The sequence below is a fragment of the Bos mutus genome, chromosome 2 (genome assembly GCF_027580195.1).
Source record: "Bos mutus isolate GX-2022 chromosome 2, NWIPB_WYAK_1.1, whole genome shotgun sequence".
NCBI classification, from domain to species: domain Eukaryota; kingdom Metazoa; phylum Chordata; class Mammalia; order Artiodactyla; family Bovidae; genus Bos; species Bos mutus.
This window is the reverse complement of record NC_091618.1, coordinates 127486714-127630892: the sequence shown is the minus strand read 5'-3', so window position 1 is coordinate 127630892 and position 144179 is coordinate 127486714. Positions and strand designations below refer to the sequence as shown.

Here is a 144179-nt window from a genome sequence, read left to right as displayed (position 1 = left end):
CACAAAAATGTGCAAACCATGGCACTACATAGACTGCACTTGTTTGCTGAAAACAGAGAGCAGAGCTTCGTTTTGCTTGACCTTGACTGGGAACATGCATGTTGATGCTCTGCATATGTACTTGACTGTGCAAGCATTGCTAATATGATTTTGGTATTATAAACCAATTCTAATGAGACAGATTCAGAAATATGGAATCTGTGAATGAGAATAGATTGTATATTTAAATTGCTAATTTTAAGTAAAGGTCTGTTTAAGAAAGATTTCTTTGAATTCAACAGGCAGACGATTAAAAGAAATTCATAGGACACTAGTTAGACAAAAATGACTTTAAATCTGCCAAAACTTAATATAGAAAATAATTGTGTTTGTGTAGTATTCATTCAAAGGAAAATATATTTCAGATATCAACAGTCTTTTGGGGGAAAAAAGGATGAATTTTTACTCTCAAACACTGATCTTAATCAGTTTTTATAATAAAACTGTATATACTCAGCACTCATATTAAATGGTATCTAACAGAATTTTTTTCTAAGCAAAATTTTCCTGAAATTTTTGTTATATGTGCTATTTAAAACAGACATAACAGAATTATCACTAAGTATTCTATTTATTCCATTTATTTTCTGAAGTTGACAAAAGAAAGAAAGGAAGGAAGGAAGGAAGGAAGGGAGAAAAGGTGGGAGGAAGGAACGGATTAAAGAAACCATCAGTTAAAGTTTTGAGTGAAAGATTAAATGTATGTCACTAGTTGATAAATTAATTAGTTAAAGTGATTCTCAGAAAGAGGGGTAGATGAAAAATGAGCAACGGGTTGCTTTAATTAATGTTCCAATCTCCTTCTTCCTGCCAGAGCTTCTTGTTAATGTTAATCTATGAAGGAATGACTTCACTGAAATATGCTTCTCACCTTACTAAGAATAATAACTTTCTGTCAGCCAAGAATTCAAAACAGTGGGGGCACTACACATTTTATAAATGCACAAGGATTAGTGAAGCAGTGTTTCTAACAAGGATATATATTCTTAAGATACTATAAAACCATTTAATTCTGTTTAGCTGTAAAAATATGCACATTTATTGAGGTAATTATTTGGTTTTGTAAAATTCAACTTAAATTTTAGAAACAGTACCATTCATTTCTAGGAATAATAAGGCTATAACAGTAGGGCAACTGCAGAGAAAAAGAGTGAGTCGGGCAGTCAGGCAAGAAAAGGGAAACTTATTAGAGGGAAAAGAGAGTGACCGGCCCTTAGGGAGAACCAGCGTCCTCCCTTTCTGACGGGGTCTTTCTTATACCCCACCAAAGAGAAATTCTCTGAAGGGATGGTCATGGAGCCAGAGGTCTGGAATCTGGTGGTCTTGCAGCTTTGAGAAGATAGGCGCCAGTGAGAAAACAGCATGCCATTTGGGTAGTTTCATCAGTCTCACAGATAACTGTGATGTTTTTCTTTGTTTGTAAGGTCTACGTAATGAGCCATCTTATCAACGAGACCCCATGTGGGCCCGATCATGCCAGCCTTTTTGATTTAGGATAAGGGCCAAAGGTCAATCTTCTGTAACTGCTTCCTTGGGGACAGGTGTGTCATGGAGGTGAGATAAGAAAAGGCTGGAATGTGGGTCAAGGGGATTTGTATGGGGTTGAAGTTTTTGATAATCTGAGTGAGTTAGAAATAGCTCGTGAATAGTTTAGTTGGTGAAGGCGTGTAAGCGGTCCTGAAATTTTGGGAAAAAAAAAAGAGAGATGCATTAAACATGGGCCAAAAGTTAGAATAAGGGTAAGTAGGAGAGGACCTAGAAAAGGTAGGACGCAGGGCATCCAATTCCAATTGCTTAACCAGTTTTCCCATGAATTACTGAGGTGTTGACATATTCTTGAGGCCCTGTTTGTCATATTTCTTGCTGCATCCTTTACAGAATAAATCCTGTAAATTAATAAATCCTGATTTATTGGCATAAAAATGTAGGCTTCCTCCAAAAGTAGGCATAAGGCCTCCTTTTTCTGCCGTGAGGAGGTCTAATCCTCTTTTGTTTCGGAGGACCACAGCTACCAGGAAATCTAGCTGGTTTTGGATAGTGATAAGGCTGTTAGCTATTTTTCTAGGCTGTCAGTGAGGTCTTTAGAAAGGCTTTGATAGTAACTGAAAGAGGTTCTGAGTCCTGCAATCCCTGTCCCAATCCCAGTTGCTATTCCTAAACTAATTAATAGAGGAATGAATTGAATTGCCATCTGGGTCGGTTATGAGTTAGTAGGAGAGGAAGGGTCTGATAGAAGCAATAGAAATATCTGGGGCCAGATATACCAGGGTGCATGTTCCTGTCCAGTTAGTGGGGAGACAAGAATAGGTAATGGTTCCACATAAGACAAATATTTCAGGGGTAAGAAGACAACAGCTGAAGTTGATAGCAAATAGAAGTCTTTCTGGGAATTCGTTAGTAGTCTCTGCAACTAACAGTGAACTGACCAGTGTAGCCCCTACAAGAGGAGTATTTACACCATATGCAGAAGGGAGTCTCCCTGAGAAAGTAAGAGAATGTCCTGCAGTTCCTGAGACATGATAGAAAGATCGGCCTGAAGGGAAGGAGAGATGTGAAGTGTGATTACAGAGGTGTGGAGGTGTAGTTCCTAGTTGGGGGCAAGACTTGTTCAGAGTTTTGTCTGGAAAAACAGAAAGGAGCCTGTTGTTGTAGATGAACGTCAGAAGTGGTGGGTCCTCCTATGCCCCAGCTGTGACAAAAAGGGGCATTGGAAGGTTGACATTATGAGCCATCTTATCAATGAGACCCCACATGGGCCCTATCAGTAACAAGTTCTTGTTGATAATTAACTATGTTACTTTACAACTTATTTTATTTTATTTTTTTTTTACAACTTATTTTAATCTAATGATGATGTAAGTCCTCTTTCACACAAGTAATCACAAGTACTAGAAAATAAAGAACTGGAGAAATATGAACGCGTATTTAGATTTTAAGATTATTACTCCGATTGGGCTCTGTGTTGAGATTTAAACTTTAGGTCCAAAAAGAGAAATACAATAGTTATATCACACTTTTCACTACTAAGTAAATAAAGGAATTTCTCAATTGGTTTTTCATATAGATATCCCTGCTACTGCTGCTAAGTCGCTTCAGTCGTGTCCAACTCTGTGCGACCCCATAGACGGCAGCCCACCAGGATCCCCCGTCCCTGGGATTCTCCAGGCAAAAACACTGGAGTGGGTTGCCATTTCCTTCTCCAACGCATGAAAGTGAAAAGTGAAAGTAAAGTTCGCTCAGTCGCGTCCGACCCTCAACGACCTCATGGACTGCAGCCTTCCAGGCTCCTCCGTCCATGGGATTTTCCAGGCAAGAGTACTGGAGTGGAGTGACACTGCCTTCTCCATAGATATCCCTGAGTGTTCTCTGTAAAGTATTTATTTATTCCTTAGTGGCTCAGTTGGCTTAGTGGCTCGCCTGCAATGCAGGAGACCTGGGTTCCATCCCCGGCTTGGGAAGATCCCCTGGAGAAGGAAACGGCAACCCACTCCAGTATTCTTGCCTGGAGAGTCCCATGGACAGAGGGGCCAGACCGGCTACCGTCCATGGGATCACAAAGAGTTGGATACAACTGTGTGACTTTATTTATTCAGTAAATTACAAAAATAGATTATTTATGCATATTTATCTTAATATATTTTGAAAAATCCAAGAGCAATAGGACAGGGAGAACAAATCTGTTTTGTCTTAAATGTTTCCTCTGTGAAATTATGATTTAATTTGTTCCACTTCCCCAAAACAAATCTCTATTCTCCTAGCACTCCTGTGTTTTCAGTTCCACTATTTTCACCTTTGTTAACATTAGAATATTCAATTCATAGACTCCTTTACATTTTAATCTCCTACTGGCATTCCTATTATTTTCATCCCCTGTGGCTACATTCAGATTTTGGGGTTTCATGCTTGTGGACTATTTGCAGGACTTTTTTTAAAAAGAAAAATAGTATAAAATTGTAAATAGGAGTACAAAATTACCTAGGTACCTTGAGGGAATTGTAAATAACCTCTGTAAGGAGAGGGACTACAGCTTAGCCTTCAGTAGTCTTAAATCAGCCTCTGCTTATGCCCTTTCCTCTCTAAATTAGAACTGGGATTCATCACTCAACCACAATGCTTTGGAATCCAACTCTCCAGCTCATCAGGCCCCACCTCCAGATAAGCAAAGATGTAGCAAATCAGATGACCTTGCACAATGCTACCACTATAGATTTATGATCAATAATCTGGTCTGACTTCCCCAATTCTCTGACTGAGAATTTTACAATATCTTCTTAGCACTTTCCTAGTCTTCATGGAGGTTATTTCAATCATTCTCAATAATCCTCAGGCTTCTGACCCTCCCACCTTTCCCATTAGTCATCGGAAACTCTTGCCTCTTACTTTCTAGAAGAAAAAAGAAAGACCTTAAGAAGACTCTCAGTCTCCTTTTTCACAAAACCCACTCGCACAGTTGTACATGTGCCATCCACTGTTCTTTTAAGAGCAGTGGGCCTAAACCTCCAGTTGTGCTCTGGCCCCCTTTCCCCTCCACCTTTTTAAGGATCTTGCTTCCTCAGTAATTTTTTCCCTTGCCTGTATCCCCACTTCTGTTCTGACTCTTTCCCACTTTTTTCCAGATATGGATCTGTCTGCATTCTCCCTTTTAATATCAATTTTCTTGACTTTTAAAAAATTGATGTATCTTTATTATATTTACTTTTATTACAACTCGTTTCATATGGTATTGCCACCTGGTTTAGCTTTGACCACTGCACTAAAATAGACTAAAATATTTTTGTCACTAAATGCAATGAACAGTTCGTTTTACATCTTATTTATATTTCTGGCACTCTCTAAAGTTTTTACTGAATGGCATATCTTTTCTCTTATCACTTTGTCTACTCCACTGAAGTATTCTTTGTTGAATCTAGGCCCATTTAAAGAGGAAAAAATGTGTGTGTGTTTATATTTATAATATGTATCTATTGAGATTTTTACATTGCTAGTAAAAAGAAAAGACAGCTATTAAGGTAAAAGATTCTTCTTAGTATATATCCCTTCAAGTAAAAAATGGTGAAACTATGTAGCTAGTTCTAAGACTATAAAGTTGTTATTTAAAAAAAAAAGATAAAGCATGATTGCTGAGATAATGACTCATATAATTTTCTGTGCCAAACTTGGTTTCAAGAGGTAGTTGAGAAAAACTTGACATTAATGCAGCATAACATAATAGCATTTAGGATATGTTATTAGCATATGTTATTTAGCATAACATAATACAATATAAAATAGTATAACATAGCATAACACAACATATCAAAATATAACAATATCAGCTTTTAATTTTCTCTGTTATGAGAAGTCTATCTAACATATGAAATAAGGATTGTCAAAATAAACCAATGCAATATCTAGTATAAAAATCTGATTTTGTATCAATGTTTAGAATTAAAATATCTGATATATATTAAAAAAACTTCAAAACTGATAGAACATTCTCTTAAAGTGATAAAATTGATCATTTTTTAATTTTAATCATAAGAAAGTTATAAAAAGAACTTTCAGATAAAACAGAGTTAGACACTACAATGCAACATATATATGAAGTTTCTCTATGGGGGAATTACATGTTCTGAATTTAACTGACTTTTATTTAAAGGTTCACAGTTGGATTTTCCTTAAAGAAATTCTTAAATTAAATTACATTTTCTCAGAATTAAACAATAGGGTGAATCCATAACTTGAAGTTAGTTATGCTAGATGGAGAATCAGACTGTAGTTTGAGAGTGTGATTGACATGACCCTTTTTTGCTATACATTTGCATAAAGTCATCTATGAATAAACTAGCTTGATTTATGGCATATAGCATAAATTTATATAGTAATACTGAATAAAAACTAGGATTTGAAATTACTTTCTATTTAGCTTCCTTGGGAGATTTAATTATCATAAACATTTTGTAATCTATGACTGGGAGTAGGGATTGTGGGTCTCTACCCCAGTCAAAATTTTCCAAATTGTTTCCACTTGAAAATATAAAGTGAATGGTAGTTATGGACGGCTTTGATCTCTAGAGTTAATTTTAAAAATCATTATGAAACTAAAAAATATAGATAATATTATGTGTGAAATGAAAAATCTAGCTACTAAAATGCATATTTTTTAACAAAATGATCCAAACTAAACAAGATAAGATGATGTGTTTCTAATTTCTTCTTATTCTTTTAATATCTCTGTGACATTGGAGTATTAATTATTATTTCTTAAATCTTCAACTATTGATCATAATACTGAATATGATTTTAAGTTGTGATTCTATTCTAAAATTGTATATTTAATCTTCTGAATTTTTAAACTGGATCATAGTGTAAGCATTATTCAGGCAATGAAGTTTAGTGGTCAAAATGAGAGGTTTTGTAACTAGAAATGCTTGGATTTAATTTCCAACTGTATTACTCAGACCTAGCTTTGCAACTCTATGCTACTAACTCTTGTCATATGTAGAAAAAAAAAATAGGACAAATAGCTCCTACTTTATATATGTGATTGAAGGATAAAGGAGATAATTAAATAAAATGCTCAGTTCACTTGCTGACATAGAGTTGATATTAAAAGGGAACTCAGGTTAACTTTCTAATCCATACAGTTGCTGAGGTTAGTGCTGCTATCCTAAAGTTATAATCAACTTCTGCTTAGTAATTATAAAAATATTTAAATCTAACATTAGGAATAAATATTTGCTGTGTCATGACTTTTACTCTCGTGCTCAAGACATTTATTACCATTGATTACATCTGAATCTAAAAAAAATTTGAATTCAGCAATTACCACATGACTACTTTAGACTAAGAACTGTGCCCACCTAGGGAAATACAGTGATGGAATATACATTGTCCCTCTCATCAAGGAAGGAGGTCATATTACTGCAGTAATATACAACAAAAACATACTCTTAAAGTTTACTTTTTTATAAAATGAAAAATTGATACATTTAACTAAAATGAGTAAAGTGATATATTAAGAAAATCCACTTATATCATTTATATTTAAAGTTTGTTTTTACAACCATGACAAATATTAATGGCAACTTTAATACTTCACTTCTCATGGAACAGAGCAGATTTGATTATAGTATTTTCTAAATTACACTTGAAGCAAATCAAGGTCTAAAATTATTTTATTACATCCCTCCAGTATTGCTTACACTCAGGGTAAACCTTGACCGTGAAGGGAACAATGTCTGAATGTTTGGGGAATCCATCATCCCACATGCTCATTGAAAGGTGACATTAATCATTATGCCCTGACTTTCATTTTCAGGAAAACCTTAACTATCAGAAAGTTATGTCTTGGTCTAAATATGATTCAGAACTTCAGACTCAAAGACTTGACATTTTTATTTACATATTCCCAAATGTTCTTGTAAAAAACTGGATCAGTAATGTCGACTGCATAGGCCCAGCCCCAGCACAGTCACTCACTGGGAAGCATCTGCCTCCATTCGACGAGGTGCAGTTTACTGCCCCCAGCCACATCTAGAACTGCCCCATGCCACTTCTATGGCAAAGTCAAGCCCACTGACCCAACCACCAGCTCCAGTGAGGAAGTTCTTCCACTGACCCCTCTTCACTTCCTGCCTCAGGAAATTACCAGACGGTGAAGACATCCAGTCACTACTGGAGTAGCCCCTCCACTCACCAGCAAGAATGGTCTGATTCTCTGGTTCCAATAAGTTAAGCACAACATACAACAAGATCTAAGCTCACCAGTGGTCATTTTGCTACATTTATAATAGGAAATACAGAAACAAACCACAAATCTATCAATAAGTGATTAAATAAATGTTGAGACCTCTAGACATTAATATGGAAAATGAAGACATAAACTTTATGTAAAGTTACGTGTAACAAAGAGGATGGGAAGATTCCATGAGTCACTTCATGTCAAATATTTAGGACTGGGCACACAGTCACTATGGTTAAATGAAAAAAGAGACTAAGAAACAGTATTGTAATTCAATAGCATTTTATGATTAAAATATATGCATACTTATGTACTTATATACATAGAAAAATATATGAAAGGATATAAACTATGCAAAGGAGAAAAATTAAACCATAGCATATTTAATTTGAAAATAAAACAGAAGAATGTGCTTGATGATTTTGCCAAAAGCTATGAAAGGCAAGACAAATATGCAGGGCTGCTTTGATGGCCTTTACCTTGAAGAGATCTGAGAAGAAAGTCAGTTGACTTTATTGGAACGTTTATTGTTCATAAAAATGTTATCTTCCAAGAGTTCAAAGCTAGGAGTTGCCAGATAAACGTGAATCACCAGATTTCACAATGGCTAATTAAGGATTACAGCTCTTTGTCTTCTCCTATTCAAGTGAGCATCTGTTTGCTTACATTGAGCCTGTAAACAAGTTAGATCAGCAGCCATTGTAAACAATAGGAGAGGTTTAAATCTACAGCAGGCCAGGATGGAAATCAAACTGGTCTTCCTTTCTCCTCCAACACCCGGGGACAAGTACAGGAAGACAGGAAGAGAGAGCAGACTAAATAACCAGAGGGCAGACTCCAACTCTCCTTGCCTCTTCTTATGAACCACTTACCAGTCCAGCTTTTTCTGAGTAGCACAAGAGTAATTGAAATGAGATCGCACTTTACAATGAACAGGACTAACATTCAACTAAAATGAGGCTGTTTTTCTACAGATTATCACTGTGTAGTTTTGAGAGTGTGTGTGTGAGTACTCAGTCGTGTCCAACTCTTTGTGACCCCATGTAGTGTAATCTGTCAGGCTCCTCTGTCCTTAGGATTTCCAGGCAAGAATACTGGAGTGGGTTGCCATTTCCTCCTCCAGGGGATCTTCCCAAAGCAGGGATTGAACCTGCATCTCATGCGTCTCCTAAACTGGCAGGCAGATTCTTTACCAGCTATGCCACCTGGAAAGCTCCAAAGTTTTTAGATTGGACAGGATTCTTAAAAGAACCAGATATCTGTTTAAACAGAGAACTTTTGGTAGCAATTGCTATAAAAACAAAATGCTCATGTTTCTCAAAAAATGAGTTGAAATTCCTAACTAAAGTGGTCAGAGAAATAGAAAAATTTTAGAAGTCTCTATTGTCCTGCACTCTCTCTAGTGGTGTGATATATACTTGATTCACTCCTACACTGGTGTGAAGGGAGAGAAAAAGAAAACCTCAGAGCTACACACTCAAAAGATTCAATAAGGAAAGGAGTTCTTTATGTTTCTAAGTGGCCCAGCGTCTTCTTTGGTCAGAGAGCATTTCTGGGGCATTCTGCGTGCCATCTTTCCAGGAACTTTAAGTAAGTTGGTTTATAACTGGGTGTAATATGGGTAGGAAACCAGCAGGAAGCCTAATTTCTGGTTTTGTCACACTTAGCACAATGAAATTTGTAAGATGCTATTTTAAAAAATAATGTCTTAGATCTAAATTATACCTACATGTTTTACCTTGCCTTTCTATAATTAGAACAAGGTCGTTTTAGAAAATCACTAGCAATTTTATGCAGATATATATATATATATATATTCACTCACTTTTGATTTAAGTCCTTTCTCTGAAATAATCTGTTACTTTGTCTTCTCTGTGCCTAGAAAGATTTCTTCAACTGTGCTGAATTGACCTTCTCTGAACCAAATATGTATCAACTTCAAAGCAACTTGATTTGCTGACACAATTACTATGTCACAGCACTGAGCATTTACTTGAAATTGGAAACAGGATGAAGTGTAGTCTGCTTCCAGTAATTTAACTGTGTAGTAGAGTCTAAAGTGAGGCAAATAACCTATGTAGTTTAAATATTTCCCACTGGAAATGAGGTTATTTATCATAACTGTATAAACTAACAAGAAATAGACAAGAATATCATAGAAACCGTAATGATCAATGTTTAATTTTACAGCTTTTAATTATTTGGAGTCACCAACATCAAGTGAGATGAAAATATATGTTCCTTTTATGAGGGTAGTTCAATCACAACTGACACGATGACTGAGTTGAAGGAATGAGTCACCTGTACTGCAAAAGAACCAATTTCCATTTGCTAATTTGTTGCCAGGAAAGCCGACTGGCCAGCCTGAGTGCTGTCATACTGAGAGCCAGCTGTCAAGCTAAATTAGCAGAACCATTTTTCTTTCCTTGTATGAACTGTTTATAACTCATTAAGAGAGAGAACAGCTTTTATTGTGTTTTAACAGAAAAAGAAGTTGTGGAGCCAGCAATTTTGAATTTGTAGAATTTTTCTTCCCCTTAGTAGTTTTCTTTTTAATACTGAGACACAAAAATGACACTTATTATAAAAATGCAAGTATCATAAAAATAAATATAAATAAAAGAATAATGCCTATATAAATAATACACACACACGTAAGTTTCCTTTGACTGTCATTTCCAGGTTGACTCAAAACTCTTTCTCGAAATAATTGATGTTATCAGCTTATAGTATTATTTTCCTGTTTAATTTTTTGGCCAATCTTTCATTTTAACATCTCTATAGCCCTTTATTTTATTAATATAATACAGTAATTTATTTAATCAGTCCTTTATCATCATTTAAGTTTTTTCTTGTTTCCCAAATCACTCCTCCTCCACAGACAGAAAAAAGAAAAGTCACATACCAATATAAAAGTAAGTATTAGTTTGAATTCCAGTTTTCCCATACCCTAGATATGTGACTTTTGCATTCCAGTCCCCTATAATGAAAAGGACATCTTTTTTGGGTGTTAGTTCTAAAAGGTCTTGTAGGTCTTCATAGAACCTTCTCCAGCAGCTTCTTCAGCATTACTGGTTGGGGCATAGACTAGGATTACTGTGATATTGAATGGTTTGCCTTGGAAACGAACAGAGATCATTTTGTCGTTTTTGAGATTGCATCCAAGTGCTGCATTTTGGACTCTTTTGTTGACCATGATGGCTACTCCATTTCTTTTAAGGGATTCCTGCCCGCAGTAGTAGATATAATTGTCATCTGAGTTAAATTCATCCATTCCAGTCCATTTTAGTTCGCTGATTCCTAGAATGTAGACGTTCACTCTTGCCATCTCCTGTTTGACCACTTCCAATTTGCCTTGATTCATGGACCTAACATTCCAAGTTCCTATGCAATATCGCTCTTTACAGCATGGATCTTGCTTCTATCACCAGTCACATCCACAACTGGCTATTTTTTTGCTTTAGCTCCATCCCTTCATTCTTTCTGGAGTTATTTCTCCACTGATCTCCAGTAGCATATTGGGCACCTACCAACCTGGGGAGTTCCTTTTTCAGTATCCTATCATTTTGCCTTTTCATGCTGTTCATGGGGTTCTCAAGGTAAGAGTACTGAAGTGGTTTGCCATTCCCTTCTCCAGTGGACCACATTCTGTCAGACCTCTCCACCATGCCCGCTCGCTTGGGTGACCCCACATGGCATGGCTTAGTTTCATTGAGTTAGACAAGACTGTGGTCCTAGTGTGATTAGATTGACTAGTTTTCTGTGATTATGGTTTCAGTGTGTCTGCCCTCTGATGCCTTCTCACAACACCACTGTCTTACTTGGGTTTCTCTTACCTTGGACGTGGGGTATCTCTTTACAGCTGCTCCAACAAAGTGCAGCTGCTGCTCCTTGCCTAGGACGAGGGGTATCTCCTCACCACTGCCTGTCCTGACCTTGAATGTGGAGTAGCTCCTCTCTGCCCTCCTGTGCCCTTGCAGCCATGGCTCCTTGGACGTGGGGTTGCTCTTCTAGGCCACCACCCCTGACCTCAGGCGTGTGGTAGCTCCTCCCAGCTGCCACCCCTGGCCTCGGGCATTGGGTAGATCCTCTCGTCCACCGCCCCTGACCTCGGACGTGGGGTAGTTCCTCTTGGCTGTTTCTGTGCCATCACAGCCTGGCACTCTCGGCCGCCACCTCTGACCTCGGATGTGGGGTAGCTCCTCTTGGGTTCTGCGAGGTCCATCTATTTCTGCTTTATTGACTATGCCAAAGCCTTTGACTGTGTGGATCACAATAAACTGTGGAAATTCTGGAAGAGATGCAAATACCAGACCACCTGACCTGCCTCTTGAGGAACCTGTATGCAGGTCAGGAAGCAACAGGAACAGACTGGTTCCAAATACGAAAAGGGGTACGTCAAGCCTGTATATTGTCACCTGCTTATTTAACTTCTATGCAGAGTACATCATGAGAAACGCTGGGCTGGAAGAAGCACAAGCTGGAATCAAGATTGCTGGGAGAAATATCGATAACCTCAGATATGCAGATGACACCACCCTTATGGCAGAAAGTGAAGAGGAACTCAAAAGCCTCTTGATGAAAGTGAAAGAGGAGAGTGAAAAAGTTGGCTTAAAGCTCAACATTCAGAAAACGAAGATCATGGCATCTGGTCCCATCACTTTATGGCAAATAGATGGGGAAACAGTAGAAACAGTGTCAGACTTTATTTGGGCTCCAAAATCACTGCAGATGGTGATTGCAGCCATGAAATTAAAAGACGCTTACTCCTTGGAAGGAAAGTTATGACCAACCTAGATAGCATATTGAAAGCAGAGACATTACTTTGCCAAGAAAGGTCCGTCTAGTCAAGGCTATGGTTTTTCCTGTGGTCATGTATGGATGTGACAGTTGGACTGTGAAGAAGGCTGAGCACCGAAGAATTGATGCTTTTGAACTGTGGTGTTGGAGAAGTCTCTTGAGAGTCCCTTGCACTGCAAGGAGATCCAACCAGTCCATTCTGAAGGAGATCAGTCCTGGGTGTTCTTTGGAAGGTTGACTCATTGGAAAAGACCCTGATGCTTGAGAGGAATTGGGGGCAGGAGGAGAAGGGGATGACAGAGGATGAGATGGCTGGATGGCATCACCAACTCGATGGATGTGAGTCTGAGTGAACTCCGGGAGTTGGTGGTGGACAGGGAGGCCTTGCGTGCTGCAATTCATGGGGTCGCAAAGAGTCGGATACGACTGAGCGACTGAACTGAAGTGAACTGAACTGAACTGAGATATGTGACTTCGTGTGAGATATTTAGTCTTTTGAAACCTCAATTTTCCCATTTGCAATTTTGGTAAAATAATACTAATTAGTGTTGTGGTGGGAACTAAGTGAAATGATGTAAGCATGACACCACAGTTTGATACTGTGTTGTGAACTCTATCATGCATAAAATCTTGCCCTATATTTATGTTTTTAATTTTCTAAAAATAAATTGACTTCCTAACACACATACATTTTATGGAAAACAAAACATAATATTATAGACTTTACAGGATAATGATGAACACAAATCATGATGATTTTTGGCCAGGTATTTCACAAATGGATTTCTTCATCTGAATATTAATATATCTGAGCTAGGAGTGGTAGATGACTAATATTCGTGTTATTTCTGGTAGAATGATCTCATTATATTCATTTTCTTTCCAAATGTATGAATAAACAAGTTTGAAGGAAAAAGGACAAAAATAATTTCCAAAATTAAGCTTAATATTGAGACAAGGCAGAAAAATACATTCTGCATAGTGTCAGCTCTCTGCTGATACATATGGAGACAACCCAGAAAACACATATATAATCATCAGAATATTATTTATAGGGTATATATTGCTCATTTTCAAAATACAGATGCTTTTGTAACCAGATCTGCTATAAAATGCATATGTGTATATATTTTACTTTAGATAATGATAAATAAACAAAATGCTTGGGAATCTTTCAGATTCATAGTAATATATTTATATTGAAATATATGAATTTGTATTGTGGTGGGAACTAAGTGAAATGGTGTAAGCATGACACCACAGTGACATAGAAGATGCTTGCTCCGTGGAAGAAAAGCTATGACAATTCTAGACAGTATATCAAAAAGCAGAGACATTACTTTGCCAACAAAGGTTCGTCTAGTCAAATCTATGGCTTTCCCAGTAGTCATGTATGGATGTGAGAGTTGGACCGTAAAGAAGGCTGAGTGCCGAAGAATTGATACTTTTGAACTGTGGTGTTGGAGAAGACTTTGAGAGTCCCTTGGCTTGCAAGGGGGCTTCTCCAGTGGCTCAGAGAGTAAAGAGTCTGCCTGCAATACCGGAGATCTGGGTTTAATCCCTGGGTTGGGAAGATCCCCTAGAGAAGGAAATGGCAGCCCATTCCAGTACTCTTGCCTGGAAAATTCCATGGATGGGAGAGCCTGGTAGGCTACAGTCCAAGGGATCCCAAAGAATCGGACATGACTGAGCAACTTCACTGGATTGCAAGAGATCAAACCAATCAATCCTGGGAAATCAACCCTGAATAGTCAATGGAAGGACTGATGCTGAAGCTGAAGCTCCAATACTTTGGCCACCTGATGTGAAAAGCCAACCTCATTTGAAAAGACCCTGATGCTGGGAAAGATTGAAGGCAGGAGGAGAAGGGCACAACAGAGGATGAGATGGTTGGATGGCATCACCACCTCAACGGACATGAGTTTGAGCAAGCTCTGGGAGATGGTGAAGGATAGGGAAACCTGGCATGCTGCAGCCCGTGGAATCTCAAAGAGTCAGACACGACTGAGCAACTGAACAACAATTGAAATACATTACAGCTATAGGTGTGAATTATTCAAATACTTTTCTAAAGATAATTTCTGTTTTTCTCTAGAATGGTTATAAAATGTTCTCTAGTAAAGATACGTGGAGAATAAACAAAAGTATCATTTTCATGTCTGGGTTAGGTTAATCTGAATGCAGTAATTATTTATGTGATATGTTCTTTAAAATTTACATTTTAGGAGTAGTTCTTTTACAAGCTACAATTAAACCTCAGAAATAAGCCTTTGCTTGAAATCCTGAGGTAAAATATATTATATACATAGAAGGCGGGTGATTCTAATGCAGAGAACTTTTTCCTTTCCTGTAGTGCAGTAGGGCTGCCCAGGTAGCACTAATGATAAAGAACCCGACTGCCAATGTAGGAGACATAAGAGATGTGGGTTCAGTCCTTGGGTTGGGAAGATCTTCTGGAGGAGGGCATGGCAACCCACTCCAGTATCCCTGCCTGGAGAATCCCCATGGACAGAGGAATCTGGTGGGCTACAGTCCATAGGGTGGCAAAGAGTCAGACATGATTGAAGCAACTTAGTATGCACACATGCACTCATATGCAATAACCAAAATACCTCTGTAAGAAGAAATTGGACTCTGATTTTAGGAGGTAAAAATGATTTCCATTCTTTCCTAGGAAAGGGAGGAATGGATCACATGGTGTGTTTCTCACCTCTCTACTTGGAGGCACTTACCTTTGCCTACCTTTCTAATGCATTAGTATTTTTGTCTCTGTTTCTCTTCTCTGGAGTACATTTGCCCCCCTTCCTCTTGGAATCTCATTCAGAGGTCTTCAGTTCCCATCCCCATATCATTTTCCCCAGAGGTTTTCTGTCTCCTCTCCTCCCAGTGAGCTGAGCCTTTTGTGACCATAAAGCGGTTTGGACATGTGCATTTTTTGAAGCAGAAACAGAAGAGAAAGGAAGCAGGTGCATCCTTAGAAAAGGTTTCTCATTTATTATTCCAAAAGTTCATACACAGCTCTTGTATCCAAGCAGCTTAGGTTTCCTACTATTATAACTAAGATAGTTTATTTTCCAAACTTGAACACATTTAAAGTGAAAAAGGCACTAGATACATGTAACACCAGGGAAACGGGTATAAATCAGGACTGTCTAAGCAAACTAGGACATATATTCATCCTCATTTTAATCTAACATTCACATTTTATTTTGTTTTTGTTTTTTTTTAATTTAATTTTATTTTTTAACTTTACAATATTGTATTGGTTTTGCCATATATCAAAATGAATCCGCCACAGGTATACCTGTGTTCCCCATCCTGAACCCCCTCCCTCCTCCCTCCATGTACCATCCCTCTGGGTCGTCCCAGTGCACCAGCCCCAAGCATCAAGTATCATGCATCGAACCTGGACTGGCGACTTGTTTCATATATGATATTATACATGTTTCAATGCCATTCTCCCAAATCATCCCACCCTCTCCCTCTCCCACAGAGTCCAAAACGCTGTTCTATACATCAGTGTCCTTTTGCTGTCTCGTATACAGGGTTATTGTTACCATCTTCCTAAATTCCATATATATGCGTTAGTATACTGTATTGGTGTTTTTCTTTCTGGCTTACTTCACCCTGTATAATAGGCTCCAGTTTCATCCACCTCATTAGAACTGATTCAAATGGATTCTTTTTAATGGCTGAGTAATACTCCATTGTGTATATGTACCACTGCTTTCTTATCCATTCATCTGCTGATGGACATCTAGGTTGCTTCCATGTCCTGGCTATTATAAACAGTGCTGCGATGAACATTGGGGTACATGTGTCTCTTTCAGTTCTGGTTTCCTCAGTGTGTATGCCCAGCAGTGGGATTGCTGGGTCATAAGGAAGTTCTATTTCCAGTTTTTTTAATGAATCGCCACACTGCTCTCCATAGTGGCTGTATTAGTTTGCATTCCCACCAACAGTGTAAGAGGGTTCCCTTTTCTGCACACCCTCTCAAGCATTTATTGCTTGTAGACTTTTGGATCACAGCCATTCTGACTGGCGTGAAATGGTACCTCATAGAGGTTTTGATTTGCATTTCTCTGATAATGAGTGACAGAAATATAGATCAATGGAACAAAATAGAAAGCCCAGAAATAAATCCACGCACCTATGGACACCTCATCTTTGACAAAGGAGGCAAGAATATACAATGGATTAAAGACAATCTCTTTAACAAGTGGTGCTGGGAAAACCACTTGGAAAAGAATGAAACTAGAACACTTTCTAACACCATACACAAAAATAAACTCAAAATGGATTAAAGATCTAAACATAGACCGGAAACTATAAAACTCCTAGAGGAGAACATAGGCAAAACACTCTCTGACATACATCACAGCAGGATCCTCTATGACCCACCTCCCAGAATATTGGAAATAAAAGCAAAAATAAACAAATGGGACCTAATTAAATTAAAGGCTTCTGCACAACAAAGGAAACTATAAGCAAGGTGAAAAGACAGCCTTCAGAATGGGAGAAAATAATAGCAAATGAAGCAACTGACAAACAACTAATCTCAAAAATATACAAGCAACTCCTACAGCTCAATTCCAGAAAAATAAATGACCCAGTCAAAAAATGGGCCAAAGAACTAAATAGACATTTCTCCAAAGAAGACATACAGATGGCTAACAAACACATGAAACGACACTTAACATTCACATTTTAAATTATTAAATCAAAACGTATAAAGTAAAACCTTCAAACTCATAGTTAATATTACAGTCAATGATAAAGTGATAGCATCAGTTCACTTTACTAAAAAATAGAGGATCATAATTATTCAATTTTCCTATAAAGAAGACCATTTTTGTTGTTGTTGTTTGTTGCTAAGTCGTGTCTGAGTCTTTGCAACCCCAGGGACTGTAGTCCATCAAGCTCCACTGCCCATGGGATTTTCCAGGCAGGAATACTGGAGTGCGTTGCCATGTCTCCCTCCAGGGGATCTTCCTGACCCAGGGATTGAATGTGGTATCTCCTTTCAATACATCTCATTATCAACAAATGAATGCAAAAGATATCATAGTAAACTTAGTATATTAGGGATATAGTAAAGCATGTTGAAGCACTGAGAGAAAAGTTATGGTATAGTCCTTGACTTTGAATTAAAGAAAATTAAGCTAAATGTAATTTCCTATGGTGCATTTTGTCAAAAATCTGTGAAACTACTATAGGAATCTATGTCTTAGCTCTTACAATTAAATTTAAAAATCCATGTTTTGACATGTTACCACATTTTACTTGATATATTTCTGTTGAGACCAGACAATTTTACTCAACTAAGGGAAAATATCAAAATAGTTATGTCCTTTGTGTTCTATATTGTGACAGAACAGGAGAGTTTAACTTTTCTTGGAAACACTAGTGTATACTTCTGTCCTTCCTATAGAAACTGAGCTGTTTGTGATGAATGCACTCCTCATGTGAAGAGCTGCATACTAAGTTCCAGAACTGTGTTTTTCATTTTTTTGTCAGATATCACAACTGATTCAGCAGCTGTGCTTAAGGTTACCATTAAGTTAAATTATGAAAGCCCACCACTATCCATTGTAATCCATTTGGATGCTGCAGGAGTCAACAGAAATAAAGTGGGGATATGATAGGTACCCCTACTCTTGCATTCATTAAAACTTTGAGGGTGGCACTAATTCCTTCCATTCCATTTGGAGTTCAGTTTTGCTTCATGTTAATGATATTGCTCTCCAGGGGAGGTGGCACAGTTTTTAGGGATTCTGCTTAGTCTTGTACTCCACAAATCAGAGAAATAATGTGAAGGAAGCTTCTGCTAGGTGCGATGATGTACAGATTCTGAGAACAGGCAAATGATACCAAAGTAAATTTGAAGATATATATTTAGTATGAGATGATCTTGGGCTGACCAGGGCACCATTTATCATCTGGCTTCTTCTCTCACTCCCACTCAAGCAGAAATGCAAAGTAGCATATTGAATTCCTTGTTACTAGAGTCATCTTAGATTCTGGATCCAACAGCCCTCCAAAGTATAGACAGTCTCCTTTTTCTCAGTAAATGGGAAATGATCTGAGATCCCTTTGGAGAAAGAGTAAGGGGATGTTTATTTTATATTATAATAGTGGTATTGCTGTATCCTTCCTCAAGGGGATTCAGTATTTCCTTCAATCAATGGATTTTGGATCCGTGCATTGTCATACATCTGGAACTTGGATTAAAAAAAACTGTAACTTTCCATTTTGCTGGCTGACATCAGCCTTCCACTTGGCAGCACACTTTTTTTTGTTGTTGTTATGCAAGTTACATAACCCCTATCATCTGTGCTCAGAACAGTATGATCTCAATCATCCCACAAATCTCTGAGGGTCAAGGCACCCGGATTGCTACTGTGATCTTGCTGCCCATTATAGAATTTACATCTACCTTGCCGTTGATGGTTAAGTACTGCTACCTGGCCTCTGGTATCCCAGAATTCTGTGCAAGGGATGCTCAGTTCTTTCTGCTCATACCAGCCTGCTCAGGAATCCACTACTGAGTTTCATAAAGATGCCTGTACATTGCCTCTACTCCCTCCACTCCCACCATTCCTTACGGACTCAAAAGAGAACATTCTATAAATGCTCCTGAGGAAAACAAGGAGATGGTGAGGTGATGTGTCTTCTGGTTTTACACAATAAGTCCATCTTAATTTTTTCGCACCTCTGAGCCCTCAGACTTCTTCAATGTTCTATCAAGGCACTTTACCTCATTTACAACAGAGTATCATTGTGTACAAACTTCAAAAGGATTATCCCAGCATGGTTCCAGGTGTCCTGAAATTGGTTCCAGGTGTCCCTGCCAAGTTATTAAACCCCGTGTCAAGACTGAATGTTCTCAAATTATTAAGTTCTTCCCTTTCCAGTCTTATGTTCTTCCTCTTCTGGTCAAACGTATGTCCTCAAGTTCTTGTGTGTATGCGTTAGCAGGGTTCTACTGTCCCTCTGGGGCGTTTGCTATTCCCATCTAGACTTGGACCCCACATCTTCATGAGAAGGTTGTGCCGATGCTCATCTTGTTTGAAAGTGAAAGAGTTAGTCGCTCAGTCATGTCCGACTCTTTGCAAGCCCATGGACTGTAGCCCACCAGGCTCCTCTGTCCATTAAATTCTCCAGGCAAGATTACTGAAGTGGATTGTCATTACCTTCTCCAGGGGATCTTCCTGACTCAGGGATCAAGCCCGGGTCTTCTGCATTGCAGGTAGATTCTTTGCAGTCTAAACCAGGCGGGAAGCCCCTCATCTTGTGTTTCATGGTATACAGACAATAAATGGTGTGGAAAGAAATATTTTGGAAGACAAGCAGCAATTTGTGAGGAATCTACTACAGGCAAGAGGTTTGCAGTATTTCTAAACAAGGGCGACTGTTTTCCTCTGGTAGAGTAGGTGCTTGTGACAACTCATGAAGTCAAGGGAGCAGTATAATATGCAGTTTTGAGTTTCTCAGGATTGTCCACCCAAAGTCTCCACCATAGATTTCAAGGGCTTACTCTTTTCCTATGAAGACATTGACTTAAAAACTGGAAAGCTGTTGAAGAAATAATACCATATCCTTTGTATCTCTCTCTTCCTTATATCTAGGCCTGATTTCCAGCATAATCTGCCTGTGACATAGAAAGTGAAATGAAGTTGCTCAGTCGTTTCCAACTCTTTGCGACCCCATGGACTGTAGCCCACCAGGCTTCTCCATCCATGGGATTTTCCAGGCAAGAATACTGGAGTGGGCTTCCAGACATAGGGATCTCACTAAGCATCACCATCACTGTAGAAATTTTATTTTGACAGTGTTCCTTGAGTTGATGGTGATTAACAACTCCCGGACATTTTCTTTCTTCAAACCTCTAAAGCAGTTGGATTTTTTCAGTTACCATCACCCTCATTCTGTTTAAGTACCAATGGTTTTGTATATCCTATCACTTCATATGGCAGGGGCACTTCCTCTCACCAGAAGCAAGAATCTTAGTAATTGTGATGCTTGTTACATTTCTCTCTCTCTCTTTTCGCACCCTTTGGTTTGTATTTGAGTTAACAAAATTCTCAGTCAGATTAGTTGGACTTTTCACACAAAACTCAGAATTGGGTAGAATATTTACATATTAATCCCTATTCTTCCCACAACATAGTTGTCTGAATTAGAGATGAAAATACCTGGTTTACAGGCTTCCATTTCACACTCTTCCATTTAAGACAGATTCTGCTAATAGATCAAGGTATTTTCTTCCCATTGTCTCCAGTTATGGACTCAGCTTCCTTCTTAACAGAATGCTTTGGGAAGTCTTAGTTGGAATATGAATATGTAATACAATTGCTATTTCTGGAATCATTTTACATAGAAAACTTTTATCTTTCCTTTTCTTCCTTCTCTTTTCTATAATTTCTAAGGATGGAAATAACATATTTCTCTCAGGAGTTCTACCTGATTATTCTAATATTTAAGGGCAATAGCTTCTGAGAAAACAAAATATATTCTACATTTTATTAGCCATAATAAATTTATTTAGTAATGTATTCTATAGCTCCCTATTCAAACATTTCTAAACTAGAAATATTGATATAGCAATTCTTAAATTGACAGAACTGACTACAGTAATGCAATTTTTTTTTATTATTTGTGAAATCATATAAAAGTCTGGGTTACATGTAAATAAGGTCGGTTATTTAGGCTCGATTAAAATTTCAATAAAGTCTAAAAATACTTTTGAAAGATCTCTCTGAAATGCTAAATGGCAATTCACATTATCTTTTATGAGGAAATAAATATTTTTAGAAGTAAAGATTTGCCTTCAAGTTGCAAATGTATTTTATATAAGTCCTTGTTTAGTTTCACAGCAGATTTCATAAGAGATTTTTTTGAAGCCTATAAAACACTCAATAATGTTTTTAATATGGACAGATATACAAGTTTGATAACAAAAGGGTATATCTGAAAAAATAATAGAAATTTTTGGGACCCAGGTCAGTAGACTAATGGGGTTCTACAATCTCCAAGTCAGAAATTCAGGAATCATTGCACAGAATTATGGCCCCTTTCCTGAACTTTTGCACAGCTTCCAGAAACATAAACTTTGGACATATTTGGAATGTCCTCTAACTGTTCTCAGTTGCATAAGTTCAAGCTGAGTAAGAGCCATGTCATGATTAGCACTTTTACTTAAAGTAGTATTTCCTCTTTTTTCTTTTAGTTAAAATTATTACCAAAATGGCATAACAATGTGGAATAATGTTACTCTGGAAATTTTTCTTGTATAAGTCATAAGATTTAATTTATATCTCTTGTGTGGCCACAATATTTCAGATATTATTTGTAAGGTTATTTGGGAAGAACAGATATCCTAAGCCTCATTTTTAATGATTATTCAGAATAAAGCATCACATTTCATAGGACTCCAATAGACAACTTAACTCTTATAAATGAAAAAAGTAAGCAATCAAAATCCATGTTTTAAAATATGTGACTTAAACTGCCATACCAATCATTTAACTTGAGGAATAATTTTCAAATACAAATAGGTGTTCAGTTTAAGTTGATTTTATTCATTTGTTCATCTGATTCTGTTTAGCTGTTCATGGACAGTTGATTCTGTCCATGTGCACTTTGTTCATTATCACTTAAAACAGTGGCAATATAAGAAAAATGTACACTGCTAAATAAATATTTTGACACATAGTCCCCAAAATACCATATTTTAATGAAAAGAAGATGATAAGATAAAATCAAAACAAAATCAGATAAAATCAAAACAAAATCAATTTTAATGAATAAATTATATTTAAATCCTGCTGATATTGTTTTGATTTAGAGACAAAGGCTCATAAATTATTGGGATGATTTTCTGTAAACTTAAAGATTATTCTGAGTTGCTGTAATGGATAGATTGTGATATTTCTGAATTGTTTTCCTTTCTTTTTAGTAAGAAAATTAAATTTTTTACTTTGCTTACAAAACATTAAAGCTGATTTGGAACTTTACCATTGGGTTGATGGGTTAGTTCTGAGAAAGTAAATGTCAATGCAATAAATTCTTCAGATCAATGCATTTCAGGGCTTGTTTTATTTGGACTGAGCTTGGTCTTTACTGCCATGTAATTACAATGAGTATGGTGACCCTTTTTGTGTGATTGTTGCAAAAACTATTTGGTTTATGAGCTCCTTTTACCAAATGAGAAGTCATTAAGGAATTACATAGGGCAAGAGAAGCTTCTGAGCAGTCTAGGGGTGAGGTTTACTCCCCCTAATTCCTGAGATACTGAAAGGGTGCTCAGTTCAGTTCAGTTGCTCAGTTGTGTCTGACTCTTTGCGACCCCATGGACTGCAGCATGCCAGGCCTCCCTGTCCATCACCAACTCCTGGAGCATACTCAAATCCATGTCCATTGAGTCGGTGATGCCATCCAACCATCTCATCCTCTGTTGTCCCCTTCTCCTCCTGTCTTCAATCTTTCCCAGCATCAGGGTCTTTTGAAATGAATCAGCTCTTCACATCAGGTTGGCCAAAGTATTGGAGTTTCAGCTTCAACATCAGTCCTTCCAATGAACACCCAGGACTGATATCCTTTAGGATGGACTTGTTGGATCTCTTGCAGTACAAGGGACTCTCAAGAGTCTTCTCTAACACCACAGTTCAAAAAGGGCACTAAGCCTACCTAAATAATGATGAAACTTCGTAAGAAGGAGCCAAGGACCCCTTCCAAGAACTGTTTCTTCAGACGGAAGGAAATGGACAAAATCCTCAAAGATGAAGAGATACCGCGTATGAGACACATGATCCTGCTTTTAGATATTCTCTGAGGTTATTTGAAAAACAGACACTTGGGCTTCCCTGGTGGCTCAGATGGTACAGAATCCACCTGCAATGTGGGAGACCTAGGTTTCATCCCTGGGTTGGGAAGATCCTCTGGAAAAGGGAATGGCTATCAGCTCCAGTATTCTTTTTTTTTTTTTTTAATAATTAGTTTATTTTAATTGCAGGATAGCTTTTTTTTTTTTTTTTTACAATATTGTGTTAGTTTTTGCCATACATGTGTCTCCCCATCCTGAAACCCTTCCCACCTCTCTTCCCACCCCATCGCTCTGGGTTGTCGCAGAGCACCAGTTTGAGTGTCCTGCTTCATGCATTGAACTTGCACTGGTCATCTATTTTACATATGGTAATATACATGTTTCAATGCTATTCTCTCAAAATCATCCCATCCTCCCCTTTTCCCACATAGTCCAAAAGTCTTTTTTTCTACATCTGTGTCTCTTTTGCTGCTTGACATATAGGATCATAGTTACTGTCTTTCTAAATTCCATAGATATGTGTTAATATACTGTATTGGTGTTTATCTTTCTGACCTACTTCACCTCTATAATAGGCTCCAGTTTTGTCCACCTCATTAGAACTGACTCAAATGTGTCTTTTTTTTTAATAGCTGAGTAATATTCCATTGTGTATATATATGTACCACAACTTCCTTATCCATTCATCTGCCGATGGACATCTAGGTTGTGTCCATGTCCTAGACTCCAATAGTCTTGCCTAGAGAATTCCATGGACAGAGGAGCCTGGTGGGATGAAGTCTATGAGGTTGCAAAGAGTCAGACATTATTGAGTGATGGTTTTTTCCTTTCTTCTAGCAAACAGAACAGACCTCTGGTTTAATAAGTTGCTAACAAAGGGACGTGGAAGGGAATTCCCAAACCTTACCTTGAATACTTAGAAGTATTTTTAAAGTGCTAAAAGGATCAGAAAGGCCATAAGAAACTATTTTAATGAACTAAGATTGTAAATAAGATTCCAGGTGATCTAGAAAGACTTAGAATCTTCCTTACTAATCCATTTTGAGCTTCAAAAACTTCAGCAAATTTGTTACTAGAGATGATTTTGGGTGGCCTCAGCCTGCAACAGCTTGGAGCAGAACTTACGTTCCCAACCAGATATCGAGGCTGGGTTGTGGTGGTGAAAGCACCAGATCCTAGTCACTAGACCAGTGGTCAGTGACAAGGGCCCTGGCCTTTGTCTTTGCACAAAAGAATCTCCCCAAAGACAGAAAGTACTGAAGCAAATAAAATAATTATTAAGAGGAAAAAGATTGCAATATATATGGATAGACACACAGGAAGGATCAGAGGGAGAATCCCTGAGCTGCACCCATGCGGCAGTTTAAATCACTTATATGAGGCATTTCTTCCAGTTTTCTTTTGGCCAATCATCATTATTTACTGGTCCACAGTCCATATTTGGTATTTCTAAGGATCCTTCCATGTGTGTGCACACATCTCTTAGCTAAGATGGATCCTATCGAAGAGGCATCTGGGTAGAGCATCCCTTGACATTTCTCCCCCTTTGGCCTACAAGGAGCCTTTTCTGGGTGTGTGTGGTCAGAAAGGTCTCCTAACTTCAGGAAAAGAAATATATAGATTGGGCACAGCCTAGCCTCCTCCATTAATTGTCCTGCTATTCTTGTCTTGGAGTTTCGATCTACAGGGAATGAATTTCCAATCACTGTATCTTGACCAGAGCCATCTGCCTCCTGCCTCAGAGAGTAGTGCAAGTAACACTGTGAAAACAAAATTGTCACTTTTATTCTCAAAATTCATACTGACCTACCTTGTGGAACATATAACAGATTTGGGAATAGAAACTAGGAACATTTCATGGAAAGATGGGCTCTATAAAGGATGGAAATGCTATGGACCTAACAGAAGCAGATATTAAGAAGACATGACAAGAATACACAGAAGAACTGTACAAAAAAGATCTTCACTACCCAGATAATCACAATGGTGTGATTACTCACCTAGAGCCAGACTTCTTGGAATGTGAACTCAAGTGGGCCTTAGGAAGCATCACTACGAACAAAGCTAGTGGAGGTGATGGAATTCCAGTTGAGCTATTCCAAATCCTGAAAGATGATGCTGTGAAAGTGCTGCACTCAATATGCCAGCACATTTGGAAAACTCAGCAGTGGCCACAGGACTGGAAAAGGTCAGTTTTCATTCCAATCCCAAAGAAAGGCAATGCCAAAGAATGCTCTAACTACCACACAACTGCACTCATCTTACACACTAGTAAAGTAATGCTCAAAATTCTCCAAGCCAAGCTTCAAAAGTACGTGAACCATGAACTACCAGATGTTCAAGCTGGTTTTAGAAAAGGCAGAGGAACCAGAGATCAAATTGCCAACATCTGCTGGATCATGGGAAAAGCAAGAGAGTTCCAGAAAAACATCTATTTCTGCTTTATTGACTATGCCAAAGCCTTTGACCTTGTGGATCACTGCAAACTGGAAAATTCTTTAAGAGATGGGAATACCAGACCACATGACCCACCTTATGGGAAATCTGTATGCAGGTCAGGAAGCAACAGTTAGAACTGGACATGGAAAAACAGACTGGTTCCAAATCGGGAAAGTAGCACATCAAAGCTGTATATTGTGACCCTTCTTATTTAACTTACATGCAGAGTACATCATGAGAAATGCTGCTGCTGCTAAGTCGCTTCAGTCGTGTCCGACTCTGTGCGACCTCATAGACGGTCAGCCCATCAGGCTCCACCGTCCCTGGGATTCTCCAGGCAAGAATACTGGAGTGGGTTGCCATTTCCTTTTCCAATGCATGAAAGTGAAACTGAAGTCGCTCAGTCGTGTCTGACTCTTAGCAGCCCCATGGACTGCAGCCCACCAGGTTCCTCCGTCCATGGGATTTTCCAGGCAAGAGTACTGGAGTGGGGTGCCATCACCTTCTCCAATGAGAAACGCTGAGCTGGATGAAACAGAAGCTGGAATCAAGATTTCTGGGAGGAATAGCAATAACCTCACATATGCAGTTGACACCACCCTTATGGCAGAAAGTGAAGAAGACTTAAAGAGCCTCTTGATGAAAGTGAAAGAGGAGAGTGAAAAAGCTGGCTTAAAGACCAACATTCAGAAAACTAAGATCATGGCATCCGGTCCCATCACTTTCTGGCAAATAGATAGGGAAACAGTGGAAATAGTGACAGACTTTAATTTTGGGGGCTCCAAAATCACTGCCAATGGTGACTGCAGCCATGAAATTAAAAGATGCTTGCTCCTTGGAAGGAAAGTTATGACCAACCTAGATAGCATATTCAAAGGCAGAGACATTACTTTGCCAACAAAGGTCCATCTAGTCAAGGCTATTTTTCCAGCAGTCATGTATGGATGTGAGAGTTGGACTCCAAAGAAAACTGAGAGCCAAAGAATTGATGCTTTTGAACTGTGATATTGGAGAAGACTCTTGAGAGTCCCTTGGACTGCAAAGAGATCCAACCAGTCCATCCTAAGGAAATCAGTCTTGAATATTCATTGGAAGGACTGATGTTGAGGCTGAAATTCCAATACTTTGGCCACCTGATGTGAAGAACTGACTCATTGGAAAAGACAATGATGTTGGGAAAGATTGAAGACAGGAGGAGACGGGGACGACAAGAGGATGAGATGTTTGGATGGCATCACCAACTCAATGGACATGAGTTTGAGTAAACTCTGGGAGTTGATGATTGACAAGGAGACCTGGCATGCTGCAGTTCATGGGATCGCAAAGAGTTGGACATGACTGAGTGACTAAACTGGAGTCAGGATAATTTCTGGAAGTTCAACATCAAGTTTTCTCTCTACTATCTCCTGTCTTCCTCTTAGAAATCATATTTCTTTCTGTTACAGAGCTGAATAGGTGCTCTTTGCTGATTCACTCAGTCTTGGAAGAGTCACTGGTTATTACTGGGGTAGCAGAGAACAGGCATTCAAGCTAAAACTCAGCAGTGTAAGCATATGTTTCTAAATTTCCTGTTACATAATCCTGTATAAGAGTCCCTCGGATACCTCCTATTCTTCTAATCAGTTCAAACTTCATATTTATGGTGTGACCTGTTTCCACCTTCACCCTCCATATTTTCTAGTATATTCCATTCTACTTAAGATAGTTCCCATCTGCCACATTCAAAAGTTGAGCTTAAAATGAGAGAAGTTATGGGTAAGAATAACAATGAAGTAGACTGATGGGGAAGATGGATGATTCAATTCCCATGTATCACACTGTGTGTCTAAGGTCAATTAAAGTAACTATGAAAGAATTATCTCTGTAAGTCCATATGCAAATCAAATACTATGAGAAACTATGAATATCACTATCTGCATAACTCTGTGCCTAATGATTAAAAATGCATTTGTTTCTTTTTGATTAGTATTATACAAGCATTAGGAAAAGAGTTAAGGTAAATAGCTTACATTTTTTAATGGAGTTTGATTTTCTTAATGTTAGTTAGCTCTTCCTGCTACCAATGTTACTAAGCATGACTCTATGGAGCCTTTCAGGGACAGACCCCTCCCCCATATACTCTGCTTTAGCTACTCTCTGAGGTGCCTAGATAATAGTATTTGATACATATTTCCTGAGTTTTTCAGATGCTAAACTCACCAGGAAACAGAAGAAATTAACTACTTGATCATCATGAGCATGTAGCCCCCAGACTTTCTGGAACCTAAGTATTGATCACCATCAACCAATCAGAACATTGTGTACCAGCTGAGCTGATGGGCTTCGCTGGTAGATCAGCTGGTAAAGAATCCACCTGCAATACAAGAAAACCTGGATCAATTCCTGGGTCAAGAAGATCTGCTGCAGAAGGGATAGGCTACCCACTCCAGTATTCTTGGGCTTCCCTGATGGCTCAGCTGGTAAACAATCTGCCTGCAGTGCAGTAGACCTGGGTTTGATCCCTGGGTTGGGAAGAATCCCTGGAGGAGGGAAAGGCTACTCACTCCAGTGTTCTGGCCTGAAGAATTCCATGGACTGGATAGTCCATGGGGTTGCTAAGAGTCAGACATGACTGAGTGACATTCACTTTTAGCTGAGCTGATCACAACCCTGGGATCATTCTTTAAACGTGTCTTTAAAAATGCTTTGCTGAAACCCTTCGGGGAATTTGGGATTTTGAGGGCATGGGCCACCTTTCGTGGACCTACAATAAAACTTTCTCTGCTTGAAACTCTAACATTTCCATATGTTTGTCTCAGCTATATGCCTGACACACAGACTTGAGTTTAGTAACCTCAATATGTGATAGAAATGTTATGCTGACAAGAAAATTATGGCTTGCATTAAGAATATACAAAATAATCTTATTAAATTTTAGATTAAATATTAAATTATTATGTAATAGCTATCAACAGTACCCAAGAAATAGAAAAAGGAGTACTATTTTTTCCATGTTTCTGTCTTTAAAATTATTTTTCTACTTTAATCTTTGAAGAGAGCCAAAAATGTAGTAGTCACTATTTAGTACAGCACCTCACTTTAATGATGAGAAACCGTGACTCCCCCTACCAGGTCTTACACAATATGGTACAGTTCAGTTTAGTCCCTCAGCTGCATCCAACTCTTTGCGATCCCATGGACTGTAACTCACAGGCTTCCCTGTCCATCAAGAACTCCCAAAGTTTACTCAAACTCATGCCCAAGGAGTCAGTGATGCCATCCAACCATCTTATTCTCTGTCGTCACCTTCTCCTCCCACCTTCAACCTTTCCCAGCAACAGGGTCTTTTCCAGTGAATCAGCTCTTCGCATCAGGTGGCCAAAGTATTGGAGTTTCAGCTTCAACATCAGTCCTTCCAAAGAATATTCAGGACTGATTTCCTTTAGGATGGACTGGTTGGATCTCCTTGCAATCCAAGGGACTCTCAAGAGTCTCCTCCAACACCACAGTTCAAAAGCATCAATTCTTTGGCACTCAGCTTTCTTTATAGTCCAACTCTCATATCCATACATGACTTCCGGAAAAATCACAGCCTTGACTAGATGGATCTTTGTTGGCAAAGTAATGTCTGTGCTTTTTAATGTGATGTCTAGGTTGGTCATAACTTTTCTCCAAGGAATAAGCGTTTTTTAGTTTCATGGCTGCAGTCATCATTGGCAGTGAATTTGGAGCCCCCCAAAATAGAGTCGCTCATTGTTTCCACTGTTTCTCCATCTGTTTGCCATGAAGTGATGAGACCAGATGCCATGATCTTAGTTTTCTGAATGTTGCACTTTAAGCCAACTTTTTCATTCTCCTCTTTCACTTTCATCAAGAGGCTCTTTAAGTCTTCTTCACTTTCTGCCATAAGGGTGGTGTCATCTGCATATGTGAGGTTATTGGCATTTCTCCCAGCAATCTTGATTCCAGCTTATGTTTCATCCAGCCCAGCGTTTCTCAGGATGTACTCTGCATATAAGTTTAATAATCAGGGTGACAATATACAGCCTTGACGTACTCCTTTTTCTATTTGGAACCAGTCTGCTGTTCTATATCCAGTTCTAACTGTTGCTTCCTGACCTGTATACAGGTTCCTCAAGAGGCAGGTCAGGTGGTCTGGTATTCCCATCTCTTTCAGAATTTTCCACAGTTTATTGTGATCCACACAATCAAAGGCTTTGGGATAGTCAATAAAGTAGAAATAGATGTTTTTTCTGGAACTCTTGCTTTTACAATGATCAAGCAGATGTTGGCAATTTGATCTCTGTTTCCTCTGCCTTTTTAAATTCAGCTTGAACACATGGAAGTTCACAGTTCACGTACTTTTGAAGCCTGGCTTGGAGAATTTTGAGCATTACTTTACTAGCATGTGAGATGACTGAAATTGTGCAGTAGTCTGAGCATCTTGGCATTGCCCTTCTTTTGGATTGGAATGAAAACTGACCTTTTACATTCCTGTTGCTACTGCTGAATTTTCCAAATTGGCCTGATGCTGTTAAGAGCAATATTACATAGGAACCTGTAATGTTAGGTCCATGAATCAAGGCAAATTGGTAGTGGTCAAACAGGAGATGGCAAGAGTGAACATCGACATTCTAGGAATCAGTGAAATGAAATGTACTGCAATGGGTGAATTTAACTCAGATGACCATTATATCTACTACTGTGGGCAGGAATCCCTTAGAAGAAATGGAGTAGCCATCATAGTCAACAAAAGAGTCCAAAATGCAGTACTTGGATCCAATCTCAAAAATGACAGATAATCTCTGTACATTTCCAAGGCAAACCATTCAATATCACGGTAATCCAATTCTATGCCCTGACCAGTAATGCTGAGGAAGCTGAAGTTAAATGGTTCTATGAAGACATACAAGACCTGTTAGAACTAACACCCAAAAAAGATGTCCTTTTCATTATAGGGGATGCAAAAGTAGGAAGTCAAGAAACACCTTGGGTAACAGGCAAATTTACCTTGGAATACAGAATGAAGCAGGGAAAGGCTAATAGAGTTTTGCCAAGAGAACACACTAGTGATAGCAACACTCTCTTCCAAAAACCCAAGAAAAGACTCTACACATGGACATCACCAGATGGTCAACATTGAAATCAGATTGATTTTATTCTTTGCAGCTAAATATGGAGAAGTTCTATACAGTCAGCCAAAACGAGATGGGGAGCAAACTGTGGCTCAGATCATGAGCTCCATATTGTCAAATTCAGACTTAAATTGAAGAAAGTAGTGCAAACCACTGAACCATTCAGGTACGACCTAAGTCAAACCCCAAATGATTATACAGTGGGAGTGAGAAATAGATCAGAGTGTCTGATGAACTATGGACAGAGATTCCTAGCATTGTACAGGAGACACGGATCAAGACCATCCACAAGAAAAAGAAATGCAAAAAAGCAAAATGGCTATCTGAGGAAGCCTTACAAATAGCTGTGAAAAAAAGAGAATCAAAAAGCAAAGGAGAAAAGGAAAGATATACCCATTTGAATGCAGAGTTCCAAAGAATAGCAAGGAGAGATAAGAAAGCCTTCCTCAGTGATCAGTGGAAAGGAATAAAGGAAAACAATAGAATGGGAAAGACTAGAGATCTCTTCAAGAAAATCAGAGATACCAAGGGAATATTTCATGCAAAGATGGGCACAATAAAGGACAGCAATTGTATGGACCTAAGAGAAGCAGAAGATATTAAGAAGTGGCAAGAATACACAGACGAACTGCACAAAAAAAGATCTTCACGACCCAGATAATCACGATGGTGTGATCACTTACCTAGAGCCAGCATCCTAGAATGTGAAGTCAAGTGGGCCTTAGAAAGCATCACTACGAACAAAGCTAGTGGAGGTGATGGAATTCCAGTTGAGCTATTTCAAATCCTAAAAGATGGTGATGTGAAAGTGCTGCACTGAATATGCCAGCAAACAGCATTTTATAGACATTCTAAAAAGACCTCAAATGTCTGTGTAATTGCCTAATTTATGTGCATTTAAAAAAGATTAATGTTTTGTTTTGTTTTGTTGTTGTTGTTCAAACTCATTATAAAATCTTTACTGCTAAGAATTTTATTTATAAAAAATCTTTATATAATATTCTGAAGGGCCTTTATGTTTAGGTTTTTGAGTTTGGTCCACTTCTTAGTGATAACGGTAATTGACTAATAAAATTTTAAGTGCTCTTAAAACATTTTAAAGCGTTTCAGGATTATCATCCCAAATATGACAATTTACCTATGACAAGCCAGCTCCATCATGAGATAATCTGATAATGGCTATAACAGTACTTTTGACCAAAATTTTGCTCCTGGATAAGAGTGACTGCTTCTAACTTCCTTATTTATTTTACAAAAAGTCAATTTAATTGTCATAATGACCTCAAAGAAATTTGAAGTCACAGATTTCCCTCAAAATATAAAAAATAAAACATGTACCCACCTTCTCAATGATCAAATCAGACTCAATATTATTTCTCATTAATTTGGAATTAATATAATTTATATTTAATGAAGAGATATTTTAGTGTATCTTAGTGTTAATTATTCCTGATAAGAATTCTGATTACCTAAGTAACTAAAAACATTATAGATATAGTCTTGACTATTCTATGGAACTCACATCTTGTAAAAAAGAGTCTGATTGTAATTAATTTTCATTGATTTGGAAAGACTAAGTATTCAATTCTAATCTCTTCTCAAATAGATACTTAATGACAAGCTTGGTGCTATGGAGTGAACAAGCTCATTACTCTTTCGATTATACCATATATCTGTGTCATATATCATAGTTGGAGGCCTCCATGGAGGCCAGGCTGTCTGGAAAAATATTACGAGGATATTCCATGACATAGTTGGCATTCACTGAATTTCTCTATTACTCATAACAAAGTAACTAACATAACAAGAGTTACTGTTTTTGTATATGAAAACCTGACGGGCTAGTCATCTGAATCACTTTTTCAATTCAATTCAATTTCAATTTTTTTAACTTTTTATTTTATTGGGAGTATAGTTTATTAACAAAGTTGTGTTAGTTACAGGTATACATCAAAGTGTTTCAGTCATACATATATACATGTATTTATTCTTTTTTAAAGTCAAGTATATCTTACTTGACAATTAACTTGACAAGTAAGAACGTGGAAGTTTAGACAGTTTGCTGATCTTGGCTCGATAAAGGACAGAAATGGTATGGACCTAACAGAAGCAGAAGATATTAAGAAGAGATGGCAAGAATACACAGAAGAACTGTACAAAAAAGATCTTCACGACCCAGATAATCACGATGGTGTGATCACTGACCTAGAGCCAGACATACTGGAATGTGAAGTCAAGTGGGCCTTAGGAAGCATCACTACGAATAAAGCTAGTGGAGGTGATGGAATTCCAGTTGAGCTATTCCAAATCCTGAAAGATGATGCTGTGAAAGTGCTGCTCTCAATATGCCAGCACATTTGGAAAACTCAGCAGTGGCCACAGGACTGGAAAAGGTCAGTTTTCATTCCAATCCCAAAGAAAGGCAATGCCAAAGAATGCTCAAACTACCGCACAATTGCACTCATCTCACATGCTAGTAAAGTAATGCTCAAAATTCTCCAAGCCAGGCTTCAGCAATATGTGAACCGTGAACTTCCTGATGTTCAAGCTGGTTTTAGAAAAGGCAGAGGAACCAGAGAGCAAATTGCCAACATACAATGGATCATGGAAAAAGCAAGAGAGTTCCAGAAAAACATCTATTTCTGCTTTATTGACTATGCCAAAGCCTTTGACTGTGTGGATCACAATAAACTGCGGAAAATTCTGAAAGAGATGGGAATACCAGACCACCTAATCTGCCTCTTGAGAAATTTGTATGCAGGTCAGGAAGCAACAGTTAGAACTGGACATGGAACAACAGACTGGTTCCAAATAGGAAAAGGAGTTCATCAAGGCTGTATATTGTCACCCTGTTTATTTAACTTATATGCAGAGTACATCATGAGAAATGCTGGACTGGAAGAAACACAAGCTGGGATCAAGATTGCCGGGAGAAATATCAATAACCTCAGATATGCAGATGACACCACCCTTATGGCAGAAAGTGAAGAGGAACTAAAAAGCCTCTTGATGAAAGTGAAAGTGGAGAGTGACAAAGTTGGCTTAAAGCTCAACATTCAGAAAACGAAGATCATGGCATCCGGTCCCATCACTTCATGGGAAATAGATGGGAAACAGTGGAAACAGTGTCAGACTTTATTTTTTGGGGCTCCAAAATCACTGCAGATGGTGACTGCAGCCATGAAATTAAAAGACGCTTACTCCTTGGAAGGAAAGTTATGACCAACCTAGATAGCATATTCAAAAGCAGAGACATTACTTTGTCAACAATGGTCCATCTATTCAAGGCTATGGTTTTTCCAGTGGTAATGTATAGATGTGAGAGTTGGACTGTAAAGAAGGCTGAGCACTGAAGAATTGATGCTTTTGAACTGTGATGTTGGAGAAGACTCTTGAGAGTCCCTTGGACTGCAAGGAGATCCAACCAGTCCATTCTGAAGGAGATCAGCCCTGGGATTTCTTTGGAAGGAATGATGCTGAGGCTAAAACTCCAGTACTTTGGCCACCTCATGCGAAGAGTTGACTCATTGGAAAAGACTCTGATGCTGTGAGGGATTGGGGGCAAGAGAAGAAGGGGACGACAGAGGATGAGATGGCTGGATGGCATCACTGACTCAATGGACGTGAGTCTCAATGAACTCCGGGAATTGGTGATGGACAGGGAGGCCTGGCGTGCTGCGATTCATGGGGTCACAAGAGTCAGACACGACTGAGTGACTGATCTGATCTGATGTGATCTGAAAATATATGGATGAAGATGAATTATTTAAAGTGTCATAAGTAACATTAGGGGGTACATAAGTGAATAGGGCATGATCCCTAGAATCATAATAGTAGAAGTCAAATAGGGAAGCTGGATAGCTACATAATTTTTTAGAAGTAGTTTCCAATAGCATACAATGAAAACGGTAAGTGTTCAGAAAGAGGCAAGGCAGGTAAAGGGAAAAAATATATATATATACAAAATGGGGACCCTTAAGTATATTTGATGGAATTGGAGGATTTTATCAGATATAGACATAGTATCAGGATCTTAGAGTTTAAAGAAATCTTCGTTGTCTAAATCACATTCCTAGTCAACACCACAACCCTACTCACTCATGGCTTTTGGAATCTTTTAAAGAAAGTTTGTTAAAACTCTATGTATAGTAGATTTATCTCAAGTCACTATCTCAAAGTATTTGATTTTACCGTGACTGTTCTGTTTGCACTACCTCCAACACATAGTCCGTTCTCTTTGCAATGTTTACTCACTTCTTTAAAAAAAAAAATTGAGATGAATTATATTGTTAAATTTTCAATTTCAATGATTCTAATTCATCCTTATGCACGTTTTCTAGATTAATTATTTAAGTGTGGAAGACAGCTTAAGTTTAACTTGTTCATCAGTAAGATATATAGATATATTTCAATATATTCACTTTGATCTATAGTGACTCAGTAATACATCACTAAGATCAGAAAGGAGCAAGTCTTGGCACAGCTTGAATTTCCTTTCTTGAATTGTATACTTTACCAATCTTCTTTTAAAGATTTGTTTCAATATTGAAAAGATTTAATGATTCATGTAAATAGTGGAAATATTTACATTAATATTTGATCCAGATACTTAGTACATAATGCTCACTAATACTTGTACTTTGTTTCACAATTAACTCTTAAATTTATACAGCCAATATACAAAACTTAGAAATCTGACCTTTTGTCAGAAGATTAAATATTGGTTACTAACCTAATTAAATCCATCATAATAATTTAAATAACAAGTGTATATTTATATGACTGACATATTTAAACACTTCCCACATATAAAATAGCAAAAATAGATACCTAGAGTAAATATACATTCCCTGTTCCAGTGGACCACTTTTTGTCAGAACTCTCCACCATGACCTGTCCATCTTGGGTGGCCCTACATGGCATGGCTCATAGCTTCATTGAGGTAGACAGGGCTGTGATCCATGTGATCAGATTGATTAGTTTTCTGTGATTGTGGTTTTCAGCTTTCCTGCCCTCTGATGGAGAAGGATGGGAGGCTTATGGGAGCTTCCTGATGGAATAGACTGACTGAGGGGGAAATTGGGTCTTGTTTTGGTGGGCAGGGCCATGCACTATAAATCTTCAATCCAATTTTCTGTTGATGGGTGCAGCTGTGTTCCCTCCCTATTATTTACCTGGGGCCAAACTATGGTGGAGGTAATGAAGATAATGGCAACCTCCTCCTGGGTTCTGGTGCACACAAGGTTCTGTTTGTGCCCTCCAAGAGTCTGTTTCCCCAGTCCTATGTAAGGTCTCACAGCTCTATGACGGGGTTAATGGCAATCTCTTCCAAGAGGGCTTACGCCATACCCAGGTCTGCTGCACCCAGAGCTCCTGCCCCTGTGTCAGTTCACTGCTGATCCTAACCCTACAGGGGTCACTCAAACACAGTTCTGTCTCAGCCTCAGTGGGGTCTCTGGGTCCTGGTGTACACAAGGTTTGTTTGAGCCCTCTGAGTGTCTTTGGTGGGTATCAGGTTTGATTCTAAACATGATTTTGCCCCATTACCATCTTGCTAGGGCTTCTGCTCTTGGATATGGGGTGTCTCCTCACATTTGCTCCAGCACTGTGTAGCCTTGGAAAGGTCAGTTTTCATTCCAATCCCAAAGAAAGGCAATGCCAAAGAATGCTCAAACGACTGCACAATTGCAGTCATTTCACATGCTTGTAAAGTAATGCTAAAAATTCTCCAAGCCAGGCTTTAACAAAACATGAACCATGAACTTCCAGATGTTCAAGCTGAATTTAGAAAAGGCAGAAGAACCAGAAATCAAATTGCCAACATCCATGTGATCATCAAAAATGCAAGAAAGTTCCAGAAAAACATCTACTTCTGCTTTATTGACTATGCCAAAGCCTTTGACTGTGTGGATCACAGTAAACTGTGGGAAATTCTGAAAGAGATGGGAATACCAGACCACCTGACCTGCCTCTTGAGAAATCTGTAATGCAGGTCAGGAAGCAACAGTTAGAACTGGATAAGGAACAACAGATTGGTTCCAAATCAGGAAAGGAGTACAACAAGGCTGTATATTGTCACCCTGCTTATTTAACTTATATGCAGAGTACATCATAAGAAATTCTGGACTGGATGAAGCACAAGCTGGAATCAAGATTGCTGGGAGAAATATCAATAACCTCACACATGCAAATGATACCATCCTTATGGCAGAAAGCAAAGAGCTAAAGAGCCTCTTGATGAAAGTGAAAGAGCAGAGTGAAAAAGTTGGCTTAAAGTGCAACATTCAGAAAACTAAGATCGTGGCATCTGGTCCCATCACTTCATGGCAAATAGATGGAGAAACAGTGACAGACTTTAATTTTGGGGGCTCCAAAATCACTGCTGATGGTGACTGCAGCCATGAAATTAAAAGACGCTTGCTCCTTGGAAGAAAAGTTATGATTAACCTAGACAGCATATTAACCTAGACAGCAGAGTCATTACTTTGCCAACAAAGGTCTGTCTAGACAAGGATATAGTTTTTCCAGTAGTCATGTATGAATATGACGGTTGGACAATAATGAAAGCTGAATGATGAAGAATTGATGCTTTTGAACTGTGGTGTTGGAGAAGACTCTTGAGAGTCCCTTGGACTGCAAGGAGATCCAGCCAGTCCATTCTAAAGGAAATCAGTCCTGAATACTCATTGGAAGGACTGATGTTGAAGCTGAAACTCCAATATTTTGGCCACCTGATGCAAAGAGCTGACTCATTGGAAAAGAACCTGATGCTGGGAAAGATTGAAGATAGGAGGAGAAGGGGACGGCAGAGGATGAGATGGTTGGATGGCATCACTGACTCAACGGACATGAGTTTGAGTAAACTCCAGGAGTTGGTGATGGACAGGAAGGCTTGGAGTGCTGCAGTCCATGAGGTCACAGAGTTGGACATGATTGAGCGATGTAACTGAACTGAACTGAACAAAACTATAGTGGAAATTTTAATGCTATCAGTAATATTCATTCATTTTACTTAGTTACTAGAGATTTGTTTTATACATTCTAAACAGTAATTTTTATTTTGACCAACCAGACTGAAAGTAAAGTAGAACACTGTCACTATTAATATAAGTTTAAAGTTTGGAATTTTGACCAATCATTATTTTTGTGAATGAATCAAACTTGAGCTGTAAATCATCAAGTTAATCCTATTTTTGCTGACAAAGAAAATTTTAATGTAGTTGCCCAGGGAGTGAAGAGAATTTCAAAAGTTAGGGGGCAAATACTAAAGAGTGGGTTTCCAACAAAGGAGGAATATGATCTGATTTCTGTTTTAAGAGATTGATCCTAGTTGCTGGGTGCTGAAACCAAAAAAAAAAAAAAAAGAGAGAATTATTTCACTTATAAAAGAGTAAGTGTAGCAATGGGATAAACCACACAAGACCCACAAAGACTGCATCATAGGAAGGCAGGAGGAGAAGGGGACGACAGAGGATGAGATGGCTGGATGGCATCACCAACTCGATGGACATGAGTTTGAGTGAACTCCAGGAGTTGGTGATGGACAGGGAGGCCTGGTGTGCTGCAATTCATGGGGTCACAAATAGTTGGATACGACTGAGAGACTAAGCTGAACTGAACTGAGCCTTATACTAATCCATGTAGTGTTACAGTGAATGCCACAGCCCTTGGATACTTTTGACCAGTATCTGTGGGTTAGAATCTGAGACCTGAGAGTTCTAAATTAAAAAGTACATATATGTATAATTTGGTTAGTTTCTTATTTCATGTGAACTCATTTTATATTTCCCTTTCAAGCTGATGTGGCCTGTAAGGTATGGATCTCTGACTTGCATTTGTGAACCACAGATCTAAAACTGGGACCTTTTATATATAGAGACAGAGAGCAGATATTTTGGGCTTGCTGGACAAATATAGCTTCTGTTGCAACTATTCAGCTTTGCTATGGAAGTGAAAAATTAGCCACAGATACCACATAAATGAATGAGTATAGCTATGTTTCAATAAAACTTATAAAAACAAGAAGCAAGCTGAATTTGGCCAACTGACTAGTTTGTTGACTGCTTCTCTAAAGTACATATTTTGTGTCTCTATTTTTCTTTCTTAAAAAAAGTGGATAATTATTATGTCTCACTGTTCAGGTCTTATAAATTTTACATATCCTCGCTATATAAATTGATAGATGAAAATTAGAAAAGTGTACTCTAAATTATTATGATTGCTGTGTGAAAATACCTGAATAGACACATCAAGGAGCTACAGAAAACAGGACTTTATCAACTTACAATTGTTATTGATAGTCAAGGAAAATCAATTGCTTATCAGAATGTTTTGTTACATTTTAAAATGTGTCTTTTTGCTTTACAAACATTTTTAAAGATTAAAATTTCAGATTGCAGTAAAAAATATTATTTTCAAATGTATATTTCAAAAGAACAGATTAGCTCTTCTAATAAGAAAATTAGTTTCTAGTCAAGAAAGTAATATGTGTTTATAGTAAAATTTAAGGACACATTTGTAATTGATAAACAAATATTTTCAATGGATTTTTTTTAAAGGATGATTGGCTCATTTATTTTTCACGTCAATGATGGAAAATCTGACATAAAGATATAAATCCATTTCCCTAGGACTTAGAAAAAAGGACAAAATCTTGATTCTTAAACTCACAGACATTTAAATTGGAGAATTCTATCCTTTCATTTTATTTTACTTTATTTTTTTTTCTGAAATTGTTGCTTATATTTTGCTGCTGCTGCTGCTAAGTTGCTTCAGTCGTGTCCGACTCTGTGCGACCCCATTTCCTTCTCCAATGCAAGAAAGTGAAAAGTGAAAGTGAAGTCGCTCAGTCGTGTCCGACTCTCCGTGACCCCATGGACTGCAGCCCACCAGGCTCCGCCATCCATGGGATTTTCCAGGCAAGAGTACTGGAGTGGGGTGCCATCGCTTATATTTTAGGGAACTACAAACCCAAATCTTCAAAGGGTACAAATTATATTAACTTTAGAAACAAAAACAAGTAAATCTAAATACAGCCATTTAAGGAGCACCAAAATCATTTAAAGAAAAATTCAGAAGTTGTTTCAAGAACTGTTCCAAGCTGTTCTTCCATAATTGGTTCCTACCAACACCCTTAGGTGATGGCAAAATTCAAATATTTCATGAATATAGTCCTTTTCTATCTCTTAATTTTGTTTTTCTTTTTCAGAAACTTCTAATAGATAAAACATGAGAAGATCTTTCTAATTTCTGTGTATGTGTGCTCAGTAGCTCGGTTGTATCCAACTCCTTGTGACCATATGGACTGCAGTGCGCCAGCTTCTCGGTTCATGGACTTTTCCAAGCAAGGATACTGAAGTGGGTTGCCATTAACTACCCAAGGGAATCTTCCCTACCAGGAGATCAAACCAACATCTCTTGCATCTCCTGCATTGGCAGGCAGATTCTTCACCACTGCACTATCTGGGAAGCCTATTTCTCTTTCTATCGTTGCCTTTGTACATTTCCTTCACTAAAATTCCATTCATCCATGGTGAGCTAGGTCAACAATTTACTATGACTCTTTTGATCTCTTTTTATATATTTGCATAGACATGCATGCTCATATACCTACATTTTATATAAATCATACCGTATTGTGTCATGGTCTGTGATAAACTCATTTATGTTAATAGGCGCTTAAGGTTTTTGCATTTCAGTTAGTGAAAAGAGATTTGGTAAGAAAAAAAATATCTACCTATCTAGCTGGAGAAAAAAATATTAATCTTATAACACAAATTTCTGAACTTTAATTTTAGTTTTAATGTTTTTATTTTTATGTTGTGGTTAGTTTTCTTAGAATTTCTAGGAAGATATTAATAATTTGAAAAAATGTCAGTTTATTTAGTACTGGTATTCTCTTGCCATTGTCTATTATCTCATTCATTTTTTAATAATCTCATTGTAGTGCCTAGAACTTGTATTATAACTTTTTTGTTGTTTTTCAGTCACCAAGTCATGCCCAACTCTTCGAGACCCCATGGACTGCAGCAGGCCAGGCTATGTCCTGCACCATCTCCCAGAGTTGGCCCAAGTTCATGTCCATTACATTGGTGATGCCATCCAACCATCTCATCCTCTATCTCCCTCTTCTCCTTTTGCCTTCAATCTTTCCCAGCAGGAGGCCAAAGTATTGGAACCTCAGCTTCAGCATCAGTCCTTCCAATGAGTATTCAGGGCTGATTTTCTTTAAGATTGACTGGTTTGATTTCCTTGATATCCAAGGGACTCTCAAGCATCTTCTCCAGCACCACAGTTTGAAAGCATCACTTCTTCAGCACTCTGCCTTCTTTACGGTCTAGCTTTCACAGCCATGTGTGACTACTGGAAAGACCATAGCCTTGACTATATGGACCTTTGTTGGCAAAGTGATGCCTTTGCTTTTTAACATACTGTCTAGGTTTGTCATAGCTTTCCTGCTAAGAAACAATCATCTTCTAATTTCATCCTGCAGTCACCACCCACAGTGATTTCAGAACCAAGAAGAGGAAATCTGTCACTACTTCCACTTTTTCCCCTTCTATTTGCCATGAAATGATGAGACTGGCTGCCATGATCTTAGTTTTATTTATTTATTTTTAATCCTGAGGTTTAAGCCGGCTTTTTCACTCTCCTCCTTCACCCTCATCAAGAGGTTCTTTAGTTCCTCTTTGCTTTCTGCCATGAGCGTGGTATCATCTTTATATCTGAGGTTGTTGATATTTCTCCCGGCAATCTTGATTCCAGCTTGTAAATCATCCAGCCCAGGATATCACACGATAGGCTCTGCATATCAGTTAAATAAACAGGGTGACAATAAACAGCCTTGTCATACTCCTTTCTCCATTCTGAACCAGTCAGTTGTTCCATACATTGTTCTTACTCTTGCTTCTTGACTGGCATGCAGGTTTCTCAGGAGACAGGTTAAGATGGTCTGGTATTCCCATGTCTATTAGAGTTTTCCACAGTTTGTTATAATCCACACAGTCAAAGGCTTTAGCATAGTCAATGAAACAGAGGTAGAAGTTTTTCTGGAATTCTTTTACTTTGTCTATGATCCAGTGAATTTGATCTTCACATGCATAATTTTAAATACAGGCTATATTAAGGACACCAGACATGCTGGATTAAGGGTCTATGCTACTCCAGTATGAACTCATCTAGCATCTGCAGAGACCCTATTATAATACCAAAGTTCACATTCATAAGTACTGAGGCTTAAAAATTTAACATATCTGGGGGGACACTGAACATATTTGTTCAATCCATAACACCTCTTATTAATGTTCTTTTCACTTTTTTTTTTACCAATTTTTTCATTTAATGTGCAAATGATTTTGCAGCCAAATAACCATATTGTCTGTAAAAAGTAATGTTTTACCTCTGTATTTTTTCCTTTGTAATTTTTTCATCAAATTGACTAGCATTATAAAAACTTTATTTTTATGGTGATGGTACATATTCAATCTGCTTTTCTATTTTTGATATGACTTTTAAGTTATCTTTCTTAATTAGTAAAATACCATAAAATTAGATATATATTTGCAAAATCAAAGAAAAATAGTAATCTGTTAAATGAATAGGACGTTCAGTACTGTTCATGCTGCTTGTTTAATTATGGATCACTTAGTCACAAAATTTCATTATAATGGAGATACTTCTAACTTAGAGAGAGATGAAATAACTTGCCCCAAATGAGCTCAGTGACAAAATGTTGAAGCTTGGATTTCAACTTTGACCCCAACTATTGTGCTATTCTAAAGGAACACTTCACATCCTTCAGTATTTTGTTTATATTGCATGTATCTAAATTTAGGATAATGGCAAAGTAAAGTAAATACTTCTGTAAAAAGTAGCTATAACTTGAGAAGGCCTTGAAACTTTGCCTGGCTTCTCCAGTCTTTGCAGATGTAATACCCATCTTTTTGACATTTTGGCATAGCTCTATTTACTTAGTGGTCCCTATAACTTCTTCCTCAGATCAGATCAGATCAGTCACTCAGTTGTGTCCGACTCTTTGCGACCCCATGAATCGCACGCAGCACGCCAGGCTTCTCTGTCCATCACCAACTCCCGGAGTTCACCCAGACTCACGTCCATCGAGTCCGTGATGCCATCCAGCCATCTCATCCTCTGACGTCCCCTTCTCCTCTTGCCCCCAATCCCTCCCAGCATCAGAGTCTTTTCCAATGAGTCAACTCTTCACATGAGGTGGCCAAAGTACTGGAGTTTCAGCTTTAGCATCATTCCTTCCAAAAAAATTCCAGGACTGATCTCCTTCAGAATGGACTGGTTGGATGTCCTTGCAGTCCAAAGGACTCTCAAGAGTCTTCTCCAACACCACAGTTCAAAAGCATCAATTCTTCAGCACTCAGCCTTCTTCACAGTCCAACTCTCACATCCATACATGACCACAGGAAAAACCATAGCCTTGACTAGATGAACCTTTGTTGGCAAAGTAATGTCTCTGCTTTTGAATATGCTATGTAGGTTGGTCATAACTTTCCTTCCAAGGAGTAAGCGTCTTAAACATCAATTATTGTTAAAGGTGTTGACCCGAAACAATCAGTCTGCCGGATACTTTTCCAGCAAAGATGGATTTATTCAGGATTAGCACGAACTTGCAATTCAGAGTCTGCAACCATATGTCCCCAGCCAGCAAAGGAAGAGCACTTCTGTGAAGGAGAAAGGGAAGTTGGGAAGGCTATAGTAAACCAAGAGTCCGTGGTTTGTCATTAGCTGAGTTCTTGTCAGGAAAGAGGAGTCTATTCCTCCTGTTTGGCCCTGTTATTTTTACAGGACATGAGAGCTCCCCCTTCCGATCTCCCAACTCTAATTAACTGAGATTTCTGTTTACTAATTTTTTACAAAGGAAAAAAGAAAAGCTGAAGAATGATTCTGTTCTGTTTCCAAGAACTACCTTATTCCCCACTTAATCTAAGCAGACATTCCCCTTTTATGACTGTGGCTTGTTCCACATTTGAGTAGCTGATGAATTTTGAAAGGACTTTAAGAGTGAAATTTCTCCAAACTTATGGTTACTACAGAGGATACATGGGTGGGGAGCAGGGTAAATTAGGAGGCTAGGATTAACATATACACAATATTATGTATAAAAAGATAAACAGCAAGGACCTACTGTATACCATAGGGGACTATTCTTAATATTTTTATAATAATCTATAAGGAAAATAATTTGAAAATCAATATATTGGGCTTTCCTGGTGGCTCAGGTGGTAAAGAATCTGTCTGCAATTCAGGAGATCCAGGCTAAATCCTTGGGTTGGGAAGATACCTTGGGGAAGGGAATGGCAGCCTGCTCCTGTATTCTTGCCTGGAGAAGTCCATGGTCAGAGGAGCCTGGCAGGCTGTTGTCCACAGAGGTCACAAAAAGTTGGACACGACTGAGCGACTAACAGAGATATATAACTGAATAGCACTGGTGTACACCTAAAACTTATACAACACTGTAAATCAACTATAGCTCAAATTTTTTTTTTTTAAGTGGAGCTTCTGTGAGAATTACTGTCTGATCTCACATCACTTTTAGAATCCTGGCTTCTTCATTTTAAAAGGAAGACAACTAATATTATGCTACAGGGTAATTTTGATGATCAAACAAGGTAAAATATATGAAACTTAATGAAAAGCATATAAATATGTCAGTACACTTGTCACTAAATACACTACAGTTTTAAAAGTCACTTTATTTAAGTCAATATTAAGAGGTAATAATTCTGTCATTTGTTTAGCATGCTGGAACATTTTCCATGTCTTTCTTTAGTTAAAAAAATCAGTAATGTTTTTATTTCAACTTAGATCATTATAATGACTAACTTGCATAGACTAGTGATTAAAAAAGGGGGGATTTGTACCTAATTAATTTACTACTCAAAATTAATTTTGTTCTTGCTAATTTTTTCCTTGCTCTTATGGTACCATTACATTTATATTATTGCATTTTCCACACAAGAGAGATGGTGAAATTCCTCTCGGGCCTAGTATGACAGTGATACAAACATGGTATTCATCAAACTGAGTTTCTCAAGAGACACTAAAAATTGATGATTACATGGCAAAGTTTGTGACACCCTAGAGTATACATATTGGAAGAGGAGATTCATTTGGAACTTTACAGAGGAGGTCTGAAATCACATCACTTGGGAAACTGATACTCATCATTAATTAATGGGGTGAAATCTTCAAGGCTGTTAAATAACAGATTCAGGGAGAAAAAAGGGAGAGAGAGTAACCTAAAAGGAGTCCAGAAGTAAGAATACCTGAGAAAAAAATGTATTAGACCGTATTAGGTTTAAGAACAACAAAAAGTATTATGCCAGGTTATCACGTTTCCTTTTAACCACCAAAAAGACATTAGAACATGTTAGCATTAATGATTCTAAAAATACTGCTTATAGGTTGATCGGCATATGTACTTTTATAATGTATATTATCTTTCTCTCTCTCTCTCTTTCTCTCTTGTCTCTCTTCCCTTCCCCTCTTTCTCTGTCTGCTGCTGCTGCTAAGTCGCTTCAGTCATGTCCGACTGTGCGACCCCACAGACGGCAGCCCACCCGGCTCCCCTGTCCCTGGGATTCTCCAGGCAAGAACACTGGAGTGGGTTGCCATTTCCTTCTCCAATGCATGAAAGTGAAAAGTGAAAGTGAAGTCGCTCAGTCCCGTCCGACTCTTGGAGACACCATGGACTGCAGTGCACCAGGCTCCTCCATCCGTGGGATTTTCCAGGCAAGAGTACTGCAGTGGGTGGCCATTGCTATTTATTTCTATATAGGTCCAGAATCACTATTCTTATTTGTAATACTCATTACAAGCAGATATTCTCTCCATGAAATTAGTTTATTTTATTGAGAATAAAATCTCTGAGAGACTAAAATATTAGTATCAAGAAAATGGAGTATGACCAAGGCAAAATATACATATAAAAGAGTAATTTCTCTTCCACCAATGAGAAGGGAAAGCTATTCATTTTTATGTAAATAATTTCTTGGCTTCTTTATTAGTCAGGGTTCTCCAGAGAAACAGATCCAGGAGGATGGAGAGATATATGTGCAGACCTACCTATCTATCTGGGCTTCCCTGGTAGCTCAGTTAGTAAAGAATCCGCGGCAATGCAGGAGACACTGGTTCAATTCCTGGGTTGGGAAGATTCCCCTGGAGAAGTGATAGGCTACTCACTCCAGTAGTCTTGGGCTTCCCCGGTGGCTCAGATGGTAAATAATCTGCCCGCAATGGAGAAGACCTGCGTTGGATTCCTGGGTTGAGACGATCCCCTGGAGGAGTGCATGGCAACCCACTCCAGTATTCTTGCCTAGTGAATCCCCATGAACAGAGGAGCTTGGCAGGTTACAGTCAATGGGGTCATAAAGAGTCAGACATGACTGAGTGACTAAGTGTGCATCTATCTACATATCTATTTCATGTATATCTCCATCCTATACAGACAGGATATCTCCTATATGTATTGCAAATCTTGGGACTTATTCTCCATAATTGCATGAAAGGGATTTATTCAAAAGAATTAGCTTATGCAATTATGAAGGTTGACAAGTCTCAAGATCTACAGTAGGCAAACTGGAGATCAGGAGAACCAGTGGTAGAGTTCTAGTCCAAAATTCAGCAGGTTTGAGATTCAAAAAGAGCTTAAGTTTCAGTTCAAGTCCAAAGGCCGGAAAAAACTGTTGTCCCAACTCAAGGTCTGGCAATAGAAATTTCCTCTTATTTGCAAGAGGTGAGCAATTTTTTTTTTTCCTATCCAGGTCCTTACTGATTGGATGAAATCTGCTCACATTAGAGAGGGCAACCTACTTTACTCAAATGGCATTTTGATGTTTGCCCATTATTCAACCTGTAGCATATGTTTTAAAGACTCGTTACAAGTATAAATACATTTCTTCCTCAAATATCTGTTTTAAAACAGGACATAAAGAAAATAAAAGATGTTTTGTAAATCTTCTGAGAAGTTGTGCTCATATGTATTTGCTGTCTGTAATCAATATGCAATGGTTCTAAAACCATTCAATAGCAAAACCTCAGCAAACCCTCCCTAGTTGAAAAATAAATACATTTATGCTGGTAGCTCAGATTAATGATATTTGAAAATGGAAGGTTGGCTCAGCTATATAGCAGAGGCTACTGAGTAATGTCTGGGCAGCAGATGTAGGTATTATTTTCCCACATTAAAGCCAGAAAGGTCTGTGAATGCCCTTTCCCCCAAACCAAAGCAAAAAGAAACATTTTATAGTATGTATTTCCCAGTGTGCGTTGGCTTTAACAAGGAGCAAACAAAACAGTATGTATAATAATTCTGTGTTGCCTGGAGAATCCCAAGGATGGAGGAGCCTGGTGGGCTGCCGTCTATGGCGTCGCACAGAGTCGGACACGACTGAAGCGACTTAGCAGCAGCAGCAGCAGTGCAGAGGTACAGTGCTCCCTACGTACAAGGGAAAAAAACAGAGATACCATTTGTTAAATCTTTGTATTTGAGTGAGAAAGTCCATATTAAACTTTGTTAAGGAAAAATAATTGTATTGAGTCATAAAAGTTAATAACTATACCAAGAGGATATAGCTTATTTTATAAACACCATCTTGGTTCTCAACATTTTTCAGTGTAGTGGCAGCCTTTCTTAGAGAGCTATACACATCTGGGACTATTTCTGTTTAGTTGAGTTAGTCCTCAACTCTAATTAAGGCAATATAAAACATTCATAAAATATGTATCCCCTCTTAGCTCAGTTACTAAGAGGGATTACAAATGTATTTGTAAGAGGGGTACAAACGTATGTATGAGAGTTAAATACATTAGTGCCACTTTTTTTCTTGATCCTTTAATTATACTTAAAAATTCCTTTTGGTATGGTTCTTTTTCAAAAAGAAAGCATTCATTAAATGTCTTATTATGCAGTGGGATTTTATATTTAAAGCATGTATAGTTTTATTTATGGTAATGATTTACTGTACTGTTTCAAAAACTGGAATTTATGGACCAGAGGAAATTCACAGATGTTTTCTCCAGGGGTCTAGATGTCTTGAATGAAATACAGGTTGCATTGTATGTGCCAAAAATTTGAAAAGTTAACCACACATCCATTTGAAAAATTATTAAATATCTTCATTGTATCAATTTAAATTAAATATTAAATTGATCATTTCATAATATGTGTAAATCAGACCATCATGCTGTATGCCTTACACTTATATAGTGATGTATACCAATCATTTTTCAATAAAACTGGAAAAAATCTTAAATTGAAATAGCATGCTATATAGGAACATATTCAATAGTGAAAGATAAAAGACCATTATTTTTTTAAAAATAAGATTACTGAATCAATTGTTTTTCTTTTGTAGCCCTATCTCCTTGACCTCATTTCATATCATCTTTACAAAGTTTTCACGGCATTTTAAAGTAGCCAGAAGCTGAGGGTTCAGTCTTGCAGAATTTTTGGGGGGGCTGAAGTGTTTTAATTTCTTTAAAAATTCAAAATTTGGAATGAAATTCATGATGGAATGAAAAAAGTGATCACAAAATTTTAAGTTTATTCCATCAAGAGTTTTGCAATCTACTTGCTTTAGACATAGGACATTAGTAAAAATGAGGCTGCTTGCGGAACCCGTGTGAAGAAGCTGATATTAGACTAACGTCTAGTGAAGACACAAAACCTGTGTTTGTCCGAGCAAACAGCCATACATGTGTGAGTTCATCTGGGAACAATCAGCTTCCAACTATCAGCCAGGGGACAAAAGCTCATGTGAGCCCAGGACATACCAGCAGATGAACTGCCCAGCTGAGTCTGAATCAAACTTACAACCCTCAGAACCATCATTTATTAAAATAATTGTTGTTTGGTTCTCTAAGTTCTGGGGCATTTTGTTATATAATAATAGATATAGCATGCCCTCCTTAAGGGCTTCCCTGATGACTCAGCCAATAAAGAATCCACCTGCAATGCAGGAGACACAAGAAACGTCAGTTCAATCCCTAGGTCAAGAAGGTCCCCTTAGGAGGAAATGGCAACTCACTCCAGTATTCTCACCTGTAAAATCTCATGGACAGAGGAGCCTGGTAAGCTAGAGTATAAAGAGTCACAAAGAGTCAGACACGATTGAGCAACTAAGCATGCATGCCTTCTCTAAAGGCGACACCAGTTCTTGCCATCCTACTTTGTATTATACCAAACAGACTCATTCATTTACATTATCAAACTACCTAATGAAAGCATTTTGTTTCTGGGTCCATGCTCTTACAGAAAATCTACTCTTTAAAAAAAGAAGCATTCAGTATGCTACTGGCACAAAAACAGATACATAGATTAACGGAATACAAAAGAAAGTGCAGGAATAAACCCACACACACTTATGATCAATTAAACTACAACAAAGGAGGCAAAAATAGACAATGGAGAAAAGAGTCTTTTAAATAAGTGGTGCTAGGAAAACTGGATAGCTACACATAAAAGAATAAAATTAGAAAATTATCTAATACTGCATACAAAAATAAACTCAAAATGGATTGAAGACCTAAATCTATAACTGGATACTATAGAACTTCTAGAAGAAAGCATAGAACACTGACATAAATCACTGCAATATTTTGTTGGATCTATCTTCTAGAGTAATGGAAACAAAGACAAGAAACCATAAACAAAATGAAAAGACAATCTATGAGCTGGGAGAAAATATTTGAAAATGATATGACCAACAGGGAGTTTCCCAAATATACAAACAGCTTGCCCAGCTCAGTAGCACAAAAAAATGTCAAAAAATTAGCAGAAGACCTAAATAGTCATTTCTCCAAAGAAGACATACAGATGTCCAGTAGGCACAAGAAAAGATGCTCAACATCACAGATTATTACAGAAATACAAATCAAAACTACAATGAGCTATCACCTCACTCTGGTGCTGGAGTGTGCTCAGTTGGTCATGTCTGACTCTTGGCAAACCCAAGTGTAGCCTTCCAGACTCTGTCCATGGAATTTTCCAGGCAAGAATACTGGAATGGGTTGCCATTTCGTTCTCCAAAATTCTGGAGAGGGTGTGGAGGAAAGGGAACCCTCCTACACTGTGTGGGAATGTAAATTGGTACAGACTCTATGGAGAACAGTACAGAGGTTCTTTAAATTACCATACATTCAAGTAATCCCAATCCTGGCCATTTAACCAGAGAAAACTCAAATTCAAAAAGATACATGCACCCCAATATTCATAGCAGCACTATTTAAAATAGCCAAGACATGGAAGCAACATAAGTGTCCATCAACAGATGAATGGATAAAGAAGATGTACATAAATATATATATAATGGAATATTACCAGGCCATAAAAATAATGACAAATGCCATTTGAAGCAATGTAGATGGACCCAGAGATTATCACGCTAATTGAAGTAAGTCAGACAGAGAAAGACAAATATACAATATTATTTACATGTGGAATCTAGAAAATGATACTAATGAACTTGTTTACAAAACAGAAATAGACTCACAGACATAGAAAGCAACCTACTGCTGCTGCTGCTGCTGCTAAGTCGATTCAGTCGTATCCCACTCTGTGTGACCCCATAGACGGCAACCCACCAGGCTCCCCTGGCCCTGGGACTCTCCAGGCAAGAACACTGGAGTGGGTTGCCATTTCCTTCTCCAATGCATGAAAGTGAAAAGTGAAAGTGAAGTCGAGAAAGCAACCTAGTGGTTACCAAAGGGGAAAGAGGGGGAAAAGATAAATTAGGTATTAGGTATTAACATATACACACTACTATATATAGAATAGATAAACAACAAGGACCTACTGTATAGCACAGAGAACTATATTCAATATCTTGTGATAACCTATAATGGAAAAAAATCTAAAAGGCATATACAACGTTTTATGCATATATCTGAATCACTTTGCTGTATATCTGAAACATTACCAATCAACTATACCTTAATTTTAAAAAGCACTGAATATCTATTATGTGTTCATAAACATAATGAGGCCCTGGGAGTACGAATATGAATAAGACTTAATAACCTTCCTCAAGTAACCTCTATCTAGTGGGAAAGATAATTATGTATGCAATTAGCATAGAGTAGGCATCAGATACATAATGTATAAAGTTAGTCCTTTCAGATTATAAATTTCAGATCCACACCTGAAATTTCAGCGGACTATTCAGGCTTTTTCTCTGGGTCTGTTTTTCATATCCCATGAATTCTACAGTGTACATGCATATATTCATAAAGTCTTCTTGGAGTCTTTGAGTTTTGCTGGGTAGTAGGGAAGTCAGATAATCCTCTCATGCTGGGTGTCATCCCCACTGGTATTAGTAGCAGTGATAGCACTTTGTAGCCATGACTACCTTCAGTAAAGCCTGAAGTTAGTAGCAGTAACCTCAGGTGAGTCAATACTATGCCCAGTGGAGCAATCATTCTCCAATGTAAAGTTTACTCAGGTGCCCAGTGGTGGTGAGAGGCAGCATTCTTCACTGTTACTATAGCTGACAAGTCTCAAATCCTTGGAAGTTCTAAGGATGTAAAGGTAAAATTAAAACACTGGCTTCTCCTGATGGCAGTCCAGAGCTGGTAGCCTTGTGGCATTGGCTGTTGCTGGTGTGAGGGCATGTCAGAAAAAGTAATACAAATTACTTTTGCTGTTGTATGTTGCTGCCTAATTCATATATCAGCTAATGAAGATTTGGTATTTGTCATTATTTTATATATTTAAGTTTCTGAGAGAGTACAAGAAATTGCAAATATGCTTCTAAAGTTCTTAAGTTGGCTGTTTCTGAAGGAAATTGTTAAAACAATGCTATTCCATTTATTTGGGTCAATTAAGATTTCCTTATGGTGGTCTAGCATACATTTAAAAAATGAGGTACTTTTTAATTCAACATCTTAACCTTAATGAAATTAAAGAGAAGCCATGTTGGAATGTGTCTGCTGCCTCAGCAGATTCTCACTTTATCTATTGTGCCTTGATAAACATTCCAAAATTTACTCAGTAAAGCTAGTAAGGCTATGGAATTCCACCAAAGCTATTTAAAATCATAAAAGGTGATGCTATCAAAGTGCTGCATTCAATATGTTAGCGAATTTGGAAAACGAAACAGTGGCCACAGGACTGGAAAAGGTTAATCCTCATCCCAGTTCCCAAGAAGAGCAGTACTAAAGAATGTTCTAACCACCATACAATTGCACTCACCTCCCATGTTAGTAAAGTTATGATCAAAATCCTGCATGCTAGGTTTCAGCATTATATAAACCCAGAACTTCCAAATGTCCAAGCTGGGCTAAGAAAAGGCAGTGAAACCAGAAATCAAATTGTCTGGATCACAGAGAAAGCAAGGGAATTCCAGAAAAACATCTACCTCTGTTTCATTGGTTACATTAAAGTCTTTGACTATGTGGATCATAACAAACTGTGTAAAACTCTTAACAAGATGGGAATACCATACCATCTTACCTGTCTCCTGAGAAACCTGCCAGTCAAGAAGCAACAGTTAGAATCTTGTATGGAGCAACTGACTGGTTCAGTATGGGGAAAGGGGTAAGACAAGGCTGTTTATTGTCAATCTGTTTATTTAACTTATATGCAGAGCACATCATGAGAAATGCTGGGCTGAATGAGTTCAAAGTTGGAATCAAGATTACTGGGAGAAATATCAACAACCTTAGATATGTGGATGATATCACTCTAAAGGCAGAAAGCAAAGAGGAACTAGAGAACCTCTTGATGAGGTGAAGGAGAAGAGTGAAAAATCCGGCTTAAAACTAAATATTAAAAATAAAAAAAAAACTAAGATCATGGCACCTAGTCTCATCACTTCATGGCAAATAGAAGGGGAAAAAGTGGAAGTAGTGACAGATTTCCTCTCCCTGGGCTCTAAAACCACTGTGGATTGTGACTGCAGCCATGAAATTAGAAGACGATTATTTCATGGCAGGAAAGCTATGAGAAACCTAGACAGTGTGTTAAAAAGCAAAGACATCACTTTGCTGACAAAGTTCCATATAGTTAAGGTTATGGTCTTTCTAGTAGTAAGAGTCGAACACGACTGAGTGACTTCACTTTCCCTTTTCACTTTCATGCATTGGAGGAGGAGATGGCAACCCACTCCAGTGTTCTTGCCTGGTGAATCCCAGGGACGGGGGAGCCTGGTGGGCTGCCGTCTATGGGGTCGCACAGAGTTGGACATGACTGAAGTGACTTAGCAGCAGCAGTAGTCATGGACAGCTGTGAGAGCTGGACCATAAAGAAGCCAGAGCGACGCCGAAGGACTAATGCTTTCGAACTGTGGTGCTGGAGAAGACTCTTGAGAGTCCCTTGGACTGCAAGATTAAACCAGTCAATCTTAAAAGAAGTCAATTCTGAATACTCATTGGAAGGGCTGATGCTGAAGCTGAAGCTCCAATACTTTGGCCACTTGATGTGAAGAGCTGACTCACTGGAAAAGACCCTGATGCTGGGAAAGATAAGGGTAGAAAGAGAAGAGGGCAACAGAGGATGAAATAATTGGATGGCATCACCAATGCAATGAACATGAGCTTGGGAAAACTCCGGGAGATGGTGGGGACAGGGAGGCCTGGCATGTTGCATACAGTACATGGGTTACGAAGAGTCAGACATAACTTGGTGACTGAACAATAACAAATATTCCAGAACTGAATTTTGGTTTAGGCTAAAGAAAATAGCACTCATTTCAGATTTAATAAAGCTTTTTTTTGAGAATACAATCTGGTCTATTTAGAATTATCTTAATTGTTTAGTGCACCTATGACCATATCAATGTCATACTGCAAATATTTAGTAATAACTAATGAAATTTCAGATTATTGCTCATCTAATATTTTTTTGAATTAAAGTGATTTTATTTCTCAGTTTAAATCCTTTATGTTTACAAAGCTATAAATTATGAGTTTAATTCAGTTTTGAGGTGACATGTGTGTTTGTGTATATGTACATATATCATATGTTTGTAGTAAACAAATGGGATGCCTCTTTTATTAAAAGAACTCAACTTATTGTGTTGTTCATATACAACCCTCTGTCACCTAAAATTTATAGTTTATATTGTTATTTATATTGTTTTTTATTTTACTGTTTAATTTTGTATCCAGATATCTAGATATGAAGTGACTTTAAATATAAAATATATTCATTAATCCCATGAATTGTATTTAAAAGTATCATGAATTATTAATGAATTGAGCTTTGTTAAATACAGCTATATGATAAATGATAAACATGAAAATATTAGAAGACAATCAAATGCTTTTATGTTATATGTAGAACTATAACATAATAGACAGGAAGCAGGTGCCTAATCAATAATAATGAAAACATGATATCAAAAATTACTGAGTTGTTTTATTGAAGAACTTGCCTATGTCAGGACATAATTATTTGTACATAGATAATCATCAGAATATTTGTAGTGAAATCATAGAAAGTGTGGTCAGTCAAACTTGCCTACAAAATTCAAGTTGAAACATAAACTGTTTTTGAAATATTTTATGTAGTGGAATTTATTTTTCCTGAACAATGTAGTTTTCCCCCTTCTACAATCTATGATAATCATTGGTAATTTTCCTAATTTTGCCTCACTTCAGACACTGATCAGCACAGCATAAACCAATTTTTATGTCTTCATTTGTGGCAAGGGAGGAAGCTGACTAGCAATTACAGTGAAAAATAAGAGCATTTGTAGAATGTCTTTAAATTGCTTTTGTAAAGTAGGGTGGTACAGTTAGTCCTCTGTACATGTGGGTTCCACATCTGCAAGTTCAACCCATCACCAATCAAAAATATTTGAGAAAAAACACTCCAGAAAGTTTCAGAAAGCAAAACTTGAATTCTCCATGCACTAGCAATTACTTATATAACATTTATATTGTATTAGGCCATTAAAAGTACATTGAAAGATGTTCATAGACTATATGCAAACACTATGCCATTTTATATAGGGATTTGAGTATGTAAGGATTTTGTTATCTATGCAACCAATTCTCCTATAGATAACAAATCTCCTATGATTCTACTCCTATCTGTCAAGGATAGTTAAGTATCATTTAATTAGGTCCAAAAGAGTACAGCAATAATATTTGATTAACTATGATAATATGATCTTTTAAACACTTAAACATACAAGCAAAAATACTGAAAGATTATTATTACATTTAATTTTGATTCATTAACTTCTCTATAAATGTTATAGTTCTTAAATTTTGTTCTGATATTTAATTAATACTTTCAAAGAATGAATTATTTAGACTTTGGGCTTGTAGTTTCATTAAGAGTACTTACATATACAAAGAATGTTCATTAAGGAAAATGTCTTAAAAAAATAGTTATTTCAGTACATTTCTGTAGCCTAAGAATAAACTAGAAAATCTTGCTGCCAGGTGGCTTTGCTGCTGTTTCCATGGCTTTGTAGTGCTCTTGAAAGTGATCTTTTCTTCTGCCTTTGATGGAAAAAAGTGCTGAAGGTGTGACATTTCAGCATAACGCCTCATGCCCAACCCCAGCAGCAATTATTCAAGTTAAAGTTTAGTCACTTCACGTCCACAAGCTTCAAAATGAGCAGGTTCAAGTAGCATTACTGAGAAATGAAACTTTCCTCAAACTCAGTGGGGGAATGAGAATCATTGTGTATTTTCGTGTCACATATTTATGAATTATTGTAATGTGGATAATAGTAAAAATTTATCCTGTTAATAAGTCCTGATTTTTACGTAAAACAAAGTCTCGATAAAACATTTACTGAATTTGTTTCTTAAACAATAAAGAGAGGAAAAAATAGTGTGAGAATAGACATAGCTCACATGTCTACAGGGCAGACTGGGAGGTGGAAGAAACAGTGTATAAAAATTACCCAAGAATGTTCTTGAAAACTACAGATGCCTATGCCTCCCCTCCTTATGGTTATCTCATAGATAATCCCTAAGTATCCTACCAGCCTCATGGACAAACACTGATAAGACAATGATACTGACTGGAATCAAGATTTCAGTGATCTGTTGGTTGATCTTTCAGTTATCCCTACTTAGCTTGATCTTTCAGCCATCCCTAGCTTGATCTTTCAGTTAACTTTAGACTGGCTGTGAGAGTTTGATATTAGCATAAAACACTTGCCTATTTAGCAAGTTACCATGTAGAGAATTTAACTTCTATAACACTGTAAATTTACACAGAATAACATGTATCTACTCTTTTGAGACGGAACCATTACTGAAAGCTATTACTCATTGAAGGCAAAGTCAAGGATTGCCTTCCAAGTTACATAAAGTTTCATGAAAATGGATTGCTAGAAATTATAAAGTTGAACATTCATCTCATTTCAAATGTATATGAGCTCTTAAGACAGTATTGTTTAATTCTTCATTCTGTGATGCCACTTAAATTTCATTGTACATTTTCCCACATAAGGTGGACTCTTCTAAATATAACATTAAAAGAAAATGAAAAAAGTCTAACCTTTCATTGCAACTTCACTGAAGTTGAAGTTCTTTCCTCTGATCTATAAAGAAAAGGCTAGACCTTTCAAAGCATTTGTACCTCTTGTGGATCAAAGTTTATGCTTCCAAATAAAAAGGCATAAAGATAAAATGACAGTTATTTCAGTAGACCTCTGCCCCAGTGTTTCAGTAGTATCCTAGAATCAGTATTCTTGTTACGGTAATTTCTAATGATTGAAGCTTTCAGGAATGAAAGAGCTGGTCTTTTCAAGTAGAGCCTAAAGATGAGAGGCAAATGTGCTGTGTAAGGAACTCCTGTGCTGGGGGATGTGGATCACAATACTGGAGGGAAACCACATCTACTTCCCCCACCATACATTAAAACAGGAATTCTGGAGTGTTTAATACAGAGAGCAAGTAGAATTGAACTTGTAGAAGGACCAGAAAAAAAAAAAAATCAGTCTAAAACAAAAGAGAAAGGCCAGCAAAGGAAAGAGTGCTTCTAAGGCGCCTCAGTCGTGTCCAACTCTGTGCGACCCCACGGACGGCAGCCCACCAGGTTCCCCCGTCCCTGGGATTCTCCAGGCAAGAACACTGGAGTGGGTTGCCATTTCCTTCTCCAATGCATGAAAGTGGAAAGTGAAAGGGAAGTTGCTCAGTCGTGTCCGACTCTTAGTGACCTCATGGACTGCAGCCTACCAGGCTCCTCCATCCATGGGATTTTCCAGGCAAGAGTACTGGAGTGGGGTGCCATTGTCTTCTCCCAAAGGAAAGAGTAGTTCTCACCAAAAATTTCAGCTGTAAAAATGTCAACAAAGTGGTGTGAAGAGTGAGGTAGTCATCAGTGTTGCCTTCAGAATAATTATGTAAGGGATCTATCCTAACATCCATCTGTACTAAATGAACGGCATCCAAAAATTTTTGCCCTTATTAATCCTCAAGCATGGCTTTCTAAAGAACGTGACTGATGTGCCCAGAGACCATGCTCAGCCTTAGTATTAGAAAATAATGAAAAGCAGATTAGGGACTGTGGCAGTCTCATAAAAATGAAAAGAACAGAGGAAAACGTGAAGGAAAAAAAAAAAAAAAAAAAACATTAGGTTTCACTACTGATTCCCAAATTAAGCTGTATAATAAAATGAAGCTTTATAATAGAGAAAGACTGCATTCAAGAGACATCCAAAGTGGGTTACAGGTAATGTTCCAGACAGGGAACATTAGTCCAGACCCCATAACTCTGTCATACTTCGTACAGCCACATACCTTAACCTTTCTCTGAAAAGACCAGAGCAAGGCTACTACAACTAAGATTGGTTCTACTAATAGAAGCAGAATTTTTATTTGGCTTGAGAAAATTTACCGTCCATCTATGATCTCTACAAGATACATAGACAAATATCAAATATTTGTGCCAAATCCAGACCATGCTGCTATGAACATAAGGGGTACATGCATCTTTTTGAATTATAGTTTTGTCTGGGTATATTCCCAGGAGTGGGATTGCTGAATCATATGGTAATTATATTTTTAGTTTTCTGAGGAAACTCCAGACTGTTTTCTGCAGTGGTTGTACCAACTTACATCCCTACCAACAGTGTAAGAAGGTTCCCTTTGCTCCACACCTCTCCAGCATTTGTTATTTGTAGACTTTTTAATGATGGTCATTCTAACCAGTGTTGCATGGAAACAACTTCAATATCCATTGATCAATGAGTGTTTGGAGATGTGGTACACAGATACACCACCACTCAGCCATAAAAAAGAAAGTAATAATGCCAGTGCAGCAACATAGAGATTATCATACTAAGCAAAGTAAGTCAGAAAGAGAAAGACAAATATCATATGATATCACTTATATGTGGAATCTAAACTATGGCAGAAATGAACCTATTTTCAAAACAAACAAACTCACAGACATAGAATCTATGACATGTGGTTGTCAAGTGGGAGAGGAATGAAGTGGGAGGTTGGGGTAAGCAGATGTAAGCTATATTTGCTGTTGTTGTTTACTTGCTAAGTCATATCTAACTCTTTGCAACAAGGTCCTAATGTATAGCGCAAGGGACTATGCTCAGTATACTATGATAAGACACAATGGAAAAGAATATAAAAAAGAATGTATATATGTGCATAACTATCACCTTGCTGTACAGCAGAAATTGGCACAACATTGTAACTCAACTATACTTTAATTAAAAAAATCCACACCATAGACTAGACAATCAAAGTTAATTAACAAGATGAAATCATGAAAAAAGAGTTAATGGGGGAAATGCAATATAATTCAATATAATAATTACAGTTGTTATAGAATAAGAAGAGATAATGTATTTTGGTAAATGTGAAAGTTAAAAAAGTGAACACTCAAAGTTCTTGATATATGTATGAAAATATTATATATGTGTATCTGTGTTAAAACAGAATGGGCACAGTTGAAGGTAGTAAGCTAGCTAAGCTAAGTCACTTCAGTCGTGTCCGACTCTGTGCGACACCAGAGACGACTCTGTGCGACCCCAGAGACAGCAGCCCACTAGGCTCCCCCGTCCCCGGGATTCTCCAGGCAAGAACACTGGAGTGGGTTGCCATTTCCTTCTCCAATGCATGAAAGTGAAAAGTGAAAGTGAAGTCGCTCAGTCGTGTCCAACTCCTAGAGACCCCATGGACTGCAGCTTACCAGGCTCCTCCATCCATGGGATTTTCCAGGCAAGAGTACTGGAGTGGGGTGCCATTGCCTTCTCCGAGTAAGCTAGAAGACCAAGAAAACTTCTCAAGAATCAGAGAAAAATAAATTAAGTGAGAGTATATAAAGGATAATATAGATGTATGACAGGTAGGAATCAAGTAGAAGAAAAATAAAATATCAACAAAGTAGAGAAAATTGTATCATGTAGAATATTATAAGCCATACCTTGAAAATTTTAAATTAAAAATTATATGTCTCCTTTTACAAAGGTATGAGCTACAATAAAGTAAAAATTAGGAAACAGCATATTTAAATATTTTATTTTCAGTGTCAGCACACTACAGTAAATTGTTACCTCAGAATAGCTACAGGAGGTTTACAGTGCTCATCTATTGAAGTATTTGGTGAAGATCAAAGACCAAATTGAACTGCATTTTGCTTTGACTTTTTCCCCTATGGATTTGCGCATCTTCCAAATTTCCTGAAAATCCATGATCTAAGAAAATAAGAGCCTCTTCACACATATCTAAACCTTGTCTATTTCACTTTCAAATATACAACGTCAAACATTAGAATTAGTGTACTTCAGGTTTTTGAAACATAGTTTTAATATGTGCATGAAGTCAAAACACATGCCCCGTTTAGAAAGTAATCAGTCATAAGGTTTTCCTGCTATTGATAACAGTATATTATTTTCTTTGTTTTAAAAACTTTAAAAATTAGCACTAACATGTAGTAAATGTATAAACACATGCATGACAGTGACAAATTTTTAAGTAAGAGTAGTTAACTTCTGTGAAAGAAGGAGAAAAGGTAAGAGATGGAGAGAAGCCCAAGAGTACCACAACTAATATTTTATTGCCTAAAATAATATATTAGGTAAATATATTGTTTAAAATAACAAAGCTAAGTTACAAGTAGCTGAGTGTTAATTCTATTATTCTCTATATGTTATTTCTAAGATTTCATAAAAATAAAATAAGATATTCCTTGTTTAGGAACAAAATCCATAAAGAATCCTGATTTTACTTAGCAAAGATATTTATACAGACATTTTATATGTATTTTGAATGATATTATAGGTCTGAATAAGTCAAAGAAATTACATCTTTCTGGATTAAATTATTTTTAAGCATGTCAAGTCTTCTCAACATAAAGTCAATGCATTTCCCAAACAAAATCTAATTACAATATCATGGGAATTTACTATTTAATAAAGTTGTTAAGGACAAATCATTGGGGAAATTATGGTGGAGGAAAGAGCTCATTTAATGAAGAAATATAAATATGAATCCTTTCATGAAATCATGTACACAAATACATCCTAAATGAAGGTTTAAGTTACCACATTTATGAATGGCAAGACATCTCACAATAAAAAGTTCTGGTGAAACTTTGGGGAAACACCCTCACAGCTTTCTGGGAGAAGAGTAAATTGTTATAAGCCATTCCAGAGTTTGATCTAATAGGACTGCTTAAAGCAAGTGTTGTGTGCTTTATGACTGAGCAGAAACACTATTGGGTATATATACATTCTCATAGAAGTCAATATGGAAATGTGGATGAATCAATGCTTAGTTTAATTGTATCTGTTAATCTCCATGAGATGAAATGTAATTAATATTCAACACTCAGAGGCAATCAGTGACCTACTGTTATATAGAGCAGAATTTATAGGTCTCAAAAGTATAGTGTTAAAGGAAAAATGTGAGAAAATGCACAAAATAACATTTTATGAAAATAACTTTCAAGGAATCATATACCTATACTTAAGAATATAGCATTTCAGCTAAAGTATTGGGCACAAGTACAAAAGTATATGGGGCCTCCCTAATGGCTCAGCAGTAAAGAATCTGCCTGCAATGCAGGAGACACAGAAGATGCAGATTTGATTCTTGGGTAGGGGCAATTCCCTGGAGGAAGAAATGGCAACCCACTCCAGTATTCTTGCCTGAAAAATTCAGCGGACAGAGGAGCCTGGCAGGCTACAGTCCAAAGTGTTGGCAAAGAGTCAGACACGACTGAGCAACTGAACACACACACACAAATACATGTACATTTAAGTATATGTGTATATCATGTGCTTAGCTGCTCAATCCTGTCCTACTCTTTGCCCCATGGACTGAGGCCCACCAGGGTCCTCTCTCCTTGGGGATTCTCCAGGTAAGAATACTGGAATGGGTTGCCATGCCCTCCTTCAGGGGATCTTCCCAACCCAGGTATCAAACCTAGGTCTCCCACATTGCAGGCGAATTCTTCACCATCTGAGTCACCAGGGAAGCCCATATATATACATATATATGTATATATATATATATATATGTATATATATATACACATACATATATGTACACGCTTATTTATTCATAGAATTGTAAATAACTTACGGGCTTCCCAATTGGCGTTAGTGGTAAAGAACCCACCAGCCAATGCAGGAGACATAAGAGATGCTAGTTTGATCCCTGCGTCAAGAAGATCCCCTAGAGTAAGGCATGGCAATGCACTCCAGTATTCTTGCTTGGAGAATCGCATGGACAGTGGAGCCTGGTGGGCTCCAGTCCACGAGGTGACAAGGAGTCAGACACAACTGAAGCGAAGGCATGCGTTCAGGCAAATAAGGCTCAGAACAACCTATAATTACATATTATTATACCCATGTTGCCGTCTATGGGGTTGCACAGAGTCGGACACAACTGAAGCGACTTAGCAGCAGCAGCAGCAGCATACCCATGTTGCAAAAGAAGAAACTGGTATGGAATATCAGTAACATAAAAGGTTACATGTTCATGAAAGGTCATTGACATGGCTTTTATGTGTTGAAGCCAGAATTCAAACCTTGGCTATCTGACTCCAGAGTGCACAAGCTTAAGCACTCTGTGTGCTTATTTGCAAATATCAAATATGTTAGTGTGAACCTAAGGGAGGATGGAAATAGACATAGGATGGACAATGCTGACAAAACAATAATATAAAAACAGAGTCTGATGAGAATGTTTGATGCTATTCAATTCTATGAACCTAAAGAAGGGAAGGGAAGGGAAGGAGGAGGAGGAACAGAAGGAGAAAAGAAAAAAAAATATTAAGGATGGAAGACTCTAAGTAATTAGGATAAGTAGTGTCAGTGAAAAGACCAGCATCTGACTTTTCCAGTTTTTAATCATTTCATTTACAGGTGAAATATATGAAAGTGTTAATAAATTAAGTGCTTTAAGTTTTGGAGAGTGATTTGTTTTAAATTTACTGAATATCTATTATCGGTGTTCTACTATATAATAATGGAGAGAGATTAAGCAAAAGCTCTTTTGGTCTCCTATTTCAATGTGATATTGAACAAAATAGTTAACTTACCTTTGTCTAAATGTTTCATACTTAAATTGTGTTATGTTTTAAGAGTTCTTTATTGTAATAGCAGCCACATTGGGACGATCAATTCCTAAAAAGATTTAGTAAAAGGATTTTTCACTAATTGTGGCACTGAATGCTTAATTTAGCTTAATTAAGCTAATTTAGCTTTTCTGTTGTTGTTGTTCAGCACAGTGCTCACGTTTAGGAGTGAAGCACATAAAATTTTGGAGATGGAGAACCAGTGTAGACAGATAAATAAACCAGTGAAAACTGGAGATCAAAGGGAGCACAGATTTCCTTATTATGTCTAATTAATGTGTTTAAAGAACTATTATTTTTTAGTCTTTTTAACTTGCATCCTCATAATTAATTATAAAACAGCCATCTACTACAATATCTACTTAATGACATCAAGTTACAAAATTTATGGTCAGTGAATTTATGGTTTTGTCATATGAACAGCAAATGGAAGTTAACTAATGGCAGAAAATAAAGAGCAGTCTCAATTTCTTACTTCTGAAAAGAAACTTTTAAACAGTGCATTCACAATAAATCAATATATACATATATATTTATATATAAGAATTAAAGTTCAATTAATTTTTAAGCCTAAGAAAAATGCTTACCAGACACAGAACTTGAGGTAGTGATGATTGCTTTGCTAGATTTTCTGTGTCTTCTGTGGGTTTAAATGCAAATATGAAAACAGAATACTTTAAAACAGCCTGATCTCTCCTTCTGGTCTTGTGGCCCTATGCCATATTTTTATATTAAAATTACTAAGTTATGGACTTTTTTCTAAGATTAAAAAAAAGTTATTCTAAAATATTGCCTACTTAGCAGTGGTCTAGTGATATCAAGAGCCTAAGGGAAATTTTTCTATCTGCAAATCTAGGTAGAGATAAATGTTTGCTATTTCATAGCTCATTATCCTGAAATGGTCCTCTCCAAAGCCATGAAATGTCTAGAGGTTCATATGAATAATTTTAAAATAAGGTGTTATTTCCAGAAATCGTTAGTTCTGCTGTACTGCTTTTCTTTGAAGGGCTCCTGAATTTCAAAATAAATGGCTTCCCTTAAAAACTAAAACCCAGTTTGTACTGCTAGAAATTATCTTCTCATAATATTTAACCAAAGCATCTCTTTTTTTTCCCCAAGAACAAAAGATACAATTAATCTCATAGATTCAACCATAAAGATTTATGTAGTGGAGGAACCATTTTGCATGACCTAAATTTTTAGAAAATAGGTTATATTTAGAAGCACAGACAAAAAAAAGCTGTATTTTTGTCTTTGCGAGGAATATGTCCCCCAAATATTTTACAGTTTACTCTTTAAACAGAATAAACTAAATCCATTACTTCAGAGAATGACCAAATATTTTGGATTATTAACTTCAAAAGTGAATAATCACTGGTCACACTGTGCTTTACACATTTTCAAGGTTTCTTTTCATGGATGCCCTTTCTTTTTGCTCTTCATCTGGACAGTAGCTATCTAAACTAGAAGGAGTAGGCCTAGTGCTAATTTTGCACTTTCTAAATGCTTTTCTGCTCTTGAATTATAAACCAAATGTGACAGATTTTTATCCAAAATAGTGATATATAGTTCGGGATACTGGGAGGTGGTGCTGTTAATATACTGTAACTTAGCTTCTATATTCAAAACATTTTTTTTTCCTAACATAAGTAGTTAAAGGTGCAAATCTCCTTTTTATCATTGCAGCTTTCATTTCCAACTACACTGTGCTAAAGGGAATACTTTCAGGCAACAAGCCATATACATGTGACTCATCATATTTTCTTCTTTCAGGTGTTGACTTCTCCAGATTTTCTGTCTACTTTTGGTCACTCTACATTGCCTTCAAGTAATTGAGTTAGTAAAGTGTAATTGTAACATGCAATTTATATTTTAAAAGCCCTACATGGTCTCTTCTGTACAAATAGCACTGGGGTAAAAGTGAAAGCAAAAAGACCAGTAAGAGTTAGTTGCAGTCATTCAGGAAAGCAGTGACTGAATGAAGTAATAAACTGTGGTGGATTCATTTTGATATTTGGCAAAACTAATACAATTATGTAAAGTTTAAAAATAAAATCAATCAATGCAAAAAAAAATTAAAAAAAAAGGACTTCTTTAGAAGTATGAGATGTAGGATGTGTTTTGACTATAGAGCTGAAATCAACTTTCTGAATTCATCAATTGCATATAGGTTTTTAGAAATTTTGCTGAATCAAAAATGATCTCCATTTTAACCTTAATATTTTCATGCAGTGTGATGGCAGAAACTATGGTTAGGAAGACTATAGGTTTGGTGAGAAAAACAGATTTTGGAGACTTGATGATACTTCAGTTTAGCTATAATAATATTTAGATATCTATTAAACATTCCAGTCTTGATTATAGGAGAATTTTTGTCACTGGCTATACAAACGTAGTTTTTATATTTTTAATGGATGTTATTTAGTGTATAGAACTCTTTGAATTCACCTGATGAGAAGTGGTCCATTTTTATAGATTAGGAAGAGGACAATGACCCAGCTAATGAGAATGAAAAGAATCTGCAACTGAGGGCGAAGAAAAACCAGAAAAACTGTTGTCCTCCCCCCCACCCCCAAGAAGGCACTGATTAAATGTACTAATGCTTAGAATTACATTGTATGTATAGTCAACAATATATGAATGAAACAGATGTGCAGAAACTGTGTTCAAAACAAACATTATGAACAAGTTTCCGTACTATCAAGTATATAAAGTGTACAGTAGTGGCCAAACTATTCTGATGATGCAATCTTTTCCCATGAGTATCATGTGGGAATACTATTCTGAGAAATAGTCTAATGGCTATAGAACTTCCATTTACAGCCACATTTTTCAAGCTCTCTGAGTTGTGTAAATTTGAGGTCTTCAGAACTAGCCTCTGGATTTTTATTTCAGTACCTCTCTGTATTAATAGTTGAACTTTTAAATATATCCCAATGTGAAATAATGATCTTTCAAAAATGTTTATTCTTTTTTAACTTTCTAAAACCTCTTTGGGGCTGTAAAACTTAAAAAGACTTGAAATTAGTAAAGGAATTTCACAGTTGTAAATTTACTTGGTGCTGGGGGCCAATTCAATTAGCTAAGAACTTACTTTCAAATTGTTACCAATTGGATCAATGGAGTATAACAGCTTTCCCCTTTCATTTCCATTTCATTTCTTGTTTCTAGGGACAAGACACTGAAAGAAACATGCTGCAAGACTAATTACATTTTCAAAAGATAGGGTGTTCTTCCTCTTCTTTTTAAACATTAGTAGACTGTGGGGACTTATCTTTAATTTACGAAGAAGGGGCTACTGATTTCATTAAACAGGGACACAATGTGAACTCTCTCTGTGCAAGCTGTAAGCAGAATTCTTTACTTCATGATGATTCCAGCCTAGCTTCAATCCCTCTTTTGTTTTCAAAGAAAATTACATTTAACACCGTATTTATACAGCCTGCCCATGGTTGGAAACTCCTACTTACATCCATAATAACATGTCCCTAAATCTTCACAGTTCACTTGCCTACATTAACAGTACTATTTCCAAATGCCACCTCCTTCTCCTTAAAAAAAAAAATCAAAAATTTTAAAATGTGCTTGATTTTATTTTTGACTAGCATTTTGCTATTTTTATTAGAGTTACTGAGATAGCATTTGAACATCAGAGAAGAGTATCTTCACTTTCATTATAATTTCAACATCACTTGTGGCAACAATATTCCCTACAACATGTGGAAGTGCTCTGGCACCACAACCTATCCCTGAAGTATTCCTAGGAGAAATATCATCTTTCAGAATACTTAGCATGGATAATTTCAAGAGTGCCTAAACTCAAAGTTTACAGCTGGTAGTGAATAATAAAAGCCATAGTGCAAGATTAACAAATCTTTAAAAATGTTAGCTTCAGTTAATTTTTAAGTTTTACAGGTCATATTAGGCTGACTATTCTTAATCATTTCCTGGTAAGATATGTGTAAAAAATGGATCTAAATTTGAAAAAAAAGAATGGAATCAGAATTTAATTTTCCTACTTCCATGATGTTGATTTGATGGAGGTTTCAGATTTTGTGTTCTCTAGCTGACAGTCAGATACCATGTTAGGATTCTGGCTCCCAGACCAGTCTGGGGCAGCGACTCACTCAATAAATAGTCCATCCCTTTAGGAAATAACAATAAAATCTGCTCAGATACAGAAATTTATTGTATCAGACTTGTTGTAATAAAAAATTGTTAAAAGGTGTTCAAGATTTTGAAGATCAATAAACCTCACCAAGGGCTTGATAGCTCTGTGATTTTTTAAAAAGCCAACTTAGTTTAGGCAAATATAAACTACCTACCTCCTAAATAGCAATAAGCATTCATTTCTAAAGATACACCATCAATTTAATCACAGCTTCTTGATATTAAAATAAGCCCTAAATTTAATACACCAAACAACAACAACAAAAAAAAGACCAACTGAATTTCAGAAATGTTAAAAAAAAAAAAAAGGTACAACTTAGAATTAAGAAAATACTATATAACACAGCAGGGCTAAATATTTTCAAAAGATTGATCACTGGCTTTACAGATCCTTTCAAGTAATGTGCTCCTGTTATATGTATGTACTTTAAAATTTTCAGTTTAAAATAGTCCACTTAATACATAAAAATTCAGGCATTATTTACCCAAAAACATATTTATTCTACAAAGCAAAGCTGAAATTCATCAGCCGTTTATGTCCTTAAGGGTCTTGAAAAACCCTTAAATGCATCTTTCCTATACATATGTCAACACCTTACCTGTATATGAAATTCCATTCTATGGGTATTTAAATGTATCCTGAGTGTGTATAATTCTGTATTTGGAGCTACTCTCCACCTAACTGAGGATGTAGATTCCAAGGAAGTATGGTGTACACAGAAGTGTCATCTCACCCAACGGTGCTTTAGATGTTTTTTCCATGACTGACAAAAGATTAAAGATTTCTAGCTAGTCTAGCTAGTCTTTGCTTTAGGCTATAATAAAGTGTGACTTTGTAGCATTTCTTTGCTTTACTTCAACACATTCATTATTTATGTATTTTCTTTGCTTTATATTTTATTTGTCCAGTTTGTTAGGTTTGATTTTGAATAAACACATAAGTTTGCTATAAGATTTTTAAGTGGCAAAGTTAGTGTCCTTGTGTGACTCATTGAGGGGATATGATGTAAAGTATTCACTTGTTTGAGATATTGAAATAAAACCTATAGGTAGTGTCACAATTCAATACTAAATAGAATATGGAATTGATAGGGTAATGCAGTTGTGATAATTTCAGTGAAAAGGTTCCTTTGGATAAGATTCTATGCATCAGATTTCTTTCTTGGTATATATATTCAGTTCAGTTCAGTTCAGTAGCTCAGTCACGTCCAACTCTTTGTGACCCCATGAACCGCAGCATGCCAGGCCTCCCTGTCCATCACCAACTCCTGGAGTCCACCCAAACTCATGTCCATTGAGTTGGTGATGCCATCCAACCACCTCATCTTCTGTTGTCCCCTTCTCCTCCTGCCCTCAATCTTTCCCAGCATCAAGGTCTTTTCCAATGAGTCAGCTCTTCGCATCAGGTGGCCAAAGTATTGGAGTTTCAGCTTCAACATCAGTCCTTCCAATGAACACCCAGGACTGATCTCCTTTAGGATGAACTGGTTGGATCTCCTTGCAGTCCAAGGGACTCTCAAGAGTCTTCTCCAACACCACAGTTCAAAAGCATCAATTCTTCTGTACTCAGCTTTCTTTATAGTCCAACTCTCACATCCATACATGACCACTGGAAAAACCATAGCCTTGACTAGACGGACCTTTGTTGGCAAAGTAATGTCTCTGCTTTTTAATATGCTGTCTAGGTTGGCCATAACTTTCCTTCCAAGGAGTAAGTGTCTTTTAATTTCAAGTATGTTACAAATCTCCCCTTTGTTTATTTCTTTCATCAACTTCAATCTGATGGGAACACACTATTTGGGGCAAGCAAAAGGAAAACCAACCCTTTTATCTCGGACAGGGCAGAGGATTATTTTCTAGAGAAGCACTTGGAAAATATGAAAGTTCCTTTCTTTTTCACTGAAATTATCATGGTTACTAATCAGAACTTCATTTCTCACGTTTATATGTTTCTTTGAAGATATGTGATTCAATCCTTTTTGGGACTTCTGTTAACACAGGAAATCTAAGTGCCTAAAGTCCATCTTTCCAAATAGGAAAAGGAGTTTGTCAAGGCTGTATAATTGTCACCTTGTTTATTTAACTTCTATGCAGAGTACATCATGAGAAACGCTGGACTGGAAGAAACACAAGCTGGAATCAAGATTGCCGGGAGAAAAATCAATAACCTCAGATATGCAGATGACACCACCCTTATGGCAGAAAGTGAAGAGGAACTCAAAAGCCTCTTGATGAAAGTCAAAGTGGAGAGTGAAAATGTTGGCTTAAAGCTCAACATTCAGAAAACGAAGATCATGGCATCCAGTCCCACCACTTCATGGTAAATAGATGGGGAAACAGTGGAAACAGCGTCAGATTTTATTTTTTGGGCTCCAAAATCACTACAGATGGTGACTGCAGCCATGAAATTAAAAGACGCTTACTCCTTGGAAGGAAAGTTATGACCAACCTAGATAGCATATTCAAAAGCAGAGACATTACTTTGCCAACAAAGGTTTGTCTAGTCAAGGCTATGGTTTTTCCAGTGGTCATGTATGGATGTGAGAGTTGGACTGTGAAGAAGGCTGAGTGCTGAAGAATTGATGCTTTTGAACTGTGGTGTTGGAGAAGACTCTTGAGAGTTCCTTGGACTGCAAGGAGATCCAACCAGTCCATTCTGAAGGAGATCAGCTCTGGGATTTTTTTGGAGGGAATGATGCTGATGCTGAAGCTGAAACTCCAGTACTTTGGCCACCTCATGCAAAGAGTTGACTCATTGGAGAAGACTCCGATGCTGGGAGGGATTGGGGGCAGGAGGAGAAGGGGACAACAGAGGATGAGATGGCTGGATGGCATCACTGACTCAATGGACATGAGTCTGAGTGAACTCCGGGAGTTGGTGATGGCCAGGGAGGCCTGGCATGCTGCGATTCATGGGGTCGCAAAGAGTCGGACACGACTGAGTGACTGATCTGATCTGAAAGTCCATCTTCCCTGGGTGCATGATGTAGTCATTTTCCTCTTGAACTTAACAATCTCCTAGGACTAGGAGTATCAGGAAAAATATAGTATACCAAGTTCAGTTTGAATTTCAGACAAACTGAACATTTTTTTTTAGTTTAATTATGTTGATAATATTACATAGTATATCTTATATTAAAATATTTTTTGCTTATAAAAAATTCAAATTTAACAAAGTATCCTGAGTTTTTATTTGTTAAATCTGATAACCCCACCCAGGACATAATCAACAAGTGGCACAATCTCCCCTCCCCCACCATGCTCAGAAATAAAAGACACTGTCTTTTTTCTAGGCTTGGGAAATAATTATACCCTTCTCTATGTCTGCCTATTCCTGCAAGGTAAACATTTCTTTCTGAAACACAGCACTTTCAGCAAAGGCTAAAGCTAGCAACCTCACACACCTACACATTCCATAATGTACATAGCATGCATGACTGAAGTAGGCCCAGGGAGACTGTGGCCCAGTTAGCAGGGTCAGCTGATATTCAGCTCTGGCCAGGTACATTATATGAAAATTGGCCTAGTGTTGATAAATTTTCTGAAAGCAAAATTCAGATTTTTAATGGGGAGTCTCCTTATACTGAAGTGTAAGAAGCACCCTGAAATAATTTAAAAAGACTTTTACTTGGACTTATACTCAGTCCAAGGTTTTTAACCATCAGTGCAGATTTTTACTAAAGACAGTAGTCAAAATTTTCTTCTACCTGCTTCAGCTTTCACTTCTGCAACAGAAATGTCACTTAAATTGAGAGAACCCAGAGCCTTTTAATGAACCAAAGCATTAAAAACACACACACACACAGCTTGAGCGCCTATGTGCAACAATATAATGAAGTATCACGTAAAAGATTTACTGACTTTGAGAAGATGACAGTGAATCATGTAGTATTAAAGCTTTATTTCAAAATTAGTTAGCGCTTGCTTTATAGACCTAAAGGAAACTAATAGCATTGTGATATCCATGTAATGTCCCAGAAAAGCCTCGCTATTTTGCAGGGTTTCAAGCTAATACAACAAAGAAAAAAATATTTTACCTTACTCTTTAAACCATATACATGTTGTTTTTTTTTATTCAATAAGATGCTATTTTCTGTTTCTAAACATTCCGTTTTGAATGTTTTATAAGAACATTGAGCTAAAAGTATCATAATCTTGAATGTGTTTTGAAGACATTTTCCATAGAAAAGTTTTGCTTGTTTATATAATATCACTGAGTAAATTTCTGCCTGAAATTATTTGAGGTCATAATTGTGCAGCAGATAGTAGTAAGCAAAGCTTTCTTTTAAATGTAAAAGGAATAAATCTAATTTCAAATGCACATTGTAATAATCATCCTTGGCACATGGAAGTAATGAATGAATATTTCTAAGCCATTTTTATTTTTCCCATTTTAAGGTATAGAGTATTTAAGTTAGGTGAATGTTTTGAAGAAATGAAGAATGGTTAAATATTTATGCATGTTTAGAAACCTGCTTTGAAAGTCATTACTTCAAAGAGACCTCAACAACTTATCTAACAATACAGAGTAAACAAATAGCACAAACATTTCAAAGCCAATTGACTCTTCTTGAGCAGGAGGCAAAGATTTACTTGAAGAGAATCAATAGCCAGCAAACAGGCTTGGTAACCCATATAAGAATGAAGCAAAGAAAAAATCAATTACATGTTTAATCTCAACTAAAATTTATTCCTGATAACATTTTCATAAAACTTTCATTCAGATCTTCTATAGCAGTCATTGTGCCAGATGCTTGTAGTACAATATTTAGTAGCATTCCTGATGCCATTACAGGATCAGATTTTATTGTAGAAGAGAAGTAAGTGAACTTCTACAAGTCAGTACAGGTCACTGTAGTCATCTGTTAATAAGTTACAGAAGAGTGCTGTTTTCTATAAGAGCACTTAGGAGGGGCATTAAACACACATGATGTCCCAAAACTTTGTGATGGGGTTACTTTTCACTGAAGAGAACATCTCCCAGGGTTGTTGATTATCGAAAATTCCTTGAGACATAGAGGAGGGAGAGAGAGGATATGAGGGTATGTGTCCTTAGCACAACTTTGTGAGTGCATGCTCAGTTACTCAGTCATATCTGCCTCTTTGTGGCCCCATGAACTGTAGCCCACCAGGCTTCTCTGTCCATGGGATTTACCAGGCAAGAACACTGGAGTGGGTTGCCACTTCCTCCTCCAGGGGATCTTCTCGTCTCAGGGATTGAACACTTGTCTCCAGTATCTTCTGCATTGGCAGGTGGATTCGTTACCACTGAGCCACCTGGGAAGCCGTACTTTGTGAGAGGGCACACTTAGCATTTACACTATTATTGTTTAGTGCTATCTGACCCTTTGAGACCTCATGCACTGTAGCATGCCAGGCTTCACTATCTCCCGGAGTTTGCTCAAATTCATGTCCCTTTGCATTTGGACATCAAAATTAACCTGAAATGCTCCAAGAAAAATAGGACATATGATCACCCTGTAGATATTCCATTCCAGATCAGCTCCAGAAATAAGATCTAAATCTTTTCCTGCATGCTAGATTTATTCTCTATTTTATAATAAAATAGTTAATTTGGAGTCTGACATTTAAATATAAGCCATTATTACTGATAGAATGTCACTTTCAGAAGTCTTTGATATTATTAAATTTTAGTCAGAATATTAAATACTTGTAATGTGACCTAAGACGTTATTTCTGGTTGCATAGCAGAATAAGTTTTCCTCGTTCTAAAAGACATTGACTATTTAGAAGTCAATTTTTTTCAGATGCTAGATCAAATCTCTACCTCTTTCATATGTCTGCGAAAGGAAAACCTATTCTTCCAATGGTCTCCATTCAATCTTAGAGTGATGGGAAATGCAAATGTAGCCTAAGACTACACTAGAAAAAGAAATGTGCTAGCCTTGCATAACTAGAGGAAAGAAACAAATAAGACGTAACTATTAACTGAATTAGGAAATGATTGCTAGGTATTCCTACTCATTTCAGCTATTCAACACATCTGAACAGCATAAAAGGAATTACTATTTTATTTTATGCATTCTTTTTTTCATTTTCGGGAACCTTGACAAATTTATCTGAAATGCTACTGTCCTACAAAAGTAATAGCCATTTTTTAACAAAATGTTTATTAGTAACAATAATGGCAAAAAAAAAAAAGAACTTTGGAAGAAAAATAACTATTCCATTATACTTGACACTTGCTTAGTGGTGTGATGTATGGCACATTTAATAATAACTAATGAGACTTTAATGCCTAACTACAAAAAAGGCATTTTATTGTAGGTGTTCAAGGACAATAGATTATTTTTATTTATAATTATAATAAATTAGTTTTGAATAGAATATATACAACAATCCTATTCAAATGGAATTCATGGACACTTTTAATAGCATGTGATTTATTTCAACCTTCTGTTTACAGGTAAAGTGGTTGCTGATAGCTCCTATATAGCTGGTAGGAAGAGTGAGTCAATTGCAAGTTGTGATAGGTCTAAGGTCATTACAATTTATTTTCTTCTAATTCTTTGCTACTGTAACATCCTAACACTCTGTGTGAAACTAAAAAATATGTTTTGTTGAAGCCACTTATTTTGGTAGTGAAGATGATACTAACATTATAACATATAAACAAAATATGTCTTTATTATAAAAAGGTACAACTGTGATGGAGAGTTCCAGAACTTTGAAAAAATTTATAATAATTTTGCTGAAATTAAACATTTGATGGAATTTAAATTCTTTATTTTTCATAAAAGTTGTCCATAAAAGTAATTTAGCCACTACTCAAGACTAACATGTATTGATAAAAGACTATCGGATTGCAAAGCCAGGGAGATAGATATCTCAGCAGTCCTAATAGTTTATCTGAATTAGCCCCTCTGTGTTGAGACTTAGCAAAATGAAATAAATCTAAGGAGAGAAAAATATTATTCATCGATATGTTTGAAAAATTTTACCAAACAACTAATTTGATAAGCACCGGTACAGGTTAATGTATAGAAACTACAGATATGTCAATGTCTGCTCAGCATTTACAAGCTAGGAGATCCTTTGTGAAAATTCTAAAAGAAGAATGAGAATATTTCTTTTGTAATGGTTAATCTTATGTGCCAACTTTATTAGGCCACAGATGACCAGATATTTGATTAAGTATTAATCTGAGTGTGTCTGTGTTCTGAATGAGATGATATTCAAATTGCTAGACTGAGTAAAGCAGATTGCTGTCCCCAGTGTGAGTGAGCCTCACCTAATCTCTTCACAGTCTGGGGTTGGGGGTGGGGTGGGGCGTGGATTTACTCTTTTGAAGCTATGCTATCAGTCTCCTGTACTCAGTTGGAACTTACACTAGTAGAAGAAGTTGCTCCCGTCCTGAAGCCTTTGTTCTGGGACTAGGACTGCCAATGGTTCCCCTGGGTTTCCAGCTTGCAGATAACAGATTTCTCAGCATTTTATAATCATGTGAACCAACTTCCCATAATAAATCTCTATTTCTCTTTCTGTCTCTCTCTCTATAAATAAATATATATATATGTGTGTGTGCTCAGTTCAGTTCAGTCACTCAGTCGTGTCTGACTCTTTGTGACCCCATGAATTGCAGCACGCCAGGCCTCCCTGTCCATCACCAACTCCCGGCGTTCACTCAGACTCACGTCCATCGAGTCAGTGATGCCATCCAGCCATCTCATCCTCTGTCGTCCCCTTCTCCTCCTGCCCCCAATCGCTACCAGCATCCAGAGTCTTTTCCAATGAGTCAACTCTTTGCATGAGGTGGCCAAAGTACTGGAGTTTCAGCTTTAGCATCATTCCTTCCAAAGAAATCCCAGGGCTGATCTCCTTCAGAATGGACTGGTTGGATCTCCTTGCAGTCCAAGGGTCTCTCAAGAGTCTTCTCCAACACCACAGTTCAAAAGCATCAATTCTTCGGCGGTCACCTTTCGTCACAGTCCAACTCTCACATCCATACGTGACCACAGGAAAAACCATAGCCTTGACTAGACGGACCTTTGTTGGCAAAGTAATGTCTCTGCTTTTGAATATACTATCTAAGTTGGTCATAACTTTCCTTCCAAGGAGTAAGCATCTTTTAATTTCATGGCTGCAGTCACCATCTGCAGTGATTTTGGAGCCCAAAAAATAAAGTCTGACACTGTTTCCACTGTTTCCCCATCTATTTCCCATGATAAATCTGCATTAAAATTAATGGTATGGGTTATGTTTTGTGACTAGATCCTGACTGATACAACTTACTTTTATCTCTTGCAGCCTTTTTAAAATCAATTTTTCTGATCAACTTTCTGCTCTTGCTAAAAGCACATAGCAGTTTAAATTCAGTAAAATACAAATTGTTTTACCAATTTCTTGTAAATGTTAGAATACTTTGGAAAGTGTTAACTCCATTTACCACCTCATCTTTTATATTATTCTTATTATGTGTTGATTTCTATATATTTCAAACCAGATATATACTTTCTTTTGTATAGTCATTAGTCTTTTCTATTTATTCACTTTTTGATACTTTTTTTTTCCTTCCAGAAATTTGGTGTTTCTTATTGAAATCATTTTCCTCTCTCCTAAAAATCTCCTTGTTAGTGTGTGTATATATATATATATATATATATATATATTTTGAAGAATTTTGCTGTAGAGGAATTCTTCTGATTTTGTTTTTATGAAATGGTCTTCATTTACCTCCATGTGGAGTGATATTTTTACAGGGTACAGAGTTCTGGTGGGCTGCTATTTTCTTTCATTGCTTAAGACCAGACTTTCCATTATATTCCTAAGGCCCACAATGTCTTTAGGTTTAGCCCTATTTCTCCAGGCTAAGCCCTGGAATCAGCCCAATTTTTTACCACCTCAGTAGTATTGTACTACTAGTTTTAAAAATGGTTTATTCTTTTTTTTTTTTTTTTTGGTTTATTCATTTTAACTGGATTTTCTGGTCCTTTCTTCAAATGTATCCATTCATGAGCAAAAAACCCAGAGTAAAATCAGTATAAATGTATAAAGCAAAGTGTATACAGCTTGATTTTTTAAACTTTATTTTACAGTCCAAATATCGAAGTTATATTGTGTGGCACTAAATTCATACAAAAGTGAATCAAGAACTCTTGATCATGGAAAACAGGAAACTGGCATATAGGTGAGTGATAAGGACCAGTCATGGGCTTCCCGGGTGGCACAGTGGTAAAGAGTTTGCCTGCCAAGCAGGAGCCTTGGGTTTGATCCCTGAGTTGGGAAGATCCCTGGAGAAGGAAATGGTGACCTACTCCAGTATTCTTGCCTGGGAAAGCTCATGGACAGAGGAGCCTGACAGGCTACAGTTCACAAGGTCACAAAAGAGTCGAACACAACTTAGCAACTAAACAACAACAACAACTGAAAATAAAGAGTTCCCTAGAAAACAGATATTTTGAATTATCTTCATTTCCAGATTTGTTAGGAAAATCTATCAAACCTTTCCCGTAAGAGAGATGCATCCTTTAGGCAAATAACTGTTTTTTGGCAAAAGCTGATGTCAGGGTGTTTGTAGTAAAGAATGCAACCAATTCATGTCCAGCATTCCTTAATACAATTCTCGCCATCCTACCAGGAATCCTTCTCCCCTAAAGAATACCTAACCTCAGTAAATGGTAAACACAGACTTCTAGATGGTCATGTAAAAACTTTTTTAAAAAAGGAAGATATCTTGGAATCCTGACTCTTCTCTTTTTTTTACATTCTATATCAAATGCATAAACTGTGCCAAACTTGGAGACTTTTAGATAATGATAAAGAGGGCTTCCCTGGAGGCTCAGATGGTAAAGAATCTGTCTGCTAAGGCAGGAGACCTGCGTTCAGTCCCTGTGTTGGGAAGATCCCCTGGAGGAGGCAATGGCTACTTTCTCCAGAATTCTTGTCTCCTTGGACAGAGGAGCCTGGCAGGCTACAGTTAATGGGGTCATAAAGAGTCAGACATGACTGAGTGACTAACAGTGAAAGTTACTCCTATCATGTCCTAATGGATGTTGATATTAGAGACTTTTGTAAAATACGATGTAGAGTAAGTAAATTGCCTCTGTAGCTGGAATCTGAATAGGACTCTTTTCTTTCATCTGATATTACTTGATAATGCTTTAAAATAATTATTTTCTTTTCAGAGACATGAAGCAGTAAATTCACTTTGCTAAAGATTATAATGTCCACCTCTTAAGCAGCTTACATATAGGAACTTCTGATTTTTTTAATGAAAAACACATTTATATATGACAGTTCATACAAAAATGCTATGCTGTTCTGAAAATACTTTGATTCTACTACTAAGTCTGAAAAACTCTTGGGATTTCCTAGAGCCATAAAAGTGTTTGGTCTGGAATAAACAATTTATTTATCCACTAAAATATGTGCTTTAATTTCATTATTTCTACTTCATTAAAGCAAGTTTTTAGTCTAGGATGTCTTATAATCATTGTGTATTGTGCTTATCACTAAGGAAAGCAATTTCTCGTTTGCACTTATAATATATTTATTTCATAGGACTGTACACAGTTTAATTGATTTTGCATGGTGTCTAATGTTTCTTAGTTTTGGCAAAGGTAAGTTTTCCAGTGCACTGTATTTTGTTTCAAAGATATTTAATATTTCAAAACAAAATCAACTAGATTTTGGGGATCTTATATATAATACCATATCACATTTTATAACATGCAAAAAGAACATTTGAAAGATGTAATATATTCCTAATGAACTATATAACTACAAGAAAATAAACATGATACAGAAATGATTAAGCCTTGGTTTATCTGGAGGGAAAAAGGGACATGTATTAATTTAACGAGAAATTCATACTTTCTTATAAAGTATGAAAGTGAAAGTGATAGTCACTAGTCATGTCCGACTCTGTGACCCCATGGACTGTAGCCCACCAGACTCCTCTGCCCATGGAATTCCCCAGGCAAGAATACTAGAGTGGGTAGCCATTCCTTTCTCCTGGAGATTTTCCCAACTCAGGGACTGAACCCAGGTCTCCTGTATTGCAGGAAGATTCCTTACCATGTGAGCCACCATATACAGGTCATTAACATAGCACTATACCTTATCCCTGGAGAAGGCGATGGCACCCCACTCCAGTACTCTTGCCTGGCAAATCCCATGGATGGAGGAGCCTGGTGGGTTGCAGTCCATGGGGTCGCTGGGAGTTGGACACGACTGAGCGACTTCACTTTCACTTTTCACTTTCATGCATTGGAGAAGGAAATGGCAACCCACTCCCATGTTCTTGCCTGGAGAATCCCAGGGATGGGGGAGCCTGGTAGGCTGCTGTCTCTGGGGTCGCATAGAGTCGGACACGACTGAAGCGACTCAGCAGCAGCAGCAGCAGCAGCACCTTATCCCCTTATCCCCTATGGCAGTGAAATTATATTCTGTTGACTGTGACCAGGAATACTACAACAAATATGATAATTTTAAAGTTAAGGATTTAACATTTATAGATGACTTCTAAACTTGGATTATTTGCATTCTTCACACTGAAAGTTATTTAATAATACCTAAGAATAAGCTGAGCTTCCCTGACAGCTCAATTGTTAAAAGACTCTGCCTGCAATGCAGGAGACTCCGGTTTGATTCCTGGGTCGGGAAGATCCCTTGGAGAAGGGATAGAGTACCCACTCCAGTATTCCTGGGCTTCCCTTTTGGCTCAGCTGGTAAAGAATCCACCTGCACTGTAAGAGACCTAGGTTCAATCCCTGGGTTGGAAAGATCCCCTGGTGAAGGGAAAGGCTACCCACTCCAGTATTCTGGCCTGGAGAATTCCATGGAGTTGCAAAGAGTCAGACACGACTGAGCAACACTGCATTCACTAAGAATAAACTGAGGAATTCTTTCAAAATATTTGCAAAAGAATAAGATGAAATGTATGGGGGAAAGGTAACATAGATATTTCTATAGATTTCAAATTAATTTAATGGAAGCCACAGAGTTATAAAATTAACAAGCACAAAGGAAAAGAGACAAAATATATAAAATTTAAAAAAAAATTTAAGCTAGTAAAAGACATGAACCTTTGAATTAAAAATCTACACAGAAAATCAGATAAGATTAATACTTATAAAGATTTCCATCTACATTAATCCAAGTAAAATTTGGTGGTGGTTTATTTGCTAAGTCATGTATGACTCTTGTGACCCCATGGACTGTAGCCTGCCAGGCTCTTCTGTTCACAGGATTCTCCAGGCAAGAATTCTGGAGTGGGTAGCCATTATCTTCTTCAGGGGATCTTCCTGACCCAGGAATTGCACCCAGCTCGCCTGTAGAACAGGCAGATTCTTTATCGATCGAGCTACAATTTAGAACCATAAACTTTAGAACCATAAAATTATCCATCAGGAAAAGAAAATAGTATATATATATACAGAGTACAGTTTAGATTATAGGGAACTTTTCATTACTGAGGACTGGAATGAAAAAGTAGGATCAAGAAACACCTGGAGTAACAGGCAAATTTGGCCTGGGAGTACAGAATGAAGCAGCACAAAGGCTAACAGAGTTCTGCAAAGAGAACACACTGGTTATAGCAACACCCTCTTCTGGCAACACAAGAGAAGACTCTACACGTGGACATCAACAGATGGTCAACATCGAAATCAGATTGATTATATCCTTTGCAGCCAAAGATGGAGAAGCTCTATACAGTCAGAAGAAACAAGACTGGGAACTGACTGTAGCTCAGATCATGAGCTCCTTATTGCCAATTCAGACTGAAATTGAAGAAAGTGGGGAAAACACTAAACCATTCAGATATGACCTAAATTGAATCCTTTATGATTATACAGTGGAAGTGAGAAATACATTTAAGGGATTAGATCTGATAGACAGAGTGCCTGGTGAACTATGGACTGAAGTTCGTGACATTGTACAGGAGACAGGGATCAAGACCATCCCCATGGAAAAGAAATGCAAACAAGCAAAATGGCTGTCTGAGGAGGTCTTACAAATAGTTGTGAAAAGAAGGGAAGCAAAAAGCAAAGGAGAAAAGGAAAGATACAAACATCTGAATGCAGAGTTCCAAAGAATAGCAAAGAGAGATAAGAAAGACTTCCTGAGTGATCAATGCAAAGAAATAGAGGAAAACAACAGAATGGGAAAGACTAGAGATTTCTTCAAGAAAATTAGTGATACCAAGGGAACATTTCATGCAAAGATGGGCTCGATAAAGGACAGAAATGGTATGGACCTAACAGAAGCAGAAGATATTAAGAAGAGGTGGCAAGAATACACAGAAGAACTGTACAAAAAAGATCTCCACAACCCAGATAATCATGAAGGTGTGATCACTCCCACTCACGTAGAGCCAGACATCCTGGAATGTGAAGTCAGGTGGGCCTTAGGAAGCATCACTACAAACAAAGCTAGGCCATGGAATTCCAGTTGAGCTATTTCAAATTCTAAAAGATGATGCTGTCAAAGTGCTGCATTCAATATGTCAGCAAATTTGGAAAACTTAGCAGTGGCCACAGGACTGGAAAAAGTTAGTTTTCATTACAATTACAAATAAAGGCAATGCCAAAGAATGCTCAAAATACTGCACAATTGCACTCATCTCACACGCTAGTAAAGTAATGCTTAAAATTCTCCAAACCAGGCTTTAGCAGTACATGAACCATGAACTTCCAGATGTTCAAGCTGGTTTTAGGAAAGGCAGAAGAACCAGAGATCAAATTGACAACATCTGCTGAATCATCAAAAAAGCAAGAGATTTCCAAAAAAAAATCTGTTTCTGCTTTACTGACTATGCCAAAGCCTTTGACTGTGTGGATCACAATAAAGTGTGGAAAATTCTGAAAGAGATGGGAGTACCAGACCACCTGACCTGCCTCTTGAGGAACCTGTATACAGGTCAGGAAGCAGCAGTTAGAACTGGACATGGAACAGCAGACTGGTTCCAAATAGGAAAAGGAGTACATCAAGGCTGTTTATTGTCACCCTGCTTATTTAACTTATATGCATCATGAAAAACGCTGTGCTGGAGGAAGCACAAGCTGGAATCAAGATTGCTGGGAGAAATATCAATAACCTCAGATATGCAGATGAAACCACCCTTATGGCAGAAAGTGAAGAAGAACTAAAGAGCCTCTGATGAAAATGAAAGAAGAGATAAAAAAGTTGGCTTAAAGCTCAATATTCAGAAAACTAATCATGGCATCCGGTCCCATCACTTCATGGCAAATAGATGGGGAAACAGTGGAAACTGGCTGACTTTATTTTGTTGGGCTCCAAAATCACTGCAGATGGTGATTGCAGCCATGAAATTAAAAGATGCTTGCTCTTTGGAAGGAAAGTTATGATCCTAGACAGCATATTAAAAAGCAGAGACATTACTTTGCCAACAAAGGTCTGTCTAGTCAAGGCTATGGTTTTCCCAGTAGTCATGTACATATGTGAGAGTTGGACTATAAAGAAAGCTGAGTGCTGAAGAATTGATGCTTTTGAACTGTGGTGTTGGAGAAGACTCTTGAGAGTCCCTTGGACAGCAAGGAATCCAACCAGTCCATCCTAAAGGAGATCAGTCCTGGGTGTTCATTGGAGGGACTGATGTTGAAGCTGAAACTCCAATACTTTGGCCACCTGATGCCAAGAGCTGACTCACTTGAAAACCCCCTGATGCTGGGAGGGATTGAGGGCAGGAGGAGAAGGGGATGACAGAGGATGAGATGGTTGGATGGCATCACCGAGTCAATGGACATGGGTTTGGGTGGACTCTGGGAGTTGGTGATGGACAGGGAGACCTGGTGTGCTGCGGTTCATGGGGTCACAAAGAGTTGGACATGATTGAGCAATTGAACTGAACTGAACAGTTTAGATAGGCATCAGCCACAGATGCATACTAGAGTATCAAGTGGATATCTTCTAATTTCTAAGGGAAAAAAATTTTGAACCTAGAATTCCAAACTCTGTTAAACTTAGTGTGAAAATAAAACATAAATCTCTCTAGACATAAAAGAAACCAGGGGATTCTGGATTTGCTTCCAAAATATTCTTCCTAAAGGTATTACTCAAGTTTTAGTGAAACAAATGGAGAAACAAAATAGAGCAAAATATCAGTAATAAGTTATGTTCACCAATCCTTGAAATATGGAAACCAAGACAGGTGTGTCAGCTCAGTTCAGTCACTCAGTCACGTCCGACCCTTTGCAACTGCATGGACTGCAGCACCCCAGGCTTCCCTGTCTATCACCAACTCCCATAACTTGCTCAAACTCATGTCCATTGAGTCGGTGATGTCACCCAACCATCTCATCATCTGTCGTCCCTTCCCCTACTGCCTTCATCTTTCTCAGCATCAGTGTCTTTTCCTGTGAATCAGTTCTTCGTATCTGGTGGCCAAAGTATTGGAGTTTCAGCTTTGGCATCAGTCTTCCCAATGCATATTCAGGAATGATCTCCTTTAGGATGGACTGGTTGGATCTCCTTGCAGTCCAAGGGACTCTCAAGACTCTTTTCCAACATCACAGTTCAAAGGCAGGTGTGTAGAGGAAAGTAAATTCTAAGGATCACAAATGCTAGAAATATGGAAACCAAGGCATGTGTGTAGAGGAAAATAAGTTCAAGGGATGTGATTCAATTGTAGCTGTGGATATGAAATACAGATTGGGAATATTGAGGATGATGGTGGCTCAGACGGTAAAGAATCTGCCTGCAATGGAGACCCAGTTTCGATCCCTGGGTTGGGGGAGATCCCCTGGAGAAGGGAATGGCTACCCACTCTAGTATTCTTGCCTAGAGAATCCCTTGGACAGAGGAGCCTGGTGGGCTACAGTCCATGGAGTCCCACAGAGTCAGACATGACTGAGTGACTAACACTTTCACTTCACCCTAGACTAAGGGAGAAATGTTGAAAGGCATTCTTGGGGTTCTATATTGCCCAGGTCAGGGTATAGCTAGGTGACATATGGAGTAAAAGCCAGAAGCAGAATTTTTAGCCAAGAATTCACATTTGTATGTGGCCACCATTGTTAGGCCATCCTTGAATCTCAAGTATGGTAATGGGTAGAAAAATAGGAAACACGATGAGAGGAGAAAAAAGGTGAATCCCAGTGATAATTCTCTAGAAATTGAGATTAACACTAAATTCTAGTTTCTTTTCTCAATCTCAATGCTAATTCTTCAATTTACTTTCTTATATCATCTTTCTCTATCTACTGCAATATATTCTTCCTCCCTTAATACTTCTCCATGAGTATCCAACATGTGATCTTCCAGAAACACAAGTCCAAATATCATATTCCTCAGCATGACATATGTATTTTCTTTTTCTTTAACCCAGTCACATTTCATTTAGAATTAAGTTCAAACTCCATATAATGAACTAAATGACTTCTGATATCTTTTTTTGATCTCTCTTACCCACTTCACCTCCTGGTATAGCCCCTCATTCCTTTATTTTTCCAGTCAAATATCCTGCCTTGCCTGTAATTCCCTAAGTGTCCTCTACTCTCCCATGCCCATTCCTTCAACCACCACTTTTCTTACAGGGGAACTGAGACAAACTTTGGAAGAGTGTTAAATGTTAGGGTTTGGGTCTTCAGGAGCCAAATTTCTTTAGACAAGGTGAGTAGTATGAGGAAAGCAAATTATTGAATAATTTACATACCTCAGCCAGAAGTGAGATTGAGGAAGAGGCCACAGACAAGAAGAGTATAGCAGCAGGAACCACCTGAAATACATAAGTAAGGCATAATTTGATGACTATAAAAATGAGTTGGTTTCTGTAAATCAGCATTTTGAGCCAATGGGTGTATAGGTGAGCCTCATTTAAAGGGTTGGAGGGAGTGTGGTTATTTACTCAACTTTCTGAATTTTGCTCCCTGCAAATAGTCTTTCTCTGCATATACCTACCTATTGCTTTCTTAATGCTTAATTATTGCTAGAACTTCCTGGATATTCTGTCCAAGGATATTAAATATTACTTTTGCTCCAGTCATGTTTAATTCATTCATATAGTACAGTATTTATTGTATGGCATTATAGGTACAGATTTTCTTTCATAACTTTTCACATGGATTGAGAATGCTCTAATTGCAAAAACTCTATCTTCTTCATTTCTGTATCCCAAGCACTAATTCAATGCCTAGAATATCCTAGAAAATCAGCAACAGTTAATTAAATATTGAATTAATGGAATCGATAGAACTCTCACTTATCCAAAAGTATTATCATTTGCAAAATTTATTAGATACAATTTAAAATATTATCTTTATGAGTTATCTTTCCCTTTTAATTTAAAACTTACTTAATATAGAATTATTACATTATTTTAACATTTTGTTTGCACCAGATTCAAAGATATGCAATTTTATTTGATTCATTATTGGGTAAAATTTTCCTCAGCAATAGAGGAAATTGGGCTGTATTCTCTCCAAATAAAGGCTGATTCTTGCATAAAGTTGCTGAGCCAAATTATGCCCATGAAGGTTTCTGACACTGGATAGGTATGTATGGTGGCAGAAAATAATTCATCCCCAAATATCTTCCTTATAACCCCTACATTGATTCTAGATGCTCTAATAATAACAAAAATAAAACTGCTAGCTCTCAAAATATAAAAATTATAAACTTTTTTTATAGACCAAAGTGAAAATTTCAGCAGGACCTTCTAAAATTATAGTTAATGGTAAATACTATTACTATACTTGAAATAATAACTTATCCTTTATTTTGTTTTTATTTCTTTAGCTACTATATTACTTATGGCAAAAAAATGTAATTTTATAAAAGTTGTACAAACAAAACTAGCATACTATATGCATGGCTTAAACTTCATGATTGCAGAATATCCCCAAATATACCATATGAAATTTCTTTGGAAATAGTAGATGACAGAATGACCAGTTAATTTTTACATCTTGCTTGGAAAAACTATTTTGAACAATGTCATCAGTAGTAACTTATAATGTTACTCTAAGTAAATGAATTATAATTAGTTTGTATACTGACCTTCCTACAAACTTGCTAAATTTATATTTTTGGTAGTTGCAGATGCTGTGTTTCTGTGTGATTCAGAGGAAAGTTTACACAGATCCTTTTAAGGTTTCCTGCATAAAAGATCATGTCATCCTTGAATAAAAACAGCATTACTTCCTTTACAATCTAGATGCATTTTTTAATTTCTTTTTCTTGACTCATTGTGCTGACTAGAAATCCTGGCACAATGTTGATTAAAATGGTGAGAGGGTACCTCCAAGCTTTGTTCCTTCCCAGTGTCAAGGGGAAAACATTAGCTCATTTACCATCATCAAATATTATATTACCTTAACTTTTTAATAGATGCCCTTTATAAGGCTGAGAAAATTCTATTCTGTTTCTAGTTTTCTGTGAGTTTATCATAAATGGGTCCAGAATTCTGTTGAATATTTTCTACATTTATTGAAATGTATACGGGGTTTTGCTCTTTATTCTGTCAATATGGCGGTATTACACACATTGTTCCCTGGAGAAGGAAATGGCAACCCACTCCAGTACTCTTGCCTGGAGAATTCCATGGATGGAGGAACCTGGTGGGCTGTGGTCATGGGGTCGCAAAGAGTCAGACACAATTGAGCGACTAACACACACACAACACACATATACATTGTTATTTTGGATCTTAAATGGGCCTGTGTAACTGGGAGAAATATCACTTGATCATTGTGGTTTATAATCCTTTTTCTGTGTTGCTGAATTTTTGCTAATGGTTTGTTGAGAATTTTTGCATCTATACTAATCAACAATCTATATAGTTTTATTTTCTCATAACATGTTAGTCTGACTTTTATTATCAAGGTAATGCTGACCTCATAGAATGAGTTTGGATGTATTCTTTCTCTCTTTTCTGGAAGAATTTGGAAAGAATTGGTACTATTTTCTTTCTTTCTTTTTTTTTTTTTGTGTAGACTTCATTAGGTAAATATCTGGGCCTAGGTTTTACTTTGTGGGACAGTTTTAAATTCAATTTCCTTATGTGATGTTTCTTATAGATTTGCAAGATGATAAGAAGTTTTGTGTCGGAATACAAATCAATTCACTGCTTCCTTCTTTGAGAAAGTTTTGCTATATTTTAAGTCAGCTGAACTAAACTGTGCTTAATGAAGTAACTGGTTTACAATCTGGTGCATGCTCCTTGTCATCACTGACAAAAACAAATACTTCATGGATAAGTGCCTGACCATGGATTACATTTTGAACAGTAATAATATGTAGCATGAAGATTAATCAAGACACTGGCAATAAATCAATAACATGAACTGTACAAACCAGTAAAGGAAGGATTTATTATGTTATGCTGGGCTGTATCATCCATTTTCTTAGTACATTAAGGCTGCTGCAATACAAATACCATAGACTTGCAACAAATACCATAGACTTTGCAGGAGGCTTGCAAACAATAGAAAATTATTCCTCACAGTTTTAGAGGCTGCAAAGTCCAACATCAACATTCTGACAGATTGAGTATCTGGTGAGGCCCTACTTTCTGGTTCATAAATGGTCACCTTATTGCTATAATTGCACATAGTAGAAGGGAAAATAGAGTATTATGGGGTCTTTTTATAGGGCATGGACCACCTTCATAAGGGCTCCAGCTTCATGACCTAATCATCTCCCCAAGGCTCCACATGCACATATCATTGCTTTGGGCATTAAAATTTAGCATATGAATTCTGTGGGGACACAAACAGTCAGTCTACAGTGATCATGGAACTGGAAGATAGGGATTAGCCAGGTCTAAGTTTGAGTGAACTCCGGGAGATGGTGATGGACAGGGAGGCCTGGCGTGCTGTGATTCATGGGGTCACAAAGAGTCAGATATGACTGAACTGTCATAGTCAGATATGAACTGAAGGTAGGGTCTGGAGTAATGAACTGAAAAGTCCTATTAAGGATTCAGAAAATACACTCACTCTCTTTGTTCTAATCAACTTGCTCAGCTCCTTTCACATGGTACCTCAAAGTAGTAACTTATGTATTTTGAGTTCAGTCCAGCGTGGACAGATGTCTATTTGTCCCTATGTTGATCACTTCTTATAAATGGCTTTATCATATAGTACAAACACGTTTAGGGGCTCCAATATTGAGGATGCAAAAAGCATGGCAGCAGAGAAGGTGGTCTGGCAAACACTGCTAAAGTATGTCCTATTTCTACTCTGATATGATTGCTCTTAAAAATTACTTTTTGGGTGAGTTTGAAAAGCTTGTGGCAGACTACTTTGAAAGTAAATCTTACAGGTAAAATTCACCTTTCCCAGACAGTCACATTTAGTTTTATTTGAACTTGTCATTTGAACCCATTGTGGAGCCTTGCATCAAAAGTAACCTTATTTACTGTCACCTGATAGTATCAATAATTAGTTTGATATTTTGTGTTGATCATAAATTATCTGCAGAACTTACTAAAGAAGATTCTCAAAACATATGAATGGTGGAGAAATGTACAAACTCCTAAGTATATAATTTAACAACCTATGTTTATTCAGATATATGTATTCTTCATTAACACTTGTCATTCATTATATTCATGAATTCCATGTTGCAAACAGTAGATGTGAATAAAGTGTTTAATTAACAGAAGATTGGTTAAAAAATATACATATGTAATTACATAGACATGTGTATACTCAGCTGGTAAAGAATCCGCCTGCAATGCGGGAGACTGGGTTTGATCCCAGGGTTGGGAAGATCCCCTGGAGAAGGGAAAGGCTACTCACTTAAGTATTCTGGCCTGGAGAATTCCACGGACTGTATAGTCCATGGGGTCACAAAGAGTCAGACACGACTAAGTGACTTTCACTTCACTTCATACAAGTATACAAATATGCACACATATATGTGTGAATATATAATATATATGTCACCTCATTAGCATAAAAAGATACTCCCATCACTGAGGACATTTCAGAGGCTTTAGGGGGTGTCTACTAGAAACTGGAGACAATGGCGAAATATATTTTTCATATACCGCAGAAGTCCATTGTAAATCTTATCCTTGTTCGTCTCTAGGGGAGTTGTATTTTTTCTTTGGCTTCTTTCAAGAATTTCTTTCTCTTTGGTTTTATTTAGTTTGAATATGCTATTCTACATATGAACTTTTTGGTCTTTATACTGCTTGCTGTTCTCTGAACTTTCTATATCTGTGGCTTGTTGTCTCTCAATTTTAAAACATTCTTGGCATAACTTTATCAAATAATTCAACTTCTTTGTTATATTTTGTTTTTCCTTCTAGTAGTATAATTACACATATGGTACACCTTCTGAAGTCTCACAGTGTCTGGATACCTACTTTTTTAAAAATTATTTTTCTGTTTTAATTTCAGTTTGGGAAACTTCTATTGTCTTACTTTCAAGTTTACATGACTGAGTAGAAAAAAAGTTAGTTCACTATAACAGCTCTGTTTATGTCCATTTTACTATGAGGAAAAAACATAATACACTACTGATTTACTCCAGATATTCATGGATTCAAAGAATTAAATACATACAAATTTTGCATATGTTGTCAGTGAGCAACATAGTTTTATTAGTATTGAGTAAAAAAAAAAAAAAAGCTATGGTATGGAAATAAAATAATACAATATCTATCTGATATTTTTATCTCAATAAGCTAAAATTGACATACATATAAAATAATGAACACACACAAATACACATACATACACAAATTTCTTAACTAGATTTATCCAGAGGGAAAGAAGAGCAGATTTCCAAATTGGGAACCTAGAGAGTTTAGATCCTTACGTAGTGAATTTATGGCCTAGAGTTCCTTTATTTCTGTTTAAGAATTTTTGGATTAATTCAAATTTTAAAAGATTAGAATAAAAGAAGAGTTTGTTTACTTATGACAAAGCGGCAAAGTTCAATTTTTCTAAGGACAAAAAGGGCAACTAAGAGGAAAGTATTTTCAGATTCTGAACAATTAGCAGTTTAAGCAAAATCTGTCAAAACCAGATGTTGTTTTGACAATCCATCCTAAACAGATTTGTTTTGTATTCCTATATCTGGTTTCAAAATAATGGTTACATTGAAACAGAGTAGTCTTCTGTGAAGGGTAGACTCTGTTGTGGTTTGAAAAAAAGGGAGAGAGATGAAATAGTTTTATTCTATTTTCAAAGAACTGAATTAAATTCACGTATTATTAATATCTAACAATTATTTTGGTTACTTCAAAAGACATAAAATACATTTAAAAAATCCATTTCTAAAAGATTTTTAGAGGGCAGTTCTTTATTATTATTGAAAAACATCTACTATTTTAGTTATATGTTTAAAAAGTTTGAACCCTTTCAACTTCTTCAAAATAAATTCTAGTTTGTACCAATTATGTTACATAACAAAGCATAAGCAAATCATCTGAACAATGTAAAAATTCTGTTAGTAACAAAGCAGGCACCTAACCAGTTATTTTTATTGATGTACAAAATTACCTAGAAGGAAACAAACACCAGAATATTGGCCAGGTTTGTTGAGAATTAATTTTGAAATTGAAGAAAGCCAAAGTAGAGACGGCAGTGTGGCTAAGAAATGATCGAGCAATCTACTATTAGAAGATCAAGGCAGGGAAGTGTTGGAAGTGACAGTGTTCCTTGGAGTGGCAGAGCAGGCTAACTTAACAAGGGACTTTACACCTCAAGGGAAAGGCAATGAGTGCAATTCTGCTGAGCAGGTTGATAATTAAACTTAACAGCAAGTCACAAATACAGTTCTCTTTTTCCCAGGCTATAGACAGAGAAATGATGACTAAGAGGCTTACAACCTGAATGGTGCTAAAACAAATCAAATTTTATAGAACAATATTCAAAGAGAATTTTGAAGATGTGTATCTTTTTGTACATGCTCAATGCACAGCATTTAAAACTATTATTTGGTTTATTGAAAAAGAAAATGATAGTTTAGTAACAATGTTCGAAAAACTGTATCTGTGTTTATTAGAGTATTTTTCCAAATGATATTTCTATATGATCAATTTTAGCCATTTAAGTTATCCTGTAAGTTAGCCTGAATCATTTTAATGAACATTTCCTCATTACGAAACCAGGTTGGTGCTACTGTCTTCTGTGAAATTTGCTTAGTTTTATCAGTCTTCCAAGTATAGCTTTTACCTTTTGTTGGACTCATTTTTCAATACTTATTACACAAAATTACAGCCATTTGAAGAGTTCTGGAATATGTATTCAAATAAATAAGCACTTATCTAAATATCTTTCAAAGTATTTTATGAAGTAAACAGTGATATAACTGGTGATCATTCTAATTCTTGTGATATTTAAGAATTTTCACGTATTTGCCAACTTAGCATGGTTGAATCTATGCTTGCTTGTCAAGATCTGGAATAGATACTGTAGATTTACAATAGAATGATGAATATCTTCAAATATCTAGACAGCAAACTGTGGCATTTGCTTATTTTCACGGTGTAAACCCACTCACTATGGACAATTTTAAGCTATCCATGAGTCATCACTGAACAGAGTTGGGAAAGACATACACACAGTTGAACACTATTCATTATACATTATTTCCAGCTTATAGACATTATAGACAAAAATAAATTTGAGTATATATAATAGCTAAATGTACTAAAACCATTAGAAAGTGATGAGTTTTGAGTATTACTATAATTTTAGCACAATTTATTTAATTGTAAATTTATGTAATTTATTTTTTTTATAATGGCTATGTTTAAAAAGCGGAGAAGGCAATGGCACCCCACTCCAGTACTCTTGCCTGGAAAATCCCATGGGCAGAGGAGCCTGGTAGGCTGCAGTCCATGGGGTCGCTAAGAGTCGGACATGACGACTGACTTTCACTTTCACTTTCACTTTTCACTTTCATGCATTGGAGAAGGAAATGGCAACCCACTCCAGTGTTCTTGCCTGGAGAATCCCAGGGACAGGGGAGCCTGGTGGGCTGCCATCTGTGGGGTCGCACAGAGTCGGACACAACTGAAGCGACTTTGCAGCAGCAGCAGCAGCAGCATGTTTAAAAAGTTGTTCACAGAATGCCTAAAAATTTGACAATTAGCTCTTACAAGCTGGTAGGAGCTGGCTCCAGCATACCGTCAGCTATGTCCATTAATCTGGAAGCTTCCTTGTCCTTCCTTCCTTTCTGTATTGTATTCACATTGTGATTAGTTGGAATTTGCCTAAAATACCCTCTCAAATTATCAGCTGCCCAATAATGCCCTCTTCTATTTTGCTATTTCCAGAATTCATAATTGATTTTAAGAATTATTGAGCAAACCAGAATGCACTAATAATGTATGAAGCCGGCACAGTCACACATGTCAACAAGTTAGAGCTGCTAGATGATTGACTGAGACAGCTGCTTCTCCTGAATAATCGGCTCATTGGATATTGATATTTTGCCAATAGACGGTTTAAAAGGTATGTCTTGGAGCCACTGTTTGGGTAAATAGACAACTCATTATGTGCATATAAGTAAGTGGAACGACTTGAACAAAAATAAACAAAAATAGTTTATAGTTGAGTCAATCATCAATAGAGAAATGAGATCTGTCCTCATGCCATAGCTTATTGACTAATCAATTTGCTTTTTGGAATCCTCTGAGAGATAAAAACACTCACAGTAGTTTGGCTAATAACCCGCTGCTTCAGCTAAATAACAGTGTCAGAATCTATGAGTTATAATGTAACATTAAAGAGTATAATGACAGTTATTCTCCAGAGGATGTTTCGAAATCACAGTGAAGTAACAAGCAATTTGTTGAAGATCCTTCCCCGCCAGTTGCCAAAGCATTAGCATTCCATCTGCCAGACGGTGGGATTAGCATTTTCCCAGTGAAGTTGTTAATGGTAACTTTCAAAAGACTAAATCAGTGCTTTGTAAAATCTCCAGGAAGTCATGTTGAAGACTGTATTATTTCTTTAGGTATATATTATGTTAGCCTTTTTTCTTATTGCTTATTTATTTACACTCACTTGTTTTAGTACCTACTAGATGATGAATGGCAGCCCCACTGGACACTTGAACTTTTTTTTTTTCCACATAAGGGATTGAAAACAATGCTATACTTACTCCTGTTACAAATAGCCCAAGAGAACTGATACCATATTCAGTTCAGTTCAGGCGCTCAGTTGTGTCCAACTCTTTGAGACCCCATGAATCACAGCACGCCAGGCCTCCGTGTCCATCACCAACTCCCGGAGTTTACTCAAACTCATGTCCATCGAGTCGGTGATGCCATCCAGCCATCTCATCCTCTGTCGTCCACTTCTCCTCCTGCCCCTGATCCTTCCCAGCATCAGAGTCTTTTCCAGTGAGGCAACTCTTCGCATGAGGTGACCAAAGTACTGGAGTTTCAGCTTTAATATCAGTTCTTCCAATGAACACCCAGGACTGATCTCCTTTAGAATGGACTGGTTGGATTTCCTTGCAGTCCAAGGGACTCTCAAGAGTCTTCTCCAACACCACAGTTCAAAAGTATCAATTCTTCGGTGCTCAGCTGTCTTCACAGTCCAACTCTCACATTCAAGTTTTAGCAAAAGCTTTATCTAAACTGAAGCAATTTGAAGAATAGAGGCTGCATTGTGCAGGACTGATACTGGAGTCAGTTGCCATTTCCTTGTCCAAGGGATCTTCCCGACCCAGGGATGGAACCAGCATCTCTTGTGAATCTTGCATTAGTAGGTGTATTCTTCACCACTGCTGCTGCTGCTGCTGCTAAGTCACTTCAGTCGTGTCCGACTCTGTGCGACCCCATAGACAGCAGCCCACCAGGCTCCCCCGTCCCTGGGATTCTCCAGGCAAGAACACTGGAGTGGGTTGCCATTTCTTTCTACAATGCATGAAAGTGAAAAGTGAAAATGAAGTCGCGCAGTCGTGTCCGACTCTGCGACCCCATGGACTCCAGCCCACCAGGCTCCTCTGTCCATGGGATTTTCCAGGCAAGAGTACTGGAGTGGGGTCTTCAACACTGTGCCACCTGCAAACTATAAGGTGTCTTCTTATTAGAGAGCACTTCACTAATATTTCAAATATAAATTTCATGTTATTTAAAATTCTAAAGATATCTAATATTCTAATTTTATGTTCTTAAATAAATTTATCTTCTGTCTTTATCTGTATTTTTTGTCTTTATCTGTATTTTATGCTATTAATAGAATAATCTTTCTGTACTTAGCACAATATACATGTTCACATACTATTTGAGAACATTATAAATGATAAATAAAATTATTAGTCAGAAAAATGATTACTAATAATGGAAAGAAGATATAAAGCATTTTTTGTTTAGCTACTAAATTTTAATGCTCATGATACATAAGATTTATTTCATGGCTTGAGGAAAACAACTCCTAACTGTTCTCTTCATTTCCATTCTTTACATTTTTCTCTTAGAAATCAATGAATTAGAAAGATGACTAAGATGTAATCTCTAAAATATTCATTTATTCATAATATCCAGCATTTCACATGTTTTCTTTCCTTTGATTTATAGGATTTGTGTTTAATTAGAATTCATCTGTCTCAATCTGAAGTAATGGTTACAGATGAATCAAATATTATTAGCAAAGACTGTAATCCAGGTAAGTGAAGGAGCTCATTGAAGAATTTTGCTCACATCTGGTTGTAGTAGACTGAAGGTGTGTGCTCAGTCACTCAATCGTGTTGGCTGTGCAGACCCATGGACTGCAGGCCACCAGGCTCCTCTGCCCATAGAATTTTGCAAGCAAGAACACTGGAATGGGGTGGCGTTTCCTACTCCAGGGCATCTTTCTGACCCAGGGATCGAATCTGCGTCTCTTGTGTCTCCTGCTTTGGCAGGCAAATTCTTTACCACTAGCACCACCTGGAATGCCTTGTAGAATGAATGGTTGCCCCTAAATATTTCCATATCTTTGCCACATAAGGAAGCAATACCAAGGAGATAGGCAGCCCTCACAGGCACGGGAACAGGCTGTCACCTAGAGTCTCAAAGACAAACTAACCCACTGACTCCTGGACATTAGACTATGAGATTGATTTTCGATTCTGACTTCCAGAGTGATAGATTAAGTCTGCTTGCTTTTTAGCCACGAAGTTTGTATTATAAATTGATAGTAATTTGTTAAAGTGGCTATAAGAAATAAATGCACTGGTATACAGTCAGATATCTATACTGTTATTGGGAGAGGCTGGCTCAGTTCCTTTCCTACTGCAATGGCTTACTTAATGCCATGCCATATTTACTGCTCACATGTTCAAGAGGATGAGAAAGTCAAAGGTGATATGTGCTTTTGCGACATTTGAGAATATCAGTGGTCAGATGGTAGTGAATAAGGGGCTAGGGAGAGGCAGGGGGTTGGAGAAGAAAATCAGGAGCAGCAAAAGCTAATAGTAAACTATGCTTTTCTTTCTGAATGGGATTTCCTACTGAAGTTCTACTGCCTTTTAGTCTACAAAGAATCATTGTCTTCCTGATGAAACCGACGCTATTTTCTGCTAAAAGTTTCTTTCCCTCTTTCTCTCTCACACTCTCTTTCTTTCTCTCACACACACACTCCCTCACACACACACACACACACACTCCTCAGGTCTAATTTCAGAACCAGCTGAGGCTTTTGTATCTAATTTTACAAATGGATATTAAATATCTTGATCATTCTTTGGGCCCCCTATAACATACTAGACATAATAGGTGGCAACAAATGTGCCCACACTTAGAATAACATCTTGCAAATATTGAAAGTGTAGATTCTGAACTCATATACAGCATTCTTCCCTCTATTTCTTGCTGGTCTCTGGCCCTACAAAAATGTCAAAAACTCACAATTCCCAATGCCATTGATGATGTTCTTTAACCATCTGCAATGCCAAAATTTGATGGTTGTGTAACATCATGTGTTCAGAAGAAGCACAGCACCTTATAAGCTTCTTTTTATTGTGGAGGTGACATGTTCCACACCTAGGAATAGTGGATGAAATGTAAAGTTGTCAGATTTGAGTCCGGCCTGGAGTAGAAAAGGGCTCAGCAGTAGGTCAAAGCACCTACACACGAAGTCCTGATGCTAGGGCCATACAATCTGCCACACCTAAGCTGTTGGATATGTCAGTGGTGGGAAAAGATGCTGAGTATTTTGATAGAAAAACCTCAGTGGGAGAATTACAATGCAGACTCCTGGGGTTTACAGCAAGATTATGCCAATCATTACAGTAAGGAATTTTATTCTCTGAAAAACAGCTCCTGGCCTGTTAGTAGGTCTTAGTAGAGACAAAATACTAGACTGTGTATCCAGAAATGCCCTTTGTGAGGTGCATTTGGTTTTATTCTAAGCCAAAATAGATATCATATTGAAAAGCAGAGATATTACTTTGCCAGCAAAGGTCCGTCTAGTCAAGGCTATGGTTTTTCAGTGGTCATGTATGGATGTGAGAGTTGGACTGTAAAGAAAGCTGAGTGCCAAAGAATTGATGCTTTTGAACTGTGGTGTTGGAGAAGACTCTTTTGAGAGTCCTTTGGACTGCAAGGAGATCCAACCAGTCCATTCTGAAGGAGATCAGCCCTGGGATTTCTTTGGAAGGAATGATGTTAAAGCTGAAACTCCAGTCCTTTGGCCACCTCATGCGAAGAGTTGATTCATTGGAAAAGACTCTGATGCTGGGAGGGATTGGGGGCAGGAGGAGAAGGGGACGACAGAGGATGAGATGGCTGGATGGCATCACTGACTTGATGGACATGAGTTTGAGTGAACTCTGGGAGTTGGTGTTGGACAGGGAGGCCTGGTGTGCTGTGATTCATGGGTTCGCAAAGAGTCAGACATGATTGAGCGACTGAACTGAACTGAACTGAATAGCAGGGTATGTGAGTAGGACCAGAAGACACAAATAAACTACATGAGCAGGTGAACAGAATTCCCATATCATGCATTCCTATAGTGGCACAGTCTTTCCTTTTCTTCTTATCTATAGTCTAAGGTGAAAGTGAAAGGGTTAGTTGCTCAGTTGCTCTTTGTGACTCCATGGACTGTAGCCCACCAGGCTCCTCTGTATATGGGATTTCCCAGGCAAGAACACTGGAATGTGTTGCCATTCCCTTCTCTGGGGAATCTTCATGAGGCAGGGATCAAACTTAGGTCTCCTGTATCACATGCAGATTCTTTACCATCTGAGCTACCAGGGCAACCAGCTAAAGGAGAATGAAGAAGTACAAACTTGGTTCACATATATGTTTTCTTGCATTCATACAGGCCAAAAATGGATAGCAGCTGTAGTATAGTCACATGGGTGACCTTGTGGGACAACGGACAGAGTTGTATTATATCTGGTCATCCACTTAATGTAGAAGAAGTGATTTGAGGTGAAAGTATATATAAATTTCTGGGCAGTCATCAACAGCCTGGGTCTTTTGTGAGTGGTCTGGAAGAAAAGGGAATAGAAAATTAGGGACCAAAATTTCTAGGGTAGAAGTATGTGGATAGATATTTTGTTGGAGACATAGAGTGTGAAGATTTCTGTATCACACATTAACATTTACCAAAATATATTCACTGTAAAGGAGATCTGGATTTGATCCCTCAGTCAGGAAGATCCACCAGAGAAGGAAACAGCAACACACTCCAGTATTCTTGCCTGGGAAATCCCATGGATCGAGAAGTTTGGCAGTCTACAGTACATGGGATCACAAAAGAGTCAGACATGCTGAGTGACTAAAACAACAACAAAATTCATTGTGAAAGAGACACTAAATAGCCAAACAAACAAAAAGCTTGGCTGGTTGATATTCAGTTCAGTTCAGTTCAGTCGCTCAGTCGTGTCCAACTCTTTGTGACCCCATGAATCGCAGCACACCAGGCCTCCCTGTCCATCACCAACTCCCGGAGTTCACTCAGACTCACGCCCATTGAGTCAGTGATGCCATCCAGCCATCTCATCCTCTGTCGTCCCCTTCTCCTCCTGCCCCCAATCCCTCCCAGCATCAGAGTCTTTTCCAATGAATCAACTCTTCGCATGAGGTGGCCAAAGGACTGGAGTTTCAGCTTTAACATCATTCCTTCCAAAGAAATCCCAGGGCTGATCTCCTTCAGAATGGACTGGTTGGATCTCCTTGCAGTCCAAGGGACTCTCAAGAGTCTTCTCCAACACCACAGTTGTTGGAGACTAATGGTTGACATTAGCCAATCTTTATTCATCTGTCACCATGGAACTGGCACAGTCAATGCATGTACAGACCAACCACATTGACAGAGATTGCTGCTATACGTGGGTTTAATACCATGGGCTCCTACTTATAAAAGCTGATTTAACTAGGATGCTACTGAATGTCAAATCTTCCAGTAACAGAAACCAACCCTGAACCCTAAATATGGCACCATTCCTTGCATAGACCAACTTGGTTACTTGGATGCAAGTCATTCACATAAATTTCTTTTCACCTTGGAAAGGCCAGTGATTTGTCCACCAATTTTAAACTCCTATATCATGATCCTTACCCAGTCCTTACCAAGTCTCCACATTTGAAACATCTGCCTTAGAAGAAACTTCAAAATATCAGTATATTGTCTTTGTACTTCCTTCCCTACATATATCCCTGATAAGATTCTATGAAGGTAGAATTCTTCTTTACTATGATAAGCAATAATCTCAGCTTTGACTTTTCAATTAATTATTTCATTTATATTTTGGGAGCTGGCAATCAACAGATGTTTGAATTTACTTCATAATGAAACTGAGGTATAAACTACATATAAATCTCTTATATTTTTATTAAAAATGCTTGTTTCCTTTCTATTATTAAGTATGTCTTGGGAACAAAATGTAGGCTTCCCTGGTAGCTCAGCTGGTAAAGAATCCACCTGCAATGCAGGAGACCCTGGTTCAATTTCTTTGTTGGGAAGATCTGCTGGAGAAGGGATAGGCTAACCACTCCAGTCTTCCTGGGCTTTCCTGGTGACTCAGCTGGTAAAGAATCTGCCTGCAATATGGGAGACCTGGGCTTGATCCCTGGGTTGGGAAGATCTCCTGGAGAAGTGAATGGCTATTCACTCCAGTTTTCTGGCCTGGAAAATGCCAGGGACTATTCCATGGGGTTGCCAAGAGCTGGACACAACAGTGACTTTCACTTTAACTTTCAGGAATAAAATGTATGGATAAATTAATCTGAGATCTCCAGTGTTTTTGTAGATGCAGGCCCTGATCTTGCCAGCTTCTTGGCAAAATTTACTTGCTCCTGGAAATGCTACTGAGATAAAAACCTACAGGGAAAAAAAAAACTTGAACAAACTTTTTGCCTAACCCAGTATTTATAATGGCACATCTAATGCAGTCTGAACATATACATAAAATTAAAATAATCATGAATAACAGATGCCAGACACATATTTTCTAAGAATAGTGCTGGAATGCTTATATTTGTCATCTTTCTAATAATTTTTCTGTTTAAGGATGAATAGTTTTCTTTAGAGATGTACAGGGACTTCACAATTTCTATTTATTACTTTTAACAAGAATAGATGACAAAAATGCTATGAATCTGGTACATTAGCAATGAAAACTAACAGGTCATTCCATTAATGTGATTTGAGGTCCTTTCTGCTAATCTTTTCATTTATGCATTGCTGTGACTGGCCTTGTCCTAAGAGATGTGATATTCTATTCTATTGGCAGATTTCACTAGGTGAGGAGGAATGAAGAACTAATTGGTAAATGAATGATCCATTCATTTCAGTCGCTTAGTCATGTCCAACTCTATACAACTCATGCACTGCAGCACACCAAGCTTCCCTATCCATCACCAACTCCCAGAGCTTACTCAAACTCAAGTCCACTGAGTTTGTGATGCCATCCAATCATCTCATCCTCTGTTGTCCTCTTGTCCTCTTGCCTTCAAACTTTCTCAGCATCAGGGTCTTTTCAAATGAGTCATATGTTCACATCAAGGGGCCAAGTACTGGAGTTTTATCTTAAGCACCAGTCCTTCCAATGACTATTCAGGACTGATTTCCTTTAGGATGGACTGGCTAGATCTCCTTGCAGTCTAAGGGACTCTCCAGAGTCTTCTACAACACCACATTTCAAAAGCATCAATTCTTCGGTGCTCAGCTTTCTTTATAGTCCAAATCTCACATCCATTCATGACTACTGGAAAAACCATAACTTTTACTAGATGGTCCTTTGTTGGCAAGGTAATGTCTCTGTTTTTTAATATGCTGTCTAGGTTGGTCATAGCTTTTCTTCCAAGGAGCAAGCATCTTTTAATTTCATGGCTGCAGTCACCATCTGCAGTGATTTTGGAGCTCAAAAAATAGTGTGCCACTGTTTCCACTGTTTCCCCATCTATTTCCCATGAAGTGATGGGACCAGATGCCATGATCTTAGTTTTGTGCATGTTGAGTTTTAAGTCAACTTTTTCACTCTCCTCTTTCACTTTCATCAAGAGACTCTTTAGTTCCTCTTCACTTTCTGCCATAAGGGTGGTGTCATTTGCATATCTGAGGTTATTGATATTTCTCCTGGCAATCCTGATTCCAGCTTGTGCTTCATCCAGCCCAGTGTTTCTCATGATGTACTCTGTATATAAGTTAAATCATATACAACCTTGACATACTCCTTTCCCGATTTGGAACCAGTCTGTTGTTCCATGTCCAGTTCTAACTGTTGCTTTTTGACCTGCACACAGATTTCTCAGGAGACAAGTCAGGTTTCTAGTGTTCCCATCTCTTTCAGAATTTTCTGCAGTTTGTTGTGATCCACACAGTCAAAGGCTTTGGCATAGTCAATAAAGCAGAAGTAGATGTTTTTCTGGAACTCTCTTGCTTTTTCTATGATCTAACAGATGTCAATTTGATCCCTGGATCCTCTGCCTTTTCTAAATCAGCTTGAACATTTGGAATTTCACAGTTCACATATTGTTGAAGCCTGTCTTGGAGAATTTTGAGCATTACTTTGGTAGTGTGAAATGAGTACAATTATGGGGAAGTTTGAGCATCCTTTGGCATTGTGGGTTTTTTGGGATTAGAATGAAAACTGACCTTTTCCAGTCTTGTGGCCACTGCTGAGTTTTCCAAATTTACTGGCATATTGAATGTAGCACTTTCACAGCATTATCTTTTAAGATCTGAAATAGTGCAACTGAAATTGCATTACCTCCACTAGCTTTGTTCATAGTGATGCTTCCTAAGGCCCGCTTGACTTCACATTCCAGGATATCTGGGTCTAGGTGAGTGATCACACCATCATGGTTATCTGGGTCATAAAGGTCTTTTTTTTGTACAGTTCTTCTGTGTATTCTTACCACCTCTTTTTAATATTTTCTGCTTCTGTCAGGTCCATACCATTTCTGTCCTTCATTGTGCACATTTTTGTGTGAAATATTCCCTTGGTATCTGCCATTTTCTTGAAGAGATCTCTAGTCTTTCCCATTCTGTTGTTTTCCTATATTTCTTTGCATTGATCACTGAGGAAGGCTTTCTTATCTCTCCTTGCTATTTTTTGGAACTCTGCATTCAGAGGGGTATATCTTTCCTTTTCTCCTTTGTCTGTAGGGCCACCTAAGACAGACGATCGTGGTGGAGTGTTCTGATACAACTTGGCCCACTAGAGAAGGGAATGGCAAACTACTTCAGTATTCTTGCCTTGAAGCCCCATGAATAGTACGACAAGGCAGAAAGGCAGGACACTGAAAGATGAACTCTGCAGGTAGGTAAGTGCCCAATATGTTACTGGAGATCAGTGAGAAATAACTCCAGAAAGAATGAAGAGACAGAGTCAAAGCAAAAATAACACCCAATTGTGGATGTGACTCCTGATGGAAGTAAAGTACAATGCTATAAAGAGCAAAACTGCATAGGAACCTGGAATGTTAGGTCCATGAATCAAGGCAAATTGGAAGTGGTCAAACAGGAGATGGCAAGAGTGAATGTCAACATTCTAGAAATCAGCGAACTAAAATGGACTGGAATGGGTGAATTTAACTCAGATTACCATTATATCTAACACTGTGGGCAGGAATACCTTAGAAGAAATGGAGTAGCCATTGTAGTCAACAAAAAGAGTCCAAAATGCAGTACTTGGGTGCAATCTCAAAAATGACAGTATGATCTCTGTCCATTTCCAAGGCAAACCATTCAGTATCACAATAATACAAGTCTATGCCCCAACCAGTAATGCTGAAGAAGCTGAAGTTGAATGGTTCTATGAAGATCTACAAGACCTTCTAGAATTAACATCCAAAAAAGATGTCCTTTTCATTATAGGGGACTGGAATGCAAAAGTAGGAAGTCAAGAGATACCTGGAGTAACAGGTAAATTTGGCTTTAGATTACAAAACAGAGTGGGTCAAAGGCTTACAGTGTTTTGCCAAAAGAACGCACTGGTCATAGCAAACACCCTCTTCCAACAACACAAAAGAAGACTCTACACATGGACATCACCAGGTGGTCAATACCAAATCTGATTGATTATATTCTTTGCAACCAAATATGGAGAAGCGCTATACAGTCAGCAAAAACAGGACCAGGGGCTGATTGTGGCTCAGATCATGAACTCCTTATTGCGAAATTCAGGCTTAAATTAAAGAAAGTAGGGAAAACCACTAGACCATTCAGGTATGACGTAAATAAAATCCCTTAGGATTATACAGTGAAAGTGAAAAATAGATTCAAGGGGTTAGATGTGATAGACAGAGTGACTGTAGAACTATGGATGGAGGTTCGTGACATTTTACAGGAGACAGTGATCAAAACCATCACCAAGAGTAAGAAATGGTTATGATTAATGATATTTATTTAGACATTCTTTTTTATTCTTTTAATTTGAAAGAAAAATAATTTATTAAAATTGAACAGACTTATTTTACTGCTAATGTAAAGAAAAAGAACACCTTAATTATCAGGACTACAAAGCAGTATATGTAAATCCATGGACCTAGTAATTAAGAAAAGGAAAAAAATATATTATGTTTTATATTGATGAATCAGGTAATCTAAAACCAAATAACACAAAGCAAATATGTTGTATTTTTCCTCCTGATGTTATCAAAAGTATACTAAATTAAAAAAAAAGAGGAAAATAGATATCTAGAACAGCAGTATTATGTTTTTAATGTAAGTTGCTATATTTATCAGCTAAAAGCCTAAGCCAGTTGTTCTCGGAGCCTGACTCCTGATTCAGCAGCTTCAACATCACCTGAGAACTTGTTTAAAAGAAAAATTCTCAGACTCTACCCCAAACCGATAGAATCAGATATTTGGGGAATGGGGCCTGGCCCAACAAACTGCTTTTACAAGGCCTCCAATGTGATTCTAATGTATACTAGCCCAGGAAAAAAATTATGGTGTGCAAACACAGATCAATCAGTAACTATTTGGTAAATATTACTGGCCCAGAAAGTAAAAAGAAAACAGAAAACATTTGTATTTGGCTGGCTAAAAAGCTCTTTCAGACTTGTCTGTAACAGAGTACAGAAAAAAACAAATGAATTTTTTGGTCATTCCAACATTTAGAAATAAGAAAGTGATGTATTAAAATATAATTCTGAGTAGTACTACACTGAGTAGCTCAGTTCCCTTATCTTAAACATATATGGAACTAAATAATCTCTTAGGCTTCGTCCATTTCTAAGAATCTGTAATCTTTGACTGAAATAATAATCTTAATAAAACGTTATTGTAAGCATAATTAATGGAAAAACCCATCTATAGCTTAACATGCAATGATAAATCTTTTTGGAGAGAAGTTGAATGAAAATCTATAGAAAGGTTAAGTTTGCATAAGGTGAAAGAGGAAAGTGAAAAAGTTGGCTTAAAACTCAACATTCAGAAAACGAAGATCATGGTATCTGGTCCCATCACTTCATGGCAAATAGATGGGGAAACAGTGGAAACAGTGTCAGACTTTATTTTGGGGGGCTCCAAAATCACTGCAGATGGTGACTGCAGCCATGAAATTAAAAGACGCTTACTCCTTGGAAGAAAAGTTATGACCAATCGAGATAGCATATTGAAAAGCAGAGACATTACTTTGCCAACAAAGGTCCGTCAAGTCAAGGCTATGGTTTTTCCAGTGGTCATGCATGGATGTGAGAGTTGGACTGTGAAGAAAGCTGAGCACCAAAGAATTGATGCTTTTGAACTGTGGTGTTGGAGAAGACTCTTGAGAGTCCCTTGGACTGCAAGGAGATCCAACTGGTCCTTTCTGAAGGAGATCAGCCCTGGGATTTCTTTGGAAGGAATGATGCCAAAGCTGAAACTCCAGTACTTTGGCCACCTCATGTGAAGAGTTGACTCATTGGAAAAGACCCTGATGCTGGGAGGGATTGGGGGCAGGAGGAGAAGGGGACAACAGAGGATGAGATGGCTGGATGGCATCACTGACTTGATGGATGTGAGTCTGAGTGAACTCCGGGAGTTGGTGATGGACAGGGAGGCCTGGTGTGCTGCAATTCATGGGGTCACAAAGAGTCAGACACGACTGAGCGACTGAACTGGACTGAACTGAACTGAGAGAAGAGGTGCACATTCCAGACGAAACAAACGTGAGCAAACCCATGGCAGAGGCTAAAAGCAAACATCCAGTGCCCAGGCAGGGAGCTAGCTGGTACACTGTGGGGAGGAAGTCTCCAGCCCCTCATGGCAGCCTGAGAAGTGGGCACTTGTTTCAGAAGCCCATGGGGTTTTCAAGCAAAAGAGCATCAGGGGACAGTGGTTGTTGTTGTTGTTGTTTTTTTTTTCATTTTCATTGTTTTTAACTCTAATAGATATGAGTGACTGATGCAAGAGAAATGATTGGAGTCTGTTAGAAGTTGATGGCCCATAAAACAGCCCAAACTACAGTTATTTTAATGAGAATTGAGACGTGGAAAAGCAAAAGTAGGACTTACAGATTTTGATTGTGGGCCTATAGCAAAGGGAAGATTCAATTGGTGTGCCAGTGGTCCTCTGGACTCCTGTTGGTTGATTTATTTGTTACTCTGCAAGTCAAATTTATGTGATTTGAAACACAAGTTAAGAAAATCTAGCATATAAGCTATATGAAATCATTGTTTGAATAGTTTTTATACTCTGTGATTTGGAAAGTTTAATAAATACACAGTTATTATGTCATTGATTATGTACTTTTATAACCATAATAGCTAAATGTAGTCATGCTGGAGTCAGATTTATAAATTCAAATACCAGTATAGTCACTAGCTCCTATATTATCTTAGGCAAATTACTTCATCCTTCTTAGCCTAACTTTTTGTTTCTAAATTTTTTAACATAATAATTATGCCTATGCCATTGTTTAGTGTGAGAATTAAATAAGCAAATCAATGTAAAATTTAACAAAGAACCTGGAACGTGGTAAACATTCAATAAATGTAAACATTACAGAATAAAAAACATCAGATTGAGAGGTAATTAATAATTTCTCATTGAATTAATAAAAAGCTTATCTATAAAACTTTGCATGAAACATTATTAATATCTATAATTCATTTGCTGCTGCTAAGTCGCTTCAGTCATGTCTGACTCTGTGCGACCCCATAGACAGCAACCCACCAGGCTCCCCCAATCCCTGGGATTCTCCAGGCAATTCATCTAGAAACCTTAAAATATATATTCTGAATTTATAATGATCTATGGACATATGAACAATGATGAAATCTATTTTGCAAAACTTAATTTATCTTCAGTTAATAAATTTTGGAAAATATTCTCTAATATCTTTTACTTATATTCTGTGCCATGCTAAGTCACTTCAGCTGTGTCCGACTCTTTGTGACCCCATGGACGGTAGCCTGCCAGGCTCCTCTGTCCATGGGATTCTCCAGGCAAGAATAGCGAAGCGGACTGCCAGTTCCAGGGTATCTTCCCAACCCCAAGATCTCCCGCATTGGCAGACAGGTTCTTTACCACTAGTGCCACCAGGGAAGCCCATAACTCATAATTTTTATTTCTTAGCTTTAATTTTTCTGAAAAAAATGTCCTAATCCATTATATATTTTTAGATAATTGACTAATATCATTTAAAATATTTAGTTTGACCTACCTGAACATTTATACTAACATTTATTTTTATTTAGAATCAATAAGTAACTTCATTAATGCAGATTTAAAATGCTTTTTATAGAACGTTTCTGATATTTTAATATTTTATTCTCAACTAGTGACCCATGCATAGATTTTCATCATTATCTCAACAAATAGATTAATTCCTGATTTTATTTCCATTAATATAGTTTTTAAAACAAAGAGGGTACAGAAGATAGATATTACTGACTTTCTCAATGAAGATGATGTCATTTTATTAATTTAATTTTATTTCTCCAGGGAAGATATTGTTCCTTGTGCCTTCCTAGTACATTGTCAGCTGGTGGTTTTTCTCATCTTATATAATAAATCTATTATAACGTGCTCACTTCTTCTGAGCCTTTGCCTGCTTTCTCAATAGTTTGCTTATGTAGCTCTGACACTTCTGTCTCATTAAGTTGGTGCTTCTAAGCTTTAAGGAACAATTTCTTGAAACATATTAGGCCTATCACCAGTATTCCTAGTGCATTTTTAAAATGCTAAATGATTTATGAGCTTCAGGATAAACAAACAATTTCCTATGAGCCTTTATTTTAACTTCCCTGGCCTAACACCCTCAAGATCCATTTTCTAGCATGTTCTTCAGATTCCAGCTAATACATATGAGCCTGAACCTGTAGGTCCTTTGGTGCATAATCTTCTTTCTATAGCAGAAACTGTACTTTTTCACTTGCATTCTAAATAAGTGGAGGTGGAGACACATCAAAGGAGGCCATGAATCATTTTTCAAGGTATTAACTTCAGTGAGAACTTTCCATAATCTCCAAGGAGCATAAGGCTGCTCTCTAGCAAGGGTGGAATCTCCCCAGCCTACTTAGAGTGTCCAGGGAAAACAGACATTTAAAGATCTCTGGCTAGCCTCAGGGTCTCATTCTCTCCTTATCAGGGCTGAGCAACGTGAGAGACCTGTTACAGCTATAAATTAAGCCTCCTTTGTGGTGAACACCTCTTACAATTAAGATGCTGATTTTCATATACTTTTATCTCCAGCTACAGAAGATAAGGATTTTCTCAAGGCTGCCAAAAATACCTTCTGGGTTTCATGAACATGAACGTGAAGTCGCTCAGTCGTGTCCAACTCCTTGAGACCCCATGGACTGTAGCCTACCAGGCTCCTCTGTCCATGGGATTTTCCAGGCAATAGTACTGGAGTGGATTGCCATTTCCTTCTCCAAGGGATCTTCCCAACCCAGGGATCGAACCTGGGTCTCCCGCATCATAGACAGACGCTTTACCATCTCAGCCACCAGGGAAGTTTGCTAATATATGTCTGTTGCTTTCTTTCTTGGGACTTCTGTGATATTAACAAGCATCAGCAACACAGTCTCTATAATAAGCCATCACATTCATTCTTTCAAGCACTAGGGCTAATACATAAACCACTGCTAACTTCATTACTTTTCAACAAAGGTCTGTCTAGTCAAAGCTATGGTTTTTCCAGTAGTCATATATGGATGTGAGAGTTGGACTATAAAGAAAGCTGAGCACCAAAGAATTGATGCTTTTGAACTGTGGTGTTGGAGAAGACTGTTAAGAGTCCCTTGGACTTCCAGGAAATCCAACCAGTCCATCCTAAAGGAGATCAGTCCTGAATAGTCACTGGAAGGACTGATGCTAAAGCTGAAACTCCAATACTTTGGTCACCTGACACGAAGAACTGATATATTGGAAAAGACCCTGATCCTGGGAAAGATTGAAGGCAGGAGAAGGAGATGAAAGAGGATGAGATGGTTGGATGGCATCACCGACTCAACGGACATGAGTTTGAGTAAACTCCAGGAGTTGGTGAAGGACAGGAAGGCCTTGGGTGTTGCAGTCCATGGGGTGGCAAAGAGTCAAACACAACTGAGTGATTGAATTGAACTGAACTTTCCACCTATGTTCTAAACTAATCCATGTTAGTAACTGCACTGTACAAAGTGCTATGGATAATCATCACCTCTGTTACCACCAGCAAGGGGTCTAGTGACATCTGGACAGCATGTGACCTAATTCTGGAATCCTATCTTTCACCAACTGTCTTAAGGTGAGGTGTACTCAGAGAAAAATGCCTCATTGCCAGTTAGTGGGAATCAAAATGAGGATAAATACAAAAGTAATAAAATATGCTTTAATTAGCTAGATTACCACTGAATCTGCCTGCAATGCAGGGGACCCAGGTCCAATCCCTGGGTTGGGAAGATATCCTGAAGAAGGATATGGCAATGCACTTCAGTATTCTTGCCTGGAGAATCCCATAGACAGAGGGGCCTGGTGGGCTACAGTCTATAGGGTCTCAAAGAGATGGACATGACAGAGCGACTAACAAACACACTACTGAAGGTAACTAGAGCTCAATTTTGAGGAATACTTCTGCTATATGCCCGAGTTGTCTGATCCAAGATTCAAGAGAGCTAGGACATTTATCCTTCAATCCACTTCTATCAATGGATGAGTGACGATCACTAAGGGCTGAATCTAAGCCAGTTTCAGCCTATAAATTATGGATCTGGAGAGAGTTCTCAGGCAGAAAGATAGACATCATTGACATATAATGGAATTGCAGTTTCCCAGGGGGTATGAATGAAGCTCCAATAGTGCATACTACATCGACTGTGTCAGTCAGTCAGTCATTTCAGTCGCTCTGTCATGTCTGATTGTGTCAAGTTACAGTACTTTGCAGTCTGGAGATCAGTTATCTGCTTTGACACATTCTGAATTAGCAGAAGCTTCCTAAGGATCCCAGAGAAAACTTTGACTTTAGGGTTGGTTACTAGTAAAAAAAAAAAAAAAAAAAAAATGACAGTCCACAACCAGTTTATCTTTAGAGAAATAGAGTTCTCAAAGTGGGTGGTATTGACTCCATGGGACAGTTTGGAAAATCTGTGGAGTCTTTTCATTTAACACAAATGATATGAGGAATAACCTTATCACTTAGTGACTCTGCAGCAGGGATTTAAGTTTCAATGCTCAATATATTCCCACAAAATTATTTTCATTTTCCCACAGTCCACGGGGTCGAGTTGGACATGACTTAGTGACTAAACCATCACCACCATAAGACTTTCAAATGACGATACACCCCCATTCATGTAGATGAAATATATTTATAATAATCAGAAAACATAATTCTGTAGCTTAATTTTGGATGCAAACACAAAGTATTTTTTAACACTTTTCGGTTTTCTAGAAATCTAGTACTCTATATATTGACAGTGGCTTGTTATTTATTTTATTCAAAACCTTACTAAATTTGTTTTGGAAAATTAAATCAGTGCTGTTGTGAGAGACTGAAGCAACATAACAAAAATCTGTATCAGTCTATGTTTTAAAGTTTTAAATTCGAAATTCCTTTTTATTTATACTTATTATTTATTCTAAAATGTTAAGGGGCTTCCCAGGTGGTGAAGTGGTAAAGAATCCGCCTGCCAATGCAGGAGATTCAAGAGACGCAGGTTCGATCCCTGGGTCGGGAAGATCCCCTGGAGCAGGAAACCCGCTCTAGTATACTTGCCTGGAGAATTTGATGGACAGAGGAGCCTGGCAGGTTATAATCCATGTGGTTGCAAAGAGTGGGAAACTGAGCAACTGAACAAACAAACAAACAAAAAGTGCTGGGGACCAGCCCCAGCTGATCCAGGGTATTCGAAGGAGAGACGGCCCAGGCGACTATTTATATGCTAATTAGAGATATAGGGAACAATAGAATGAGGATAGCTCAGTAGGAAAATTCAGTGGAGAAAAGAAGCTGAGTAGCTTGGTTTACGCTGGGAGACCAATAAAACTTCAAGACAAGAAGTTTGCACCACTTACGTAATATTCTCTCGAATAGCGGAAGGTGTCTCACCTAGACTCCTTCTCGAGAGGGTCTTAGAAGCCCAGGCATGATTAGTAAGCGTGGTGGGTTCCAGCGCCCAGATGGAGACTCAGCTGGAAGTTAAAGGGAAGAATGACATGGGGAGACCAAGCTGGTGAACAAGGCCCGTAGCTTTATTTTCAACAGGGGCTTTTATACCCTAAGTTACACATAGAGGATAATAGGGGATGCAAAGTCAGCAGTCTTTGATTCTTATCAAAAACCAAGGTTTCTTTCCTGCAAATGTAATACAAATGGTTTAGGTGATTTACATCATCTTCTGGCCAGAAGGCCTACTAACATTTTATGACTCTTGACAAGGACTTATCAACAAAGACTTACTTTCTCTAAGAGTAATTATTTCAAGGTTTGGCACCATCTTCCAAAGATAAAATTGCATTCCTATAGGGCGGATGTGTAATGGGTTTACAACAAAGAAAGAATTTATTACCTTAAGGGTCTAAAGTTACTAACACCAAGGCCACTACTTATTTTTTTCTACATACCCACTATTAATTGATACATATTCAAGGATACAATTCAGGGATGTGAAAACTTGGCAACAAGCATTGACTCATCAATGAAATCCTTTACTAGTTTATTCTGACAGTTTTTAACTCTCTGAGAGGCTCTAAGCTATTTGAATATCTTAAGCTTCCCATGCCTCTGGAGGCTGGGAGACTGTAAACAATCGTATGCATAGCTGCAGGAGTCCGGGTAAACTTGTCAGGTGAGTTAGAGAGCCATCAGAGGGGTTTGATTTAAACACTCCTAATTGCCCAGGAACTTTATTAATTGGAGCTGTAAGTTAACTCTTTGACAGAGAGAGCGAGATGGTGGTAGGGGACAGCCCCCAGTAAAGTCAGAGGTGAGAGCACAAAGCAATAAAGTAGGCAGACTCTGGTTTTGGGGGAAAATGCTCGAGAATATCCGGGGACTCCTGAGGCTCGATCCCGCCTTTGCGTATGCCGAGCCTCCTTCCTCATGACCTTTGTCACGAGTGGAATGCCTCACCGGCTCCCGCAGTTAAGACTTTTGAAAAGTCAACACTCCTCAGCTAAATATTGCCTTCTTTGTCTCAAATCCAAACTTACTCTAAGACGTTTGATGAATGTAGCATGTCATCTCATGTACTATTGCTACCTTCTATATTCTGAAATATGTATTTTATTATATAAAATGTATAAAAATTTTGTCATATATACACATCTTTGCTTCTAATTTTACCTTATATACTTATAAAAAATGTTTTTTAGTGCTCCTTCTACCATTCAGAAATGGCATTAATACCTTGGGGTTAAAAATCACTGTTCTAAAAGGCTGCCCATCAGATTTGCTTGTGATACTTTCAAAAAATAAGACCAGGTTCCATTTCCTACAGATTCTAATTTATAAGTTTTGGGTTGTGATTTGGGGTATGTAATTGGAATAATTATTATTTACTTATTTTTTATTATTCCAAATAATTATTCCAATCACACCCCCTTGCTCACAACTCAAAACTTATAAATTAGAATCTGTAGGAAACAAGTAAAGGCTTCCCTGGTGGCTCAGCTGGTAAAGAATCTGCTTGCAATACAGGAGACCTGGGTTTGATCCCTGGATCAGGAAGATTCCCTGGAGAAGGGAATGGCTACCCACTCCAGTATTCTGGCCTGGAGAATTCCATGGATTGTATAGTCCAGGGGGTTGCAGAGCCAGACACAACTGAGTGACTTTCACTTTCAGTCACAACTACAGTATGATGTATAAAATTGCAGAAAATTTAGACTAAAGGAAAATTCAAAGCTTTTGTTACTCTCTAAAATGTGTTTTCATATAAAATAAGAACCCTTGTATTTTCAATGAACCAAAAATAGAGCCAACTAGTTCACTATAATTATTTAACAAAATACCAAATCCATCAACGTTTATAATATACCTTCTTGAGGAAAGAACATTTTATGTTTTATTGAAGTTATATCACTACACAAAATAGCTTAATTATTAAATTGATCACTTTAAAACTAGATGGAGTGATTTTAGAATTACAATGTGTGAAAGTGTGAAAGTGTTAGTTACTCAGTCATATCTGACTCTGCGATCCCATGGACTACAGCCCACGAGGCTCCTCTGTCCATGGGATTTTTCCAGGCCAAAATGGGTTGGAGTGGGTTGCCATTCCCTTCTCCAGGGGATCTTCCGGATCTAGGAATTGAACCTAGGTCTTCTGCACTGCAGGCAGATTCTTTACTCTCTGAGCCACAGAAGAGATTTACAATGTAAGAGAAGATAATTAGTTTAAAATATAAAGTGCATGAGAATGATGTTTTTTTTTTTTTTTTTTTTAAAGAGCTGTTTGGTTTCTATCATTACTGTGTAGTAGCAAAAGAATACCATGATCATCTCCTGCATGCTCAGTTGTGTCTGATTCTTTGTGACCCCCATGGACTGTAGTCCACAAAGCTCCTCTGTCCATGGAATTTCCCAGGCAAGATTTGTGGAGTGGGTTGACATGCCCTCCTCCAGGGGATCTTCCTGACCCAGGGACTGAACTTGCATCTCTTGTCTCTCCTGCATTGGCAGGCAGATCCTTAATACCATAAAATGGTTCAAATGTTCAATACAAATAAACATTTAAGACGTTTCATTTTTGGTTGATTCTTAGCCACCAAACTTTTCAATTGAAAAAGTCAAGAGGAACTCATCTAAGAATAGTAGTTCTGGGATATTCTTGGCAGTTTTCTTTTTTTACCTCAATTCTGTTGGGTCAGGGGAGAAAACAAAACAAAACAAAAAAACAGATGTCCCATTTTCTTTTAGCATCATAATTTTGATATATATTTTTCCTACCAAGTCAAATTCAAAAAATAAAATTTAAGTTGAAAGCACACACCCACATGCAAAAATCAGGAAATATTCTGGCTCTGTGTATTCAAAATTAACATTCTTTCCTGCTTTGTTGCTATTATTTAGTCACTAAGTTCATGTCCAACTCTTTCTGACCCAATGGACTGCAGCACACCAGGCTTTCCAGTCCTTCACTATCTCCTGGAGTTTGCTCAGGTTCATATCCACTGAGTCGGTGATGCTATCCTTATCTCATCCTATGCTGCCCTCTTCTCCTTTTGCCTTCAATCTTTCTCAGCATCAGGGTCTTTTACAATAAGTCGGCTCTCTGCATCAGGTGTCCAAAGTACTGGAGTTTCAGCATCACTCCTTCCAATGAATATTCAGGGTTGATTTCCTGAATAAACCTTTAGGATTGACTGGTTTGATTTCCTTGCTATCCAAGGGGCTCTCAAGTGTCTTCTCCAGCACCATAATTGAAAGGCATCATTTCTTCAGTGCTCAGCCTTCTTTATGGTCCAATTCTCACATCCATACATGACATGACTACTGAAAAAACCATAGCTTTGACTATACATACTACTGCCAGCAAAGAGAAATCTGTGCTTTAATACGCTGTCTAGGTTTGTCACAGCTTTTCTTCCAAGAAGCAAGTGTCTTTTAATTTTATGGTTGCAGACACTGTCCATGGTTACTTTGGAGCCCAAGAAAATAAAATCTGTCACTGCTTCTACATTTTCCTCATCTATTTCCCATGAAGTGATGGAACTGGATGCCATGATCTTAGCTTTTTGAATGTTGAGTTTTAAGCCAGCTTTTTCACTCTCCTCTCATCCTCATCAAGAGGCTCTTTAGTTTCTCTTTAATTTTTGCCATTAGAGTGGTATCATCTGCATATCTGACATTGCTGATATTTCTCCTGGCAATCTTGCTTCCAGCTTGTGATTCATCCAGCCTGGCATTATGCATGATGTAATCTACATATAAGTTAAATAAACAGGTGACAATAAACAGCCTTGTCATACTCCTTTCCCAATTTTGAACTAGTCCACTGCTTCATGTAAGTTTCTAACTGTTCAGTTCAGTTCAGTCGCTCGGTCGTGTTTGACTCTTTGTGACCCCATAAATTGCAGCATGCCAGGCCTCCCTGTCCATCACCAACTCCCGGAGTTCACTGAGACTCACATCCATCGAGTCAGTGATGCCATCCAGCCATCTCATCCTCTGTCGTCCCCTTCTCCTCCTGCCCCCAATCCCTCCCAGCATCAGACTCTTTTCCAATGAGTCAACTCTTCGCATGAGGTGGCCAAAGTACTGGAGTTTCAGCTTTAGATTCCTTTCTTCCAAAGAAATCCCAGGGCTGATCTCCTTCAGAATGGACTGGTTGGATCTCCTTGCAGTCCAAGGGATTCTCAAGAGTCTTCTCCAACACCACAGTTCAAAAGCATCAATTCTCCAGCGCTCAGCCTTCTTCACAGTCCAACTCTCACATCCATACATGACCACATGTATGGATAAGGAAAAATCATAGCCTTGACTAGATGAACCTTTGTTGGCAAAGTAATATCTCTGCTTTTGAATATGCTATCTAGGTTGGTCATAACTTTCCTTCCAAGGAGTAAGCATCTTTTAATTTCATGGCTGCAGTCACCATCTGCAGTGATTTTGGAGCCCCCCAAAATAAAGTCTGACACTGTTTCCCCATCTATTTCCCATGAAGTGATGAGACCGGATGCCATGATCTTCGTTTTCTGAATGTTGAGCTTTAAGCCAACTTTTGCACTCTCCTCTTTCACTTTCATCAAGAGGCTTTTGAGTTCCTCTTCACTTTCTGCCATAAGGGTGGTATCATCTGCATATCTGAGGTTATTGATATTTCTTCTGGCAATCTTGATTCCAGTTTGTGTTTCTTCCAGTCCAGCGTTTCTCATGATGTACTCTGCATATAAGTTAAATAAGCAGGGTGACAATATACAGCCTTGACGTACTCCTTTTCCTATTTGGAACCAGTCTGTTGTTCCATGTTCAGTTCTAACTGTTGCTTCCTGACCTGCATACACATTTCTCAAGAGGCAGGTCAGGTGGTCTGGCATTCCCATCTCTTTCAGAATTTTCCACAGTTTCTTGTGATCCACACAGTCAAAGGCTTTGGCATAGTCAATAAAGCAGAAATAGATGTTTTTCTGGAACTCTCTTGCTTTTTCCATGATCCAGCAGATGTTGGCAATTTGATCTCTGGTTCCTCTGCCTTTTCTAAAACCAGCTTGAACATTAGGAAGTTCACGGTTCACATATTGCTGAAGTCTTCTAACTGTTGCTTCAAGGTAAAGGGGCTTCTGTAACTCAGTGAAGCTGTGAGCCATGTTGGGCACAACCAGCATGGGTAATAGTGGAGAGTTCTGACAAAACGTGGTCCACTGAAGTAGGGAATGAAAACCACTCCTCTTCCAGCATTCTTGCCACAAGAACCCCATGAACATCCCTCCTTTATTGCTTGTGATTTCCCATCAATCCCCGTAGCATTTCTAGAAGCAGTGCCTTGCTTTTCCCAGTAATTGCACCTCTGATTCTAACTCTGCAATAAGTCCTAGATCATACTTCTTATCTTAATACTGCAAATATGATAATGTTAATACCGGTTAATATTTATAAATTCTTGCTACTGCTAGGAGTTATTCTAAATGCTTCACATATTAAAAATAGTTAAACTTTAAAACAACATTAAGAATTTGGTTTATTATTCCCTTTTTACAGATGAAACACACACGCACACACACGGGATCTGTTTAGAGAATCTCATCCAAGATTACTTTATGTTCTAACCATTTCAAATTATTTGTATGTTCTTGAAAGTATCATACTCATTTTTATGGGTGAGAGGGTGTTTTCCATGAACATTGAAGAAGATGTTCCTTGTGCCTGGAATGTCTTTTCCTCAACCTCTCAGCACCCAGCTAATTCCAATTCAGGCATCATTCTACTGATTTCTTATCCCTCTCCAGATTTATGTAGGTGCTTATTTTTGTTATCCAACAGCATTCTGAAGACATCTGTATCATATGATCTGTAAATTCCATGGAAGCAATTTCAACATTTATCAGTGCATTACTAGACATTAGAATCTGCTCTCCAATAGAATGTATTATGATAATGGAAACATTATGTATATTTGTTCACCAATACAATAGCCCCTAGGTACATGTAGCCACTGAGCACTTGAATTGTGGCTTGCGTGGCTGTAGAACTGAATTCTTAATTTTATCTATTTATTGAATAATTTAAAATTAAATAGCTAGCTAGTACAGTGTAGCTCTAGAATATAGCTGACACTTTACAATGTCAGAGAATATTTTTAAAAAATGAATGAGTGAATGAAGGAATAAATTAATAAATTGAAATGACCCTAAGCCATTTGAGTAAAGAGTGGAGATAGGAAAGAAACTAGAGGTAGGAGTATATGTTAGAAAGCTACCTCTGAATTTCTGTCCACTTATGCCACTTATACTCAGTCGTAAACATCAGTCTTATGGAGAAGAGATGATGAAACTAATGATCGCAGCATTGTTTCACTCTTCTGAGATTATTTGACTCTAAAAGTGATTTCAGGTCAGAAAAAAAAAGGGGGGACAAGTATGGCATTCTATATTCACTACCATAAGTATCCAGGCTTGATTATTTGTATAAATTATTTCCATTAGAACTTGAGATCAATATTTCAAAGTTTCTTTTCCATAGCATACTGACTCTCAATACAAGTATATATGCAATCTGATTCTTTCATTCCTGTTAGAAATGAATTCCTTCTGTAGCATAACCATCTATAAAATGTTTTAATTAGTAAAGCTTTGTCTTACTGGCATTTTCATTAACATGGAATTATTATCAATATTGTAAATATTACTTTAATCATCAGTATCTGATTATATACATTATCACAGAAGTGATAATGCATATTGAAAATAAATCTTTAACACGACAGTTTTCAAACATACTCTACTCAATAATTTTTTGCTTGGCAATAATTATTTCTTTGCTTAGCCCCTTAGAATATCCTAAGTAGAAGATTAAATTACTTATCTTTGGAAAACGTAGGAAAGATAAAAAGTTATTCAGAGGTTTTTGGTTATATAAAGGAAAACCAGCATAATTATAACTCTTTTTTTCAGTTTATCATCACCTCATATGTTTGTGTATATTAATCTTCCACCTTCAGTTCCATTTATAGTGCTTATTGAGTCTATATAGTATCTTTACTCCTACTCCATTGTATACTGCTGCAAATCATTAATCTCAAGTCAATTTCAATAATGGGTAAGGCATGAAAAATAGGATTTTAAAAATTTTACTTCAAAGCATAACATTGGTGTCTTTGTGGCATTTAATGTAATTTTACCTTAGCAAATGATTCCACTCATTTATGATAAATCATGTCAATAACTAAGCTGCCAGAAGCCATGTGCAAAGTATAGTAGTTCACTCATCTTGATGATTATTCTTCAGTGAAACATGGGTGTGATGACATATAACAAGTCCTTCTGCACTGAATGATCCCTCTTCAAGGAAGAGTGTTTTGCCTGACCTCATGGGAGATGTTGGGAGACAGCTGTCTGCCAGAGGTCCCTTCAAGAATTGCCTCAGAGGCAGAGATCTGCCTGGCCCAAGGTTTCATCCCTTCCAGGATGGCTCACATCAGATGACTGGTATCAATAGGAATAAAAAGGTCCAAACCTTGAGGGGAGATCAAGATGGCAGAGTAGAAGGAGGCAGAGCTCATCTCCTCTCACAAACACATCAAAAAATACATCTACATGTGGAATTATTCTCATAGAAAACCAACTGGAAACTGGCAGAAGATCTCTTCTACAGCCAAAGCTGCAAGAAAGATCTCCATATAACCAGATAGATAAAACAAGGTGGGAAAAAGCACCAGGATGGGACTGGCACTCCTGGGAGAGGGCTCTGAAAGAAGGAAGGTACACATGGGCAGATCCTTGCCCTGGGGAGCCACCTTGCCTGCTGGGAGGTCCACTGGGATGCATAGAGCAGCTAGAGAGACTGGAGGGGCATGGACTTTGCTTGTGAGGAGTGTGCATATGGTGGCTTGCTAGCAGCAAAGACAGAGAGATACTGGTGCTGGCAGTTACTGCCTGACCGCATGTCCCTATCTAAAGCATGTGCCAGGCAGGACAGGGCACGTACTCAAGGGCGAGAGAGCCTTATCAAACCCAACCCTCAAGATGTTTACTTTAACAACTGTGGAGCAGATCCTATCCCAGACAGGGCTGTGACAGCCACTGAGCAAAGAGGAGGCCCTGCCCAACATACAAGCTCTGGACTCCACAACACTAATCACAGCACCTACCAAAGGCGCTCAGAGGAAAGCTGTGACTGGCATCTATACCAAAACCAGCCCTCACACTAAACGTATTGGACTCACACAGTCTACACTGGGATGCTTTTACATATGCACAGTCCTTCAAAACCACAGTAGATAACTGTCACTCCTAAATTCATACAGACAGAAAAAGTTAAGTAAACTAAAAAAGCAGAGGAACTATTCCCGGTTAAAAGAACAAGAGAAATCCCCTGAAAGAACAAATAATGAAGCAGACCTTACCAGTCTGCTAGACCCCAGGTTCAAAAAGGAGGTAATAAAAATGTAAAAGAAATTAAGAAAGATTATTGATAGAAACACAGATCACTGTAACAGGGAATTAGAAACTATGAAGATGAACAAATGAAAATTAGACAACTCCTCTGCCAGATAAAATCCAGTCTTGTTCAGTTGCTAGGTTGTGTCTGGCTCTTTGCAACCCCATGAACACCAGGCTTCCCTGTCCTTCACTATCTCTCAGAGTTTGCTCAAACTCATGTCCATCAGTCGGTGATGCCATCCAACCATCTCATCCTCTGTTGCCCCTTTCTCCTCCTGCTCTCAGTATTTCCCAGAATCTGGGTCTTTTCCAGTGTTTTTGTTTGTTTGTTTGTTTGTTTCCACTGGAGGTCAGGGGAAACAGTCTAGAAGGAAAAGCATAGATATTTCTCCAAAGAAGACACAAAGATGGTCAATAGACATATAAGAGTATGATCAACATCACTAACTTTTAGAGAAATGCAAATCAAAATTACAATGACATGTCACCTCAGTCTGATAGGAATGATCATCACCAAAATGTCTACAAATAATAAATGCTGGAGAGGGTGTGGAGAAAAGAGAACCCTCTTATATTGTTGGTGAGGATGTAAATTTGTAAAGCCACTATGGAGAAGGAGCTTCTCTGGTAAATCAGATGGTAAAGAATTGGGCTGCAATGCAGGAGACCTCAGTTTGATCCCTGGATCATGAAAATCCCCCAGGAAAAGGAAATGGTTACTCACTCCAGTATTCCTGCCTGGAGAATTCCATGGACAGAGGACTCCATGAGATCACAAAGAGTCAGACGTGACTGAGCAACTAACACTTTCACTCAGCTACTTCATTAAGGAGGTTCCTAAAAAAACTAAAAGTGGAGCTACCATATGATCTTGCCATCCCACTTTCAGGCATATACCTGGAAAAGATGAAATTTCTAATTTGGAAAGATAAATGCACCTTGATGTTCACAGCAGCATTATTAACAATAGCAAAGACATTGAAACAACTCAAGTGGTCATCAACAGACAATTGGTTTAAGAAGATGTGGTATGTATACATACAATTGTTGTTGCTATTCAGTCACCAAGTCGTGTCCAACTCTGTGACCCCATGAAGTGCTGCACGCTAGGCTCCTTTGTCCTACATTATCTTCCAGAGTTTGGTCAGATTCATGTCCACTGTGTCGGTGATACTATCTAACCATCTTATCCTCTGCTGCCCCTTTATTTTGCCTTCAATCTTTCTCAGCATAAGGGTCCTTTCCAGTGAGTTGACTCTGAATCAGGTGGCCAAAGTATTGGAGCTTCAGTTTCTGCATCAGTCCTTCCAAAGAATATTCAGGGTTAATGCCATTTAGGATTGACTGATTTGATCTCCATGCAATCCAAGGGACTCTCAAGAGTCTTCCTCAGCACCAAAATTCAAAAGTATCAATACATATATACAATGTAATATTGTATAAAAAAGCCATAAAAAAGAATGGATTATTGCCATTTACAGAAACATGGATGGACACAGAAAATACCATCCCAAGTGAAGTCAAAGACAAATATTACAGAATATCACTTATATGTGAAATCTAAAAAATAATACAAATGAATCTACAGACAAAACAGAAAGAGACTCACAGAGATAGAAAAAAAATGTGTAGTTAACAAAGAGGAAAGGGACAAGGCAGCAGATGAATAAGGAGTATGGGCTTAACAGATACAAACTGCTATACATAAAATTGATAGGCAAAAATGATTTAATATTATAGCACAGGGAATAAAGAAGGGTAATGGCCATTTAAGCTAAAGTAGAGTCATTGATTCTTGTTGCTAGGCTAATAAAAAGAATTTTGATTTCTCAAGAAATCATTAGCCAGGAATTTTAAAATAAAGAAATATTTAAAAGCCATATTTCTGGAGGCTTGCCATCGTTTGTCTGCCTCATTATCTCTATTCTTTGACATTGTTATGCCCTCTGATCATGTCTTTTCATTCTTGTTAGATTTAATGACTAGCTTGCACTCTTTTTCTTCTCCTCACTTGACCGTAATTGTGTGGGATTTAAAAATACATAGATGGACCCTTCAGTGCCCTGTTCTCGATTCACGGATGACTTCATGTCCAGCGATGAACAACTCACAGGAAGCTCAGTCACACAGTAACACACTTGGAATTCTCATTATCTGACATGTCCCCACCGCCAGTGATCATTTAAGCTCATAAAATTGTGTGTCCACACCTCTTATCTACCATCTTAGTATTTCCCAGGGTATATGTTCTTTAACTCCATTGAATTCCTCAATCTTGTTATCCCTTCTTTAATTTCTACTTTTTTTCACTTCATTTTTCTCTGCTATTCTGTTCAGATTACTCTGAAAAATACTTCAATTGTTTCCAATTCCCTCAATTTTTTTTTCATTATATCCATCTAGAAACTCTTTTACCTTTGCATGATTATGCCAAAAGTGATGTATATGTTGGAGAAAAATAGCATAAATATGCACATTTACACAAATATAAAATAATTTTCAACTTTAATTTATCCTTCAATGCTTTCTTGGAATCTTTTTCTGTTTTATTGGTCAGTTTTTTTTTTTTTTCTCCATTCTCCTCAATGAACATTTTAAATGTTTTCCAAACCTTTATCATTGCTTCCTCAAAATGTTCAGCCAAAGACTTCCACAGAACAAAGAAAACAGAATTCCCTCCACTTCCTGACATCATCTCACATGTATTTCTATGATTATCCCCATTTCCATCCTGCCTATCACTCCACAAAGTTCTAATTTTAATCTTTGCCAATCTCATTATTGAAAAATAAAAGGTTTTTTATGTTTGTTCAACCACCAATGAGTTGGAATATGTTTTTATATGGTCATTGATATTTTCATTTCTGTTTTGGATTACTTTTGTAATGGAATACGTATTTTCTAATTCATTTGAGATTTCTTTTTTACTAATAAGGATATTAAGCCATCACATATGTTGAATTTTTTTTCATTTCTTGTTGCTTTTCCTCTCTTTTACACTATGTTGTTTATATATAGTCTCTACCAGTATCTCAATTTTAAAAACTTTCAGAGGACAGGCTGCGGATAGAAAAAAGTGTAGCTAAGATGAGTGAAACCATTATTTACTGGATAACTCTAGCCTCTTTCTAAAAGAGTCCACAGAACCTAGCTCCACTTTATAATTATTAGGTCTGTTTTGCCAGATGGCCTAGCCTTTTATCCAAGAACACTAGATAATTATATCTTTATGTGAAATTTTAAAATGTCCAAATATTTTATAACTTAAAAATCTCTTTGGGAGGTAAGCAAAAATCTGTAGGTTACTACTGCCTTGATTGCTATCAATATATGACTTTTGGTATATATCTTCAAGATCTTGCTCTAACGAATGCTTGATTCAAGATTATATATTCATCTGTTTTTGCTTCTGCTTTAGTCTTAGCACTGACACTTTTTAGCTTATTTCTTATGAATTTTGGCAAATAATGTATGTTGAATATTCAAATTATTTTTCCCCAGATGTTAGCTAACTGTATAGTTGCTCTATTTTCCCCTAGTTCTTTGAAATGGCCCATTAGACACTCCTCAATTGGTAGAATTGCTTGTATATGGCTTTTATTCACTTAATTCATTTGTATCTTCCTGAATGAGTAACCCACTGCAATTTTATAGAATGATTCTGTTTGAAGGGGAACTCATTATCCATCCATTTTCAACAGTTTTAATATTGGTGCATGACTGCTCTTTAAAGAAGATAAAATCACCTTAATAAATTGAATAGCATATCAAGTATTTTAAATTTATATATGTTTTTGGAGAAAAATAACAACTTTATATGAAGTTACCTTCTCTCTCTCTCTCTTTCTCTCTCTCTCTCTCTCTCTCACACACACACACAGATATGGTACAGTTCTGTGATTTTTTCCAGTGTGACTCTCAGATTTTTTTCTTAATTAAGGACATAATTTAGTTGCAGAATTATATAAAATTGAAAATTAGAGTCTCTTTAAATATTTAAAGTTTTGTGAAGTAATTCTGTTAATGAGGGTGTGGAATTCTTGGCTTGTGGACAGTAGACTAGTAATGTGCATAGATAGGCTTCAGAAATTCTGCAAATCTTATATAACACTTTCACGTATAATTGTATTATCCTCGAGATAGTGTCCAAAGATTCTATGGTTGTCAAAGAATGTTGCAATCTAAGAATAATTCAAGTCTAGTATTAACCACTTCCCAGATTTGTGATGCATTAAAATATCAATTGATATTTGAAATTGATATTCAAAATCAGATTGATTATATTCTTTGCACCCAAAGAAGGAGAAGCTCTGTACAGTCAGCAAAAACAAGACTGGGAGCTGAACTGTGGCTCACATCATCAACTCCTTATTGCCAAATTCAGACTTAAATTGAAGAAAATAGGGAAAACCACTAGACCATTCAGGTATGACCTAAATCAAATCCCTTATGATTATACAGTGGAAGTGAGAAATAGATTTAAGGGACTAGATCTGATAGACAGAGTACCTGATGAACTATGGACGGAGGTTCATGACATTATACAGGAGACAGGGATCAAGACCATCCCCAAGAAAAAAGAAATGCAAAAAAGCAAAATGGCTGTCTGAGAGGCCTTACAAATAGCTGTGAAAAGAAGAGAAGCCAAAGCAAATGAGAAAAGGAAAGATATACCCATTTGAATGCAGAGTTCCAAAGAATAGCAAGGAGAGATAGGAAAATCTTCCTGAGTGATCAATGCATAGAAATAGAGGAAAACAACAGAATGAGAAAGACTAGAGATCTCTTCAAGAAAATTAGAGATACTAAGGAAACATTTCGTGCAAAGATGGGCTCGATAAAGGACAGAAATTGTATGGACCTAACTAAAGCAGAAGATATTAAGAAGAGGTGGCAAGAATATACAGAAGAACTGTACAAAAAAGAGCTTCTTGACCAAGATAATCACGATGGTGTGATCATTCACCTAGAGCCAGACATCCTGGAATGTGAAGTCAAGTAGGCCTTAGAAAGCATCATTATGAACAAAGCTAGTGGAGGTGATGGAATTCCAGTTGAGCTATTCCAAATCCTGAAAGATGATGCTGTGAAAGTGCTGCACTCAATATGCCAGCAAACTTGGAAAACTCAGCAGTGGCCACAGGACTGGAAAAATCAGTTTTCATTCCAATCCCAAAGAAAGGCAATGCCAAAGAACACTCAAACTACCGAACAATTGCACTCATCTCATACTCTAGCAAAGTAATGGTCAAAATTCTCCAAGCCAGGCTTCAGCAATACGTGAACCGTGAACTTTCAGATGTTCAAGCTGGTTTTAGAAAAGGCAGAGGAATCAGAGATCAAATTGCCAACATCCACTGGATCATCAAAAAGGCAAGAGAGTTCCAGAAAAACATCTATTTCTGCTTTATTGACTATGCCAAAGCCTTTGACTGTGTGGATCACAATAAACCATGGAAAATTCTTCAAGAGATGGGAATACCAGACCACCTGACCTTCCTCTTGAGAAACCTATATGCAGGTAAAGAAACAATAGTTAGAACTGGACCTGGAACAACAGACTGGTTCCAAATAGAAAAAGGAGTACGTCAAGGCTATATATTGTCACCCTGCTTATTTAACTTATATGCAGAGTACATCATGAGAAACACTGGGCTAGAAGAAGCACAAGCTGGAAATCAAGATTGTGGGGAGAAATATCAATAACCTCAGATATGCAGATGACACCACCCTTATGGCAGAAAGTGAAGAGGAACTCAAAAGCCTCTTGATGAAAGTGAAAGAGGAGAGTGCAAAAGTTGGCTTAAAGCTCAACATTCAGAAAACGAAGATCATGGCATCTGGTCCCATTTCTTCAAGGGAAATAGATGGGGAAACAGTGGAACAGTGACAGACTTCTTTTTCTGGTGGGGGGGGCCTCCAAAATCACTGCAGATGGTGATTGCAGCCATGAAATTAAAAGACACTTACTCCTTGGAAGGAAAGCTATGACCAACCTAGTTAGCATATTCAAAAGCAGGATATTACATTGCCAACAAAGGTCTGTCTAGTCAAGGCATTGTTTTTTCCAGTGCTCATGTATGGATGTGAGAGTTGAACTATAAAGAATGCTGAGCGCCAAAGAATTGATGCTTTTGAAATGCGGTGTTGAAGAAGACTCTTGAGAGTCCCTTGGACTGCAAGGAGATCCAACCAGTTCATCCTAAAGGAGATCAGTCCTGGGTTTTCATTGGAAGGACTGGTGCTAAAGCTGAAACTCCAATACTTTGGCCACCTCATGCGAAGTGTTGACTCATTGGAAAAGACCCTGAAGTTGGGAGGGATTGTGGGCAGGAGGACAAGGGGACAACAGAGGATGAGATGGCTGGATGGCATCATCAACTCAATGCACAAGAGTTTGGGTGAACTCCAGGCGTTGACGATGGACAGGGAGGCCTGGCGTGCTGTGATTCATGGGGTCGCAAAGAGTCGGACACCATTGAGCGACTGAACTGAACTGAACTGAAAATATCAAGAGTTTCTTAAAGAGATGAGAATACAAGACCACCTTACCAGCATCATGAGAAACCTGTACGCAGATCAAGAATCAACAGTTAGAATTGGACATGGAACAACGGGCTGGTTCAAAATTGGAAAAGGAGTATGTGAAGGTTGTATATTGTCACCCTGCTTATTTAACTTATATGCCGAGTACTTCATGTGAAATGCCAGGCTGGATGAAGCGCAAGCTGGAGTCAAGATTGCTCAAGAAATATCAATAACCTCAAATATCCAAATGATACCACCCGAATAGCAGAAAGTGAAGAGAAACTAAAGAGTTCTTTGATGAAAGTGAAAGAGGAGAGTGAAAAAGTTGGCTTAAAACTCAACATTCAGAATACTAAGATCATGGCATATGGTCCCATTGCTTCATACCAATCGGAGGGGGGAAAAGGTTGGAAGCAATGACAGATTTTATTTTGTTGGGCTTCAGAATCACTGCCGATGGTAACTGCAGCCATGAAATTCAAATATGCTTGAATCTTGGAAGAATAGCTATGACAAATCTCGACAGCATATTAAATAGCAGAGATATCATTTTGCTGACAATGGTCCATATAGTCAAAGCTATGGTCTTCCAGTACTCATGTATGGATTTGAGAATTGGAGCCTAAGAAGGCTGAGCATCAAAGAACTGATGCTTTCAAACTACGGTGCTGGAGTAGACTCTTGAGAGTCCCTTGGACTGCAAAGAGATCCAACCAGTCCATCCTAAAGGAAATCAGTCCTGGGTGTTCACTGGAAGGACTGATGCTGAAGCTGAAACTCCAATACTTTGCCCACCTCCTGCGAAGAGTTAACTCATTGGAAAAGACTCTGATGCTTGGAGGGATTGGAGGCAGGAGGAAAAGAGGATGACAGAGGATGAGATGATTGAATGGCCTCAGCTATGCAATGGACATGAGTTTGAGCAAACTCCAGGAGATAATGAAGGACAGGGAAGCCTGTGTGCTACAGTCCATGGAGTCTCAAAGAGTCAGACATGATTGAGCAACTGAACAACAAAATATCAAGAACAAATGAAAATTTCTAAAAGTTCTTTGATAACAGTGAAAAATAATCAAATACATGAAAAGTTTATATTTTTTATTTTATTTTTTAACTTTACAATATTGTATTGGTTTTGCCATATATCAACATGAATCCGCCTCAGGTATACACGTGTTCCCCATCCTGAACCCTCCTCCCTCTCCCTCCTGGTACCATCCCTCTGGGTCATCCCAGTGCACCAGCCCCAAGCATCCAGTATTGTGCATCAAACCTGGACTGGCAACTTGTTTCATATATGATACTATACATGTTTCAATGCCATTCTCCAAAATCATGTCACCCTCTCCCTCTCCCACACAGTCCAAAAGACTGTTCTATACATCAGTGTCTCTTTTGCTTTTAAAAATAGGAGCGACTAATGCTTCAGTGAAACTTTCATTCAGTTCAGTCAGTCATGTCCTACTCTTTGCGACCCCATGAATCACAGCATGGCAGGCCTCCCTGTTCATCACCAACTCTCAGAGTTCACTCAAACTCATGTCCATAGACTGGGTGATGCCATCTAGGCACCTCTTCCTCTGTTGTCCCCTTCTCCTCCTGCCCCCAGTCCCTCCCAGCATCAAGGTCTTTTCCAATGAGTCAACTCTTCACATGAGGTGGCCAAAATATTGGAGTTTCAGCTTCAGCATCAGTTCTTCCAAGGAACACCCAGGACTGATCTCCTTATAGGATGGACTGGTTGGATCTCCTTGCAGTCCAAGGGACTCTCAAGAGTCTTCTCCAACAACACAGTTCAAAAGCATCAATTCTTTGGCGCTCAGCTTTCTTCACAGTCCAACTCTCACATCCATACATGACCACTGGAGAAACCATAGCCTTGAATACATGGATTTTTTTGGCAAAGTAATATCTTTGCTTTTGAATATGCTATCTAGGTTGGTGATAACTTTCCTCCAAAGAGTAAGTGTCTTTTAATTTCATGGCTGCAATCACCATCTGCAGTGATTTTGGAGTCCAAAAAAATAAAGTCTGACACTGTTTCCACTGTTTCCCCATCTATTTCCCATAAAGTGATAGGACCAGATGCCATGATCTTAGTTATCTGAACGTTGAGCTTTAAGCCAACTTTTGCACTTTCCTCTTTCACTTTCATCAAGAGACCTTTTAGTTCCTCTTCACTTTATGCCATAAGGGTGGTGTCATCTGCATATCTGAGGTTACTGATATTTCTCCCGGCAGTGCTGATTCCAGCTTGTGCTTCTTCCAGTCCAGCATTTCTTATGATGTACTCTGTATAGAAGTTCAATAAGCAGGGTGACAATATACAGCCTTGAAGTACTCCTTTCCCTATTTGGAACCAGTCTGTTGTTCCAGGTCCAGTTCTAACTGTTGCTTCTTGACCTGCATATAGGTTTCTCAAGAGGCAGGTCAGGTGGTCTGGTATTCCCATTTCTTTCAGATTTTTCCACAGTTTATTGTGATCCACACAGTCAAAGGCTTTGGCATAGTCAATAAAGCAGAAATAGATGTTTTTCAGGAACTCTCTTGCTTTTTCCATGATCCAGGAGATGTTGGCAATTTGATCTCTGGTTCCTCTGCCTTTTCTAAAAGCAGCTTGAACATCTGAAAGTTCGTGGTTCACATATTGCTGAAGCCTGGCCCGGAGAATTTTGAGCATTACTTTACTACCATGTGAGATGAGTTCAACTGTGCACTAGTTTGAGCATTCTTTGGCATTGTTTTTCCTTGGCATTGAAATGAAAACTGACCTTTTCCAGTCTTGTGGCCACTGCTAAGTTTTCCAAATTTGCTGGCATATTGAGTGCAGCACTTTCACAGCATCATCTTTCAGGATTTGAAATAGCTCAATTGGAATGCCATCACCTCCACTAGCTTTGTTCATAGTGATGCTTTCTAAGGCCCACTTTACTTCACATTCCAGGATGTCTGGCTCTAGGTGAGTGATTACACCATCATTATTACTTGGTCATGAAGCTCTTTTTTGTACAGTTCTTCTGTATATTCTTGCCACCTCTTCTTAATATCTTCTGCTTCTGTTAGGTCCATACCATTTCTGTGCTTTAATTGAGCCCATCTTTGCATGAAATGTTCCTTTGGTATCTCTAATTTTCTTTTCTTTTTTTAAATATAAATTTATTTATTTTAATTGGAGGTTAATTACTTTACAATATTTTATTGGTTTTGCCATACATCAACATGAATCCACCACAGGTATACACGTGTTCCCCATCCCGAACCCCGCTCCCTCCTCCCTCTTCGTACCATCCCTCTGGGTCATCCCAGTGCTCCAGCCCCAAGCAACCAGTATCATGCATCGAACTTGGATTGGCGATTTGTTTCATATATGATACTATACATGTTTCAATGTCATTCTCCTAAATCATCCCACCCTCTCCCTCTCCCACAGAGTCCAAAAGACTGTTCTATACATCAGTGTCTCTTTTGCTGTCTTTCATACAAGGTTATTGTTACCATCTTTCTAAATCCCATATATATGCGTTAGTATACTGTATTGGTGTTTTTCTTTCTGGCTTACTTCACTCTGTATAATAGGCTCCAGTTTCATCCACCTCATTAGAACTGATTCAAATGTATTCTTTTTAATGTCTGAGTAATACTCCATTGTGTATATGTACCACTGCTTTCTTATCCATTCATCTGCTGATGGACATCTAGGTTGCTTCCATGTCCTGGCTATTATAAACAGTGCTGTGATGAACATTTGGGTACGTGTGTCTCTTTCAGTTCTGGTTTCCTCAGTGTGTATGCCCAGCAGTGGGACTGATGGATCATAAGGCAGTTCTATTTCCAGTTTTTTAAGGAATCTCCACACTGTTCTCCATAATGGCAATGCTAGTTTGAATTCCCACCACCAGTGTAAGAGGGTTCCCTTTTCTCCACACCCTCTCCAGCATTTATTGCTTGTAGACTTGTGGATCACAGCCATTCTGACAGGTGTGAAATGGTACCTCATAGTGGTTTTGATTTGCATTTCTCTGATAATGAGTGATGTTGAGCATCTTTTCATGTGTTTGTTAGCCATCTGTATGTCTTCCTTGGAGAAAAGTCTGTTTAGTTCTTTGGCCCACTTTTTGATTGGGTCATTTATTTTTCTGGAATTGAGCTGAAGGAGTTGCTCATATATTTTTGAGATTAGTTGTTTGTCAGTTGCTTCATTTGCTATTATTTTCTCCCATTCTGAAGGCTGTCTTTTCACCTTGCTTAGAGTTTCCTTTGTTGTGCAGAAGCTTTTAAGTTTAATTAGGTCCCATTTGTTTATTTTTGCCTTTATTTCCGATATTCTGTGAAGTGGGTCATAGAGGATCCTGCTGTGATTTATGTCAGAGAGTGTTTTGCCTATGTTCTCCTCTAGGAGTTTTATAGTTTCTGGTCTTACGTTTAGATCTTTAATCCATTTTGAGTTTATTTTTGTGTATGGTGTTAGAAAGTGTTCTAGTTTCATTCTTTTACAAGTGGTGGACCAGTTTTCCCAGCACCACTTGTTAAAGAGATTGTCTTTAACCCATTGTATATTCTTTCTTCCTTTGTCAAAGATAAGGTTTCCATAGGTGCATGGGTTTATCTCTGGGCTTTCTATTTTGTTCCACTGATCTATATTTCTGTCTTTGTACCAGTACCATACTGTCTTGATGACTGTGGCTTTGTAGTAGAGCCTGAAATCAGGCAAGTTGATTCCTCTAGTTCCATTCTTCTTTCTCAAGATTGCTTTGGCTATTCGAGGTTTTTTGTATTTCCATACAAATTGTAAAATTATTTGTTCTAGTTCTGTGAAAAATACCTTTGGTAGCTTGATAGGGATTGCATTGAATCTATAGATTGCTTTGGGTAGTATATTCATTTTCACTATATTGATTCTTCTGATCCGTGAACATGGTATATTTCTCCATCTATTAGTGTCCTCTTTGATTTCTTTCATCAGGGTTTTATAGTTTTCTATATATAGATCTTTAGTTTCTTTAGATAGATATATTCCTAAGTATTTTATTCTTTTCATTGCAATGGTGAATGGAATTGTTTCCTTAATTTCTCTTTCTATTTTCTCATTGTTAGTGTATAGGAATGCAAGGGATTTCTGTGTGTTGATTTTATATTCTGCAACTTTACTATATTCATTGATAAGCTCTAGTAATTTTCTGGTGGTGTCTTTAGGGTTTTCTATGTAGAGGATCATGTCATCTGCGAACAGTGAGAGTTTTACTTCTTCTTTTCCAATTTGGATTCCTTTTATTTCTTTTTCTGCTCTGATTGCTGTGGCCAAAACTTTCAAAACTATGTTGAATAATAGTGGTGAAAGTGGGCACCCTTGTCTTGTTCCTGACTTTAGGGGAAATGCTTTCAATTTTTCACCACTGAGGATAATGTTTGCTGTGGGTTTGTGATATATAGCTTTTATTATGTTGAGGTATGTTCCTTCTATTCCTGCTTTCTGGAGAGTTTTTATCATAAATGGATGTTGAATTTTGTCTAATTTTCTTGAAGAGATCTCTAGTCTTTCCCATTCTATTGTTTTCCTCTATTTCTTTGCATTGATCGCTGAGGAAGGCTTTCTTATTTCTCCTTGCTATTTTTTGAAACTCTGCATTGAGATGCTTATATCTTTCCTTTTCTCCTTTGTTTCTTACTTCTCTCCTTTTCACAGCTATTTTTAAGGCCTCTTCAGACAGCCATTTTGCTTGTTTGCATTTCTTTTCCATGGGGATGGTCTTGATCCCTGTCTCCTGCACAATGTCATGAACCTTCATCCATAGCTCATGTCTATCAGATCTAGTCCCTTAAATCTATTTCTGACTTTCACTGTATAATCATAAAGATTTTGATTTAGGTGATACCTGAATGGTCTAGTGGTTTTCCCCACTTTCTTCAGTATAAGTCTGAATTTGACAATAAGGAGTTCATGACCTGAGCCATAGTCAGGTCCCGGTCTTGTTTTTGCTGACTATATAGAGCTTCTCCATCTTTGGCTGCAAAGAATATAATCAATCTGATTTCGATGTTGACCATCTGGTGATGTCCATGTGTAGAGTCTTCTCTTGTGTTATTGGAAGAGGGTGCTTGCTATGACCAGTGTGTTCTTTTGGCAAAACGCTATTAGGTTTTATCCTGCTTCATTCCATACTCCAAGGCCAAATTTGCCTGTTACTCCAGGTGTTTCTTGACTTTGTACTTTTGCATTCCAGTCCCCTATAATGAAAAGGACATCTTTTTTAGGTGTTAGTTCTAAAAGGTCTTGTAAGTCTTTACAGAACCGTTCAGCCTCAGCTTCTTCAGCATTACTGGTTGGGGCGTAGACTTGGATTACTGTGATATTGAATGGTTTGCTTTGGAAACGAACAGAGATCATTCTATCATTTTTGAGACTGCATCCAAGTACTGCATTTCAGACTCTTTTGTTGACCATGATGGCTACTCCATTTCTTCGAAGGGATTCCTGCCTGCAGTAGTAGATATAATGGTCATCTGAGTTAAATTCACCCTTTCCAGTCCATTTTAGTTCGCTGATTTCTAGAATGTCAACATTTACTCTTGCCATTTCCTGTTTGACGACCTCCATTTTGCCTTGATTCATGGATCTGACATTCCAGGTTCCTATGCAATATTGCTTTTTACAGCATCGGACCTTGCTTGTATCACCAGTCGCATCCACAACTGTGTATTGTTTTTGCCTTGGCTCCATCCCTTCATTCTTTCTGGAGTTATTTCTCCACTGATCTCCAGTAACATATTGGGCACCTACCAACCTGGGGAATTCCCTTCAGTATCGTATCATTTTGCCTTTTCATACTGTTCACGGGGTTCTCAAGGCAAGAGTACTGAAGTGGTTTGCCACTCCCTTCTCCAGTGGGCCACATTCTGTCATTAGTTCACTAAATTAGGTGGAAAGGTAATTATAGCCACTTTTCCTTTTCTGTAGGTGATTATATTGTCCTCCCAAAAATAACAAATATATTCAGTTCAGTTCAATTCAGTCACTCATCATGTCTGACTCTTCGCAACCTCATGGACTGCAGCATACCAGGCCTCTCTGTCCATCACCAACTTCTGGAGTTACTCAAATTCATGTCCTTTGAGTCAATGATGCCATCCGACCATCTCATCCTTTGTCGTCCTCCTCTCCTCCTGCCCCCAATCCCTCCCAGCATCAGGGTCTTTTTAAATGAGTCACTTCTTCACATCAGATGGCCAAAGTATTGGAGTTTCAGCTTCAGCATCAGTCCTTCCAATGAACACCCAGGACTTATCTCCTTTAAGATGGACTGCTTGGATCTTCTTGAAGTCCAAGGGACTCTCAAGAGTCTTCTCCAACACCAGAGTTCAAAAGCATCAATTCTTTGGCACTCAGCTTTCTTTACAGTCCAAATCTCACATTCACACATGACTACTGGAAAAGCCATAGCCTTGATGAGATGGACCCTTGTTGGCAAAGTAATGTCTCTGTTTTTCAAATATATTAATATTAATAATTTTACATTAGTTATTGCTCTTATTGCAACACTTACTGGGGACTTATGATGTTATAAATACTGTGACAAGTATGTTCAATCTAGTACCCAATTTCACTATCAAAACATTCTCAAGTATTGGGTATTACCATTTTCAGACAAAGCAATTTTAGGAAATTACCCTGATGATTAGTGGCTGAACCAGAATTAGAAATTTGACTCTGAATTTTTTTTTTTCCTCCCTCAGGTTAAAAATAAGCGTTTTCTTCTCCACTTTACTTCCTCCCTGCATACTGGATATATGCTATGCTATGCTAAGTCACTTCAGTCGTGTCCAACTCTGTGCAACCCCATAGACGGCAGCTCACCAGGCTCCCCCGTCCCTGGGATTCTCCAGGCAAGAACACTGGAGTGGGTTGCCAGTTCCTTCTCCAATGCATGAAAGTGAAAAGTGAAAGTGAAGTCGCTCAGTCATGTCCGACTCTTAGCGACCCCATGGATTGCAGCCTAACAGGTTCCTTCGTCCATGGGATTTTCCAAGCAAGAGTACTGGAGTGGGGTGCCATTGCCTTCTCCAATACTGGATATATAGGATGAGATAAATTTCAACAATGGTTTTTGCTAAAGCTTTGAAGCTATTAGACTTACAAAATTTCAGCAGTTGAATCTTTTTCAGATTAATTAATCCATTCCTAGAAATTTCAAGGCAGTAATTATTACTGCTTTTCACTAGGAGCTATATTTAGCACTAAGTATGTCAATGGTCAAAACTGTCTTCATTAAAAAGTCAAAGAAAAATCATACATGATTTTTCTTATTCACCTATCCTCAGAGAGTTTTAGGATTGATAGAGCATGAATTCAAAGAAACAGAGTCAATGTTTGATGTCTGACATCTAGGAACATATTTGTGAGTAAGTAACAAGGGAATTTTTCAAAGAAAGATGTTACAAAATAAATTTTTGAAGTCACTCAATTTCTTAAGCTCCTCAATACAAACTGCCAGTCATAATGAATTTAATCTTTATGTCACAGACTACAGGGAACTCAGGGTGTGATGTGAAGGAAAGTTGTGATATGAAGGAAAGTTGTGAATCCATTCTAGTAATCCATTCTAGCATTCTAGGGAATCTATCCTTACAAGGGCTTTTAAGATTGAATTATACAAAAATAAGGCTGGAGGTAAAATACTCCAATTCTAGCTTTCCCTTCTCTTGGGTTACAGCCTCTTAGGGAAGACTAGAAATATTCATATAATTATGAGAAAAGCTAAGAATGTTGAAATGTGTTGCCATGAGATAATCTGGGAGAGGACACAGGCCTCTAGGAGAAGTCTGAGGTAATAGCTATGATGGAGTTAAGTGCTAAGTATGCAACAGCTCTTTTCTAAATGCTGACAGGTGTTAATTAAGCAACAAATCTATAAATTATTTTACAAATAAAGAAACTGCTGCAGAAGTCTTAGAATGACTTTCCCAAGAGAACATACCTATTAATCCTGGAGGTGGGATTTGAAGCACCACATGCTGGATCTGGAGGCTATTGTCTAAGAATGAACTATTTAGTCTTTCTAGGTAGAGACTGATGATGCCTTTTTAAGATGAGTTCTATGAAATTACCAAAATGGTAATACTACAGGTGAAATTTTGGAACTTGAATAAGCAAACCAATTAATAAATTAGAAGAATAGTGTAAGATGGAGGAATCATGTCTGCTACTGGATGCCTATGTAATATTTTAATGTCATCATGCTAAGGTTATTGCTCTAGTTCTCTAGTATCTTTTGAATTGTGTGCTACATTCTGCACAAGCAAAGTGAAGTGTGTGTGGTAGTAGTTGACCTCACTATTGTGAGTTGCCAAAGTTTGTTAAGGAATGACTTGGAAAACCTGGAGATGATAGGAGTAAAGGCAGATATATAATCTCTTAGGGGAAAAAAAAGAAAAATGTCTCTAAAACAATTTCTGTGGGGGAACATATTAGTCAGAATTCTCTAGAGAAACAAAATCCAATATATATGAAATGTTAAATTAGTGTGTGTGTGTGTGTGTGTGTGTGTGTGATCTGCAAGCTGGAGAACCAGTAAAAACTGTAATTCAGTCCCAATCTGAACATCTAAGAACTGGGAGGACAGTGATGTAAGTCTTGGTTTGAGAGTCTGAAAGCCTGAGAACCAACAAAAACAGTGTCTTAGGGCAGGAAAAGACAGATGTTCTGGCTCAATCAAAACGACCAACTTTGCCCTTTTTCTACCTCTTTATTCTATTCAGACCTTGAAAGGAGTGGATTGTACCCACTCTCATTGGTAAGAATTATCTTTACCCAGCCTGCTGATTCAAATATGAATCTCTTCCAGGAACACTCTCACAGATATACCCAGAAATAATGTTTTATCAGCTATCTGGGCATCTTTATGAACCTTGTACCTTAATGGTCAGTTAATAGTACATGATGCTGGGAGGGATTGGGGGCAGGAGGAGAAGGGGACAACAGAGGGTGAGATGGCTGGATGGCATCACCGACTCAATGGACATGAGTCTGAGTGAACTCCAGGAGTTGGTGATGGACAGGGAGGCCTGGTGTGCTGCAATTCATGGGGTCCCAAAGAGTCGGACATGACTGAGTGACTGAACTGAACTGAAGCCAGTCAAGTTAACATAAAATTAATCATCATGACGGGGTGGGTTGATTGTTTTTTCAGTCATGAATGCAGATTATAAATATTGGCACAGCTTTCTAAAATTATATATGGCCAGCTCTCCCCATAGACAAACTAACTGGAATTCCTGAGGAAGGGGCTAGATATTGGCACTTTTAAGCTTCCCCAGGTGATTCTGAGCTTCCCAGATGGTGCTAATGGTAAAGAACCCACCTGACAATAGAGGAGATGTAAGAGAAATGGGTTCAGTCCCTGGGTTGGGAATGTTCCCTGGAGGAGGGCATAGCAACCCACTCCAGTGTTCTTACCTGGAGAGTTTCATGGACAGAGAAGCCTTGCAGGCTACAGTCCATAGTGTCACAAGGAGTCAGACACAACTGAAGTGACTTAGCACACACACACAAGTAACTCTAATATGGAGTCAAGGATACACCTAGGGAACACGGTGATACTGCTTTGCACTTCTCTACCTTTTGAAAATGCCAGTTAGATTTTTCTCCCTGGAGGCAAAGTTTTGTACTGGCAGTAAATGTAACATGTTCTTACATGCTCTCCACTGGCGCAGCCCTGCACCCCAATCCTCAGCCCCATAGAAGGGTAGAGTGTTGCATTGAGTGTTCTGCTCATTTGGTTGGATTCTAAAATCATGCATCTGTTTGGACAGAAATTTTGTCAGCTCTGGTAATAAAATATGACTTTGAAAGTAATGTGTATTTCCTTTAACTACTGGCCACAAATAAAAGTCAAAAACAAAAGAATTTTTTGTTGGCAACTTCCTTAAATAACCTCCTCAAGTAGAACAGCTTGTCTGGCCTCAGACCATTATTTAAGTAATTTTTTAAAATATTTTTACAAACAGGAAAAAGACAGCAAAGGATTTCAAGAAGGAAGCCAAAACTGTCACAACACTGATAACTTAGTCCAAAGTTTTTCAAGAAGATAAATTCTTGCTCCTAAAACTTTTATTCTTCCAAGGGGTTTGCATAATAGTTACATTGGTTTAAAAGAAAAACTTTCCCGTCCTTCATCATTAGCAAAAATACTTATTTCTACCTTGGGAATATTTTTTTTTTTTAATTTTATTTTATTTTTAAACTTTACATAATTGTATTAGTTTTGCCAAATATCAAAATGAATCCGCCACAGGCATACATGTGTTCCCCATCCTGAACCCTCCACCCTCCTCCCTCCCCACACCATCCCTCTGGGTCGTCCCAGTGCACCAGCCCCAAGCATCCAGTATCGCGCATCGAACCTGGACTGGCAACTCGTTTCTTACATGATATTCTACATGTTTTAATGTCACTCTCCCAAATCTTCCCACCCTCTCCCTCTCCCAGAGAGTCCGGGAATATTCTTTAAGAAACTTTGTTATTAGTATTTAAAATCTATAAACTATAACATGTTGCTGTGGGAAAAGTATAACCTGGAAGCACATAATATTACATTTATAAAATGATTTTGCTAGTTGTAAGAACGTATTATTATTTCAAGTCAGTATATCATGTCATATGATTACATGATTTTTTATTTTTATTTACTATGATAATTTTGATTTTTCCTATTAAATAGTCTCGATACAATACTATTAGTGTGATAATAATGTCTATGTGATTATTAGATAATAGATAATAATATCTATTATATAGGTGATACTAATGTATATATGACATATTTAAAGATGGTAATGATATATTGGTTTGCTAAGGAATTGCTAATATCTATTTCAGTTCTAAAATTACTTGAATCCCTGTGTGTGTGAGTATAAGCAATATCCAAAGAGAAGATATACAGAAAATGTGTTATTTATACTTTCTTGCCTTCCTTGTGATTTTAAGCATTATCCAATATATTAATAATGCCTCCCTAATCTAAATTTATAAGTCCTTATGCCAAAATCCACAGGACTGGATTTTCATTCCAATCCCAAAGAAGGGCAATGCCAAAGAATGTTCCAACTACCACACAATTGCACTCATCTCACATCTTAGCAAAGTACTTCTCAAAAATCTCCAAGCCAGGCTTCAACAGTATGTGAACCATGAACTTCCAGATGTTCAAGCTGGATTTAGAAAAGACAGAAGAACCAGAGATCGAATTGCCAACATTCATTGGATCATAGAAAAAACAAGAAAATTTCAGAGAAAACATCTACTTCTGCTTTATCAACTACACCAAAATCTTTGACTGTATAGATCACACAAATTGGAAAATTCTTCAAGAGAGGGAAAACAGACCACCTTACCTGCCTCCTGAGAAATCTGCATGCAAATCAAGAAGAAACAATTAGAACCAGACATGGAACAATGGACTGATTCAAAATTGGGAAAGGAGTACGTCGAGGCTGTATATTGTCACCCTGCTTATTTAATTTATAGGCAGAGGACATCATGCGAAATGCCAGGCTGGATGAAGCACAAGCTGGAATCAAGATTTCCAGGAGATATACCAATGACCTTAGACACGCAGAGGATACCTCCCTTATGGCAGAAAGTGAAGAGGAACTAAAGAGCCTCTTGATGATGGTGAAACAGGAGAGTGAAAAAGCTGGCTTAAAACTCAACATTCAACAAACAAAAATCATGACATCTGGTCCCATCACTTCATGGCAAATAGATGGGGAAACAATGGAAACAGTGAGAAATTTTATTTTCTTGGGCTCCAAAATCACTGCAGATGGTGACTGCAGCCATGAAATTAAAAAACGCTTACTCCTTGGAAGAAAAGCTATGACCAACCTAGACAGCATATTAAAAAACAGAGACATTACTTTGCCAACAAAGATCTGTCTAGTTAAAGCTATGGTTTTTCCAGTAGTCATGTGTGGATGTGAGAGTTGGACTGTGAAGAAAGCTGAGCTCTGAAGAATTGATGCTTTTGAACTGTGGGATTGTAGAAGATTCTTGAGAGTCCCTTGGACTGCAAGGAGATCCAACCAGTCCATCCTAAAGGAAATCAGTCCTGAATATTCATTGGAAGGACTGATGCTGAAGCTGAAACACCAATACTTTGGCCATGTAATGCTAATTACTGACTCACTGGAAAAGATCCTGATGCTGGGAAAGATTAAAGGCAGGAGGAGAAGGGGACAACAGAGGATGAGATGGTTGTGTGCATCACCAACTCAATGGACATGAATTTGAGCAAGTTCCAGGAGTTGATGATGGACAGGGAAGCTTGCCACACTGCAGGCCATGGGGTTGCAAAGAGTCGGGCATGACTGAGCGACTGAACTGCCTGACACCAAAATCAAAGTATATAAGTGTTTGGAAACATAATTCTGATATTTTAATATAAGCACAACAACTTAAAGCAAAAATTTTATAAGCTGTGGTTTCAGTGCAATATTTACTCAGTGCAATACAAAATTACTTTTATTTGACAAAAATATTCAAAGTTCCTTTAATCTATAAAACCAAGAGCTGGTTTTTTGGAAGGATAAACAAGATGGAAGAACCTTTTGCCAGACTCTGCCAGAAGAAGGAAGAGATGACCCAAATAAACAAAATAAGAAATGAGAGAGGAGAAATAACAACCAATACTCCGAAACACAAAATATCATAAGAAAATATGAACAGTTACATACTCCAAAAATGAAAAATCTAGATGAAATGGACAAGTTTCTAGAAACATACAGTCTGTCAAAATTGAGTCAAGAAGAAACAGGTAATTCGAACATCTGATCACTAGAAGAGAAATAGAATATGTGATTTAAAAACTCCTTGCAAACAGAAGTCTGGACCAGATGTCTTCACTGGGGAATTATATCAAACATACAGAGAACTTGTATCTTATACCCATCCTTCTCAAACTCTTCCAAAAGAATGATGAGAAGGAAGCAATCCTAAAGTCATTCTATGGAGCCACCATCCCCCTGATACCAAATCCAGACAAAGCCACTACCCAAAAATAGAATCACAGGCCAAATCTTCAACAAAATATTAACAAACTGAGTCAAATAATACATAAAAAAGATCATCCCTCCTGACCCTGGTGGATTCATGTCAGGGTCACAAGGATGGTTCAACATAGGCAAATCAATCAGTGTGATACACCACATAAACAAAATAAAAGCAAAAACCACATGACCATCTCAACAGATGTAGGAAAAGTATTTGATAAAATTCAACACTGATTCATGATTAAGGAAAAAAAAAAAAAAAAAAACTCTTGCCAAGGTACAGAGGTAACATTTCTCAACATAATAAAAGTGATTTATGACAAACTCACAACCAACATAATACTCAAAAGTGAAAAGCTAAAGCTTTCCTGCTAAATTCTGGAACAAGATTTCCACACTTATCATTTCTATTCAATATAGAATTGGAAGTCTTTTCCACAATAATCAGACAAGAAAAAGAAATAAATGGTACCCAAATTGGAAGGGAAGAGGTAAAACTGTCATTATATGCAAATAACATGATATTCTATACAGAAAAACCTAAAGAATTCTCTCAAAAACTCTTAGACCTGATAAATAAATTCAGCAAGATAGCATGACATAAGATTAATATACAGAAATCTGCTGCATTTCTTTACACTAACAATGAAATATCAAAAAGAGAAAGCAAAGAAAAATCCCATTTAAAATCAAGTCAAAAATATGTAGGAATAAATTTAACAAAGGATATGATGACACACACTGAGATCTATAAAGCACTGATAAAATAAAAGATGATTCATGGAAAGATATCCATGATCCTTATCAAATTACTCATGATATTTTTCACAGAACTAGAATGAATAATCCTAAAATGTCTATGAAACAACAAAAGACCCAGACTTCCCAAGGCAATCTCGAGAGAAAAAAAAAAAAAAAGCTGGAGGCGACCATTGCAACAGAACAGAGAGCCCAGAAATAAATCCACACATCTATGGTCAATTAATCTTTGACAAAAGGGGCAAGAATATACAATGGAGAAAAGACAGTCTCTTCAGCAAGTGGTGTTGGGAAAGCTGGATGGCTGCATGTAAATCAATGAAGTTAGAACACATCCTCACACCATACACAAAAATAGACTAAAAATGGCTTGAAGACTTAAAATATAAGACGTGACACCATAAAACTCATAGAACACAAGCAACACATTCTGGGACATAAACCATAGCAACATTTTCTTATATCAGTATTCCAAGGCAAAAGAAATAAAACTAAAAAATAAATAAATGACACCTAATCAATCTTAAAAGTTTTTGGACTCAAAGGAAACCATAAACAAAATGAAAAGAAAACCTATGGAATGGGAGAAATATTTGCAAATGATGTGACCAACAGAGGGTTAATATCCAAACTATATAAACAGCTCAATAACAAAAAGCAAAAAATTCAATCAGAAAATGGGCAGAAGACCTAAACAAACATTTCTCCAAAGAAGATACACAAGCAGCCAACAGGTACACAAAAATATGTTTAACACTGTTAATTATTAGAGAAATACAGATCAAAACAACACTGAGGTATCACCTCACCAGTCAAAATGGCCATCATACAAAAGTCTACAAATAATAGATTCTGGAGAGCATATGGAGCAAAGGGAACCCTCCTATACTGTTGATAGGAATGTAAACCAGTGCAATCACTGGAAAATAGCATGTAAGTTCCTAAAAAAACTAAAAACATCAAAATGCATCAAAAAATTTAAACCCAAGTTAATGGCTATAATTCTACACATTTATATTTAATTTATAGGCATCCATCTAATCATTTGCCTACTGATGAAGAAAATACATGGAGACTAGTTGTAAGTAAATATAAAGACTCAATTTTGTTGTTCTCAAGTTTTTGTAATCATCATTATACTTGAAAATTCAGTGTCATAACTGCAGAGGCTAACTATTCCATTTCAATTATAATAATTTCTAATGACCTTAATACTCGCGTATGACCTAATTCATTGCTAGTATTCCCTCTGAAAAATCCAAGATAGGTGTCACAACTGTAGCTATACACATAAGCTTGATGCGTATAAAAGCTACATCATAATCCTTGAGAAACACAATGTATTAGTTTTCTAATGCTACAAGCACTGTGCCTTAAAACACCATAGATTTACTATTTTACAGTTACAGAGTTCAGAAATGTAAAATCAGCGTCCTTGAAAGGCTGTTACTTTTATTCTCTTACCTTTCCCAGCTTTTAGAGGATACATATATTCCTTGGACCATGGCCCTTTTCTCCATCAGAAAATGCATCATTCCAAACTCAACTTCTGTTGTCACGTGTCCTCTCTCTGGCTCTGATTCTCTTGCCTCCCAGATATGAGACCTTATGATTAGATTAGGCCTACCTGGATAATCCGTGATAATCTCTCCCTTTCTCAAAGATTTTAACCATATCTGGAAAACCGTCTTTAATATGTTGGGTAATATAAATGTAGTCACAGGTTCCCAGGGCTAGGGTGTGGACATTATGGGAATCATTAGTCTGCCACACACACAAACCAGAGAACATGCTTCAGAATTGAACACTTTTACAGAATGATTTTATAATTAATGACTATCATTAGCTGTCTGCATTGTAATTAGTAAAAATTTTAAAGCTTCTCCTGATATTGTAAACCTTCCTCAATCTGATATTATAATCCATCTGCATTGCTACATAATTTCAACTCTGCTAACTCACTTTGAATGCAAAATACTGTTATGGTGGTGGCTCAGAACGTAAAGCATCTGCCTGCAATGTGGGAGACCCAGGTTCGATCCCTGGGTTGGGAAGATCCCCTGGTGAAGGAAATGGCAACCCACTCCAGTACTCTTGCCTGGAAAATTCCATGGACGGAGGAGCCTTGTGGGCTACAGTTCATGGGGTCACAAAGATTTGGACACGACTGAGCGACTTCACTTTCTTTCTTTTAAGAAACACTGTACTCAGCATCTATTCTATCGAATTACATATTTCAGATTAGACACTTTGTGAGGGATAAAGGTACAAAGATAAATAAAAAGTGATCCCTGTCAAGGATGACAAGAAGAACCTGTAGGTTAAGTTTTTTCCAATTACCTTTTGATATGGAATTCTGGAAAAGAGTAGCTCAGCTAGTAAAGAATTCACCTGCAGTGCAGAAGACTCTGGTTCAATTCCTGGGTCAGGAAGATATGCTGAAGAGGGGATAGGCTACCCACTCCAGTTTTCTTGGGCTTCCCTGGTGGTTCAGCTGGTAAAGAATCTGCCTGCAATGCAGGAGACCTCGGTTTGATCCCTGGGTTGGGAAGACCCCCTGGAGGAGGGAATAGCTACCCCCTCTAGTATTCTGGCCTGGAGAATTCCAGGGACTGTGTGGTCCATGGGGTCGCAAAGAGTCAGACATGACTGAGTGACTTTCACTTTGATACGGAATTCTGGTAAAGAATTCACGCAATTAGTCATTGGTTTTGATTTTAACATATGGAAAGAATTTTGACTAGTGGAGATAGAGAATAGAAAGGCATTTTAGGGAAGGAGAACCATTTGTGATGATGTAAGGACAGAAAGCATGTCATTGGGAACTTACCTGCAGGTAGACTGTGGCCTGAATGATGTGCATGACTAGATGTTATGCTTTGAAACACAGGTTCGGATCAGATTATGGAGACATTTTAACGCTATATGACAAAGTTGGAATTCTGTCACAACGTGAACCTATTAAATAATTCTAAAATAGTAGGTGATTATTCTGAGATGGATTTAAGTATTTACTTTATTTCAGACATTTGTTTTTGATACAGGGGATGCAGTATGAACCTTGTACCTTAATGGTCAGTTAATAGTATATGAAATTAAGTCTTTTAACTTGACTTTTGATTTGGTTTAGTTTTATCATTTAATACTTTCAATACAAACAGATCATATTGTGCATTTGTGAATGTGTGAGTATGTATTCTTTAAACAGCATGATTTGTTGTTGTTGTTCAGTCAGTAAGTCGTGTCTGACTCTTTGCAACCCCATGGACTGCAGCAGGCCTGGCTTCCCTTTCCTTCACTATCTCCAGGAGTTTGTTCAAACTTATGTCCATTGAGTCGGTGATGCCATCCAACCATCTCATCCTCTGTCGCCCCCTTTTCCTCCTACCTTCAATCTTTCCCAGCACCAGGGTCTTTTCAAATGAGTCAGCTCTTCACATCAGGTTGCCAAAGTATTGCAGCTTCAGCTTCAGCATCAGTCCTTCCAATGAATATTGAGGAAATGTTTCTCAGTGAAATTCTTGAAATTCTCCTTTCTCCAGAAGGGGGCAATACAGCCCTTGTGTAAGTAGGTAGACTAGCTTTTCTAAGAATGTCTGTAAGCAAGTGTTTGGAAATTAAGAGCTTGTATTTTATCATAGCTCTTTACAAATTAAAAAAAAAAAACCCTACAGAAAAAGTTATCCACTTAAGAAATACATAATTTTCTTCAGACCAGCATTCATGTAGTAATTCATGCTGATTTCCTCATCTGAGTGTCTGATGGAAAATTTTATACCCTTCCCCCAAGACCTCATGAAAAATTTCTTGTTTCCATTCTCTACGTGGATTTCTCTCTTATCACACTAGAAATAACCCTTTTTTCCTCTTGAGTTTATCTTCACTTATATTAAATCGGTATTCAAAGCCATTTGGGTATAAATGTATGACAAGATTCATAAGACTCCTTTCCCCTATTCAATCTTTTTTTTTTTTTTTTAACTTTACAATATTGTATTAGTTTTGCCAAATATCGAAATGAATCCGCCACAGGTATACCCGCGTTCCCCATCCTGAACCCTCCACACTCCGCCCTCCCCTACCCTCCCTCTGGGTCGTCCCAGTGCACCAGCCCCAAGCATCCAGTACCGTGCATCGAACCTGGACTGGCGACTCGTTTCATACATGATATTATACATGTTTCAATGCTATTTTCCCAAATCTCCCCACCCTCTCCCTCTCCCACAGAGTCCGTAAGACTGATCTATACATCAGTGTCTCTTTTGCTGTCTCGTACACAGGGTTATTGTTTCCATCTTTCTAAATTCCATATATATGCGTTAGTATACTGTATTGGTGTTTTTCTTTCTGGCTTACTTCACTCTGTATAATAGGTTCCAGTTTCATCCATCTCATTAGAACTGATTCAAATGTATTCTTTTTAATGGCTGAGTAATACTCCATTGTGTATATGTACCACTGCTTTCTTATCCATTCATCTTCTGATGGACATCTAGGTTGCTTCCATGTCCTGGCTATTATAAACAGTGCTGCGATGAACATTGGGGTACACGTGTCTCTTCCCCTTCTGGTTTCCTCAGTGTGTATGCCCAGCAGTGGGATTGTTGGATCATAAGGCAGTTCTATTTCCAGTTTTTTAAGGAATCTCCACACTGTTCTCCATAGTGGCTGTACTAGTTTGCATTCCCACCAACAGTGCAAGAGAGTTCCCTTCTCTCCACACCCTCTCCAGCATTTATTGCTTGTAGACTTATGGATTGCAGCCATTCTGACTGGCATGAAATGGTACCTCATAGTGGTTTTGATTTGCATTTCTCTGATAATGAGTGACGTTGAGCATCTTTTCATGTGTTTGTTAGCCATCTGTATGTCTTCTTTGGAGAAATAAAGAAACCAAAGACCTATATATGGAAAACTATAAAACACTGGTGAAAGAGATCAAAGAGGACACTAATAGATGGAGAAATATACCATGTTCATGGATTGGAAGAATCAATATAGTGAAAATGAGTATACTACCCAAAGCAATTTATAGATTCAATGCAATCCCTATCAAGCTACCAACAGTATTCTTCACAGAGCTAGAACAAATAATTTCACAATTTGTATGGAAATACAAAAAACCTCGAATAGCCAAAGCTATCTTGAGAAAGAAGAATGGAACTGGAGGAATCAACCTGCCTGACTTCAGGCTCTATTACAAAGCCACAGTTATCAAAACAGTATGGTACTGGCACAAAGACAGAAATATTGATCAATGGAACAAAATAGAAAGCCCAGAGATAAATCCACACACATATGGACACCTTATCTTTGACAAAGGAGGCAAGAATATACAATGGATTAAAGACAACCTCTTTAACAAGTGGTGCTGGGAAAACTGGTCAACCACTTGTAAAAGAATGAAACTAGAACACTTTCTAACACCATACACAAAAATAAACTCAAAATGGATTAAAGATCTCAATGTAAGACCAGAAACTATAAAACTCCTAGAAGAGAACATAGGCAAAACACTCTCTGACATACAGCACAGCAGGATCCTCTATGACCCACCTCCCAGAATATTGGAAATAAAAGCAAAAATAAACAAATGGGACCTAATTAAACTTAAAAGCTTCTGCACAACAAAGGAAACTATTAGCAAGGTGAAAAGGCAGCCTTCAGAATGGGAGAAAATAATAGCAAATGAAGCAACTGACAAACAACTAATCTCAAAAATATACAAGCAACTCCTACAGCTCAACTCCAGAAAAATAAATGACCCAATCAAAAAATGGGCCAAAGAACTAAGTAGACATTTCTCCAAAGAAGACATACAGATGGCTATCAATCTTTGATTAATATAGAATCATGTCGATGG

The 144179-nt window shown here is 37.7% G+C and overlaps 1 long non-coding RNA gene and 1 other non-coding gene across 2 annotated transcripts; both read right to left on the bottom strand.

Moving 5' to 3' along the window:
- Nucleotides 1–47244: 47244 nt before the first annotated feature.
- Nucleotides 47245–139900, bottom strand: LOC138990428 (uncharacterized). Its single transcript, XR_011466529.1, has 3 exons — nt 139781–139900; nt 83287–83349; nt 47245–47408 (listed from the first exon to the last, which is right to left on the bottom strand). It is a non-coding gene; the product is annotated as an uncharacterized lncRNA (long non-coding RNA).
- Nucleotides 105850–105921, bottom strand: TRNAH-AUG (transfer RNA histidin (anticodon AUG)). The gene has a single exon. It is a non-coding gene; the product is annotated as a tRNA-His (tRNA).
- Nucleotides 139901–144179: the final 4279 nt, after the last annotated feature.